Source organism: Gouania willdenowi, chromosome 14 (genome assembly GCF_900634775.1).
Source record: "Gouania willdenowi chromosome 14, fGouWil2.1, whole genome shotgun sequence".
Lineage (NCBI taxonomy): Eukaryota > Metazoa > Chordata > Actinopteri > Blenniiformes > Gobiesocidae > Gouania > Gouania willdenowi.
In genome coordinates, this window is record NC_041057.1 from 1939366 (window position 1) to 2057430 (window position 118065).

Genomic DNA, 118065 nt, shown 5'->3' on the forward strand with positions numbered 1-118065 from the left:
GTAGATGGCCACCAGGGCGTGGACCATGCCCTGAGGAGGAGGAAGAGGAGCAGAGGATGATGATGAATAAGGGTATGAGAAAGAGAGGAAAATGAACAAATAAAGTGTCAGTCTTGGTTCCACCCCAGGGTCAGAAATGATCAAAACTATAGAAGTAAATCTATTCAGGAGCCACTAAATCAGGGTTTCTCAACCTTAGGGTCAGGACCCCATGTGGGGTCACCTGGAGTTTCTGAAAAATTTAAATAGACTTATCAAATTTTTTAATTATTATTCTTTTTTGTATTTTCATTTTAAAAAAAAACAACAATCTTAAACAACTGTATTTCTATACTTTCACTATGTTAAATATGAATCTATTTCAACTAAATTGCAGTAAAAAAAAAACAATAAATATGAGCTCAAACATGATCAAAAACTAATTGTAGGGAAAAAGAAATGTCTTTGGGGTCACCTGAAATTTATGATATTCAAATGGGTCACGATCCAAAACAGTTTGAGAACAACTGGAATAAATACTGATTATTTTCATTTATTTACTAAATTAAATTCTTTAAAATATCACTCGTTCATACCATCATTGTGATCTATAGTTGTTTTTAAATAGTTTTATAAGCAAAATATTGTAGTTGGACAAAGAAGGAACTTGGATTCAGAAATAGAGGACTAAAGCCCCAAAAACGTTGAGAACCACTGATGATGATGATGATGATGATGAAGGTTCAGTCAGTGATGTTACCTCATGTTTGTACTGATGTCCCACAGCGATGGAGGATGTGGCCTGACTCTGGAGGTGTGTCTTCACCTGGACACAAACAGTTTAAATTAACATTTAAATTGAACATTTCAATTTTCATTCAACATTAAGATTTAGATTCAACATTTAGATGTAGATTGACATTTAACATTTAGATTTACATTTAGATTTAGATTTAAAATTTAGATGTAGATTTAAAATGTAGATGTAGATTGACATTTAACATTAAAATTTACATTTAACATTAAGATTTACATTTAACATTTAGATTCACATTTAACATTTACCTTTAGCATTTAGATTTATATACATATTCAACATTTAGATTTACATTTAACATTTTGATATACATGTACATTTAACATTTAGATTTAAGATGACTATAATAATAGTAAACGTTCCTGGATAACAGTGGATATTATTCAGATGAATAAAAATATGTTCAGCACTTATAAACCAGTATTGACACTAAACCTTTTTTTTTTTCTGTCCGTTTTTGACCACTCTAATTTACAATGTTTAACCAATTTCGGTGGTTTTTAAAATCCCATTTCATCACCTTTTCCACCATTATTGTTACTTTAAACCTCTTTTCATCATATTTCATGTTTGTTTTTGCCAATTTAACAACAGTCATGATTAGTAAATGCATTATTTGTCAGTTTAAACTAATTTGACCTACATTTTTAAATGGCAGTGGCTATCCGTACGGTTGTCGTATCAATATACCGACATTTTATCTGTACGCAGCGCCCCTGTTTGGTCAGGTCACGTGATAGGTCAGTTATTGCCAATGACTGACCTATCATGTGACCTAAACTGTCCAATGGCTCATTGGACAGTTTAGGTCACGACTAAGACTAAACCTAACCCTTCAAATGGTTGTGATATTGGGATATAAACTAACCCTAAGATACGTATGTGTACTTTGGTAACCGTACCAATAGCACCAAGGATTGTCCGTACGGCAAACGTACAAATAGACAATTTCATTTTAAATTCCATTACCCATAATTTGCAAATTTTTTTTTACCAATTTCTGTGGTTTTTAAAATCCCATTTCACCACATTTTCCACCATTTTTGGTCACTTTGAACCATTTTATTTCTGATTAAAACCAGGATTTCCATCTTTAAGATGACTATAATAATAACAATAATAATAAACGTTCCTGGATAACAGTGGATATTATTCAGATGAATAAATAAATGTAGATTCATAGAACAATAAACCAACATTTTACTGACTTTATGGATGGACCCCAAAAATCTCTCCCCTTTATTCCCCCTTATAGATGGTCCTGTCTCCACATGACTGTTCTTCAATGTTCAACCACCTTCAGCTACAGTGGGGGTCCCCGCTCTCTGGGACCTTAACTTTGGGGGTCACGGCCTAAAAAAGGTTGAGAACCAGTGTGTTAGAACACATACTGACCAGGTAGATGGGGCTGGCCATCAGGGCGCCCACCACCCCGGCCCCGGCCCCCGCTGTGACGGCCTTCAGGCCGCTCACCCTCCCCTCGGTGTGGATGTAGCCCGAAGACTCGATGATGGCGTAGGACCCCAGTCTGACCCCGTTCATGAAGAACTGGTACCAAAGCCCTGGTACCAGGCCCTTCTGGAGGCCGCCCAGTCCGTCCACCCTAGCGATGGTGTAGAAGGCGTGGAACACGTTCCGGTAGTGGACCCGGTAGGAGCCGCGGACCTTCAGCTCTCCCTGGAGCTGCATCCGAGTCTTCACCACCTCCAGAGGGTTGGTGAACACGCATGCGCCGCAAGCAGCCACGCCGCTCAGAACGAAGTCCATGACGGGTACCAGACTCAGAGCAGACCGCCTCCGGGTCTGGGTCCGGTACCGGGTTAGGGTCAGGGTCCTCCTCACTCACGGTCACACACACGCGCACCGGACAGGCGCGCCGGGAGCGGACATGAGAGTGGTTCAAGCACCTCCCATAGTGTCGGAATTATTACAACTACACAACACTAGCAACAGTAGACTTTTAGGATTGGAGATTTATTATTAATGATGTCATTCTAGGAGCTACATTTATCATTCATTAAGGCCAAGTTTTTTTAATTATTTGTTTGTTTATTTATTAATATTTTGATATGGACTGTCTTTTTATTTTTTTGGAGTAAAATTCCTGCTTCATAAAGGCCAAGTATTTGCTTATTTATTTTATTTGTTTATTTAATTATTAGTTTTACTGTAATATGGACCCCCTATTATTATTATTATTATTATTATTATAATAATAATAATAATAATAATAATAATAATAATAATAATAATAGGAGCAAAATTCGTCATTCATAAGGGCCAAGGTTTTATTTATCTATCTATTTATTTATTTATTTAATTTGTTTATTTATAATTAATACTGTGACATGGACCCCCTATTATTTATTTTTTATAATAACAATATTCTTTTAGGAGCAAAATCCCTCATTCATAAAGGCCTTTATAAAGGTTTTTATTTATAAATTCATTTATTTATATATCAATAACTATATTATTATCATTATTATTTTAACATTATTTTTCTTAATCATAAAACTTGTTAAAACTTTGTTTTATGTAATTTTTAATTTAATCATTATTTATCCCGTTTTTAATGTATTGCTTTATTTCCTCATTCGTTGTCTTTTTGTTGCCTTTACTATCTCTGTAAGGCACTTTGTAATTCTGTTTAAAGGTCATTATATTAATTTAGAGCAAACAACATAAGGAGTTACACTAAATACATAAATACATACAGATTATACAATTTTAATCAACGGGTTTTTTTTTTTTTTTTTTTACATATTGAACTGCAGAGGTTAAACCAATTCTTTCTCAGATATGTCCAACATTCCAGATAAATCCTTCTCCTTACAAATGCCAATGTTATTTATTGTGTATTCGTATTAAAAACTCCCAAAATTTTAGTGTATTAAGTATATAATATAATGACAAAGTTATCTAATAATAAGGTATTTTTCAGTCTGTGACGTTAAAGTTGAAGCACAAGATTGAATGTCAATGTTAATATCTCTGTAACACATTTGGAATAGTTATTTATTAGTTAATAATACTTAGTTTAAAATGTGTTTTCATCCTTAGTGTTAAAGTTAAACCAACTTAACACATTTTTTTCCGAACATTTCACTCGGTACGTGAACGTCTCATCACAAAAAAGCGTGCACACGTGCATCTTGAAGGAGCTCGCCTCAGCCAATGAAAACCTTGCTATCATTTTCTCTATTTTTCTCTCAATTTGTCCTTTTTTGTATTCATTTTTTGTGTATATTTGTCATTTTGTAAATTTCTTTGTCATTTTGTATATGTTTTGTATTTTTTTGGCTGTTTGTGTCTTTGTAATCGTTTTGTGGGCCATTGATTGTTTTTGTGGCTGTTTTATGCGTTTTTAATGTGATTCTGTATGTTTTTGTTGTCATTTTATAAATTTTTGTTGTTTTGTATATTTTTCTGTCATTTCTGTATTTTCATTGACGTTTTGTATGTTCCTGGAATCATTTTCTTTTGTTTTGTATTTCTAGATTTATTTTTGACTATGTTTGTTGCTGTATTGTGTCTTTACCCCCCAGTAAATTTGTATATATATATTTTTTCTTTGTCATTTTGGGTATTTGTCTCCTTTATGTGTCTAATAGATCATTTTCGTTGCTATATTGTGTGTTTTTGTAATACTTTTCAGTATTTTTGTTGCCATTTTGTCTGTTTTTTTTTATTATTTTTTGTATATTAGCTTATTAATAGGCTAGATTATGGTTTGATAATATGGTTTCGAGTTAAATGAACCCATTGAATTAACAAGGACTGCGTCATCAAGCAGTAGTGTACAGTGACCACTAGAGGTCAGTGTTTCTCTCCTGGTTGATTCCGTGTGTGACGTCACACTGCCGCTATACAGTTGTCAATCCATTGATTTAAAACTGGATATCACTCAAGAAATGAAGCAGTTGATTTCCAATAAAGTGGTTTTTATTTCTGAGTTGATTAATTTATTCAAGTTGTTAAATAAACTTGAATAAATTAACTCTAATAAATCATGAAATGTTCTTCCAAACTCAACTTGTCCAACATGATTGAATTTAAATGTAGCTTTACTAAAATAACTTTTACTATTTAACTTTAATTTAACCATTTTTGTTTTAATTTATATAATTCAGTTTAACTACTTAATTTAATTATTTAATGCTTTGCGTTAACTGTTAAACCATTTCATCTAATTTGATAAATGAACAATGATTAATATCTAAACATAATTAAACAACTGAATTACCTAACTGTTAAATCATTTAACTTATTTGATGAATAAATAAATTATTAATATCTAAACATAATTATTTTGAAACTGTTAAATAATTTTATCTTATTTGTTAAATTAACAATGTATTGTATTAATAAGTAATGAGTTGTTGTTTTATGCAGTTTCCTGTCATTTTGTTGACATTTTTGTGTTTTTTCTGACTCATTTTATTTTATTTATTTATTTATTTTTTTGGTTATTTTGTGATTTTTTGTGGTCGTTTTGCATTATTGTGTCTTTTTTGTACTTTTGTTGGGTTTTCCAATGTCTGGAGTCATTTTGTGTATTTCTGTCATTTCAAGTGATATTGTTGTCGTTTTCTTGACATTTAGTTGACACTTTGTGTGTTTTGTTTGGGTTTTATGTGTTGTTTTTTGTGTAATATGTGTTTTAATTTCTGTATTTCTTTATTATTATGCTGACATTTTGTGTGTTTTTTATCATTTTGTTGACATTTTGTGTGATATTATTGTCAATTTGTTTTTTGTTGGTCGTTTTTGTATTAATGTATTAACTTTTTTTGTACTTTTGTTGGGTTTTCCAATGTCTGGAGTCCTTTTGTGTATTTCTGTTGGTGTGTGCTTGTCATCCCAAGTGATTTTGTTGTCATTTTGTGTAGTTGCAGTTTTGTGTTTCTGGAGTCATTTTATTTGTTGATCTCTTTATTTTCCTGACATTTTGTATGTTTTTGTTGTCTCTCTGTATTTTCTTATTTACGCTCATTCGGCCCTCACGACACCAGCTGCATTCGTCTGATGAATCTAATTTATCGTGTGATTGGTGGTGTTTCGGCTTTGATCTGCTGTAGGTCAGTGATTTGCTTTCTTTGGTGTAAACCGAGGAGAGGAAGAGGAAGAGGAAGAGGAAGAGGAAGAGGAAGAGGAGTGACTCCAGGTAAGAAGCACGCTGGCATCTTAGTTAGAGATTACACTGACACTGGAGCTCTTTTTAACCACACCACTGTTTAATCAGCTAAAGAGTACTTACATTTCAGCTGCCACACAAGCACACACTTTAGCCATGAGTCAAACAAGAAAGATGGGTTTTTACGTGAGATTCCAGCGCAGCACAAACATATTTAAACCTTCTATAATCATATATATTTGATTGGCTTTTTTTATTCTAAATAAAAGCTTTGCACCCACAGCTCTGACTGCTTGGGTGGGTGGGCGTCCTGTTGATTGTCTCTGAGCTGGATTAGAGTTGAAAGTAAAATCTGATTCACCTCGACCCCTTTTTTAAATGGGATTGTTGCTCAGGGTCTTTAGAGCTGATGCACAGAGACAGGAGGAGAAAGGAAATTGGCTTAAACTGTCTGAAATAGAGCAGCACCTTCTCATTTTGAGCCTTTTCATCTACTAGGCCAGGGGTGTCCAACTCATTTTAGTTCAGGGGCCAAATACTGACCAGATTTTAGGTGGGGAAAAGAGCAAATTCAACATTAATGTGCCCTGGTTTGCACTTCTATGTTTAAATAATATGTAAATATAAAAAAGTATGTGAGTATATCAGTCTCTGCAGGATTGTCACTTAAATTTCCCCGATTTTGGGGAATTTTGGGAAATTTCGGGGAATAATTTGAGGAGAATTTGCCAGATTTTGGAAAAAAACTGTAAGTTCTTTCAACAATTTGAGATTAAAAATGACTGCCATCATGTGATATAAGAAGTGGAAAACTGAGGAGGAGGGGCTGAGACTTTTTTTGGCTCCCAGAAAATGACAATAAAACAGACAAAATGACAATTCAAATACACAAAATGACTCCAATAGCACACAATATGACAGAAAAATACACAAAATGACTCCAGAACTGAAACCCATGTGGTGACCCCAAACGCCTTCAAGAATAGTTCTAGGCCGACTTTAAAACGCTGCAGTGAACTCAAAATGTGCACGAGTAGTTCCACCGTAGGATGCACAATGTCATCTGATGCTGCGTTTGCACATTTTCTCAGCATTCATTCGACATTTGCATTATTTTATTTTGATTTATTTTATGTATTTTTTTCTTTGTCTGCACATGATGTCAAAGGTCAACATTACAAGAAGTGTAATCTTTTTAACACAGCAATGCATGTTTTGTTATTGCAATTAAATAAATGAATTTATTTTATTGCATAGTTGTGACCATCACCAGCCCTCCCTATGGAAGGATGAGAAACACTTTATTAAAGGGAGAATATGAAAAGAGAGAGCAGTGTTACACCTATAGGTGAAGGGGAAGGGAACAGGGAAGAGGGAGTCAGGGTAGGAAATTGGAATGGGTGGGGAAGAGTTGGTTTTTTTAAAGTGAGAGTGAGATGTGAAGTTATAGTTGTACATTTTGTGTTTATTGTGAAATGCAGCCAGGCCAGCAGAAAGAGCGGGGCCAAGGAGCCCCAGGCCACCCCCCACGGCCGAGCAGCCCTCCAGATGCCAAGATCCCAAGACGAGAGGTAGCCATCGCCCCCCATACACACACCCGAGAAAGCCCCAAGGAGCGAGGACCCAGCACACCCCGCCACCAAACCCAACCCCCAACCCCATGGCCCCCCGCCAACATCCGCCCCCCCCCCCACACCCACCCACGCCACAGCACCAAACCCCCCAAGGGGAGGGCCCAGACAGCCCCCCGCCTGAGACCCCAGCAGAGGAGCCAAGGCCCATGCCCAGCAGACGGCCAGAACCGTGCCAAGTGGGCGCCTGTCGGTGGGCCCAGAGCCAGCAGGGACCGGACCCAAGGCCAGTAGGGGTCAGGATTAGAAGCAGCACTAGGAGCAGCCCACCCAGGGACGACGACCACATCCCCAGCCGCCTAGGGCACCAAGTCACCCCGCTGGCCCCCAGGCACACTGACCGAGCCCCCCAGAGCACCCCCCACCAACGCCACCAGTGCAATGAGCCTTAGTTATTGTCAAAGTCAGGACCCCCCCCCCAAGGGCCGAGCCAGACAATCAGACCCGTATGTCAACATAGTTTGGTTGAGAATTTACTTCCAAATGAACATTTACAGGAAAATAGGATTAGTTCCTGAAATAAACGTTATCTCTGTGTGAGTCTGACGTGATTTCTTTAGGGGTTTTTATTGGTTTAATTCCAACATGACGCTCAGACAGACCTGGAATGATATTAGTTAGCATCAGATCTGTGATAGTCATCACCTCTGCAGCACAGCCACACAAATATAGTCGTGTCTCGCTGTAATCCTCAGCAGCTAATGAACTGAAGTGGGATTTTAGCATCAGAGTAATGGCCAAGCCATCACACAGCAGGAGCACACACACACACACACACACACACACTGGAAGATGCTGCGGGAACTATAAAGTAGGCTAATCATCCCTCGCTTTTTTGGTCGATGGAAGAAAAAAAAGCGGGAGAAGTTACACATTTATCACCTTTGAGGATTTGATGCTGAAGAAGGAAAGCAGGTGAGTGATGCTGCTCACCTGATCATCATTTGACATCTCAAATATAAGGATGAGAACTTTAGTCATTAATAGAAACCATAAATAATGAGAGTTGTTGGAACGAGAGACGATAGAAAATGTGAGAATAGGAAGATTATTCACAGAAGGAAGGCAAAAACTGACTCAAAGTATACACAAACTTAGTCTAAACCCACACAAACAATACAACAAAATACACAAAAGGACAATAATATGCAAAAGAACAACAGAAAGACACAAAATGATCCATAAACCCCAACAAAACTGCAATAAAACTGGCAAAATAACAATTAAAATACATGAAAATGACTCCAAAATGGCAACAAAGATGCAAAATGACATCAAAACACACAATACACACAGAATAGTAACGAAAAAACACATAACATTACTTCAAAACACACAATACTACAGTAAAAATACAGAAATTGACTCAATTAGCACATAGTATGACAGAAAAATACACAAAATAACTCCAAAAATACACAAAATTACAACAAAAATACACACAATGACTCCAAAACACACACAGCTACAATAAAAATACACACATAATTACTCCAATATTAGTTCATTCTAAAGCAGAGATAATTAGATTGTTATAATTATGATTAAACCCTGAGATAAATTCACATTAATCACCGTCTCTTTATTTACCAACAAATATTGACTTTATTTCCTTTACTTCATGTATTATTTAGTGTTAATGTCCCACTTATTTAAAGCTTCCAACAATTAGAAAAAGTGCTGTAAAATGTAGGTTAATGAACATCCCTTATGTTAAGCCCTGCTATCAGCAGTCAGTGTTAACTGGTTTATTTAAAGTCAGGAAAGCAGCAGCGAGTCCTATCACTTTCTGTACTGTATGTTCCAGGCCAGGGAAGAGCAGCTTAACCAGAGAAACAATATCACCATCAGGAAAATACATTTAGATAACTGACATCATCACAGCAAAGCAGAAGATCAAATGTAACCACGGAAACAAAACACACACAATTACATGAAAATACACAAAATATAAAAAAGAAATACACAAAATGTCAAAAAAATTACACAAGACAACTACAAAAAAAAAAAAAAACACTAAAATAAAATTGATGTCAGAATATTATATTAATATATGTACCAGTATTTAGAATAATGAGCATTAAAACAGAAAAGAACAAAGAGTTTTGTGTGTTTTTTTTGTTGTTTATGTATTTTTGTACTTTTGGATTAACTTTGTATATTGTTGTAGTTTTGCATATTCTTTTTCTAATTGTTTTGTGTGTTTTTAATGTGAGTTTGTATGTTTTTCTGTCATGTCGTGTATTTGTGTTGTCATTTTGTGTCTTTTTCTAGTTGTGTTGTCAAGTTGTGTGTTTTTCTAGTTGTTTTGTGTATTTGTGTTGTCATTTTGTGTCTTTTTCTAGTTGTGTTGTCAAGTTGTGTGTTTTTCTAGTTGTTTTGTGTATTTGTGTTGTCATTTTGTGCATCTTCACCACATCTTTAAGGCTGCGTGAACAAAGCAAACACACACAGAACTCTTTTGTGGCATCACAAACACAAAAGCCTCTTAATGAGAACAGGGTGCAGCCTGTTAGACCCTCACACCCTGTTTTACCTGAAAGTGACCCCAACGTTAATAATAATTCATATTCATTCAGAGTCATGGGGCCGTTTCAGGGAGTTTTATCATAAATCAGTCTGGATGCAAGATTTATTCTTTAGATTGTGGCTTTTTGACTTAAAGAAATGTAAATTGTGACATGACTGATCCATTAAATAATGTAGCATAGCATTATTACCGTTCTGTTTTTCTGTGCACAACTAAACACTTGCATTTTCTTTCTTTCTTTATTCATGTTTATTTTTTTGCTTATTTTTTTCTTAATTAAAGTGTTTTTTCCTTATTTTTATTTTACCTTTTCCTCAAAATGTATTTTCTATTTTCATTTTCTTTACCCGTTTATTCACTAATTTTTCTTCTACTTAATTTAATTATGCTTATTATTTTTTTTAAATTAAAATGTTTTTTTAATGGATTTTTCTTTCCAAAAATGAAACCACTTAAATATATTTTCTATTTTCTTTATTTATTTTTCTTTCTTACTTTATTCATGTTTATTTATTTTTTTTAAATTGAAGTGTTTTTTCCTTATTTTTATTTTCTCTTTTTCTTTCCAAAAAAGAAGAAAATAAAAACATTTCGATTTATTTTTCATATCCTTTACCCCGTTATTTTTTATTTTTATTTTTCTATCTTACTTAATTTAGGAATGCTGAATTTTTTTTTAAATTGAAGGTTTTTTTTTTTTTAAATGTCTTTCTCTTTTTTTCTTTCCAAAAAGAAAAAAAGAAAAGAAAAAACACATTTTTTCTATTATCATTTTCTTTTCTTTTCTTTCTTTCGTTATTTTTCTTTCTTACTTTATTCATGTTTATTATTTTGGATTTTTTTTTTTAAATGATTAAATAGTTTTTCTTTCCAAAAAATGAAAAACATTTCTTTTTTTATTTTCATTTGATTTTGTTTTCCCCCTTTTATTTATTTACCATTTTGTTTCTGTGCACAACTAAACTTCACCTAAACCATCTTTAATAATTCATACATGGTTAATTAGCTTTTTTTTCATGTTTTAATACTTGAAGATTAAAACTGGAACCAAAACTAGAAAAAAGCAAACATTAAAGAAGTCATCCGAGGATCGATGATTAATAATGACATGGTATAAGTGTGTGTGAGTGAAGTCAAACACATTACTCTGTGTAAAGAACCATGTAAATCACTCACAGAGGCTATTAGACTTTCTCACCCCTCCCACCTCCACTAAGTCAATTATTACATATGCAATGGAAACATTAGTCAGCATGTCCAAATAGCTGAGTCACTTCTAAAGGTGAGTTCGTGTTTGCTCACGTGACTATACAACGTATTCAAATAGACTGAGTCGCACCTACTGCAGCGTTTCAGAGAAAGTTTGAACGCAACAGCTTTACATTTAAAAGTTTTTCTTCCAAAAAAAGAACTTAATGTCCCAATATTAACGTTTTACGTTCATATTTACGTGGAAAATAAAGGGTTTGTTACACGTTAATTTTTCATATTCCAAAATGACTGATGTTAGACCTATTGTTATTTTAATTAATTATGCACAATATTATTCACAGAAGGGGGATTGGAGACATTGGAACACAGACAGTCAAATTATTCACAAACTTAATCCAAACCCACAAACACTACATCAAAATACACAAAAGAACAAAAAAAACACAAAATGACTCTCTAAACACACAAAATTATCACAAAAATACACAAAATGACACCAATAGCATATAATATGACTCAAAAATACACACACTTACTCCAATATCACACAATATAACAGACAAACACACAAAATGGTAATAAAAAATGCACAAAATGACTTCAAAACACACAAAACGACAATAAAAACATGACCGAAATATACATAAAATGACTTAAAAAACAGACAAAGCTACAAAAAATGCACAAAAAGATTCCAAGGACACAAAATACTTAAAAAAAAACACTAAAATAAGTTCAACGACCAGGGAATGAACTATGCCTCATATCTAGAAAATTATATCTGGATTAATCTCTGCTAGCAGGATTCAACTAACCAAACATTCCCTGTCAGAGAGACGCTGTCCTACGAAGGTCGATAACAACACGTACATTAGTTAAAATCACTACTCCTCTGCTATGAACGGATCAGGCTGATATTTGGTAGCTATAATCTATGGATGTGGACGCATCAATGCTCTGAGTCCGATTTTAGATTTGGGACCTCGAAAGAAAAAAAAAAAAAAAAGTCAATTTCTCATTTATTTGCGAGTCAAATATTACGACGGTTGTTGGTACCAAATCATTGGCACATACCAATATATAAATGGGGCCCATTACCCTGTACGTGTCATGAGGGCCCCATTTTTTCTAATGACTACTTCTCCGTTAGTTCTTGTGAGATCAGAATGCAGTTTGGTATAAATACTCTATGGATGAATATGATGAGACGCTCGGAGCCTTTTTTGAAACGGGGCCCACCCCCCGTTTTCCAAAGTTATGGGAACATAGTTGTGTGATATATCATATCAAAGGTATTTCAACGTAGATTACAAATCTGCCTCGCACAATTCGATTAGGGCCCCGAGGGCCCACCCCCTTTTTTTCTGCAATTTCCATTAAAGTCGTTTTCTCATTTATTTGTGTATCAAATATTACAACAGTTGGTGGTACCGAATCATTGACACATACCAATATATGAATGGGGCTCATTACTCTGGGGGCCCCATTTCATTACTCGGTGGAACCGAGTCAGTTGACTGAATTCTCGGGAACGTGGTACGTGCAATTCGGCGCGAAGACGTTGCGAACTTATTTATTCTTTTGAATTAATTAATTTATTTTTCTTTTCCTTTCTTCTTTAAAAAAAGAAAAAACACTTAAATTTTATTTTCTATTTTCATTTTCTTTTATTCTTTCCATATTTATTTATTATTTCATACTATGTTTATTTTTTGTTTTTTAGTTTTTTAAATTAAAGAGTTTTTTTCTTCATTTTTCTTTTTCTTTTTTCCTTTCCAAAAAAGAAAAGAGAAAATAAAAAAGTTTATTTAAGATGATAGGAACACAAAGCATTGGGCGCTGATGTTCTTTCTTTGTGTTTCTTTTTTTTAAACTTTTTTTGTCTTTGTGTTTCCAGGTGAAGGTAGAACCATGGACATCGGAGGTTTGGAGACAGTCGTAGCAAACTCTGCGTACGTGTCGGCGCGCGGCAGCGTGGATGGAACGGCAGCAGCCGCCATGCGTGACAAGAAAATGCGCGCCAGGCTGAAACTGCCTCACATCAGAGATTGTGAGCACATGAAAACCTCCGTGGACTCCGCCTTTGACAGCATGTGTGTCAGACAGCCAATCGGCAAGCGGCTATTTCAGCAGTACCTGGAGAACGATGCCAAGCACAGGAGCGCTGGCGAGCTATGGAAGGACATCGCCGAGTACAACATCTGTCAAGAAACGAACCGTGCGCAGAAAGCCCAGAAAATGCTCAATAAATACTACGAGTCAGCGTCCAAAGACTTCTGCAAGTTCCTGGAGGAAAAAGCCATCGCTCGAGTCAAAGAAGACTTCAAGAACGTCCGCGGCGACCTGTTCAAAGAGAGCGAGCAGCAGCTGCTCAAACATCTGGAGAAGACAGCGCTGGACAGCTTTAAGAAGAGCATGTACTTCCTGCGCTACGTCCAGTTCAAGTGGCTGGAGAGTCAGCCGGTGGACGAGGAGTGGTTTATGGACTTTAGGGTGCTGGGTAAGGGAGGCTTTGGAGAGGTGTTCGCCTGCCAGGCCAAGGCCACGGGCAAGATGTACGCCAACAAGAAACTGGAGAAGAAGAGGCTGAAGAAACGCAAAGGCTACGAGGTAAAGCCCCGCCTCCTTTAACGCTGCCGGCCACCATCACCATGACGAAAGTTTAGTTCTCACGCATCAAGGACCTATAAAGTAGTAAAATAAGTAAATTAAGTCAGCTGATAAAGCCTGTGTGCATCGAGCGCTTTCAGACCGATAAATTAGCTCGAGAACTTAGCAGCGACCACGCTGTATCAATTCACTAATGCACTCTGAACGTACGTATAGCATTTAGCATAGCACGGTTATGTCCAAAGGCAGCATAGAGAGCTGCCTTTGGACATAACTTCCCTCTTAGGGAACTGACTGAGCATGTGCAAACACATAAAAACACGCTATGGGAACAGAGGCAGAGCAGCAATGTGATTTTGGGAGAGGGTGTGGCCTCCTCCTGCCTTACAGCGGAGCAAGAGTGTGCAGCGTCTCTGCCATACCAGGAAATAGTGGTTTAGTCATTTGGTCTATGAAATGCACAAAATGCTGACACTTTCAAACTTATAGTTACTGTAAGCTATCGGAAATTGAAAAATAAATCATTTATAGCTATATTATAAAACAAATAATCAAAATATCAATTCACCATTGGGTAGTCACTGCCTACCTTGCCTACCCTGACTGCACGTCACTGGCTAACAGAGATTAATCCAGGATATAATTATCTAGTTCAGGCCCCAACAGATGAAGTTTATCTTCCACTAAACACTAGATCAAAGTGTGTATTTATATACAAACAAATGTCAAAGGCAAGATTCTCTTGACTCCACAAACAGTCATGTGACTTTAACACGCATTGCATTGTGGGATTGTGAATCTCATGGAATATTCAATGCACAATAGAATGTTTTTGTTTAATTACATCTAAAGTATTTCACAAGCCAAACATATACCTTAGTCCATGGAAGACGCCATTACATTATGGAGGGAATCCACATCAGTATTCTGATTCTGGATCAGTTAAAAAAATAAGAAAAATCTATCCCTCATCATTTCTAAACACGCATATCACGGTTCGTAATTGACCGATTATTATGATTGAATTTGTCTTACTGATCGGATCCAGATTGACCCTCAGGTGGTAGAGGGTCGTCTTCTGATCGAGAGGTTGGGGGTTTGATCCCAGTACTATATAAATCAAGTCCATTTACCATTTACCGTTTTAAAAAAAATATTCTTTTCATATTTCCAGAGCGTGTGAGCCTAGAACCAATACATATCTGTGACTAATCATTAGTGATGTGAACAGTCTATGTTCATAGCTCTAAGCTGATCACATTACAGGGAGCTGAGACATATGCTAAGTAGTTTACTGAAGACCCAAACATGTTCCAGACCCAAACACACACTGACTTTGTGACTATTTAGAGGAGCTGACATGTCCACCAGATAGGATGTATAGCAGATCTATTTCTATAGTCTGAGAGTGGGTGGAGCTTATTACTATATCATATTTACCTTTCTATGTGATGGAGTTCCTGAGATATTGGAAGATGAACATGGAAGAACAATAAGGACACACCCCCCTCAATAAATTCTCCATAAATTGCTATTGGTAAGTTTACAGAAGTACACGTACGTAGCATCTTAGGGTTAGGGTTAGGGTATAACCATATATCTCAACAATTTTTAGGGTTAGGTTTAGGTTAAGGTTTAGTCTTAGTCACATGACCTATAACTGACCAAATGGGGCGATGCGTACAGCTAGAATGTCGGTATATTGATACGCAACCGTACCAAAAACCAAATATGACGTTTGTTTGATCTTGTGTTTTAGATAAAGTGTGTTTGGATTGTTCTCAGGGGGCGATCGTGGAGAAACGCATCCTGGCCAAAGTTCACAGTCGCTTCATTGTGACGCTGGCGTACGCCTTCCAGACCAAAACCGACCTCTGCCTGGTGATGACCATCATGAACGGAGGAGATCTCAGGTGTTTGAAGCAGCTGTGGGTGTTTTTAAAAAACGCCTCCATGACGTGTTCGCTTTCTAACACAGGTTCCACATGTACGACGTGGACGAGAAAAACCCCGGTTTTAACGAGAAGCGAGCGGCGTTCTACACGGCTCAGATCATCTGTGGTCTAGAACATCTCCATCAGCACCGCATCATCTACAGAGATCTGAAACCTGAGAACGTTCTGCTGGACGACGCCGGTCAGAACCTTCCTCATCTACGTCTAACTACAGTTTGATTCTATCAGCTATTATCACAGGGGGCGGGGCCACAAACGTGATTGTATCATGGTCAACATTCATGTTAGCATTAGAATAACAACCAATCAGAGCATTAATACAGGACACTACAAAGAGTTTGCTGTGTTTATGGGGCACTTTTGTTAGTTTTTGTGTTGTGTATTCTTTTGTTTTGTGTAATTTTGTTGCCATTTTGTATAATACCATCTAATTTCATGTATTTTTGCAGTCATTTTGCGTGTTTTTGTCGTCCTTTTGTGTATCTGTCTCTAACTGTATATCTTTTTGGAGTGTTTTTGTGTATTTTTCTGTCATTTTATGAATTTTTAAAAATGTTTGTGTATCTTTCATTGCATATATTTTGAAGTCATTTTGTTTATTTTTGTTGTCCTTGTCTTTTTCTTTTATGATTTTTTTTAAAGTTGCATATTTTTTGTCATCTCTTGTTTTTGTGTGGTTTTTGTTGTCCTTTTGTGTATTTTGCTTGTATTTTATGTGTTTTTGGAGTTGATTTATCATTTTCTGGAGTCATTTTGTGTATTTTTTTATGTTGAGTAATTTACATGTTTTTGTTATTCTTTTGTGTTTTTGGTTATCTTCCTCTCATATGTCTTTTTTAGTTGCTTGTGTTTTTTTTGTCATCTTGTGTTTTTTGAGTGGTTTTGTGTATTTTTGTCATCCTTTTTCTGTGACTTTGTGTGTTTTGGAGTCATTTTGCTCGTTAACTTTACATAGGACGAGGGCCGCTTGTGAAGGTATGAATGAAGCCAGATGTGGAGCTAAGGACTGCTGTTGTGCAGACTGGCAGCAGATGTAGCTTTCCTCCATCACGCTGGACAGTGGACTGAGTTGTTTTCATGCTTACTGTACATTTTCATTTAAGATGGTTTCTTCTCTCAGGACACGTCCGTCTGTCAGATTTAGGTCTTGCTGCTGAACTTCCACCTGGAAAAGACAAAACCACCGGATACGCTGGAACTCCAGGTGAGTGAGAGACTCCCACATATACAACAAGAATCAATCAATCAATCAATCAATCAATCCTCCACCATGTTTTTTTAATGGTTTGATTCCCCTTTGTGTTTGAACACAGGTTTTATGGCCCCAGAGCTGCTGCAGAAGAAGGAATATGACTACTCAGTGGATTACTTTACTCTGGGAGTAACTCTGTACGAGATGATCGCTGCCAAAGGGCCTTTCCGCGTACGAGGAGAAACGGTAAAGTGCACAAAAACGTTAAAAAAACTTTGTCTAATGTGACGTAAAAATTTTTTTCTTTCTCAGGTTGCGAATGACGAGGTCGCACGCAGGATCATCAATGATCCGGCTTCCTACACCCCAGTGTTCAGCAAGGAATGCAAAGACCTGTGTGAAGGTCTGATGGCCAAAGATCCAGAGAAACGACAAGGTTTTAAAAACAACGAGTGCACAGAGTTAAAAAACCAGCCTTTCTTTAAAGAGATCAACTGGGGACGACTGGAAGCAGGTGATTCACACACTCCCTGCTCCACTTTCAATAAAAAAATATAGTGACTGTATCTAATCAGAAGGTCACATGGTCAACATTCATGTCAGCATTAGAATAATGACCAGCAATCACAGCATTAACACAGGAAACAATAGTTTGTGTGTTTTCTAGTTCTCGTTTTGTGGGTTTTCTTGTCATTTACGTGTACTTTTCAAGTCATTTTGTATGTTTTGCTGTTATTTTGTGTCTTTGTTTTCATTTTGTGTCCCTTTGGAGTCATTACGTAAATTTTCTTTTTAATTTTGTGTATTTTTGTCACTGTTTTGTATGCTTTCTTTTTGGATATTTTTTCTGTCATGTTGTATATGGTTTTTTGGATTAATTTGTTGCCTTTTTGGAGTCATTTTGTATGTATTTATTATAATTTTTGGCATTTTTGAAGTCTTTTTGTGTATTTTTCTTGTTGTTTTATATGTTTCGAGTCATTTTGTGTATTTTTGGATTTGTTTCGTGTGTATTTGTTCTCATTTTGTGTGTCTTTGGAGTCATTATGTATAATTTCTTCTTCTTTTTTGGGTCATTCAATGAATATTTGTTGCCTTTGTGTAATGCATATTGTGTGTATTTTTGTTGTCTTTTTTTTTAGATTTTTGTACATTTTGCTGTTTGTGTGTTTGTGTTGTTCTGCATTTTTCTTTCATTTTGTGTGATTACTCTATAGGTCTCACTTTAAAAGCAGCCTAATGTCTGACATTTACTTTTCTTGTTTCTGATGATTCATCCATAGGTATAATGACTCCACCGTTTATCCCTGATCCTAAAATGGTCTACGCTAAAGATATTGACGATGTCGGCGCCTTCAGCACTATCAAAGGTATCGTCCTCGACAACAAGGACAGCGAGTTCTACATGGATTTTGCATCCGGCAACATCCCCATCCCGTGGCAGGATGAGATGATTGAGACGGGCGTGTTTGGAGAGCTCAACCTGTGGGGAGAGAACGGGAAGCTGCCCAACGACCTGGACCCCAGTTATGTGGAGGCCAAAGGTGGAGGGTGTGTCCTGCTTTAAGTCACGCTACATGGTCATGTCCAACATGTAAATCAATAATCATAAAGGATTTAAAATGTGTTGTAAAGAGTAAACACGGACTTTCCAGATGGAATAATAATGTATATTGTACGTGTGATGTCTTTATTATTAGCGCATGACACTGATTATCATAGTTAGAGGCAGTAGTTTACAGCAAACTAATAAAAAAGTTCAAGCATGCATGTGTTTGTGTGTGAGGTCCTAAAAAAGCAAGGAGCAACGGGAGGCCCGGGGCCACAGGTGGACAGCATTTTAGCAGCAACACACAAAATATACAAAACAACAGAAATGCACAAAGAAAACTCCAGAAAACACACAAAACTGCAACAAAATCAAACAAAATGATTCCAAAAACACACAGATCAGCAACAAAATTACAGAGAACAATTCAGAAAATAGCAGGAAATAAAACATGAACAAAAAAAACTAAATTATCAAGAATAACTCCAAAAATTCCTAAAATCTACAAAACAACAAAAATGCACAAAGCGACTCCAGAAAAACACACAAAACTGTAACAAACATACATAAAGTCACTTCAAAAACACAGAAAACAGTAACAAAAATACACAAAATAACATAAAAATATACAAGAATGCCAAAAATGATTCAAAACACACACAAAACTGCAGCAATATTACACAGCGTCTCCAAAAAACCCACAAAATGACCAAAAAAATGGACACAACTCTTTCCTATCAAAGTAAAACTCTCACTATTCACTAAGCAGGTTTAAACATCAGGATGTCTGCACAGAAAACGTGTTACTTTAAATCTACTCTGCATCAAAGTGATGAAACATTCTAAAAACTGAAACAAAGAAACGTCTCAGCATCACAAAAAGATTTACTAATCACACATTTAAAGAGTTCAGTCACAGCTTTTAATCAAATACTGAAGCTTTACTTTCACCGAAACTATAACACACTGAACCATTCAAACCTGAACAAATAGCACATTATTTGTACAGGATTTGCTGAGTGCACAAAACTCAATATGAATTATGAAACGAAATTTAACCAGCATTAAAAAAAAATCCTGAAAGTCATTCAGTGAAAGTGGGAGACTTTTTTAAATAGATATTATAATAATTGCATCATCAAATGTAATTATTAAAACAAACTAATTGGATCAAATATCTAGTTGTAATAATACATTCATATATTTTAATTTATGATTCAGGCATGAGCAACAGGCAGCACAAAGAGAAGACACTATACACACACAAAGTGACAAAAACATACACAAAATGATGAGAAAATTACTCTAATAACATAAAATCAATTTAAAAAAAAAAAAAAACACAAAATGACTCCTGACACACAAAATTACAGAAAAAATATACAAAAGACAAAAAAAAAAAAAACATACACAAAAATACTCCAATAACAATAAAAATAAAATCAAAAAAATATTCATGACACACAAACAACTTGAAAAATATACAAAATGACTCTAAAAAGCACACAAGATTAAACAAAATAACAAAATACAAGACGATTCCAATAACATAACTTACGTCGGAAATACATAAAATTACTCCATTAACGTAAAATACATAAAAACAACAACAAAATGACTGACACAATAATTAACAATAAAATAAAAATTACCTTTACATTGGAATTTTACAAAAAATGCAATGGTGGATATATACCCCCCACTATTATGTACACAGTTTTAGAGATATATTCATTATTATTATTTCTTTTATAAGTTAATCTCATAATGTCCTGTGTGACAGGACTGACTTTATGGATTTTGTTGATGCAGAAAAAGTTCAGTTTTGGGTTATTTAATGAAGTTTTGATAAGCATTCCTCTTTTAAATTATGATGATGATTTTAATGTTAATGTTATTTTAAACTATCATTGTTAAATTCAGCCAGAGACATAATATAATAATAACCTTATTCATTACACTATGACTGATAATTCATATAGTCCGTCTGGGTTTAAGCGCTTTTTTACGCGCCTGCAGTTACGCATTTCTCTTCTACGGATATTCTCCGGTTTCAGGCTGTGGACACGCCCACCGCACGTACGGAGCCAAAAAGCGCGAGTGAATAAAGGCGGGCTGAAGGAAAGGAAGCGGTGATGTCATTTTTTTTTTGGGCTGTCTAGAAATTACGGAACATGGAGTTTTCCTAACGCTTGTAAATGTCATTGAAATCCGTGAAAATGATAAATGTTCACTTTTAATTCGAAACGCCTTCATTGATAAACAATATAAAAGGTTGATTTGATCAGATCATTGATCAGATTATTGCAGTGTGACTGAGTCACCATTAAAATCTCTCTTCTTGATCATCATCACTGTAAAGTGTGACAGATGCTGGAGATATGAGGAAATAACGTGGCCACGCCCACATTTCAGGGCTGCTCCACTTCTTGGACGTACGTGGGAGAATAGAGCCCATAATGTTTTACTACGGCATGCGTTAAATACATACTTTAAGTAATAAAGGCAATAAAAAGGAACAATACCTCTGTCTTATAAGCCTGACGGGTGGCTATTTTAACTGTCATTACTCAGCATTTTATGATGCTAGCACCAAAACTATTAGCTTGCTAGCTAAGGATTTTAGAAACCTTTTAGGACATGTTTTGGATTTCAAACTATTAACATTTTTTCTGGGATACTTTAGCGTGACAGGGAATGACTCTTTAGCCCGTCCTCCTGAAAAAAACATTTATGAAAAGGTAAAAATCATACAAAGAAATGACAGAACTTACCCATAAATCAGTGTTAGCATCCCCTTGGTCACATGGTGTTCCTTCCTCTGAGACAGACTCTTAAAGGCGTATTACACACTTTTTAGGTAGCGCGACAGGACTGACCGAAAACATGGGGACAGTTGTAAAATAATACTTTTTTGTTAAACATTTGTAGAATTTAATGTATTTAATTAATAACTGTGAATGATAACAACATAATGTTGATTTAAATTGTTTGTTTTTTTAGCTGAGGACATTTTCCAGAATTTGTAATTTTCAAAAGTGTTTTTCATGAAAAGAAAAAAAGTATGAGAAAATGACGAATTTCATAATAATTTATAGAACAACTCACAGAAACCAACCATGCAGTCATTTTGTGTCAATTTTGGATTATATAAGTTTTAATCACTGTAACATTGTCTGGACAGATAGTGTACACAAAACAAACACAAAAATACACAAAATGACTCCAAAAAAAAATGAAATAACAGAAAATACACAAAAAGCAAAAAAAATAATAATACAAATAAATTACACAAAATAATTTCACACACACACAATTAAATTTCAGAATCCAATGTGATGTGGTTTCTGTGATAATTAAAGCTAAAAATGAAATAAAGTATTCATTCATCAGATCAAACTGAATATTTACAGTAAGACTATTGAATTATCACAGAATTGGTCAAAAAAAAAACCCTCTCTTTTCTTATTTGTCATCTTTTTAATTATTTTATGAAATCACTTCCATGTGCATTAGTCTCTAAACATTCTTTTAATCACTTTAGTAAAATCTCTGTGAAGCACTTTGGACTACAGTTGAATTTGTAAGAAAAGTGCTGAATAAATAAAGTTTGATTGATTGATTGACACGACAGCAGCTCAGGTGTGCTGTGGGCGGGGCCTAACCTGAAGTGATGGTGGGGTCAACGCGGACACGCTGCCATAGAACAAGCTGAAGGAATCAAACATTAACATATGGGCAGTAACTGTAAATACACTTTGAACTGCTTCTGATCGTTGTCTGGAAACACAGCGTTTGATCATTTGATAAGAAACTGAGAATAAATGACGTGTAGGACTGAGAAATAGCAAAAATTAATAATTCCAGAAAGTACTTTGTCTTTTTTTTTACTATGTTATGGTTTCTTTTATTCAAACTTTCTAAAAATAAAATTTAATTTGATCTGACTGATTGATAACACTTTATTAATCCCTGAGGGGAAATTCAGCTTCAGCTACATTCCGACCATGAAACATGAACAGACAATCACATATAACATGGGGGGACGGGAACGGGAGAACTGTGGAGTAGCCAGCAGCAGGGCGGCGCTCCGTTTTCTTAGATGAGAAATATGGACCAATGGGTAAGAAGAAGGGTTAAAAAAAAAAGACCAAAAACAAACTAGGTCCTTGTAGAGAGGGGCAGAGTTTTGGATCATGAAAAAACTCCTCGGCAAACATTGCGACAAAAAACAACAAACACAACATGCAATTCAATACAACAGCACGTTAGCATCAGGAGGATGGGTCTATAGAATGGGTAGTTCACAGGTCAGCCACAGGGTGACGCTGCCCTTACAGCGTGTCGTCTCCTGCTGCCATCAGCAAGGAGGGAGAAGGGGTTGGGACCGGAGGAGACGGTGAAAAAAAACGGGTTTTGTGTGAAAGTGGGGAAGTGATCATGTGAGCGTAGAGATGCCCTCGAGAGTTCGTTAGCCGAGACGAAGATCCCAGGTGTTCACGAGAAAGTGAGGGAAAGGTCACAGCGTCGAATCAACATACCATCCATGGAAGAGTGTGGAGAAAAAAAGAGACCCTGACAACAAGCTGTTCATCTCATGAAGATGAGTTGTTGTCAGACGGGCTATTCACAACATTGACTACCAGCCCTTTTGTTCCTGGTAATTCATATCCAATAATGTGGCCATTTCCCTTTAGACAAACTCTCCACTCCTCCTTAAAAGTTCACCACGGTGGATTCCATCTGAGAGTTCTGAGAGCTCGGTCCCTTCCATCAATGACTAGCGGTTTTCCAATAATGCTGCCAACGTAATCCAAATTTTGCAATAAATCGGGAAAATGTTCCAGTTCCAAACAGCAGAAGACCTGTTATAATTCCACTCTGGTGGACATCTTCCACTTCCTTCCATTGCCCGTCCTCCTTGTTGAGAAATTTGACCAATGGCGTTGAGAGACCAGCTGATCAATTCCATGATTTAGAACTAAGATGGGGATGCAGATAGAGGCTCCTTTTAGATTAAAACAAGACAAAAAGCAGCAAGCTTTCTCCTCTGAGAGCATGTTTTGACTGTCAACTGCCAGTCTTCTTCAGAGGCGTCTGCTGATTGCTTTGATGTTATTAATAATAATGAACTATGTATGTGTAGGCCATAGAACTGTACAGTGTCCGTCTGAGGTATGTATTCATATAGAGGGATCTATGGCTATGCCAATGCATTGTTGTATTGTTTAGCTTGATTGATTGATAGCATTTGGAGGCTGTGGTGGGATGGAGCCAGGTTTGGGATTAGTGGGATTATATGTGAGGTCTATTTTTCCAGACACGCAACAGAATCCTTTCCTCTTTCCATACATAGGCATTGCAGTGTACGCATGTAGGACACTCAGACAGTGAGGTGATGCTCAGTGTGTGAGTTAAATCCCCATAAAGCTCCTCTTTGAAAAAGTCTGTGTCATCACACCGAGCAAGGTTGCAATTGTTTATGCATGCTTGTTCTACACGTGCACGTCGCATTTCCTGATGGCACAGGGCATCTCTTGCCTGTAGCTCCTCCTGCTGCGCGGCGTCTTGTCACTCGTGCACAGTGTTTGGAATAACGGCGTTTGTTTTTCAGTAAGTCTAACTAATTACTTTTTACGCCGCTATCGTCACTGAACGTTAAATGTGGTGCGTTACATGCATTGATTGAATAAACTGTTACCCGAAAGCATCCCTGGCTTCTTACTCAGCTGTAGTGAGGAGGAGGGTTAAAAACAAGGTGAGCGAATATGATTGGCTAAGGCAACGTGCCAGCACACACACACACACACACACACACACACACACACACGCACACACACACACACACACACACACACACACACACACTACAGATTGGATGAAGCAGCAGAGGTGGTGAGCGTGTTGTCATTTTTAAGGTGACGATACAAACACTACTTTATATTAATTATGGTCAAAGACAAGAACGTACATGTGAAGTGTTCATTATATCCAACAACTCTAATTTAATGAAGCGCCTCACAACGACACACGCATCTAAAAAATCTGAATTCTTTGACTTTTTTTTTTATAACAGTAACGCAAATAGTTACTTTCCTTGGTAATGAGTTACTTTTATTATAGAGTAATTTAGTTACTGACTGAGTAACTATAACTAATTATTTTTTTAAAGTAACGTTCCCAACACTGCTCGTGCAGCGTAGCTGGCCAGGTGGGCATTTCGGACTTCAGATGACTCAGCATCACGTGCATTGCCTCATGTTTTCGCTCTTTCTCTGCATGTCAAGTTTTTGGCAAAAGTGATTTATAGAATAGTAGCTATAGTTGTAGTTGTAGTAGTAATAGTAGTGCCGTTCGGTTTAACCCACGTTTATCATGACATTGTCAGAAGATTCTGATGACATCACTGTTGATGACATCATCAGTTTTCTAAAACAATGCGGGCCAGAGCCAATCACTGGAGAGCCCACCTCCACACTTCACCCATTTTGGAACATTGGAATATTAGAACATCGGTTCTACCTCTTCAGCAATGATGTCATCAGTCCTACCTCTACAGTGATGATGTCATCCCTATGTTCCAATGATCCCCATTTTCCAATGATGTCATCCCTATGTTCCAATGTTGTTATCCAATCACTGGAGAGCCCACCCCCATGCCCTCTCAGATCTGTCCGAATTACTCCAAAATAACGGATGCACACACTCGGGGTATTTGGAAGTCGTTGACAAAGTTTCAGGTCGATCAGATACCACGCCGAGGAGATATTCACTCCACAAACACACACACACACACAGACACTCCTTGCTTTTATAGATAGATTGGAAATGACAGTTTTTATAGAATTGTCATGCCAATTACAATTACAAAGTCAATTACCTGAAACCAATTACAATTAAATTATGATTAGAAAGAAAACACATTTTTCCAATTATGATTACAATTATAACTACAATATTTGCATTTCCTGAAGACAACGCAAATGAGAGAACACTCCATTGACCCAGTATTAACATTAGCTAGCAATAGCGTTAACATCAGCTAGCATTAGCATCAACCTAACATTAATATTACCATTAGCCTAACATTGACATTAGCTAGCATTAACAATAGCTAGTGTTAGCATTAACATTTACTGGCATTAGCATTAGCCTAGCATTAAAATTTACACATTTCCAATGCAAAAAAACCTGCAAAAAATGGCTTGATATTTAAAAAAGCAATGAACCTATCACTAAAATGTGGTATTGAGAGCAGCTAGACAGATATACTGTACGTACTACTTTTGAGAAAATTAGGACTCTGGGTTGAATATTTTGGAAGTTATGACGGTTTGTTTGGAAATACTTTTAGGTATAAATTAAACCTGCTCCACTATAACTTTACTGTAAAAATGGCATCTGAGTTGAAAAAACAGTTAAAGACAGAGAAAAGTTGAAGACTACAGTTGAAAGTCATCAAACAGATGAATATTTTGATGGTTTTAATGGTTGAAATCTGTTGAAGAATTGTCGTACAGCTGAAGTTAAAATTTGATGTCGTTAAATCTTAAAAACGCTGAGATTCCCAATGGAAATGAACGGGGACATTTTTTAATAAAAGAACATTATTAATAAAAACTGTAAAAGTTACAAATCAGAAAAGTACATGTTTTGATAATCATCCAATCAACCAATAACAACAAACTAATTACATCATAATTGTAATTAATTAGTAATTACTTGATTACAACCCTGGCGTGGAGCTCTGATCACTGTTTGTTTCTATACGTTTCCTCTGCACCTATAGGGTGACGTCATCTATCACAGCAGGTGTGTGTGTGTGTGTGTGTGTGTGTGTGTGTGTGTGTGTGTGATGGTTGGTGACTTTAAAGCACTGTATTATGTCAACACAGCGTTTGTTTCAACAGAGCAGACATCATTGTTCCATACGTACGTCTGTGGGTTTTTAAAGAAAAATCACTTTTTAAACACTCCAACACTCCTTTGGTTAACGGCGTTAATGCTTAACCAGATGTTGAAAAGACAGCTTTAGCGTGTGCACAGCCTCATAATCACTCATTCACATGGAGTGTTTGCTTTAGAGGGACTTGAAATAACCTCACTATTAATATGACGGGCTACCAAATCCTCCAAAAAAAAGGTGATGCAACACGATGATGGGAACGCTCACAGAAAAACCATCAAATATCTCTCTATACGTCACATTTCATCCTTTTTTACATTCATCTGTGACATATTTTGATGGATTTGATGGACTTTGGTCAGATTGCACAGATCACATCAGGACACGTCCTACTTTGTCGTAATAAAAATGATTTTTACAGGTGATTGTCTACGTCTGCTCTGCCAATCAAAAGAAAGGGGAAAAAAATGTATATATGGTCCCATGATGCCATCTCTTTTTGGGCGGGAATAGCGGACTATACTGTAGCTCATCCAAGATGTTCATCAGACTCAGAAAGGACAAATAGAGCTACACACACACACATCAGTATTATCATTTTTTATCATTCTTCTAGATTTGTAGATATTCAGTAATAGATAGAAGATGAAGGATCTCCTGCAGATGGTGGCACTTTTCCTGGGCTTCGGGAGCTGGATTCTGATTTTCGTGTCGCTCCAGGACCAGTACTGGAAGGAGTCCACCCAGGACGGGAGCGTCATCGTCACCTCCACCATCTACGAGAACCTGTGGATGTCCTGCGCCAGCGACTCCACGGGAATCTACAACTGTCGAGACTTCCCGTCGCTGTTCGCTCTCCCAGGTCAGTGAACGCACCACCACCACCACCACCAGCAGCAGCACCAGCAGGAGAACAGGAGCAGGAGGAGAACAGGTCTGACACTCCATTTCACACACATTTCTGATTTTCTCGGTGTGGATTTGTGATGATTCAGCAGAATGTCAGTGCTGACTTTGCATTTTTTGACTGGATTTTTGCAAGTTAAAGTTTATTTGACTGAACTAATGAATTAACATTTCATCAAACTCAATGATTTTTGGATTCAAACAAAGAAAATAAGGTGAATATTTTTATGAAAACCATTATAAAGATATTTACAAAAAAGAAAAACTTTAAACATATATATATATATATATATATATATATATTACATATCATTTCTAAAACGAACGCAATGTTGGGTAAATATTGGTTTTAAAGCCGTTAAAACTATTAAAGGTAAAGTGCATTTAATACATGTTTGATCACATTTCATTAATTACGATTACACATGATGGTGAAAATAGTTAAATTAAATAAGATAAATAAATAAAATATAAATTTGAAGAAGAATTCAACTTTTAACTTCACACATTCTTTTGGATTCATTTGACAAATTCCAATTTTGATCAATTTTCATTAATAATAATTACACAGGAAGTTAAAAAAGTTAAAATTAATTAATTAATTATATCATTAATTAATTGATTAATATCAGGAAAAAGAAGAATTCAACTTTTAACTTGACACATTTGGATTTATTTGACTTGTTCAATTGTGTGAAACAAATTTAGATTTCATTAATTATAATTAGGGTTTTAAAAACTGTTACAATAAAAGAATAAATACAATTATAAGAAAAATAATAAGAAAATTCAAGCCACTCTTTATGGAGACATTAACCATTAAATGTGGATTACATCACATTTTAAAGTGCACTTAATACGTTTGATCATGTTTTACTAATTACAATTACACATGATGTTAAAAACTGTTGACAATAAATAAATACATAAAATTATAATAATAACTCTTGCAAAAATGTGGAATCTTTTGGATTTGTTTGAGTTGTTCCAGTGTGTGGAACAAATTCAGATTAAATGTGATTAATATAAATATACTGTAGTTACATTTTGCAGCTTGCATCAATATTATCTAATTATTCATAATTAATAAATTTAATTAAAAAAACTTAATGTTTAATCATTTCTAACACTAATGCGATGTTGGGTAAATATTGGTTTTAAAGCCGTTAAAAGCATTAAAGGTGGAATACGTCACATCTTAATAAATGTTTGATCATGTTTCAATGATTACGATTACACAGGATGTTACAAATTATTAAATAAATGAATACAATTATAATAATAGGAAGAATTCAACTTTTAACTATTGGAAAAATGTGGATTTCTGACAAATTGTTTTTTGGATTTGTTTGATTTGTTCCATTGTGTGAAACAAATTCTGATTTGTTCATGTTTTATTAATTACAATTACACAAAATGTTAAAAACTGTTACAATAAATAAATAAATGAAATAATAATTATAATAATCATAAGTGAAAGTAAAGCCAATCTTTGTGCAGACAATGTGGATTACATCACATTATAATGTGTACATAATAAATGTTTGATCATGTTTCATTAATTAAGATTATACACAAAATGTTAAAAACTGTTAAAATAAATAAATATACATGGATAAAATTGGAAAAAGAAGAATATTTCAACTTTAACTCTTGCAAAAAAGTGGATTTTTGACATATTGTTTAACTTCAGATTTGATAATGTTCCATTAATTAGAATAACACAGGATGTTAAAATTAACTATTAAAATAATAAATAAATAAAATAATACTAATATGAAAAATAACACAAAAAAAAGTTTAACTCTTGCTAAAATGTGGAATTTTTAAATTCAGATTAAGTGTGATTTACATTTTCCAGCTTGCATCAATATTAATTATTTACTCACAATTAATGGATAAATATTTCAGCAAAACTGAATTAATTTATGAAATAAAAAATAATAAGACTGTGCTTCTGGATTTATTTAATGAAACATTGAACTATGTTTTTCAGGCATAAAAAAACAAACGACACTAATGAAACATATCTAATTATTTCTAATACAAAGGCAATGTTGGTTATAAGTGTTTTAAAGTCACATTTCTATAGGCGTCGACCATTAAATATAGATTACATCACATCTCATAATGTACTAATAAATGTTTGATCATTAATTACATTACACAGAATAATAAAAACCATAAAAAATAATCACGATTCAATAAATAAATAAATAATTGAAACTTAAACTTTTGTAAAAAAATGTGTTAATATTATTGACAGAAATATTATTTAATGCTTCATAAATCACACAATGATGATGTAAAGCTGCGTTAATTTGAACCTTTAAAATATAGTTTATTTAATAAAAACTGGTGCTCAGATAGAGTGGGTGAGGTTGAAGGTTCAATCCCAGGCTGAGAGTCCTTGAGCAAAGACACTTAATTGTGTCGTTGGGCGTGTGACGCTGGAACTAGGATATTTTCAAAATAAAACCCCAGGGAAAATAATAATCCGTACGATTTGTTAAACTTTCTTCTTTCTTCACCAAATGGTCCAGGGACCAATAGTGGTCCATCCAGGGACAAATAGTGGTCCAGGGACCAATAGTGGTCCATCCAGGGACAAATAGTGGTCCAGGGACCAATAGTGGTCCATCCAGGGACAAATAGTGGTCCAGGGACCAATAGTGGTCCATCCAGGGACAAATAGTGGTCCAGGGACCAATAGTGGTCCATCCAGGGACTAATGGTGGCCCAGGGACCAGCAGTGATTCGGGGCAAAGTAGTGGTCCAGGGACCAGTAATGGTCCAGGGACCAGTAATGGTCCAGGGACAAATAGCGGTCCAGGGACCAGGAGTGGCCCATCCAGGGACCAGTAATGGTCCAGGGACAAATAGCGGTCCAGGGACCAGCAGTGGCCCATCCAGGGACCAGTAATGGTCCAGGGACAAATAGCGGTCCATCCAGGGACAAATAGCAGTCCAGGGACCAGCAGTGGCCCATCCAGGGACCAGTAATGGTCCAGGGACAAATAGCGGTCCAGGGACCAGCAGTGGCCCATCCAGGGACCAGTAATGGTCCAGGGACAAATAGCGGTCCAGGGACCAGTAATGGTCCAGGGACAAATAGCGGTCCAGGGACCAGTAATGGTCCAGGGACAGATAGTAGTCCAGGGACAGATAGCGGTCAAGGTCTCAAACGTGTTTGATTTATTGCGTGGAGAACAAAGCGAGTGCGATGAAGCGGTAATTATTCTCGTGTGCTGTCGGTAAAACAAACATCTTATCAGAGTGGTTTGTGGGTCAGTGGGTTTCTCTGCCTCCTTTACTCTTAATCCCTAAAAAAATGCTTTCTCATCTCTGGGAGGAGGACCAATCACGGAGCTGAAGCTGGAGCGTTGTTGACCAATCGTGTGACAGACGGTGATCCATGAGTCAGACCTGGACTAAAGATGAAGGCTGGACGTGGAGAGTTAGGCAAACATTTGGAGCCTTTGAAAAGAATCAAAAGGAGTGAGAACAACAGAGAACGTTGACTCATTAATCATTGATAAGTGTTTGTGTGGATCTGAACCCAGAAGTCGTTGGACTGGGTGGTCACCTGTTACTTGTGGGAAGCTAAAGCTTGAAGGGTTAACACTTGGAGAAGTCAGCACTGGAATAATGAACGCTATCGTGGAAGCCTTCGCCTTCTTCCTGGGCTTTCTGGCCTGGCTCATGGTGGGCATCGCTCTGCCCAACCGCTACTGGAGGGAGTCCACGGTGGACGGCAACGTCATCACCACCTCCACCATCTACGAGAACCTGTGGATGTCCTGTGCCACCGACTCCACGGGGGTCCACAACTGCAGAGACTTCCCCTCCCTGCTCGCGCTCAGCGGTAGGTGACCAGAACAGAACCGACGCCGAGAACCGATGATCCTGAGTCTGACGGAACGCGAGAAAAAAACTGCTTTTAGGGAATTAGAGGCGTTTAAAAGCCAGCGTATAGTTCTTCTTCACTTCAGATCTAAAATGTTTGTGTTTAAAGTTTTAAGATGATTGTGAACCTGTGACGATAATAACACGTGTAATAAACACGTTTTTCAACATGAGGCTCAGCTTTGGTTTAGCTGTAGCTTCCATCTGTTGACAGGGTGTGGTCCAAACCTCGTTGTTGTTTTGTGTCTTTTTCTGTTATTGTGGTGTTTTTTTTGGAGTCATTTTGTTATTATTGTTTCTGGTTTGTTGTTATGTGTGTTTGAGTCATTTACATTTTTTTGACGTTTTGCGTAATTTATTGTCACATTGTGAATGTGTGTTGTTTTGTGTCTTTTTGTGTATTTTGTTGTCATAGTTGTTTCGAGTGTTTTTGGAGTAATTTTATGACATTTTTGGACGTTTTGCATAATATACTGTCATATTGTGTATTTTGGTTGTTGTTTTGTATATTTCTCTACTGTTTTTTTAGTCATTTTTTTTTTTTAGAGTCATTTTGTATGTTTTTGGAGTGTTGTTGCTGTTATGCTTAAAATTGTGTGTCTGTGTAGTCATCTTGTGTGTTTTCAGGGTCATTTTTTTGTGTTTGACGTTTTTTTGTTGAATATTCTTATTTTTACATCACTAACGTTGTTTCCAGTTCTCAGTTCAGGATCTTTTAACAATCAGAAATATAATAATACTTGGATATTGTTTGTTTTTCACAACCAAAAAGACGACGTGCTGTATATGTTAGGGGCGGGACTATATATGTTAGGGGCGGGACGATAAGATAGATGACAATGGACTTGCGATAACGATACGATACTTAACTGTTTAACTCAATGGAAATTTAAAAACAATAAACAATCGACGAATACATCTTGTGACGCTTTATCATCGTCATATCTTGCCGTACGATATATTGTTCCACCTTTAATACATGGACCTTTTTTTTTAGCACGCAGGCTTCTTTTCTTGCTAACGTGCGCTAACGTGTTATTTGGATTGTTCCGTTGCGTTCTCTCTGATTTCTTGTGTTTTCCGTGTGTTCACAGGTTACATTCAAGCCTCTCGAGCGCTGATGATCGCCTCCATCGTGTTCGGGACGTTCGGCCTGGTGGCCGCGCTCATAGGAATGCAGTGCTCGAAAATAGGAGGAGAAAACTACGTCCTGAAGGGGCGTGTCGCAGCCATCGGGGGATTTCTCTTTCTAATGCAAGGTAGGAAAAGACGTCGGACTAATAATAGAATTAACACAGGAAACAACAAAGGATTTCTGTGTATTTTTTTGTTCTTTTGTATGTTTTCCTGTTATTTTTGTAGTCGTCTTGTGTGTTTTGAGTAATTTTGTGTATTTTTGCAGTCATATTGTATATTTTTATGTTATATTTGTGTGTTTGAGTCATTGTGTACATTTTTGTGTTTATCGTTTCTCATTTTATTCATTTTATGCCGTTTAGCATAATTTATTGTCTTTTTGTCGTTGTTTCATATATTCTTCTGCTATTTTTCTCATCGTACTGTGTATTTTTGTCATATATTGTATATTTGATTTGAATATTATTTCTCATTTTGTGCATGTTTGTCATTTTTTTGACATAATATATTTCTCTGTCATGTATGTGTGTTTTGGACATTTTTTGGTCATTGTCATCTTTGTTGTTTTTGTACATTCTTTCTGATTTTGTGTATGTTTGAGTTTTGTTTTTTGCTGTTTCGTATAATGCAGTCTTATTTTGTGAATTTTTGTTGTTTTGTATATAAATCTGCTATTTTTTGTCATAACGTGCGTTTAGAGTAATTTTGTGCATTTTGTAGTCATATCGTATGCCATTCTGTTATTTTATTTGTATAATATTTCTTATTTTGTATATGTTTGTCATTTTTGGTCTCATTTAGTTTATTTTTTGCATAATGTATCATCATTTTGTGCATTTTTGTTATCACATTGTGAGATTTTCTGTAATTTGTGTTTTTGTACTCATTTTTTGTTTAGTTTTTTTAGTAATTGTGTGTATTTTTGTTTAATTCTACATTATTTTTTCATTTTGTTTATCTTTTTTGTGTAATTTATTGACTATTCGTGTATTTTCCTGTAAATGTGTATGTTTTTTATAGTCATTTTGTGTATTTGGAGGCCCCTCAGTCATAGTCTTTATATTTGTCTAAAGTTATTATAAATGAGCCTTTCTGACATTTGGTAATTGTAATATTCTGTTTTTATTTAAATAAGTCTTCATAATCTTCTCTGGGGTGTTGATAATGTTAAAGTGCAGAAGACAAGCTATCAGTGAACGCTTTGGTAGAACAAAAGTGTGTCCTCACACACCCGTAGATAAGACGTGAAAGTTTCAAATGTTCTCTTTGTTTAACTGCTTTTGTGTAGAAAGTATGAACCTATAAACACACCTTGTATGATAACACGTATAGAAGGGAGTGTGTGAGCGCAGAATAAAGGCTGCACACACACACACATTTATCATGTTCAACAATCCTACTACAATTTAAAATAGAAACCCTTCTATTCACGGTACGACCTGTTTAACATGTGACTGTATCTGATCTGAGGGTCACGAGTCGTCATTTACTGTAACTTTGCATGTTTTTCTGACTCATTGTGTGTATTTTGTTGTCTTTTTGTATAGTTTTTGTCATTTTGTGTGTTTTGTTATCCTTGTGCGTTTTTCAATAATTTTGTATGTTTCCTGGAATCATTTTGTGTGTTTTTTACGTTATTTTGTATGTTTTGGAGTCGTATTGTATTCTGTTTGTGTTCTTTTAGTTATTTTATGTGGTTTGGGAGTCATTCTGTGTAATTTTTTAGTTTAGTGTATTTTTGTCATTGTGTTATTTTATATATAATACAATAGACGGCAGCACAAAATTAGATGTGTATGTTTTTGTATATTTTCCTGTCATTCTGTGGTTATTTTGTGTATTGTCGTCATTTTGTATATTTCAAATCTATTTTTTGTAATTGTGTATTTTTCAATAATTTCGTATGTTTTCTGGAGTCATTTTGTGTAATTTTTTAATGTTACTTTGTATGTTTTTGGAGTCGTGTTGTATTTTGTTTGTGTTTTTTGAGTTGCTTTGTGTGTTAAATATATTTTTTTCATTCTGTAAGTTTATTTTATATATAATACAATACGGGCTGCAAAACATTTTTATGTTTGATTTATTGTTATTTTGGGATATTTTTCTCTGATCTTGTGTATTCATGGAGTGATTTGTCATTTTGTGTATTTCTGTTGTCATATTGTGTATTTTCCACTATTTTGTGTTTCCGTCACTTTTGAATGCTTGTAGTCATTTTGTGCGTTTACTTTTTGTGGTGCAGGGATTTGCACAATGATCGCCGTGTCTTGGTACGCTGCCAACATCACACAGGAGTTCTTTAACGAACTTTATGCAGGAACAAAGTAAGTCATTATATTTATGCTATATGAATAATTCAGTTTAACCCTCAGGGCACCTTTAAAAAAGTTACAGTCTGAGCTTAGGTACTAAAACCCTTCATAAAACTGTCAGAAATATATCATATATAAACAACTCCAGATCTAACCATAAAGATAAAGTTTTCATTATATTTCTTTATGTTTTTATGCCCTTTCTGTGATAAAAACACTTTTTTTTTTCAATGAGAAAAAGACAAAATATGCATTTTTTTAAGGTACCCATCATAAAAGTGTCTAATAAATGTCATATATAAATATTTTTTCCCACTTTTTTCACGTCAGATCTTTTCAACAACTCCAGACCTAACAATAAATAAGAAGTTTTTCATTATATGTTTATACATTTTATATTCTTATGCCCTTTCTGTCATAGAAAAACAACTTTTTATTTTCAATGAGAAAAACACAAAACAAGATGGAAAATGAAATATTTGGTATGAAGTTATTACAGACTTGAGTCGGTCAATAATTGATACGAACATTGATTTTGAGGCATTATTACTTTTAGATCTATGAGCATTTTCAAAATAAAAAAACTCCACTATCTGACCATAGGTATCACAACGGTAAATACACACACCTAAACACACACACACACAAAACATATTCTCAACCACATCCACACCACTGCTTTATGTGTATCCCAACACATCATGACCATTTATATGCTTTTAAGATTTTTTTATTACCATGCATTTTGCAAGGTAAGAATAACTGTCCTGTAATAAAACTCTGCTGACCCTGATGGCTGGGGGGGAGGGGGGGGGGGGGGGTCATCCCACCTAAAACCTGTTTTCCTTTTATTTTGAAGGTAGAGGCTTAGATTTATTAGATATTTTTGCAAAAACCATTTTTACATGTCAGGATACCAGTGTATCTAAAATATGTGGTTCTAATGGGACTCAATGGGACCAAATGGGTCCTGAACACAGAGTGTGTCGGTACAGTTTAAATCTCCTGTTCTCACAATCAGAATCAACTTTATTGTCATTGCACATTTTACAGAGCAACAAAGCAACAAAATTTCATTTCAGTTTCATCTCGTCCAAGAAAACATGAAAAGACAATCACGTAACACTTAGAACATGGGAGGACAGGAGTGGGAGGACTGTGGGTCGCAACAAGGGCGGCGCCCCGTATTTAGATGAAAAAAATGGGATAACGACAGGAGGAGAGGTGAGGTGAGGTGAGGTGAGGGGAAAAGGCAGGTTTTAAACTGAGGTCCCTATTGGGGAGGATAGTGTAAAACTAGAAAAAAAAGAAAGCGGCCAACGATGACGTGTGACGACCTTGAATGGATCAGTTCAGAAACAAAAGTTCCAGGTGGCGGTGGGGGAGGGGAGCCGGGAGGAGGGGGAGGGGGGGGGGCGGAGCCGCTGTCTGCAGAGACTTCCTGGTCATAAGATGAGACAGCTGTGCATAACTGGCTATGGGAGGCTTGGTCCATTTCTAACAGCCTGGTGTTAATAAGGCCTTCTATACATGTAATAAAAGTGATGATGGAATTAAGAACAGGACAATAAAAGAAGGAACACGTATGGTCCCCAAAGGGGCCCCGAGGCTTACAAAGTACACACCCTTTACACACCGTGTGGTGTGTTTTGTGTTGCAGGTATGAGATTGGGGAGGGTTTGTACATCGGCTGGGCTTCAGCCACCCTGGCCATCTGTGGAGGTTCATGTCTGCTGTGTGCGTGCAAGGTCAAACGCTCTGACGACAAGATGTGAGTGTTGCTTTAATTACAAAAATAAAAAACGGGAAATGTTGGAGGGAAAACTTTAAAGTGAAACGTGTGTAATTTGTGCTGCAGAACGTATCCGTACCAGCCCACCTCCAGAGGTCACATGATCTCCACCGTGGTGACTTCTCAGTCCGCACCGAGCAACTACGGACGGAACGCGTACGTCTGACAACCTGAGGAAACCACGGTCGCAAATACGTGCTTTACATTAAACCATGAAACACAATCCGTACAGTGAACATTAAATCGTTGCTTCACTGTGAAAAGTTACTGCATTATTTACACAATATTTCAATATTGCTCTTGATTGATCACACACTGTCTGATCTTTACTGTACTTTTGGATTGAACCACATAGTGCAGAGATTATTTCATCGAAGGGCCCCAATATCAACATTAATGTCAGCATTTAGAACAACCTGAGCATTATTAACACAGGAAAGAACAAAGAGTTTTTATAGTCATTTTGTGTATTTCTGTTGTCCTTCTGTGTATTTTTCCTGTAAAATATATGTTTTTTTTGGAGTCATATTGTGTATTTGTGTTGTCATTTTGTAACTTTTCTGTATTTCTGTTCTTGTTTTACTTGTTTGTTCATACTGTGGGTTTGTGGAGTCATTTTTGGTGTTTTTCTTGTCTTTTTGTGTACTTTTGTTTTCATTTTCTGTAAATTTGTCTATTATCGTGAGTCATTTTGTGTATTTTTGTTGTTGTCTTGTGTTATTTGGTGTCATTTTGTGTACTACTGTTAATTTTTTATAGTAGTTTTGTGTGTTTTTGGAGTATTTTCTCTATTTTTCTTGTCTTTTACTGTATTTTCCTGCAATGTTATAATTCTTTGTATTGTTTTTATGTATTCTTGCTTTTGTTTTGTGTATTTTTCTGTCATTTTGTACATATAATTTAGGGGCCGCATACAATTAGACCGAGGGCCATCTGTGGCCCCCGGGCCACCAGTTGCTTATGTCTGACATAGACATAATGCATTGAATAATGTAAAAGTATATTCTCAATCATCAGATGTTTCATTAAATGCTTGTTTCAACTGCGATTGTTTCCAATTTTCAGCTTCATGTAACTTATTCATAATCAATAACTAATGATTGTATTCATTACTTTGATGTATTAAAACAGACGTATTATATATTGTTTACTCTGCTTCTTATACATCAGACATAGAGCACTTTTATCACAGGAGGCGGGGCCACAAACGTGATCAGAGCTGAGAGTCACATGATTAGAATAACGACCAATCAGAGCATGAACACAGGAAACTACAAAGACATCTGTCATTAATCTAGATTTTTGTCTCATTTTGTGCATATGTTGTATTACATCATGGATTTTTGGTGGTTTTGTTTACATATATAAATATATGGATTCATTTTGTGTATTTATTTTGTTGTTTTGCATAATGCTGTTATTTTGTGGTTTTGTCATCATTTTGTGCATATTTGTTGTTTTGTATATGTTCAGTTTATATTGTGTGTTTATAGATATAGAATAATTTTGTTTAAATTTGTAAACAATGTGTTTTTATGTAAGTTTGTTGCCGTTTTGTATTAATTATATAATGTATTAATGTGGTTTTGTGTATCTATGGAGTCATTTTGCGTATTTTTGTTGTCGTTTTGTATACTCGTGTTATTTTGTGGTTTTATTATTTTGTTTTTGGATAATTTTATTGTACATTTGTTGTCGTTTTGTGTGTTTTTAGAGTGATTTGTGTGTATTTTTGGTTATATTTTGTGTGTTCTGAGCCAATTTTGTGTATTTTTGTTGTTCTTTTGCATATTTGATGTTGATTTGTTGTTTTGCAGTCATTTTGTGTATTTTTGTCTTTGTTTTGTATATTTTTCTGTCACCTTGGGTGTTTTTTTTAGTCATTTTAGACTCTATTCTCCCCAAGTCAGAAAAGCCACACGGCGACAGCGCCCCCGTAAGGTGAAACATTAGATTGCACTAGAAATATGGATGTGGTTACAATTTAAGCCACACCCACTAATAATATTGCAGAAGAGACTCACGGAAAGAATCTATTCAAAGTGAAACTGACAAGCTGTCACAGGGGTGGGAGGAGTCACACAAGCACGCCAAAGCATTGACCATCAGTGTTACTAATATGTTCACATTTACCAGAGCTCGACGGGACAAAATGTTACATTTAATTATATTTTATCTGTGCCGTCCACTCCTTTTCCTGGGAGGGGGTGAGAGCAGCGTCGCAGAGCTGATCAGCTGTGTGTGTGTGTGTGTGTGTGTGTGTGTGTGTCAGCTGCTGCAGCTCGTTACAATGAAACTCTGACAGACGTCAGACTAATTCAACTCTTTAAACACTGTGTATAAAGTAAAGCCACAGTTTGATTACAATACAGAGTAAATAACAAGTGCAACATTGATGATGATTAATTAATTTCTGATGCAGGATTGTAAGAAGTTAATAAAATCAGGCTTTCCACACAAACAAACTTTAATCTGGCGTTAATATGAGGAGGAAGGAGAGATTATAACTGTGACACAGACAGAAAAATGTGTCCAATCCTCACACTGCAGTAATCTGATCAATAATCTGATCAATAATCTGATCAAATCAACCTGATACATTGTTTATCAATGAAAGCGTTTCAGAATTTTCACGGATTTCAATGATATTTACAAGCGTTAGGAAGCTCCAAAACAATGACATCATGGCCCCGCCTCCTCTGCTTCAGCCTGCCTTCATTCACATTTGGTCTACTTACTACTTACAGTGGGCGTGTCAGGAACCTGGACCAGAGAATATGCGCAGAAAAGAGGCGTGTAACTGCAGGCGCGTAAAAAACCAGAGAATCGGGTCTTTTGTGCATTTACTTTGGGGGCCTGAGGGCCATAATAGGTGGCCCCCACACCGCCTGTTTGCGTAAATATAACCTCTCTGTACATCTGCTAAAGCAGTAGCTTCACATAAAGGAGTTATCACCTCACATTTCCAAGACGTCTTTATTTAAAGCATAAAAATGTTTATACTCACATTATATGATCAATTATCACCATCTTAGATCAATACTAACTTTACATCACATGTAACTAAACATTTTGTGTAAAATCTCTTCCAAGATGCCAATAGAAACACGTTTACACTGTGAGCTAATGCTAACGGTGAGCTAACCTTTAGCATCCTCCTGTGCCAGGCTGTCCAGGGTGTGTCCATCAAAGCGTAGCATGTGCCACCCTTCAGTGGCGGTGAGGTCCTGAGCTCCTTTATAGGCGTAGAAGTCTCTAGAAGGTGTGTTCCATTCCAACGCGCAGAGCTGTAGCCGTGCACACTGCTTCTGTTTAGCAATCTACGCACACAAAACATGAGCTTTTAGATGAGGGAGACACACGAGCACACTACAGCCCCCACAATCCTTTGCTTCATGACGTGTTTCTAAAACAGGAAAAGCCGAAGCTGAAGCCACAAGTCAGCTTTTTGTTCTGTCTCAAAGGAAACACACAAAATGGTTCCAAAAACACTCAAAATGACATGAAAATATATACAAAACAATATATACAATACAAAACAACAAAAATGCACAAATGTATTCAGAAAACAGGTAAAACGGCTACAAAATAACACAAAAAATACACAAAATGATTCTAAAGAAGCACAGAACCAAGAATCAATATATACAAAGTATCTGAAAAATATACAAAACAACACAGAAATGGAGGAAAATGAATCCAAAAACACAAAATAACACAAAAAATACACAAAGTGACTCCAAATACACATAAAAAAACACATCATTAAACACACAATAAGGAAAAATATACAAAAGAACACAAAAATGCACCAAATTATTTAAAAAACACACAAAATGAGAGAAAGATATACAAAATAACAAATTTACACAAAATGACTTTGAAAACACACTAAACTGTCAAAAAAAAAGAAAAACTACACAAAATGAATTCAATGATACCCGAAATAACAAAAAAAATACACAAGATGAGCCCAAAGACACATCAATATACACAAAATAACTGAAAAATATACAAAACAATACAAAAATGTAATTAAAAAAAAATCCAAAACAATATATACACAAAATAAATTCAATAATATCCAAAACAACAAGTTAATACATAAAATAACAGAAATATTTTCAAAAAGAAAAAAAAAAATCCACAGCATGACTAAAAACAAAAATAAACATAAAATATACATAAATGAAAGTGGAAAAAACACACAAACCTTTAAATAATCACGTTTTGGTTTCCATGGTAATAAGGTTAAACACTTTCGTGTCAAACATTGTAAACGTGATTTCTGCTTTTTATCATTTCTAAAACATGAAAAACGTACCTGTGCCACTTTGCTTAATAAACTCTTCCCAATGCCATTTCCTGTAAAAATGAACACATGATAACTTGTTATGATGTCACAGAGTGGATTCCTTTGATCTTTAGTCTTAGATCTACCTCTGAAATGTGGCATCACGTACAGATCCTCCAGATGAACACAGACACCCGTCCATGTGCTGTAGGTGTAGAAGTAGAGGGCGTATCCCACCACAATGAATCCTACACACACGCGCGCACACACACACACACGTTAGAATGAAATAAAAGCTATATAAATCTCTGATCGTTTTTACCGTCTGTAGATTTTTGTTCTTCAGGAACTTCAACGACGAGACATTCAAACAAGGGATTTTGTCCAAAACCATCACGTTCCAGATCTGAAGGAGAAATAAATGTATTTTATCACACATTTTACTTATATTTCAACTGGTTTTCTTTTGAAATTAATCAATTTAATTAATTCTGACGGAGATGATAATCTTTTTATCAGATAAAGATGATCAATTAATCACAGATAAAAAAAATGTAAAAGCTAAAATTGCCATTTGAAAATTTGTTTCGAATCTCCACTGTAAACAAACATTTATTGACATTTTTAAAAAAGTAAAACTTGTCAAGTTGCATTACGTTAATTTCATTTTTTATTTCAAGCAAAAAGTGTGTCAAGAATAAAACAAAAGTATAGGCTACACAAATACACAATAGGCCTGGGCAAAAATTTGATTTAATAAATTTATCAAATTTGTAGATAGAAACAATGTTTATTTTGAAAATTCGAGTTTAAAAAAAAAATATATTATATATATATATTTTTTTTTTAAATAAAATAAAATAAAACTGACGGTACTTTAAGTCACGTGGAGCACCTATCACGTCACCTGAACTGGCCAATGAGGGGTGCTGCGTACTATGAAGACTGACAGTTTCCGTATGATAAGCTACGACTAGGGATGTAACGATGAATCGTAAGGTAGTTAAAAATCGATTCATAGGTATCACGGTTCATATCAATTTTTCTGAAAATTGAATCGCAGTACTTTTTTTAAACAGCTGAGGTCGCCATATATTTATCCTTCTCTTGACCAAATGCTGAGGCGGCGGGCGGAATCTGCTACTACTTTTTTCTGGTCGCCTTCTACTCTTAAACATGTTCATAAATGATTCCTTACCTCTTTAGCACCAAAAGAATATCTGTAATATTACGTGAATATCTGTAAAAGTCAAGTTTTTCTATTAGCTCTGTCTGCTAGCATAGCATCTCTTCTTCACTGCACAGAATAGCTGCATCCCAACCGAACACTGGGTTACCAGCGCACAAAATATATTTTCAGTTGCACGTTTAAAAAGAAAAATAACTATTATGTTTTGCATTGTTTACTATAGAACCAGAGTTTTAATTAATAGGCTTCTTCTTCATTTGTATTATTACTTTATTTATTTCATTCAAGATTTATTTTAGTTAAATTGCATTGTTTTGAATAGTTTATCAAGGGATTCTTTTGACAATGAAAAATAAAAGGAAAATAGTACAGTATTTCCCAAAAAAAATAAAGGAACATTTTTCAATCATCATTTTTCTACAGTTCCATTTTGTAAAATAAATCATGAGAGAATCGTATTGTGAACCCAGTATCGTGAATCGAATCGTAAGATAAGATAATCCTTTATTGATCTCTCTGTACTTGTTACATTTGGCATTCAGTAAGATCACTCAGGGTGTGCAGAATAAACAAGAAATGTGCAGACATTTAAATAGTAAAAAGAGGTATCTTATGTTCAATAAGTAAAAGCAAACATCTTAAGGGAATGGAGTTATAACAACTAGGAAATAAGAATAAATACAAATAGAACTAGAACTGCAAGCAGTTATGAAAGGGGGCCAAGCCTTCCCACGCAACTCGGCCCCCAGGTTTCACGGAGCCCGTGGAAGTACGTCACGAAGGATGACGGGCTTGGGGCGAGTGTCAGGACACAGGCCAACGTGCCATTTGCTGTGAACAAATGGATATGAAGTTTTGGAAGATGTGATTTAAAATATAAAAGTTACAGGCCAAAATGCATCTGCACCCATTATAGCACCACCTAAAGGTGCACATTTTGGTATGGGTGGTCTGTGTACTCTTATATATGTACCCTGTAAATTTCACAGCCCTCAACATAATAATTCAACTGAACACGGCCCCAGGAGTGACTCAAGGTCATACCCACCAAATTTGGTAAAAATCGGTCTTGCCATTTAAGAGATATAAATTTCCCGTATTTGCAGCACCCCCTAGTGGCATAAATTATAAAAAAAATTGCTCATGCCCCCACAGTCACATGCCAACCAAGGATCTCAGATTTGGTGTTGTTAGCATTTATTTTGACAAAGATATGCAACAGTTATACATTTTTATAGCTAGCTAGAAAACTTTACTCAGTAATTATTCGCGCATATTTTGAGCCAACAAAATTATTTTATCAACTTTAGATCAAGTCCAACTGAAGACTCTACGTGCCACACTGATTAGACTAAACCCCAAAGAGGAATTTGAAAAAGGTTTTTGATGTGTAGTGACTTAATGTGGCAGTAATATGCCGTGGGAGTGGGCGTGGCCTATGTCAGAAGATGCGACTCTATATAGGTTATATAGGTACCCCCTTTGTTCGACTACAACATTTTGCATAGAACACTATTTAAAAACAACAATATAGCATAATGATGAAATGAACAAGTAATAACACACATTTTAAAGAATCTAACTTAGTAAATAAGTGGAAATAAACAGTATTTAATGCAGTGGTTAACAACCTTTTTTGGATCGTGACCCTATTTTGATAATTTTCAATCATGTTTGAGCTCAGATATGTATTTATTTTTACTGCATTTTAGTTTAATTATATTCACAAAGTGAAAGTATAGAAATACAGTTGTTTAAGATTGTGTTGTTTTAATAATAAAAAATAATTACAAAAAAGTAATTACATTTTTCAGAAATTTCAGGCGACCCCACATAGGTTAGAAAATAGATTTAGTGGCTCCTGAATAGATTTATTTCTATAGTTTTTATTATTTCCAGTCATCTCATGCCTGGGGGGGGACAAAGACTGACACTTTATTTGTTATTTTTCTACTCTCTCCCTCAAGTCCCCCTGTAGGGCCATTGTGAAACCCTAGGGTTTGAGAAACCCTGCTGTAAAGTAAGCTACCCTCCAACATCTAACAGCCCCCCCCCCCACTAAAGACTTTCAAATCCTTCTTTAAATCAACTTTTAATTCACCTGAATTTTTATTTACTTATTGGTGGTGGGGGGGGGGGGGGGTTCTTAGCCCTGTTTAGATTGCTTTAATTTCATTATTTTATTGTTTGTTAACAAAGCAGCAGCAAATCATCATTTAGAATGTTGTGTTGATTGTAACCATGACAACAGAAATGAAAACAAACACAGGAGATGAAAGCAACATCACTTGAAAGTGTCTGGATTCTTCTACAATAGCACACACAGCTCAAAGCTCTAAAAACTTCACTTATTTGTTGAACATTCTCTTGCTTTTGTTTCTTGAAACGTTGACGATGGATCAAAAACCAGCGATGGACGTTACTTTTAGTGACTTTGGGGATTCTGAGCCCTTATTGAACAAATTCAGAGGGGCGTCATTCCACCCGCCAAAGCCACCTCGTAGGAAGAAGGTTCAGACCCAGAAGATGAAGGGAGACCAACCATCATCTCCTGGAGACAAGGGTGATGAACAGGTGAACCATCCACCAGCCACCGTACCAGTGAGTCCCTGTGAACCAGGCTGCACACTGGTACCTGACCAAGCACCACCAGGGTGTATCACATGTGAAGACATGAGATACAAGACATCCTTGAGAACGTACCAGATGGAATTACTAGACAGGGACCTGGCCTATCTCATACTGGCTCTAGATGTTTCCAGAAAGGAGTTCCATGAGCAGAACATTGAAAATGACGTTCTGAGGGCTGATCTCAGGCAGGAGCAGGAGAAATTAAAAAGTCAAAGTGATCAACACGACCAACTGTTGGAGGTGAACGCCAACATGTTAGAAGTGGTGAAGTCAAAGGAGCAGGCCTACTGCAGTCTGGAGGAGCAGGTGAAAGAAAAGGTGACCATGCTGAAGAACGCCCTGGTCACAACACAGAACCTACTGAAAGCCAAAGATGTGGAACTAGAAGAAGAGCGGTCCAGCCACGCTAAAAAGAAACCTCTATGGAAAAGAATCCACCAGTGGTTTACCAGGAAAACCAAACATTAGAACAATATAAACCTCAAGTTTGACTCTTAATCTCTATCCCCCCCCATGATGATTTAAAACGTTCCTCTCTCCTCTCTTTATATTCTTTTCTTCTTTGAATGCAGGAAGAAACTTATTAAAAAAATATGAAGAAACAAATGAATAAACAAAATGTTTATAAAAATAATTGTTGTGTTGAACTGAGTTATTAAGTTGGGTCAGATCATGAAAATCATAGTATAATAACTTTTTTCCTCAAGAATTATGACTTTAAATTAAGAAATCTGACATTTTTCTCAGAATTCCAACTTTAAAGTGAGAAGTCTGACTTTAACGTCAAAAATCTGATATTTTTCTGATTTTAAATTTAGAATTCAGATTTTTTTCCTCAGAATTCCAACATAAGGGAATTGGTATTGAACTGCACACTTTTTTAATAATCTCTCAATGAACAATTTATGTCAAATTTATGTTTAAATTATGTTAGTTCCATGAATTTTAATTTCACTTTCATTCCATCATTGTGTTCTATTGCTGTTTTTTTTTACAGTATTCTGAACAAAATGTTGTAGTTGGACAAATGGGGGCAGGGGCGCAAATCATGGTGGGGGATGCAGGGGTCGCGTCCCCCCCCCCCCCCCCCCCCCAAAAAAAAATCCCATTGTAAACACAAATTAAATAAATATTACAGTATAATAACCTTATTTCACTTTAAAATACAAGTCATGCTGCTTAAAAACACATTGACGATTTTAACAATTGAAATATTAAACCCCTCAATTAAAATAAACAGTTTTTACATTATTTTTCAATTGTGATGTTTTTATTCTGGCCATGTAGTTCATAGTGCTGTGGACTTGTAGCTACATATTCACACCAAAACATTTTTCATTGAGTAAAGTTTTGTATATTTCTAAGTTTTGTGGCATATTCAATTGTACTTTATAATTTGTGTAAATGTTTGTGTATTCTGTAGCTTTAGTTTAACACATATTCTGATGATAAAAAGTAGAGCCTGTATTTTCATGTCCCCAAAAAATTAAAAAGTGTGCCAAGTTTAACGCTGATTGGACAAAACCCCAAGGAGTAATTCTAAAAAGTAGGTTTTCCAGTTTTTGCGATTTTGCTCCGACAAAAGTTTAGACGAAAATGGGCGTGGCCTAGCCCAGGTGATTCAGTGCTACTCATGCTTACATACGCGGTTCCCTGGCCCCGCGGGCTTGGCCCCCGAATAAAAGTTAGAACAGACTATAAAAACTAGAATATCTAAGTATCGGGAGTTGAGTGAATCGTTACATCCCTAGCCACTACCAATAACTTTTTACCCATTTCCCAGCCACTCCTCGTATTCCATAACGCTCCAATTTCCTGATATCATGAATGATAGAGTCAAAAGCTTTTTGGAGATCAATAAAGATTCCTATTGAATATTTTTCAAAAGTAATTAAAAAAAAAAAAAAAAAAAAAAAAAAAAAGAATTAGTTCCAATAATAGTTGTTTAAGTATGATCCTTTTTGCATTTTAATCCCTTACTTAGTTTCCAAATAAAAGTGATACAGGACGATGAAGTTATTAATTTTATTGTTTACATTTCCTTTCTGTGTTGCACTTTGTAGACGGTCCCTGCCCACTTGCTCTTAATATCTATGGAACTTTTTCAGCATGTAGACATTATGGTGTTTTATTAATAATGTAGAATTATATCTATGTAACATAGAGTACTGACGTGTAGACTGTGTTTATACCACCTTCTGATACTTTATGAAACTATAACAGTTATTATTACCTTCAGGTGATATCTTCACCTGATCAGCCATCTTCTCATACACAGCCAACTCCTGATGAAAGTAATCAGTCGTTAATTAATATGCATGTGCATGTGCAGTGCGCGCGCGTGCGTGTTCTTACTGTGATCATCCGCCATATGTCCTTACAGTCTTCCTTTGTAGCAGCACGGACTGTAAAGTCCATGGTTGTATTTGTCCCACCGTGTTTGAACGCAACAGTCTGAACGAACGACGAGCAGCAACAACAGCTCGTGCACGTGGATACTTTAGCCTCAGGAAGCGTTCAGTGTGGCGTTTCCGCTTTCAAAATAAAACGATTGACACGAATACTGTCTACAGACTGTCCTACACAAACTATTCACACACATTTATCAATAATTGATTCTACAGTGGATCAACAATACTTGACTGTAAATGTTAATGTAAAAATATACAGTACAAAAAATCTAGAGATTTGGCTGATTTTTTATTATTATTATTTATTTATTTTTTTTTTACAGTATTTTTAATGTTGCTCTCATGCTAACAATTGAAGTCAAGCAAAAACGTCATTTTTAAACCTCAGTTTTTTTAATGTATGGACCCAATAAATCATTGTTAAAAAATAAATAACCAACATTTCCATGCTGTCTGGATACAATTTGTGTGTTTGAATTAAATGAAATGTATTAAATTTTAATTATTTTTATTTACTATTTACTATGGAGTACGATGGAGCATTGTAGTCAGTAAAAAAAAAAAAATCCGTTTTCCAAATTCATTTTTTTTAATCCGTTTTCCGAATTAATATTTTTTTTAAATCCGTTTTTCCGAATTAATTTTTTTTTAAATCCGTTTTCTGAATTAATATTTTTTTTTTAAATCCGTTTTCCGAATTAATATTTTCTTTAAATCCGTTTTCCGAATTAATATTTTCTTTAAATCCTTTTTTCTGAATTAATTTTTTTTTTTTAAATTCGTTTTCTGAATTAATTTTTTTTTTTTAAATCCGTTTTCCGAATTAATTTTTTTAAAAAATCCGTTTTCCGAATTCATTTCTTTTTTAAAATCCGTTTTCCGATATAATTTTTTTTTTTTAAATCCGTGTAACTATTTGATTTAATTAATGAAATGAAATGAAATTACATTTATTTAAATTTTAAACGCTAACAGCTGCTGTCTTGTTTTGCCTAAAATGTCCTGGCCCCAACCTTTGCTGGCTGCACAAAAGCTATAGTTAAGAGGTTATTTTCTCATGATTTCACTGGCCCCGCCCACTTAACATCAAATATACAGCGTAAGTCGTCACTCAAACTTCTGCTATAAGGAATCATTCAAACAAAAAAATATAATTCATATTGATTATAAACATAAAAGTTTTAATACATTTACATTTGTGATCATTTTTTCCCTAGCCTACTGGAATACAACTAAAGCTTAGAAATAATATCAGAATATGTCAGTATTTTTATATTTTTCTCTGTTAAGATGCTTGCGTTGTTTCAATGATTTTATGAGTGTGTTTTTAGCAGCGTTTGTTTGCTGTATTTGTGTCATTTTAATAATGTTTACTTAAACAAATAAAATGTACCAGCGTGTTGCTTAAGGGCGTGTCAGTTGGAAATGTGCTGTTTGATATATAATTACACTAAAGTAAATAAAAGTTAACTTTAATAGTAATGCATTTCTAATATTAGGAGTTTTTAACCAACAGAACATATTTTTAGACTGTAGGAGGAAAAAACCTGAAAATAAGTTTGTTTTTTTATGATTTTGTATATTTTTGTTCTCATTTTTATTTTGTGTATCTGTAATTTTATATTTTGTTTTTTTTTTTTTTATCATTTTCTGCCTATTTAGAGTAATTTGTGTATGTATTCCATTGTTTTGTATATTTTTGTCATTTTGTTTATTTTGGTATTTTTCTGTAATTTTGTACAGTTTTTGGAGTCATTTTCATTTTGTGTGTTTATGTTGTTATTTTGTATTTTTTTTCTTCTCATTTTTGTTCATTTTGGTTGTTTTTCTGTAATCTTATATGTTTTTACGGTAATTTTGTGTATTTTTTCTGTTGTTTAGTGTATTTTGTTACATTTTGTATGTTTCTGGAGCAATTTTTTGAGTTTTTAGAGTAATTTTGTGAATTTCTTCTGTTGTTTTGGGGGTTTTCCTGTAATTCTGTATGTTTTGTGAAGTCATTTAGAGTCATTTTGTGTACTTTTTCATTGTTTTGTGTATTTTTGTAATTTTGTTTAATTGGGTAGTCATTTTGTGTGTTTTTACTCTCATTTTGTCCATATACTATATATATATATATATATATATATACTATTTTCCTATAATTTTGTGTTTTTCGGAGTCGTTTAGAGTAGTTTGTGTATCTTTTCTGTTGTTTTCAAACCCAGATTTACAAACAACAAACAGAAGCACGTCTGATCTTTTATCTTTGTTAATAAGAATTAGATGATCAATACTTTCTTAATCCCGAATAATCAAAGTACTCAGCAGGTTAGTAAAGAAACAGTGATGCAGACATGATTTATTGTCCTAAATGTGAATAAAATGATACATTTTGAAACTATTTCAGCACATATTTCAAAATATTAATCCAGCTTTTAAAACAGAAGAACTTTTTTTTTTATTGACTAAACACTGAGAGCTTCGCTGGCGAGCAGGTCCAGGTTGTTTCCATCAAAGCGTAACAGGTGCCATCCTTCACCGTCAGTGATGTCACTTCCTCCTTTCAGTGCGTAGAACTGTTGAGCTCGAGTGTTCCAGTCACCGACGATCAACTCTAGCCGTGAGCACTGATTCTTAGTCGCATCCTTTAAAGAATAAAACATTCTCTACATAAACACCATCACTTACTGTATATATATATATATATATATATATATATATCACTGTTATTGGTTAGGTTTGACCAACCTCAGCCACTTTGCTCAGTAAAGCCTTTCCAAGGCCTTTTCCTACAGAAAACAATAAAAATCATTAAGAAATTACAATAAATGATCTCCAAGTGTTGATTTTTTTTGGACCCACCCCTGAAATCTTGCATCATATACAGACTTTCTAAGTGTATACAGCGTCCTCTCCATGTACTGTACGTGTAGTAAAGAGCCATTCCAACCACACACAAACACTTTTAGCTTTACTCAACAGAGCAAAACATGTTATTATAAATTATAGCACACGCCACACACTTTACTGTTCAATAATATTTTACCATACCTCACATACTGTGCAGACGTTTGGGGAAATAACGACAAAACAAGATGACAACCGTTAGTTTAACTTCAAAAACGAGCGATACGTTAAGTTCATAATACAGGATATTTGGACCAACACTGAGCCACTATTCAATACATCTAAATTACTTTTACATTAGTAGAATTTGTAGCTTTTCAAATGAATAACATAGAATTTAAAGCACAACAAAAAACTTCCCCCTAAAAAAATTCAGAAATTATTTATTGAAAAAGCTGAGATTTTATAACTTAAGACAAAATGAACCTTCAGTTACAAAAAAAAAAAGCTTTGTCCATAATTCCTCCTACTCCTTTTTGAACATGTACAGGCTTCACAAACAGGATTTTTGATTTGCTTTGTTTGATTTATTGTATTTACAATACAAGTGTCAAGAACCAAAACTTTCCATATCTCTACAAATATTTATCGTACAAGTTCAATGTTTAAATTTATGAAAAGCTCATTTCAAGTGGATTCTTTTATTTAATTAGACCAAAGCTGTACGACCTACCAGTAAAAAGATCAATAGAGGTCAAAGTTCAAAAAACGTTTTTCCCTATAACTTGTTCAGATACGGGTTGTATTCACCTGGTCTTTTTTTAATATTACCATTATTATTATCATTTTTTTGTCATTGGGAGATACACTGCTGTTGTGTTCATGTTCGAAATTAAATCATTTTTTTTTCTTTATGTATTTTATATCATTTTTTAGCCTCAAACACAGGAAATATCCCTGTAATCGTTGTTGATGGCGCGAATCTCGAGACAATCTAAATATTTAATTCCAGCTGATCAAGGAAGAGTCCTTAAAACAGGAAGTATGCGCTACCATGGCAACCATTGTAAACCTTTAATCGCAGAAAAACTGACCTGTTTATCATTATTAACCAATGGGCTGCAGACATTTTAACATTAAACACGAGAATATTCTACAATTGAAAAAAGGAAAGAAAGCCTGAAGAACAAAATGTATCCAATATCAAGACAACTTTAATCAGGCTTCAGTTAAATCAAATTAAGACTTTTTAATGTCGTAAGACCAACTTCACAGTAAACATAATTGGGGGAAAAAGCCACATTAATTACATAGAGTTAGGGTCAATTTTTCTTAGTGTCTAATGCAGATGTGCAACTGGTGCCCCCCCCCAAAGTAAACACACAAAAATACACAAAATGATAGTAAAATACATAAAAAACAGACTAAAATAATCAAAACCACTCTAAAAACACACAAAATGACTAGAATAATACCCAGAAATCTATAAAACAACAACAATACAAACCATTAAGAAAAATCTTTGTTGGACTGACAATTTTCGTTAAATTTACATTTCCTCATGTTGTTGAAAGTTTCTACGAGCATGATTGAAAAAAAAAATCATAAAATCCTACTTATGAGTTAAAAAGACTTTTGAAACATTTAATGCCTTTTAAGACTTTTTAATAATCTGCGGGAACCCTGTTAATTACAACCCATGATATTACATCTCATTTTTTTTACTTGATATGTTGAAAAGCATTGATTTGACATGAAAAGCCTCAGTGAGAACATGGCTCACAAAGGGGCGTGGCTTTGATGCACATGAGACAAACATAGAATCTAAAACCAGTGAAACATCCAGTCTCACTGGTTTTACATGTATTTACCTTCTTTACTTTGTTGATCTGCTGACACTTCAACCACAAAACAGTGAAAGAGAGGATTCTGGGAGAAGCCGTCACGCTCCAGGTCTGAAAAAATGTATATATATCTATATATATATAGATATATATACATATATATATCTATATATACATATATATATAGATATATATACATATATATATATATATACATATATATATAGATATATATACATATATATATCTATATATACATATATATATAGATATATATATATATATATTGACATTACACATTTTTACGCTTTAGTCAAACATTTGTTAAACTGGTGGGAAACCTACACACACACCTACACAGTAAACATTCTTATTGATTACCTTCACTGGTTGTCTTCACCTTGTTAGAGAAATTCCCGTAAATGGCACTTTCCTAATAATAAATAACAATAATCAATAATAGTTAATGATGAGTCATGTTCTGGTTTTGACTCACCATGATCATCCTGGCCATGTCCTTACAGTCGTCTTTAGCTGCAGCTCTTATTGTGAAATCCATGATTAGTAGCAGGAAACTGGTCTGGAGTGTTTCACAGTGTGTTGTTTTTAGTTGAACAAGTTGTGAACTGTTAAACATTTCAGGCATTAAACACAAACCAGTTATTAAAAGGTGAGGCAATGTGATGTCACACACACACACACACACACACACACACACACACACACACACACACACACACACACACCTTGTTTAGCTCTTTTATTTTTAACTATTTGGTGACTTTTTTATGTACTTTATGTCTTCTGTGCTATTTATTTGTTTTTAGAACGTTTAAGTATTATTTTGACACTAAACTTGTTTTACGTTCTGCTGCCAAGCAGAGTTGGGGTCATTTACATCTTTCTGTTACAATTACAATTTAAATTATGTCACGGCAATTATTATAATTATCATATCATCAAATGTGTGTTCCTGTGTACAATTTTTACACACACACACACACACACACACACACACACACACACACACACACACACACACACACACACACACACACACACACACACACACACACACACAATGAGCTGCAACAACTTGTCTCTAAACATTTTATAATAAATTAAATATATATATATTTATAAAGGGTCATTTTTCTTTAATGCACCAACATTGCAGAGAAAACAAACTTAATTTTTATTAAAGTTATGGACAAAAATTGCCCTAACAATTACAATTATTTTTTTATCCTCAGAAAGAAAATAATTACAATCCTAATTACTAAAGTTCAATTAAAGAGAATCACAATTACTGAGCCTGAAATTACATTACTATCACAATTATAATTGACCCCAACCGTGCTGCCAGGACACTCTTATAAAAGAGATTATTAATCTCAGAAAGAACTGATAAGGACACATCAAAGCAATCAGCAGATGCATCTGAGTAAGACTGATAGTTGACAGTAGAAACATGTCAAGAGATTAAAGTAGATTTCAAAGTAAATTTCCTGAAAAAAGTTGTCTGAATAAATGAAACCTTAGCATTAAAATGATCTTTGATTTTATTGATTTATTGATTTTTATTGATCCATGAGGCCAGCCTCTTTTCTCCGAAAAATCACAGATAGACAAATAACGTTTTTTCAAAGCTCTGACATGGCTATTTTTTCCCCTTAGTGGTTACATTTGATGCACATTTTGGAAATATCTGATACTGAGGGACAATAACTCATCTTTTAAATACAGAAATCTGTAGTCCACCAGAGATTTACATCAAACATAAAAGCCAATTCTCATTAACGAAGGCTATAAAAGCAGAAATAATTGAACTAATGTGTGGACATCAACTGCAGCAAGTTTGATGATGATAATAATAATAAACACGAGGCCAAAGATTCATGTTTTTGAGCTAAAAAGTTCAGGCAGAAGCTCATTTTACCACAACTGTGCCAAAGTTGTCCACAAGTGTGTAACTGTAATGTTCTAATGATTCCAATCATTGCAACTTTTGGTTCCACTCTTTGATACTGTTACACGTGGGTGTGATTGAGCAATGCTCTGACCAATCAGAATGATTGACACACCGTGTAAAAATTGGAGATATCATCACACTATGGGAGTGGCTTTAGCCCTGGCCAATCAGAGCTGGATAAAGCTGCCTTTTTACGCACGAGCGCTACGTGCTCATCATTGGACGGATTTCTTCACTGAAAAATGCCTGGACGTGTGCAATGGTGATGACACGATATGGATTTATTAAAATATGGCGTTTTATGCACATTGGAGCAACTTTTGATAAGAAACAACAAAGGTAAGACATCATTTTTAATCATTGCTGACTTTTTCTGCGGCGTATGTTCTGATTTTATGGCGTTGTTTTGGTACGTAACATACCCGACATGGGTGGATATTAGGGTTAGATTCTTGTTATAGAGATCTGTGTTTATTTTGTGACTCACAACAGTGGAAAAATGCTGAGTTTGCAGAGTTGTTGGCTTTTTGTCTCTTTGAACATAATGTCCTGTGGATGTGGGTTGGCTACGTTTGTGAGGATTACAGAGAGGTATAAAATGTATGATGTCATTCATTCTTTACAACATTTAGACCAACGACTTTCCAAATCACAGCAAACAAAAAGTTTTCATACAAAATCTGATTTATTTTAGGGTAAAAAAGAACAGGTTCTCATTTAGAATATACGGCGCTGACAGAATGAATGATGTCACTGCCGTGTTTTCATTGGGCATCAAAATATTTACAGTGTCTGCTCACAGGAAGCTCCGCCCCATTCCACAACTCGCGCTTCACGTGTTCACCGCTATGACTCGTACGGTGTCAGTGCGGCGACTGCGTTCTCACGCCCGGGGAGTCGGAACGCTCCAGCTTCAGCCCCCCGTCCAACGAAGCGGAGGGGATGGGGGTGGGGATCACCGTGCTCTTGGGTTCCAGGGAGGACGAGGCGGACGGAGGTAGCGATACCACGATGTACTTCTGCAGAGGTCGCGACGCCGTCAGTCCCGTGCTGCCCCCGGAGTCCAGCTTCACCAGCGGCTGCAGGGCGGAGGTGGCGCTGTGGACGCTGGTGGTTACTGGTGACGCAGACTGGGAGGAGCTTAGCGTGATCACCTGATGGAAAGATACAAACACACGTCGCACTTTATTATTTAATCAGATTTCTTCCTCCTAAAACTCTCTCCAGCTCTTTGCGTAATACGTTTTAAACACTAAAAATGTGTTGATTTTCAAAATAAAAGCTCCATCTTTGGATTATTAAGTACGGAGAGAAAAAAATATACACAATCTTAATGAGACCCATCTTGATTAAATAAATAAACCGATTAAGAAAACAATATTTCATTTTATCAAAGCCACTGAGTGGGATTTTTGTACCTAGTTTTGAACCGTTGCCATGGTTACAGGAACTTGGCGGGGGGGAAATTGGTGAAAATCGTAGTTTATCGAACTCACCAAAGGCTCAGGTTCATCAGTTTTCTTTGCCAAACTCTTTTATTCTAAATTAATGCAGCGATAAATATAAGCTGTAAAAATGAGTTGAAAACAATAGTTTGTCAATTTAGTTGCTTATAAAAATATAACGAGTGGTAAATGACGCTCAGAATTTTAAGCCTTTATATGTTGATATGACAATAAATATACAAAAAGAAAAACAGAAACTTATTTCCAAAATATGTAATATTTCTCCAAAAAAGGTGTTTTTCTGCTTATTGAATTATTCTGTGGTGTGGTTGGACACGCCCATAACAGATATTAACTTTAACACATTATAAGCGTTACATTACTACAGGAAAAAAATACATGTAACATTTGAATGTTTGTGTCCAAGTTTTTCAGTTAAATACTGTATAAATTTTTATTGTTGAACTTTGAAGTTTTCTTTTCCCTCATTTTGGATCTATAACCTGTAAAACCTAAATGATTAAATATTTGACAGAAAATTACAGTGTTTTGAAACTGGACACTTTATTGGTCCTTATGAACAACCAAAAAAAAAAATTCAAATATCAATTTCCATTTATGAGTTTTAATTTGTATCATATTTGATATATCGGGTCTTAATGCAAACACAAAAAATAACCAACATACATTCCATACATAAGTATATTTTTTCATGCTATTTTTATGCAACAATGAGAACTGACTCAGTGACGTCTATAACATTTAACATTTCACTTATTTTTCCTCATTTTGTGGATCACAAACGTTTTATTTTGGTCGGTGGCGTTTGGCCTAAAAACACTTCCTGTGCTTGTTCAGATAGAGATGACTCAGCATTTCTCACAGTACACATGGGAAAACGTGTTTACATCACTGTCTGTTTCCCATGTTGATTATCAATTTATGCAATTTAAACATTTATTTATTTTACTTGAAAAATAAACAGGACTTTTTGTTTCTTGATGATATGTAAAATGTATGAAATGTAATAAAATGACATTTAACTGATTTAGAGTCACATGACCTCATAGACCTGCTGTATCACATCTGATACACCATTTTCAACACTAACTAAAACAGAAATGATGAAATATAAACTAATATCATACTGCATCCACCCACTAACTCCTACTATTGATGTTTCAGTAAATATGCGAATGTTTTTCTTACCTTAATCTTTTCAAAACTGGAAAAGTTCTTCCTCTAAAACCACCTGTGCAGCTTTCATCATAATGACAATCATGGTGGATTATCCATGTATTACATGTATATGATCATATTCACTGGGTTTTTAAAGAAAAAAAAATCCAAACTCATGTATTAAATATGATACATTTGGCGTTAAAAGTGATGTCTTTTATTAGGTTTTAATTTAAAGAGTAACAGCTGAAAACAAATGTATTGTGTATGAAGTATTGATTGAAACTGGTCCAACATTTTAGTTAAAGTATTTCAATTTGGCGTATTTAGTTTTAGTTTTTTAAATTAATATTCTTTTTCAACAACACATCACACACAATAAATATAAAATAACTGTATCCTATACTTAAACATTCTCAAATACATATCTATAACACACTTTAATAAACATCATCAAAAACTAATTCTCGTGTGGACATTTGTGATATGAAAACGACCTCGGTTTAGTTACTGTTTTAAAAAAACAAAACTATTTAAAAGTTCAAGTGAAGTCATTTTGTGAGATTTATGAATGTTTATTTGTTTTGTACAATAAAAAAAGCTCAAAATAATTTCAGTGTTGCATAAAACTGATCATGAACTGCAAAACATGTGATTTCTCTCATGATTAATCAATCAATCGTTCAGAAAATGGATTGGATATTGAATAATTGAAACCTCTACCCTTGTTGCTAATATTGTTAGCTTTATTATGATATCTGAAGGTTTTGTGCGTATAAAAAAAACGCTTAAATTGTGCAGATTGCTGCACGTTTCTGCGCTAAAGATCAAAGTACCTGCTGGGTTGAAGCAGCGCCTGAACTGGTTGCCATCACGATGTACTTGGTTGCCGGGGGCGATGGCTGCGATGGCGTGCCGGGCCGCTGCGACATCAGCGCGAGGGAGCTGGGAACCTTGATGATGCTGGGGGTGCGAGGCCCCGTGGAGCCGCTCAACCCGCTCTGTGAGACGGTGAGGGTGGGCCGAGGCTGCGGGGGACGGCGAGGGGGCGGGGTTATAATGGGGTTGTTGTGTTTAGCAAACGTAGCTCACCTGCAGACACACACCTGTGTGATGGTTAACGTGGTTCTGTTGACCTGCTGAGCCTGGAGCGCAGCCTGAGTCCTGGCCTTCATCACGTGGGAGCAGAGCATCGGTCCCAGGTACCCGTAGTCCGTCCGGTACTGGTCCACCACGTCCGGCTGGGGGCGGAGCTTAGCTATCACACTGGCACAGTGTTTCTGTAGAGGACAAACAAAAGGAAATCAGACCCCGACCAAATGTGAAACAACAACAACGTTCACTGGTTTTTACCAGCAGGAGGCTCTGGACGTGGTCGGCTCCAATCTTATCGATGTTAGAGATCACGGGTCCTTCCATCACGGCTTTGATGCGAGCGCCCTCTACAGTCAGCCGAGGAAGGATCAACGTTTTGATCACCTGCACGACAGCAAAGACGTGAAGAGTTAGCGGATATAAAGGATTAAATTACACAAATACACTCCCACAACACACAACACACAACAATATACAATAAACCACAAACATTAATACAAAAACATACAAAGAAAGAACAAAAATACACAAAATGAAAACAAAAGTAGCAGAAAAATCTGCACAATGACAATGAAAATACACAAAGTGACTCCAAAACACATCAAAAATGACAGAAGAATACAAAAAATAAACAAAAATATCAGAAATACACAAAACGACAACAGAAACAGAGAAAGACAAATATACATAATGACTCCAAAAAAGATGTCAAATTACATAAAACACACAGAACAACTAAATTAGTCAAAATAAATAAAATAAACAAAAATAGTAGAAAAATACACAAACACATGCCATAAGAAAAAAATACAAAGACAAATACAAATGACCCATCAAACTTACACACAAAATGATAACAAAATGTACACAATGACTACAAATATTATAGAAAAATATAGAAAATAACAAAAACCTTGTCAAAATGACTAAAAAAAAACACATTACAGAAAAATGCACAAAACAGCTGCTAAAATAAACAAAGATAGCAGGAAAATACACAAAACCACAACAAAACTATCAGAAAAATACAACAAAAACTCACAAAACATGAGAAATACACAAACCGTTTGTTGTTTCTGTTAATGCCTTAAATGGTCTTTATTCTAAATGATTACATGATAAAAGTTGATCATGTGACCCTTAGATCAGATGCAATCCCAGTTTTGTGGCCTCGCTGTGATAAAAGTTGTGCATGTGTGTAACAGAGAACTTACATCAGGTCCTAATTCAGCGAGTCCAGCGATGCAGCCGTACCGAGTCGTCCACTGGGTTTTGTCGTCCAACCAGCTCTGAGAAGAAGAACAGTTGAAGTTAAAGCAAAGCTAAAGGCGCCACCTGTGGTTGAAAGCAGTCAAAGCACAGCCGTTACCTTGGTGAAGGTCTTTGTGATGCGGGACTGGATGTTGTTGGTGGTCGTGCTGAAAGTTTTACAACTTTGAGCCATCAGACGAGCAGCGAAGTCTCTTAAGGCCCAGTGGTTGTCAACATCGGGTCGCAGGCACAGCTGCTTACTGACGATACAGGTGACCACAGCTGGAATGAGCTCATGCAGCTGCAGAGAGAAGCACAAAGGAGGGTGAGGAGATGTTTCCCACCATCAGATCTACTTCCACTTACGTATTTCTCCAGATACAAAGTGGGATTGTCCATGAGAGCTTTGACCATTCGCATCAGATAAATGAGCAGAGCCAGATTGTTCTGCACCACGTTCACACGGACCTGTAAGAGGAGTAAACACACCATTATTAGCTCTGATCAATGCTTCTACTGCATGTAATCAATAAACACATACCCCCTCAGATATAAACGTGCTGAACCGTGGGAGCATCTGATACAGTCCAGGATCAGTAGCAATACTCTGCAAGGCTTCCTGCAACAACCAATCAAATCCTTAACGGCACTCACAAGGCTTCGTATTCAATGTTAATGTGGAAAACGGACAAAAAAAGCAATCTCAACTCTTTTTGATGACTATTTTTATTTAGAATCAGGCCCAACATGTCACAGAAATGACTAACATGCTTGTTTTAAGACAATTACACAGATTTACACACTGATTTTTTGCTGGAAAACTAGTGACTGAATGACTGGAAAGTGTAACAAAAGGACAAATGTGTCCAAATCTAAGTGTAAGATTAAGTAGTGATCATGTTATCCTGTGATTACTGTGTATTTTTAATGTGTTGGTTCAGATTATTATGGATACATTCAAATGTGAAAAAGCTCTGGTTCATAAACAGGTTTAGCTGATGGTGTATTAGCTGAACTGATTAAAACAACCCGTGCACACGTGGAAGTACATTTTGTGTCCAAGTGTGCAACAATTATTACGATGTACTGATTAAAAAAGGAAAAAAAACAACAGAAAATCCCCCCTATGTTGTTGAAAACTGAACGTAGGGGGCGCCATTACTCCATAGGGGAACAGCATTACAACGTGGGGGGCCCCTACGCTCCACAGTGCTGGATAAATTCCTGTATTTACATATATTTTTAATTGACTTTATTATTTGAAACATTAATATTAATTCATAAAATAGCAATGTTTTAATTTTAGTGAGATTAGTACACATTCAGAGCCATAAATGAAACGGGACTAATCGTTTATATAATAATTTATTTCGGTGAGTCTCTAATTTAGACTGAATGATCAGAAAGTGTAACAAACAGACAAACATATCAGTATCTCATGCTACGTGTAATGAGGTAATTCAACGTTTCATAAATAATGTTTTGGGATTATTTCACACATTTCCATGGGATTTTTCCTGTTAAACGGCTAGCTGAGAGTTAGCAGTGTGGCTAATGTTACCGTCGCTCAAGCAACGTAATCTACCCTAATTTTGTAAATCACCTGAAACTTACAAAACGTAGAATTAATAAGAGTAATTGACTCATATTTATCATTTTTGTTACGATTTCAGGAGGTTTAACAGCAGGAAAAGATGATTAAACTGTGAAGCATTACGTGAAACTGAAAATCAGAGTCTCTGAACTCGTGTGATGTATTTGCTTCTTCTTGGTAAATATTGTTGGATTTTCTGACACATATATGGGTTGTTGGTGACTTTCAGGAGAACTTACTGCTCGTTTGGCTTCACAGGATCCGACACACGCTTCAGTGATTTCTTTGTAGTAAAGCTGCTGCTCCACTGACAGCTCGTGAGTGCTGCGCGGCTTCAACCTGATCAGACCTTTGTCCTTCCCTGAAACACACCCGTACACATCCGTAAGTAAAACAGATGATAGTAACGCTGAGTTCATGTAAAGAAAATAAGTAACGAACCCTTTCCATCAGACTGAGCTGCTCCCTGACCTTTAGCTTGGATTGAACCGTCCTCCTCCTGACCAGGTTTCACCACCTTCAGAGGCTCCGTGGATTCCACTTTTTGTTGCTCTTTAGGAACTGAAATGAGAAGAAAAACGATGCTTCAGCAGCTGTTTTTCTTTAACGAGCACATGTTAGTGTGTAGATGGATTTACCTGGTGGTGGATTCTCTGGAATAGAAGGCTGCGTCCCGTCGATACTTAACCAGTGGGCTGTGCACAAACAAAACAAAGTGAGCTCAGAAACTCAAACTCAACACAGCACTGCAACTAAAACAAGGTACACACGAGGTTTTATTCAATCTGAACAGATGTTGGATCTGTCACAGACTCCAGTACATTCTGTATCACGTCACAAATCACGGGTCACGAGTCGTCGGCTTTCCCTAAACACAACCACGAGGAGTTTTGATCGTAAATATTGACCCAGTTTAAAGCTGCAACAATGAATCGATAAAATCAATTAATTTCATCATCGATTTGTTGCGTCGTGCGATTTATGCACGTTGTGGAGACGTGTTCCGACACATTTGTGAATAAAGGAGGTTCTACATTCTACATTTGTTCTGTTTGGAAGAGACGAAACGTATCGTTAGCCTCTCTGGTAGCTAGCCTGTTGCTAGCATGTGTGTTTTTTTTGTGCGTGCGTGCGTACGTTTGTGTGCGTGCACGACTGTTTGGGTGTGTGTGTGTGTGTGTGCGTGCTTGCACCACTGTTTGTGTGACTTGCCTGTGTGTGTGTTTGTATGTGGGAGAAAGTTTTTTATTTTAGTTTAATCTGCTTTAGCAGGTTTTAAATGTGCTTAATAGATAAAAATTAAATTGCACACAATGGTGGTAATAGTTAAAAGATTAATTATTGACTGATTCATCAATTATGAAAATAATTGTTTGTTGCAGCTCTTCTTCCACGTTTAACATTTACGACCTGTTTCAGACCCAATTATCAGGAAAAAATCACTCAACAAACCTCAGAGCATAGGATCATCTTATTAGAAGTGTTCCAATACATTGATTGTTAGATTGATCGCAATGATTCATTAATGATTCACAAATGTTCAAAAACAATTGTTTTTCATAATAACTAAATGACAGGAACACGTTTTTAAAGCTGCTTTGATTGAGCATTGAAAAATGTTTTGTTTCTTGTGGGATTAATGCAGCTCAATGAGGATTTATTCATTTTTACTGAATAAGATGATTATGTCGTGGTTCAGATTGAACGAAGCTGAATCAGCTAATATTTTAGTTATTTTTAGATTGTTATATTTCATCTTTTGTAATACGATTACTGTTGGATTTGGTGATTTGACATAAAGAGTAAATAATGGTGATAAACGTGTTTGGTTACTTTCATTCATACATTAATGCATCGAAAATCGTGATAATCGTTAATGTCGTGATAATGGAATCGTAGCACCCTCAATCATAATCGCACACCCCTACATCTTATAGGACAGGGGTGGCCAATCCTGGTCCTCAAGGGCAACTATCCTGCCTGATAACAATCCTGGTCATTTCAATCAGGTGTGTCGGAAGAGGGAAACATCTAAAACATGCTGGATAGTGGCTCTTTAGGACCAGGGTTGACCACCCCTGTTACAGGACATAATAATAATCTAGAATTTATCATCCTTAGTTGGAAAATGAGGACAAAAATGGACCGACTGTGTGTGTGTGTGTGTGTGTGTGTGTGTGTGTGTGTGTGTGTGTGTGTGTGTGTGTGTGTGTGTGTGTGTGTGTGTGGGTGTGTGTGTGTGTGTGTGTGCCCTGCTGACCTTTAAGAGACACGTCTAAGGGAACTCTGGGAAGTGGAGTGTTAATAATGTCACTGAGGTCCACTTCCTTTTCCTCGTAAAAGTGGAGCTCTCTCCCACCGCCGCTCGCAAAACGGAAAGGAATAAACTCCTGAGACTGGAACCCGTACAGGGGCTAAAACAGAAGAAAAAAACACTTTAAAATGCAGAAACAAAACACAGAAAATGCTTAAAAATGGATGAATTACCTCCACATTTTTTAGTTTAAGAGCATTATCTATGTCACTGGTGGTGAGTTTTCTTCTCTTTCCGTGATGCATGAACTTTAGAGCGTCCTGTGAAAACAAAGGAACATTTAAACTAGGGATGTCCCGATACGACTGTTTCATTTCCGATACGATACCGATATCGATCTGAGGAGATATCAGCATGAATCATAAATAGCTTTATTGCTTATTTTGTAGTGTGGAATGTTAGAAAAGGTTTGATCATGTGATGTCACTCAAACAGAGAACAATAGTCAGCAACAGTAGGGATGAGAAAAACTGACCCATTTATTATTAAACCAATGGGTTACATACATTTTAACCTTCAACATAATATCTACTGTATTCTACAATTGAATAAATATAATATGATATATATCGAAGATTTTAAATGCAGTCTGATAAAACAAGATATTCGTTTTCTGACTGATATCGGACCATTATCAGATATAAATATCAAATCAGGACACCCCTAATTTAAACCTCATTAAAGCAACAACACTCCTAACAAAAGAACAGTAGGGATGGGCAATATAGACTAAAAAAATGATCACGATAATTTCTGGTATTTATCACGGTAACTATAAAAATTACGATAAATAAAAACAATTTTAAAAAATTAAAACAATTCCCAACTTAAAGTGTATTGAAATTAATTAATTAATTAATACATCAACACTAGACATATTAAAAAAAGCTACAATATCTGCTGACTCATCATGAGCTGATATTTAATTAAATTTATTAGTGCATGTGGATCACTATTAGTGTTATTGTATTAATTCATTTATTTCATCACTTTAAATAAATTTAAAAAAAAAAAGCACATGAAAAGCAAAAATAACTCCATTAGTGTTTTTATTGCTGCTGAATCTGTTTTATTTTATATCTGATAATGAGTTACATAAAGTTATGGTTGATAAAAATCTTTATTTTCCTACAATTAAAGCAGATCAGACTTTGATGATTTAATACTTCAGGATATTTATGTGTAATAATCACAATAGTTACCTTAGTCTAATGGAACCAGCTTTGTCTGTTAACATGTGAAATATAATTAAAAAATATTGCGTTTCACAAGTTGGGATGGATTAATAGTGACATTAGTATTTATGCTAACATTTATTTCACACAACGTGTGACATGTTTAACTTTAATCTGTCCATAAAAGTGTTATTCCTTTTATGAAGTGGTTAGCGTTAGCTCATAGCTCAGTCTTATGTGTCGGTGGGTTAGCTTAGCTTAGTTAGCTTTAATTGAGTTTCTGGTTCATTTATTGATAGCATGTTCATCTCTTTTGTCTCGTGGAACAAGGTTTTTAGGGACATTCTTGGCTAAATTGAGGCCCTCGCTAATTTCCGACACGGGAATTTGTTTCTATCGTGGGATTACATATTCTTACCGGTGAGAATGCCTTTGACGATATATCGTAAACAATAATAGAAAGGACATTCTTAGAGGAGAGTTTAACGTGAAAAGTCTGTGTGCGCCTTACCTGTGCAATTTCTTTAATTCTGTAGCTGACCTCTTCACTCAGGGCTGTGCAGCTTTCCTCCTGTAACTGCCCGACTCCAATGGACTCTGCTATGGCTTTCATGGACTCTGTGGGCAGAGTGACCGAGCACTGCTTCTGCCGGCGTTCCTCCGCCATTGCTGCAGGAGCAAAGATAAGAGGAAAAAAACTTGGCTTTAAAAACAAATAGTAACGTGTCGTCAACTATGTATAAATTAATTCAGACATGAACACACAACATGACAAAGAAAAAATACAAAACAACAAGAATACACACAATTACTCCAAAAACACACCAATTTAAAACAAAACCTACAAAATCACTCCATAAACACACGAAATAGCAACAAATATACACAAAATGACTCAATTAAAACACAAAATGACAACATAAATGCAATATATTACTTCAAAAAACACAAAACAACAACTAGAACACAGAAAAAATTACTTCAAACACTCAAAACGACAAAAAAACAAAATAACAGCAAACGATACAAAACACTAAAAATGCATAAAATGAAAAAAAAAAATAAAATAAAATAAAACAGAAAATGCCAGGAAAACCCACAAAATGACAACCAAAAACCCACCAAGCCTTTGTAGTTTCCTGTGTTCATGCTCTGATTAATGCTACTTCATAAATACACAAAATGGCTTTAAAATCACATTCTGATGACAAAAATATGCAAAAATAACAACAAAGATTCAAATGACTCCAAAAATAAACTAAATGACTAAAAAAACAACAACAAAACACACCTAATTAAAAAAAATATATAATAAATGTGCAGAAAAACACACAAAAATACATAAAACAATAAATAATATGCAAAATTAATTTAAAAAAAACACCAGGAATGACATGAAAAAAAGAACAGAACAGCAAGTGCAGACAAAATGAGAAAGTAAAAAATATATAAAATGACAACAAAAACATACAAACTCTGTTGTTTCCTGTGTTAATGCTGATTGGTTATTGATCTAAATGCTGTCAGGAATGTTGATCATGTGACCCTCAGATCAGATATGCTCTGCTGTGATAAAAGCTGCTTCTTTGTTTTGTACAGACAGTGAATTATATATCTTATAAATCAAACAAAATCTAAGTCTAAGATGTAACAAAGCACATTAACGTTACAGAATACATTTCATATACAAAGTGATTCAATGTCAACATTTAAATATCAAAATAATATTTACTAATGAATAGTAATACTTGCATAATTGCAATATACATCGAACTGAGACCCAAATACGTGATAAAATCGAATCGGCAGAAAAGCATGACATCCCAGCCCTAATAATGACGATTGCAACAAATGTGAAAATAAAGCTTAAAACAGGATTTGTGGACCAATGTGAACAGCAAAGAAGACCTTTACAGCTGTGACAGTTTTATAATTCTCCACCAAGCGGAGCTAACAATAATAACATATCCTGAAAAGTTTTTAAATGAATGAAACATAAAATGCACAACCGTAAACAATAGTATCCTAATCAACAGTTGTTGTGTATGAGGTCCATGACATGAATACAGACGGTGTGTTTGTTGACTTAATACAATATGATGCGGAAACGGAATACTTTCAGATCAACAAGCTCAAAAAACAAGTTTCGTGTCGCTTCAAAGTGATAAAAAGCTGTGAAATGAAAAGCTACTGGGCGAAAGTAAGCTAAAATATTAGCTAAAGATTGTAAACAAACTGTGAGCGCCAGAGAGCGGGTTAACCTCCGAGACCGGACAACGACACAATAAAAGTAAAATCCCTCAAATTAAACATGATGGAGAAAAAATACATTCATTTTTCAGGTTTAATGCCACTTGATCGACAATAAACTAGAATAACGTGAACGTTTCCTGCGCTAAAATGTGTATATTAGCTTCCATGCTAACAACTTAGCTTTCCGTTGACGATTTTTTTTTTTTTTTTTTTACCTGCGTAAAGTTAGACCTCTTCTTTGCGCTTGAACCAGGGACGTACATGAATATAAATATGCAACATTGGCAGCGATGGCTGCTTCATTGAGCTGTTTGTTCCCTAAATGTGTCCATCTCTCGGTGTAGTTAACATGAGTAACAGAGTGAGAGGAGACCTTCGCTCATGAATTAGCGCCGTGTTCTGTAGCCATTTTGAGTCACGTTCGAGACTGTAATATCGCGAGAGTACGGAACGGACGGATTTAGGACAAAATAAGGAGGGTAATGTAAATCTAAAGCCGAATTTTGATCATTTATCAATTTTATTTAATATTATATTATATAACACTAATTTTACTTTGTTTATCAGTTATTGTTAATACAAAGCATTACTATTTAATTTAAATAGAGTAGTGTGAAGAAATACATTATATTATATTATATTATATTATATTATATTATATTATATTATATTATATTATATTATATTACATTATATTATATTATATTATATTATATTATATTATATTATATTATATTATATGATCTTATATTATATCATTACATTTTTTTTTTTAAAAATGCTAAATATACGGGAATGATTTGTTTTACTCTTTGTTTTGTGATTTTTAGCGATTTTTTTGCATGTAAGCACACAAAAATATTTACAATTTCATTACAGTATTGTCTTTTGGGCCAGTAGTCTGGTTTTTTCTTCTCGAGTTTTGTCAGATTAAGTTTGGTTTGAAAAAGAAAATAAGGATTAAGGAAGTGTATACGTCTAATTTATTTATTTTATTTGTTAATGTCGTTATCTATGTTTATTTTATTTTTCTAATAAAAAAAAAAAAAGATTGAATACATAAATACATGAATAAATATGTTGTCACAGTGGAATGTGGCGTGTTTGTATAAAATATATATATTTTTAATAATCGCAACTTGAACCTTTGAAATGGTGGCGGTAATGGGCCAAAACCTGGAGGTCCACCACCGTAATCTAAAATAAGAAGAAGAAGAAGAAGAAGAAGAAGAAGAAGAAGAAGAAAGAAAGAAAAAAAAAAAAAAGACGAAGAAGAAGAAAAACCGGAACGTTCATCGTCCTCTAGTTTTCTGGGGTGCCTTTACGGTGTTGCAACAGAGCTCAACCTCGGTTCCGTGGAAGGACGCAGTAAAAATAATAATTATATTAATATTAATTATAATCATGTTGAGGGTTTTACTTCGTAGTGTTTGTGTGGCCGGTCACCATCCAATCAGTGTGTACGAAGCCTGTTTGTTAGCGGCTAAATGTGACACCGTGTTACCGTTAAGGTGAGTGTTACCGGAAACGCACGAGACAACACCGACAGAGGGCGAACATGGAGTTTAATGGTGACACACTTCAGAACTAAAGCAACAAACTTCACATGTAAAACTTTATTTTACTGCAGTGATTCAACAAATTTAGATTTATTCAATCAGAACACTTGTATGCGCAACATCTGCTTTTGTTTACATGATTTGCTGCAGGTTTGATGAAATAATCCATGTTTGTAGGGTTGTACACATGATATGAAAGGCTTGTGACGTCATTTTATTTTGTCTGATCAAATAAAGACACAGTGTAGCCCTCATAGATCAATAAGCTAAAGATCATTTTCTTGAAAAAGGAAATATGTAAAAGGTTTGTTTTGATCTCCACTGTAAACACTGAGATAAAAAGTAGTTCAAACCAGACATTGCCTTATTTTAACCTATTTTCATCACTTTTTCTTGCCATATTTTTGCTCCTTTTAATGCATTTTTGCTACATTATTCCTATTTCTGACACTTCTACATCACATTTCAATGCCTTTCCTGCCCACATTATTTCCTACTTTCCAGACATGTTCAGCACTATAAACCCTTTCCACCACTTTTACCCCTAATGTCACATATGTTTGACCCATTATTGTATTATTCAAATGCCCCATTATTTTGCCAGTTTAAACTATTTTTCCAATATTGACACTTTAACTTTGTTTTACCTTTTTTTCTGTTCGTTTTTGCCCCACTTTAATTTGCAACTTTTAATCACTTTCAGTTGTTTTTAAATCCCATTTCTCCACATTTTCTACCATTTCTGTCACTTTTCACCCATTTTGTTTTTTGATAAAACAAGGATTTCCATCTTTAAGATTATATATACTATTTACTATATATACCATTTTATTTCTGATTAAAACTCTGGAACCTTTATTTTGCGGGTCGCAGGCTGAAAAGGTTAAGAACCACTGTACTAAAGAACTCCCACAATGCAATGCACCAAACTTTGCCAACAACATCAATAAGAGTGTTTACAGTGGAGAAGTTAAAAACAATCTTTCGTGCAGGAATTTTAACCTTTTTAATCTTTCATCTGATAAAAAAATGATCATCTCCACCAGCTTTAAAAACAAGTTTTAATAAAATAACACTTATCGTAGAGCTTTACAACGCAGAACTGCAAGGATTCATGCTTTAGGCTGACACTTCTATTTATTTATTTTTTTTCAGGTCATTGTTCATATTTTGAAATTCTTCTATTCCAGTTCATATGTTGTGGTGTAGAAGCCTATTAAAACATTTCCAAAGATTTTATTTACATTTGAAGTCTTGCAATATTAATGTCTAAGTCTTTTGTTGCTCCTAGAGCTGCAAACAACGTTGGATTCAACCATTTCAGCACGGGCTCCGTCTGCCTCTGTGAGAACAAAGACGTGAGCGTCCCTTCTGCTCAGGACTGGAACCAAATGCAGAAAAAGAGGAGATTCTGCTCAAACACAGTTGGTGGAGGAGAAGCAGGAAGTAGCAGTGGATGAAGGAGTCTCACAGGTGGATGTTAGCAGTGAAAAACCAAAGCAAGCCACGGCTGATGCAGCGAAGAGTGGGAAGGCGAGTCTGCTGGAGCTCCTCGGGGCCATGAAATGAAAGTAGAAGTGACCACAGAGGAAGTGAACTGAAACCACTGAAGGTGAAGGAAACCCCAATGCCGACCAATCAGCAGGCCTCAAAGCGGGCTGTGATGGAGAGCACCACCAGCATGTTCCAGAGAGCAACCGAGAAAGCGTCCACAGACAGGTGAGAGAGAACAGAAAGCTGATGGAATGCTAACGGTTGCTATGGCTCCCCATTAATGCTCTGTGATATAACTATATATATATAATCGTAGTACGATATAAAAATAGTCTACGATATAACCATCTATGGCAGACATAAGCAAACAGGCGGCCCGGGGTCCACATCAGGCCCTCGGTCCTAATTTTTTGCGGCCCCCAAAGTAAACATTTAAAATAACATAAAAATACACCAAAACAAAAGCAAGAATTAATTAAATAAAAACAAAAAAATCAAAGCATTACAACATTGCAGGAAGAAATACAGTAAAAGACAAGAGACAAAAACACAGTAAATACTCCAAAAACTATTAAAAAATGAACAAAACAACAACGGTAATACACAAAATTACTCCAAATAACACAAAACAACAAAAATACATAAAATAACACAATATACGAAATTACAGAAAATGAAAACAAAAGTACAAGAAATACTGTGCATACTCACAGTACTAACAAACAAGCAAAATGACAACAGAAATAAACAAACATTACTCCAAAAAAAACTCAAAATGAACAAACAAATACTGATATGATGTAATGGAGTTATAAATTCACTACAGGTACGGTTTTAAAACTAGCAGTGGACATTATTGGTGGTTTTGGCGCCCCCTGGTGGCATTTTTAGACAGAAATTGGTCTTGAAAAAGGAAAAGGTCACGTTACCAATTTATTTATCGAAACCATTTTTATATATAATAAAATATTTAATAAATAGCAATTTTCCATTAATTTCATGTAAATTTAAGTAAGAAATACAATATCAAGATATATGTTGTTTTCAGGATATAAATCTACTTATGTCGTGGTGTCATTTTTCTGTTCACAGTGAGGAATTGAATCCAGCTCTAGTTGCTGCAGCTTCAGCCGCCGCCTCCACCCTCCCCAACCCCCACCAGGCTGAGTCTGAGCTGCTGCGTCAGCTGAGGAAACGAAAGGCCATGAGCGACGCTCAGAAGAAAGCGAACGCTGAGAGTCTGGGGTACCATCGTTAGTTTCAGGGTCAAAATGAGAACTGTGTGTGAACAACGTGTCGTTATTGCAGAGTCATCATCGCTGACATGAAGGTTGGGAAACGCGCGGGACGACAGAGCAGCTCACCGGCTGGTCAGATCCTGTTTGATGATGATGGGCGGGGCTTCACGGCTGACAAAGGCATCACTGCAGAGCTGGCCAGTGTTCACAGGAGGTGTGATCCATTAAATCCAGTGTTTCTACAGGAAAATTAACAAATGAAAGCATTCAAAATATGGAGTTTATCATGTTTATTTTTAGTTAAAATGATAATCATCAATATTACAGCAAGCTCACAACACAACAACCAAAAACACACCAAAATAGGGAGAAAAATATACTGAATAACAAAAAGAATAGACAATATCAAAATACACAAAATGACTCCAAAAACACAAAATATGAGATAAAAATACTCACTATTACCAACAACACATATGACAACAAATACACACTAACTGAGAGAAAAATACACAAAAATAATGACATAACAAACAACCGAACAACTCCAAAAACACACACACAGAGAGAGAATATATTCAATAATACCAACAACACACAAAATAAGAGAAAAATATACTGAAAAATGAAAAAGAAACAACAAAATACACAAAATGACACCAAAAATCAAATCAATCTTCATTTATTTTCATACAATAAAATGCAGCTCAAAGTGCTTTTACAAAGATAGAAATAAATAAAACATCCATCCGTACAAAAACACACACATTAAGAGAGAAAAATACAAAAAATCACTACAAAACACACAAAAATAACAGAAACACACAAAACGACAAACAATCAAACAACACCAAAAACACACTGAATAATTAAAATAATACCAACAACACAAACTCACAAATAAGAAAAAAATATACTGAATAATGGAGAAAAAACCAGACAAACAACAATAAAATAAACAAAATGATCTTAGAACATGAACTGTAAACACAAAGGTGATTGTTGGTTTCACACCAGGAGGAAAATGACTGTAAATGATAAAAACTATAAAAATAAATCTATTCAGAAAACACTAAATACTGTTTATTTCTACTTATTCACAAAGTTAGATTCTTTAAATGTGTTTTTATGTTTTATAGATTTTTTTCACACAATTCTGAGCAAAATGTAGTTGTCGGACTTTTGAGAACCACTGGATTATTCTATTTATTCTGTATTTATTTTTGTTTTTAAGGAAAAGCAAACTTTCAGGGAAAAGACTGAACATCTTCTCCACCGTCAGTGAACACGACGCCGTTGAATCATCAGGTCATCGACTTCTAACCATGTTTATTTTATTTTAGCCTTAGTTTAACGTTTTTCAGGGTTTAACGTTCCCAAAACATGTCAGTGAGGGTTTAGTCTGTGTCATAGGGATTATTTATTATTATTTATTTTCTGTGTAATGTCGCCAACTGGTGAATATGGTTAAAAATCACGGATACGGGAATTTAAGTTTAGAATATTCAAAAAATACATAAACTTTTCATTGGAAAAATGTATTGGAATGAACCAGAAATGATGCTGATATTTTAGATGATGCTAAAATATTATTTTCCCGCTATATTTAACGTCTCTGTCAAAGGCCAATTTTCACTTTTAGAAAGTTTCTTGTTTATTCTGATGGAAAATTTACAACTTTGAAAATTCTGGTAATTTTGCCACCCATTGTTGAAATGTTATGTTATTTATTTTATTCTTTTGAATGGATGCTGTACTAATATCTATGTTTGGATACGATACAGTTCATTTAAATGACTCCAGTTTCCAGTTCATTCCAATAAATAATTGATTCATATTTTCCATAAATCTTAAATTCTCGTGGTAATTTACTGGAAAACTTCCGTTTCTTTGCAACCAAACAACTGAATCACATTAAAGCTTTGCACAAAATGTGTGATTATGTAGCACAAGATTTTAAACTAGATTATGAGCTGAATTTGACATATTTGTCAGATTTCTGCAGCTGTCAGACATTCCGTTAACTGTTTTCCAAGGAAAAATCTGATTTTTAATGTGTGATCTGATCCCAAAACTCCAGATATTTACATCAGGGGTTCTCAACTGGTCTCACCCTGGGACCCACATTTTTCAAAAATAGGTGTTGAAAACACATATTCCCTTCTTTAAATCATAAATCTACATATTTTCCTGTGCAACATGCACTTCACAACATGCCTAGCACAAGAAAAGTTTATTTCAAAATAAAAGACATGTCCAACATGAGAGACTTTAAGTATTTATTTATTTTTGAGCAGCTGTTTGCGACCCACCCAGTACAGGTTCGCGACCCACTTTTGGGTCCAGACCCACGAGTTTTGAATCACTGATTTACACCATATATTCAGCAAAATGTTGCCAGCAGGTACCATATGGTTGCAAAGAGGGCGGAACGTTTATGGTAAATTTCTACGGTAATTTAGGTTTGGGAATATTAAAAAATATTGACTTTTCATGGGAAATATTTATTGAAATTAACCAGAAATTAAAATTAACGTTTAAATAAGTGATGCTGATATTTTAGATGATGCTAAAATATAGTTTCATCTGTAAATTAGAAAATATCCTTTTAATTCTAATGGAAAGCTTTCAACTTTAAAAATTCTTGGAGTTTTGCCACTTTTGTTGAAATGTAATTATTTTTGTACGGAAGTTATGCTAATATTAAGATTTTAAATGAGATTATGAACCAAATTTGACATTTTCATCAGTTTGCTGCAGACGTTCAGTTTCCCATTTTCCAGAAAAAATATTGTGTAAATGTGTGATATTGTCCCAACTTATTCTATTTTAAAAATAGAGTAAAACATGTTTCAGATGAATTCAGACAAGTTCAGAAAAATCAGTAAAAATGGAGTTTTCCTGTAGTTTATGACAGTTTGGATATAGATTCCCTTCATCTTGTTAGAAACGTGTTCTTCTGTCTCGTTTGATCAGAACCCACCCTGTGGGACGTGGACTTTGCTCATCAGCTGACTCTGTCCACCAATCAGATGCCTCTTAGCGGCTTTGAGGAGATGATCCAGTGGACGAAGGAGGACAAACTGTGGGCGTATCCCATCAACAACGAAGCCGGTGAGTGTCCACTGAGGAGGAGGAGCTCAGAGTAGAGCTGATGTTTGTGCTGCTGGTCCCTCAGGCCTGGAGGAGGAAGCCAGCGTCCCGTTCCACGAGCACATTTTCCTGGAGAAACATCTAGAGGAGGGCTTCCCTGACAAGGGCCCCGTGCGTCACTTCATGGAGCTGGTGGTGGGGGGTCTGTCCAGGAACCCCTACCTCAGCGTGCAGCATAAGAAGGAGCACATCGCCTGGTTTAGAGAATATTTCCACCAGAAAGAAGACGTCCTCAAAGAGGCCGACAACTTCCTCAACTGAAGGAAAAAAACTCTTAGAGCGAAATAAAACCTTCAGCATCAAAACCTGTGGAAAAAAATATATTGACCTAAATAAAACAATAAAACATTTTTTTCTTAACTTTTTGTAGTGTGTGTGATTTATAACAAGAAAGAACAAGTTTCTGTTTATTTTTGTCATTTTTTTAAAAAACTTTTTTTTTGTATTTATTTTAGTCCATTTGTATTTTTGTGTATTTTTGTTGCTAGAGTTGGAGCTGCAACGAACATTTAAACCCTGCTTAATCTGATTAAAGTGAAATAGAAGTGTCTCTCACACACAAACACTCGTGGTGCACACACACAAACACTTGTAGCACACACACACAAACACTCATGGTGCACACATACAAACACTTGTAGCACACACACTCATGGTACACAAACACTCGTGGTGCACACATACAAACACTCGTGGTGCACGCACACAAACACTTGTAGTACACACACAAACTCTCATGGTACACACAAACACTCATGGTACACACACACACAAACTCTCATGGTACACACACACAAACTCTCATGGTACACAAAACACCTGTGGTGCACACATACAAATAATTATGGTACACGCACACAAACATTTGTGCACGCACACAAATCTCTGCAGGTGAATTAAACGTTTCTGCGTCACAGTCAGTGACAAATCGCACGATGCAGCAAATCAATGAAAAAATGTGTTGCCAACATTTTTAATAATTAATAGTAATTTTTATCGATTGGTAGTTTTCTGACTTTTCTCTTTTCCACACAGAATCAATTCAAAGACGTTTTTAGGCTGGCCTACAAACCTGAGTCATGACTCAAAGTGTTGTTGAAGCTTTACAAACACAATATGAACTCTGTGCTCCTACTAAGGAAGTGCTTTAAAAGTTAAACAAGCTCCTAACAATGTGCCTCAGTGATGCCATCACGTCTAAAAACACGTCTTACACAAACTGTTGTACAAAGTGGAAAGTGACACGCTGATGTTTCAAAGGGCCTCATTTCCACTGTTTGTTCCCTTTTCCTTAAACAGCAGCCGTTGGCATGATAAGATGTTGGAAAAGCACATTAAATATACGAAAAGAATGTTGTTGTGGAAAGACACCTGGGTACAAATATTTAGCACTTCACAGGATTACAGCTGAGAGTTATTCATCTAATAACAGTCTGTACATCCAGACTGGGATTAATACACTTAACGAATCCACTTTAAACCTTTAAAAAACTCTATCTGAATGTATCGTTATTTAACTCCAAGCACAATTATTCATTATTTTCATTCATAATTTAAAAAAAAAAGCCCCTTTCCTTTTTATATACAGTAATTTGAATGTGATCACTTGTCAGCTTCAATAAGTATTGAGGCATCAGGTTAGTTCACACATGGGCTCCAATGTAAAAGTGACTCCAGAGATGAACAAAAGGGCAACAAATGTACATTAAAAGTATACAAAAAATACACAAAATGACTCCAAACACAGACTAAAGGTGACAAATATAGACATAGTTTATCCAAAATAATACAAAAATACACAAATGACAAGAAAAAAAATTTGCACAAAATGTTTTAAAAACACACAAACAAAAACAAAATAATGCAAAATGACTCAAATAATCTAGTTTGGTAACAAATATATACAAATTAATCAAAAAACAAAAGTGAGAAAAATACACAATATGAATACAAATATGACTCATAATAGTATAATAATGACTCAACAGACACACAAAAGGTGACAAATATAGACAAAATGTATCCAAAATACTCACATGACAAGAAAAACAAAAACACAAAATGTTACCAGAAATACACAAAATACCAGAAAACTCTACAATGAACCAACATAATCCAAATACACACAAAATTAATCCAAAAATGCAGAAAATGCAGACGGAAAAATATACAAATGACTTCAATTACCCAAATGTCAACAAATATGAATCCAAAACATTAAAAACAGTAACAAAAAATACACAAAATGACTTCCAAAGACACCACAAAAGGTGGACCAATATAGACATTATTCATCCAAAATACACAAAATAATTCACAAATGACAAGACAAAATACACAAAATGACTCTCCAAAGATAAACAAAATGCCAACAAAATACACAGAATACCACAAAGATATACAAATCATCAAAATGCACAAAATGACCTCCTAATAACCGCAAACTGGCAACACATATAAACAGAATGAATCCAAAAAACACAAACTGGTAACAATAATACACAAAATGAATATGGACAATGACAAGAAAAAATACACAAAATGACTCCCAAGACACACAAAAAGTGGCAAATATAGACATAATTTATCCACAATAATACAAAATACACTAAACAATACAAATACACACAAAATAACAAGAAAAAATATATAAAATGGCTCCAAGGACACACAAAAACAAAAATACACAGAATACCAACAATTTATAAAAATCAACAAAAATGCACAAAATGACTCCAAACAAACATACACAAAATAACATTAAAAGTGTACAAAACACAACAAAATGCAGAAAAGGTGGCAGATATTGACATAATTTTACCCAAAATACAGAAAATATTACCAAAATACACAAATGACAAGAAAAATACACAAAATGCCACCATAAAAATGGACAAAATGATTACAAAACACACAAAAGGCAACAAATCTACAGAAATAATCCAAATATACACAAAATAATCCAAATATACACAAAATAAATCCAAGAGGCACAAAAGACAATAAAAATATACAAAATTACTCCAAAACCAAAATTGGCACCAAATATAGACAAAATGAATTAAAAAAACAAAACAAAAAAAACCACAAAACTAACATAAATACACAAAAAAGTATAATTGATGTTTTACCTGATTTAAAGCGACAGAGGGCGTTCACACGGACTTTTCAAATATCAAAATAAAGTCTGCAATATTTCATTTTTGTAGCTTTTTATGATAATTTCACATTAGTACTGAATTATTGATCAATGATTGTGTATTTCCAACAGTTCAGAGGCGGAGCTAAAGCTAGTGAATCGTGATTTTGTGATGTTGTGTTTTTGGAGGCGGTGAGAGGTCCTTGAAGGCATCACCGGTGTCCGCGCTGCTCCTCTGTGTTGCCAAGTTGGCGCGTTTCCGGTTGGTAACCAAAATCTCACATGAAATATAATAAGTTATGTGGAACTAAATTATGCTACAGCTGTGTTTTATAATATTTAAATTGAACAGGTAAAAAATAAAGATAAAAACAACTAAGAAATATAAATAAACAAATAAATACATGTTTGGTTCTCTGACTGTTTAGTTTCAGTTGTGTGCTTTATTGTGCATTTATAACTCTATTTTTCTCCATTTTTAACGTGTGTTTGTTGTGACAGGGGTTTAAAATAAATACACATTTTCTTTGTTAGTGTAGTTTGGTTGGTTTGCTTTTTTGTGCATTTATACATGTATTTGTACAGTTTTAACGTTGTGTGTGTGTGTGTGTGGTGTGTGTGTGTGTGTGTGTGTGTGTGTGTGTGTGTGTGTGTGTGTGTGTGTGTGTGTGTGTGTGTGTGTGTTTGTGTGAGTTTTAGGACTGTTTTTTATTGAAGTGGGCGGGTTTTCCTGTCGGTTTGTCAGTCAGATTCTGGCAACCCTGTGGTAGTTTAAAAGTGTGTGAGCGGCAGAGTTCAGGTTAAATCCTCCTATGATCTCTGCTGTTACAGTTACTGTAGAAACTGTCATCTATGCAGGGCGTGGGAACATCTGACTCTATGTGACAGTGTGTGTGTGTGTTAAGTGTAAAGTGTGTGTGTGTGTGTGTGTGTGTGACCCAGCATGGCTCAGGCACAGCCGGTTAGAAATAGACCCGGACTTTGAGCCGGTCCCCCGGCCCCGCTCCTGCACGTGGCCCCTGCGGGGCCCGGAGCCGGTGGACCCCCCCGGATCAGACACCTCCTCCCCGGCCCCTTCGGTGCAGCCTGAGTCCGGATCCAGCGGAGAGTTCATCAGCCTGGGTCTGCTGGAGGAGGACCGTGAGAACCAGACCTGTTCTCTCCTCCATCCTCCTCATCCTCAGAGCCTCCAGCAGCCCCCGGGGCCACAGCGGGGCCCCAGAGGAAGAGCAGCTCGTCCCGGAGGAAACGCGTGGGGGAACCTGTCCTATGCAGACCTGATCACTAAAGCCATAGAGAGTTCCTCTGAACACAGACTCACCCTGGCCCAGATCTACGACTGGATGGTCCACACGGTGCCTTACTTCCAGGATAAAGGAGACAGCAACAGCTCAGCAGGATGGAAGGTACCCCACCCTCTCACTAGGGCTGGACAGCGGTTTGGACCAACATTTATATCCCGATATTTTATTAGGTCCTCACTTCTTCTTGTGTACACTAGTTAAAATCACTTCTCCTTTGTTATTCGTGCTGAATGTTGTAGTTATAATCTATGGATGTGGACACATCAACGCTGAGAGCCCCATTTTTGAATTGGGGCTCGGGTCCCACCCCTCATTTCCAGTAATTTCTAAATTTATGGGAACATAGTCGTGTGATATATCGTTTCAAAGCTACTTCAATGTAAATTACGATTATTCCTCGAACAATTTGATTACGGGCCTGAATCACCGTACCACGTTTGTCCGACGAGAACATTTTGCTCAGAATTCTGTGAAAAAACATCTATAAATCATAATGATGTAATGAATAAGTGATAACACACTTTTTAAAGAATTGCATTTTGTAAATAAGTGGAAAGAAACAGTATTTAGTGTTTACATTTACTTTATTTTATAATTTACAGTCATTTCCTGCATGATGTGGAATCAAGACTGACTTTACTGCATGTTTTCATCAAAATCCTTTCTATCATAATTCTTTGTGTTTTTTGGTGTCATTTTGCGTATTGTTGGTATTATTTAATTTATTTTCTCTCAGTGTGTGTTTTTGATGTTGTTTCTCTGTTATTTTTCTATATTTTGTAGTGATTTTGTGTATTTTTCTCTCATTTATTGGTGTTTTGTGTGTTGCTAGTAATAGTATATTTCTCTCTTAGTCTCTTCTTGGTGTCATTTTACTGTATGTATTTTGTTGTTGTATGTTATTTTTTTTATCTAGTAATTTTTTTTCTCTTATTTTGTGTGTTTTTGTTGTTGTGTTGATGGTAATTTTTAGTATGATTATAATTTTGAACTAAAAGTAAACATTATAAAACTCCATATTTTTAATGCTTTCATTTGTTCATTTTCCACTCTCTCTCTCTCTCTCTCTCTCTCTAGTACCCCCTGTAGTGTCATCATGTACCCATAGGGGTACACGTACCCCCATTGAGAAACACTGGTTTAGATGAAGGCAATCCCTCTATGGAGCTTTAATATTCTGAGAAATAGTGAAAGCAGCGACTTCTAAAATGTGTATTTTAATTAAAAATAAGCTATGAAATAACAATATATCCATATTATAGACGATAGTCATTTTATTTACAACCAAAATAATCTCGACATATCTTAACTCTCCATATATTGCCCTGTTTCCTGCAAAGAGGATGAAAATCTGAAGAATGATCCTACCTCCATCAGGGGTTCTCAACCTTGGGGTTTGGACCCCATTTGTGGTCGCGAGACACTGGGAGGGGGTCGCCATGTCCCTTAGGAAACTAAGAATATTTTTTAACAACTTGAGTCTGTTTTTGCCTATTTTCATCACTTTTTCTTGCCACATTTTTGCTCCTTTTAATGTATTTTTGCTACATTTCTCCCATTTCTGACACTTCTACATCAAATTTCATCATCTTTTCTGCACATTTTTTACACTTTCCAGACATGTTCAGCACTTATAAACCCTTTCCACCACTTTTCCACCTAATGTCACATATATTAAACCATTACTGTCACTTTTAACCTCTTTTCATCATATTTTATGATATTTGTTGCCAATTTAACCACATTCATGATTTGTCATGTCCATTATTTGCCAGTTTAAACTCCACATCCCACAATGCAGTGCACCAAACTTTACCAACAATGCCAATCAGCGAGTGTTTACAGTGGAGCTCAAAACGAACTTTAGAGAAGAAATTTCTTTTTTTTCTGTCCAGAAAATGAATTGATCCCTGAGACCTAGAATGTGTGTTTATCTGGTAAAAATGATCAGTTTTAATACATAATATAATATAATTTAAAAGGTGTTAAACTTGATTATTTTGTGAGCAACAGCAAAGGAAAATAAATCCTAATCGTCGCTCCCACTGCTCTAAGTTGGGATTTTTAATTATTCTTTGCAGCCTTTTCCGGGATAACCTCTGCATTCTTAACAGACGTCATCTCATGGTAGTCAGGAAATGCCTGTGGGAGACCTCCATCAGATCCCTATTGTTCAACATTCCTATTTTAAAAAGCTTCATCCCAGGTGTAGCTTCTGCTGCTAAATCAAAACATTTTCCCTCTGATTCACACACGCAAACCTAAAGCACTTTGTTTTTACTAATGTGGCCTAAAATGTTTAAATTATCTTTGTCCAACAAACACATTATTATGAACCATATTCATTTAATTACCTTTTAAAAATGGGACTACTTTACAGTTTTAGAGCCTGTGTTCCTCCATCTTGAAATCATGTGACTGATGATGTCACAGGGCCCCACTGCCTGTAAACATCCATTGTTTTCTATTGGAGTGAAACATTCAACCTGATTTTTACATCATTTAGAAGTTTTTTAAATCAAAATAACAACTTTCGGTTGATCTAAATCAGTGATTCTCAACTGGTGGGTCGGGACCCAAAAGTGGGTCGTGGACCTGTACTGGGCGGGTCACGGACAGCTGGTCAAAAATAAATTAATACTTAATGTCTCTCATGTTGGACTTGTCTTTTATTTTGAAAGAAACTTTTCTTTTGACAGGCATGCTGTGAAATGCATGTTACACAGGAAAATATATAGATGTATGTTTTAAAAAAAGATTATATACGTGTGTTTTCAACAGCTAATTGAGAAAAAATTAATTTGTGGTTGAATTCTTTAAAAAAAAAAAGGGTCACAATTTAATGACCGTGGGAAAATGTGAGACCAGTTGAGAATCACTGCTTTAAATAATCAATAAAAGTTAAAGATGTCGATGTAAACTCTTTTGTTTACAGAAAGAGGATAAAAAACTGTTGTAACCTGAGAAACATCTGTGACCACAGGGGGCGACAGTTCCAAATCTGAGGTTTGGTAGTAGACAAAGAAGCAGAGAAGAAGAGCTCAGTGCGCTAACACGCTCTGGTAGCTGAAGTTAGCGAGTAAATCAGACTGTTGAAGGACTTCTATCCTCAGGGTTTGTGCGCCCCCTGCAGTCGTAGATTATTTTTCAGTTCACAATTGTTTTTATCTTCTTTCTGTAAACAAAATAGGCGTACATCGACATCTTTAACTGTTCCTGGTTATTCAGATCAACCAAAAGCTGCTAAATAATCTAAAAAGCTACTAAATGATGTAAAAAGCTACTAAATGATCTAATAATCAGGCTGAATGTTTCACTCCAATAGAAAACAATGGGATGTTTACAGGCAGTGGGGCCGTGTGACATCATCAATCACATGATTTCAAGATGGAGGAATACAGGCTCTAAAACTGTAAAGTAGTTCTATTTTTAAAAGGTAATTAAATGAATATGGTTCATAATAATGTGTTTTATTAGACATAGATCTACTAATAAGTACATTTAGAAGATTTTAGGACACATTAGTAAAAACAAAAGAGGATCACTTTAAAGATTGTGCGAGATGAGCTCTTGGTGTCCCCCTCTTTGACAATAACAGGAGGCCACACAATGTGTGTGTGTGTGTGTGTGTGTGTGTGTGTGTGTGTGTGTGTGTGTGTGTGTGTGTGTGTGTGTGTGTGTGTGTGTGTGTGTGTGTGTGTGGAATATGAGGAACAACGTCAGAACATCCTCCATTCCTCATTCCTGAGTCGTGCTTTCATATCTGTGAGTTTCCTCAGCGGATGCAGTTGCTCGGAGAAAGGGATCGCTGCTCTTCATCCCCTCACTTCCTCTTCCTCCTCCTCCTCTCTCTTTGAGCGTTAGCTGAACATGTTAGCAAAGCTTCGCTCACATGGCGAGTAATTACACGTCATCAATCATCAGAATGTTTTCCAACACATGAATTTGCATCAGTGTTGGGGTCAATTACATTTTAAAGTTACAATTACGTGTTCAATTATCCATCTTCAATTACAACTCAGTTGCAATTATGTTGACCTGCATTATTTCCAATTACCATTAATATTACAATTATAATTTTTCCCCTGAAAGTCAATTACAATTAATTACAATTACTGAGCCTTTAATAAATAAGCCAATGAAACATGACCTTTTTCTTGTTAGCTTTCTGTTAGCATCTCTAATGCTAACGGGTCAGTTATTATCAATATACAGCTTCCTAATCAATGAAAATATTGGTATTAATGTTTTTAATGTGGGCGTCTGAGCCTTTTTTTCTGTCAGTATAGCCATTAATTCATATTTAAAAATGATAAAATAACAGAACTAACAGGTAGCGGGAAAGGTTGACGTATGTGTAAGACATAGAACTGTAACATGTTCCACGGGTTTGCGTTTAATGAAATTATAAATGACAGTTCTTGTATGATTCCCATGTCAGTTATCTGGACTGAAAATAGACAAAATGACAACAAAAATACACAAACGTAACTCTCCGCGTGTGTTAGCTTTCTGTTAGCATCTCTAATGCTAACAGGTCAGTTTTGAATCAGCTGTAAAATACACAAAATATTATAATAAAATATTATCTATCATGCAATTTGTTTCTCATCTCTTTGATTACCTTGTTAGGCTTCCTAATCAATAAAAATATTAGTTTTAATGTGGGTGTATATAAATAAATATATATATATATACATATATAAATAAATATATATACCCCTAGATTATTATTATTTTTTTAAATGGTAAAATGATCCTAAAGAGAACTGACATGAAATCGTAATATTTTAATAATTATTTGTAAGCCGTAGAACTGTAACGTGGTTTAATTAAGTTGTACGTTTTTTATAGAATGTTCATGCAAATTACAACTACAAGGTCAATTATCCGAACTCAATTGCAATTCAATTAGGATTACAACAGCAACATGTTTTTTTCAATTACAATAGCAATTTCTATTATGTCATAATTGCTATTACAACTCTGACGTTCCTAAAGGCCCGCATGTCCGCCTGTCCATGGAACTGCAGTGTCTAAAGGTTATTTTTACACCTTCCTGTTAAAAAAACAACCCCCCCCCAACACTGAACCGTGATGCATTTCCTGCCAAGCCGATGGAAAACATTGCCATGTGTTAACATCCACACCCTGAAAAACACTGAGGTCAGCCCTGGAAAAAGGGGAGGAGCTTCTACGGATCACCAAGTTCTCTGTGACGTCCCTTTTTTTATTCCATTTCACTCTTTAGGTGAAACACTTTGGCCTTTATGTGCACGTTTGGATCCTTTGGACACGAGCGTGACTTAGTGACAGAGAGAGAAAAGCTGGATGTCAGCGTGGTTTGAACATCCAGATCAGATATTGATTATTTTAATTCTGTTTGTCCCTCAAAATGACTCAAAAAACACACAAAACGACAACAAGCGCACACCAAATGAGAGAAAATTACAGAAAAATGACTGCAAAAATCCCAAAAAGCACATTTCAACAACAAAGTTACATAAAGTGACAGAAAAATAACACAAAACGACAACAAAAATACACAAAAATTGACCAAACTAGAGTTACTGAGAAAAGACACGGCACCAGAAATACACAAAATGACAGAAAAATACACAGCACAACAACAAGTGCACACAAAATGAGAGAAAAGTACACAAAATGACTTCAGAAAGACACAAAATTAATCAAAATCCACTGGGGATGTAACGATGAATCGTATGGCAGTTAAAAATCGATTCATAGGTATCACGATTGACATCGATACTTTGAAAATTGAATCGCATATATATTTATCCCTTCTCTTGTCCAGCAGTGTACGCGGCGGGCAGAATCTGCTACTACTTTTTTTCTGGTCGCCTTCTACTCTTAAACATGTTCATAAGTGATTCCTTACCCCTTTAGCACCGAAAGAATATTTGTAATATTACGTGAATATCTGTAAAAGTCACGTTTTTCTATTAGCTCTGTCTGCTAGCATAGCATCTCTTCTTCGCTGCTAGAATAACCAACCGACCACTGGGTTACTAGCGCCCTCTGCTGATCCAAACAAATATCTGACGTGAACTTAGTATCATGAATCGAATCGTATCGGGAGTTGAGTGAATCGTTACATCCCTAAAATCCACACATTACAACAAAAATACACAAAGTCCATGGCTCCAAATACATATGGTAACAAAAATGGGCATAATTAGAAATACTCAGAAAAGACATGACTACAAAAATACACAAGATAGAAAAATACAGAAAATGACTCCAAAAACACTCCAAATGTCATTAGAAACACAAAACAAAAATAAGCGCACAGAAAAGTACACCAAATGATGAGAAAAATCCATAAAATGAATCCAAAAAACAAACAAAAATACATAAAGTGACAAAAAATGTACAAAATGACTCCAAATACACAATATGAAACCAAAAATGAACAAAATTAAGAATTAATCAGAAAATACACGACTACAAATATGACATAAAATAGACAAAATGACTCCAAAAACACACAAAACAACATGGAAAAGAAGAAAAAAAAACACAAAAAAATGATCAAAACAGAAAACAAGTGCACACAAAATGACGGAAAATGTAGTAAATTTTTGCACAAATCTAACGTAACGTAAGGCGATGTGATGGGCTTCACCTTCTGAAATGAAATATCTACAAAACATGTTTTGGAACAATATTGTACATTTCCATCATATTTTTCACTGTAAAACATTAGCTTTAGCATGTGTAGCTAACGGCTGGACATCAAATCCAGCGTGATCTTGTTTCAGTTAATGTGTGCTGTGTATAAACATGAAATGAATGACAATAGTGAATATTATGCATGTTTGGTACAGTTTCAGGATGTTTATTAGCCTTTAAATCATCTGGTTAGGGAAAGAAAACAAAAGAGAAACGTATAAACGATAGAAATGTGAGGTTTAGAAACATTCTGGTGGTGAAAGATAAAAGTGAGTTCACTCTGTGCCGTTAGTGAAAACCAGGTCATATAAATGGTTTCTCAGCAGTAATTTGTGAAGTGGGTTTGAGGACACGGAACGAGCCTGAAAAGAAGTGACAGCATCAAAACGACACAAAGGAGGAAAAACCTGACTAAATACCATCCGTTAGACTTTGGATGGCAGGGCTGAAAAAGAGGGGCCTGCCCTGAACTTAAGGGGCCCCCATCCAAACCTTTGAGTAACGCCACGAAGAAAGGGAGGCGCCGTGAGGGGGCGGGGCCTCTCATCAGCTGAGGCTGTGTACAGTCTGCTGTGTGCACGTGTGAGTCCAAGGAATCCATGGCATGTGTGTGTGTGCATTGTCCTCCTTCCCTGCCTGCAGGGATAAATCAGGAACTACACACACACACACACACTGTGGCATTCAAAGAGCCGGGCCTCTCATCTATTATGCAAAATATATCAGAGAGAGGCAGAGCGGGTCAAAGAAATGTCCTGAAACAAAAGGAAGTCAAAAGAAATCCGTATCCATGGCAACGCAAAATATGACATGCTTTTAATGTGAAAAATCGTGTTTAACTTTACATGCTGGCGGGAAAGTTTGTTTTACGGGCACCGATAAACCAACATTTTATTAATAATGTCAAAACCGTTTCATGTAACACAATGATAATATATATAAAATATATGTAATAGGTTGTCTTTTTGTGTAGTTTTCTTACTAATTTAGTAATTTAGTGTGTTTTTATAGTGTATTTTTCTGTCATTTTTTGTAATTTTGTTGACATTTTGTGTGTATTTGGAGTGTTTTTGTGTGTTTCAGTGGCTCTTTTGTGTGTCTTTGTTGTCATCTTGTGCATTTTGTGTATTTTTCAGCAACTTTGCGTAGTTTTGTGTGTATTTGGAGTTGTTTTGTGTGTATTTGTTGTTACATTTGGTGCTTTTGCAGACAGTTTGTGCATTTTGTTGTGATATTGTGTATTTTTTTTCACCACTTTGTGTAGTTGGTGTGTATTTGTAGTGTTTTTGTGTGTTTTAATGGTTATTTTGGTGTCTTTTTTATATAATTTTGTTGTTTCGTTTTGTGCTTTTGTTGTAACCAACTTTTTTAATACTTATTTTGGGGATTAGTTTTGGGGGGGGTCACATGTCACATGACTTTGACAGATTTAAATGAATGTATTTTGTGCAGAGGGAGCAGTGCACAGGAAGTGGTTTAAACTCTCACTGTTTCACTGCAGAGATCTAAACTTTGTAGCATGAAGACATTTAAAAAATGTTTATTTACTGACAGCTAACTGTTAGCATTGTAGCATTACACAATAGAGCACGCAACACGCAATTCAGTAATCAAACAGTGATTTTATTTAATTTTTTTGTTGGTCAAATCAACACTGTGGCCTGTACTATTACCCAGAATGCAATGTTTTTCTTGTAATGCTGCAGTTGACCCTTTCTGTGATTATTGGCAGCGAGATGAGTGAACTTCCTTTCTTCACTGGTAATGTGAGACAAGGACAATTGCTTTTACGTAAATCCCCATTTTGTGCTTTTCAGAAAGACTTTTGGCAGCGACAACAAAAAAAACAATATTTTGATAACATTGTCGCACTCAATTATTTGACGTCAGACAAAAGAAAGGTTGCATAACTTTATCTTTCTTAACAAATACGTGTGTTAAACCCACAGCATCTGTTTTTCAGACCGGCCTCGTATGTGGAGGCTTCCAAATAAATCAAACATAGGCAACTGTTGGCTCGGGGGCCACATGCGGCCTCAAAGTGAACACACAAAATGACCCCAAAAATACTCACAATGGCAGAAAAAACACAAAAAGACAAAACGTTTTTTAAAAATGACTCCAAAAACACAAACAATGTGAAAATAATTAAAATGACTCCACAAACTTTGGAAATTATGGAAAAATATGCACAAAATCACTAACAAAATACACAAAAGGATATTAAAATACACAAAAATTACTCCAAGAATCCAAAACAACTACAGAAAATCTCAAAATGACTCCAAAAACACACAAAAGGACAACACAAATATTAAAAAATGACTCAAAAAACACAAAACAACATAAATGCACAAAATAATTTTAAAAACATACAAAATGACAGGAAAAAAAACCACAAAAGGACAACAGAAATATTAGAAAATAACTCTAAAACTACAAAAATGCATAAAATTACAACAAAAACCAAAAAGATGAACAAATATAAACACAATGACTCTACAAACATATAAAATCACAGAAAAATATGCAAAAAATGACTCAAAAAATACTCAAAAGGCCACAAAATAAACTCCAGCAACCCAAAATAATAATAGAAATGGACAAAATGACACCAAAAGCCTTTTCACATTTGAATGCGTTCATAAATAATCTGAATCAGCACATTAAAAAACACACAGTCACAGGATCACATTATTACTACTTAATCAGTTACATGTAGTAAAGGATGTTGAATAGGATTAATGTAAATGTGTGATATTTTCCCCAAACATGCATTTTCAGGTCATGTTGGACCTGATTTTTAAAATCAAGAAGGAAAATCAGAGGCTCTCCATCACGTGTGTCAAACTCATGGTCCGGGGGCCAAAGTTGGCACTTTGGAGCATCCATTTCGTCCCGTAGAAGAAAATAAAAATGACAGAGAAAACATGACAGTTTTCCTAGTTCTTATATCACATGAATGCAGTCATGCTTTAATGTTAAACTGTTGAAAAACTCAAAATTACTACAAAATCCTTAAATTCTCTTCAAATTACGACATATTATTTACCTTAAATAAATAGAAATTTGTAACAAAATGTATCTGTTGGGACTGATATCTGTCACTTAAGGCTTAGATATTGTCGGTTTCTTAAATATTTTGTCTTTTATGTATACGTAGAGGTGCAAACTAGGGACAAAAATGTAGTTTTTCTGCTTAAAACCTGTGGCTCACTTGAGATCAAACTGTTCCATATTTGGCCCCTGAACTAAAATGAGTTGGACCCCCTGGTCTAGTTTGTCATCCAGTGTAAACCAACATCTTTGTGCCTCAGTGTGGTATTATAATGCTTGTTGTGTCGCTGCTTTAAGTGTTCCATATGGATGGTTCTAATCTGTGCCTGGGAACAGCTCCAGCCAATAGATTTACAAATGAGCTTCAGTGCAGCTACAGGTGCACATGCACATGCACATGCACATGCACATGCACATGCACATGCACATGCTCTACAGTCACTGAATCGTGGGATCATTGCGATGCGTTAGTGAAAGACGTTTAGCGTTGAGGTCCTTTGTTCACTGTGGGCTGAGGTGAGCTCTGGATTATCCACAGGAGGCCCAGCCATGCAGGGCTAATCACAGGCGACACACATTAGCATACCAGCATCCATCCCATTGGCTGGGGCAGTAGTTCTCAACCTTCTTAGACCACCGGTACCCCCCAAAATAAAGGTCTTAGAGAGCAGGGACCCCCACTGTAGCTGAAGGTGGTTGAACACAGACATGAACATTGGAGACAGGACCATCTATAAGGGGGAATAAAGGGGAGAGATTTTTGGGGTCCATCCATAAAGTCAGTAAAATGATGGTCTATTGTTCTATGAATCTGTGATAACCACATTTATTTATTCATCTGAATAATATCCACTGTTATCCAGGAACGTTTATTATTATTATTATATTCATCTTAAAGATGGAAATCCTGGTTTTAATCACAAATAAAATTGTTTCAAAGTGACCAAAAGTGGTGAAATGGGATTTTAAACAACACTGAAATTGGTTTAAAAGTTACAAATTAGAGTGAACAAAAACAGAAAGTGGTAAAAAGAGTCCAAAGTGTCAATATTAGCTTCAACCTAATTTAAAAGTAGCAGAAATTGCAAAAGAGGAGCAATTAGTTTCAACTGGCAATTTGTGAATGTGGTTAATTTGACAAAAATGATCATGAAATATGGTAAAAATAGGTTAAAAGTGACAATAATGGGTCAACATATGTGACATTAGGTGGAAAAGTGGTGGAAATGGTTTATAAGTGCTGAACATGTCTTAAAAGTGGAAAAAATGTACAGAAAAGGCATTGAAATTGGTCAAATGGGAGTAATGTAGCAAAAATGTATTAAAAGGAGCAAAAATATGGCAATAAAAAGTGTTAAAACAGGATTAAATATGGAAAGTTTGGTGTAGTTGCAGAAAATTGTTCAAAAAATATTGTTAGTTTCTTGAAGGCATCTGGAGGTCCCCTCCCAGTGTCTCCCAACCCTAAGGTTGAGAACCCCTCAAAGTTTATGATGATGATGATGATGATGATGATGATGATGATGATGATGATACTCGTTTGCAGCTTCAGTCACAGAGAGAGGAAAGAGAGAATGTGAAAGAGATGAGTGTTTCTGACTCCACCTTAAAGTTTCCTCTCCTTCATCCTTCCTGTGCAGGATGTCCTCTGACAGGAAGTCTTATTTAAAGGCGGTGGTGGTGGTGGTGGGGGGGGGGCGTTGCTTTGCTGCACGCTGACAGAGGTGCACCCAACATTGACCCCAACACTGCCTGCAGAAGCTTCTTTATGTGTGTGTGTGTGTGTGTGTGTTTGCATCCCTCTGAACTCTGTGTCTACTGCCCCCCCCCAGTTACACCCTAATGTGTACACGCCTCAGCCCTCAAAATAAAAACCTCCACAAATTGTATTTCAAGAAGTTGGACTGAATGATTCCAAAAACTCAAAGTAACAACAAAACTGCACAAAATTACTCAAAACACATACAGAAGAAGAGCAAAAATGACAACAAAAAAACACAAAAAGACAACAAAAATGAACAAAATGACTCTACAAACAAAAATTGACAGAAAAATATGCACAAAACAAGAGACAAATACACAAAATGACAACAAAATACACAAAAAATGACTCTTAAAACCCATAACAATAATAGAAATGCACAAAATGACTCCAAAAGCATGGAAAAATACAGTAAATATACAAAACAACAACAAAACTACAAAGAGCAACAGAAGGATATTCTGAAATACTTGAAAAATCACACAAAACTACAACAAAAATGCACAAAATGACATAAACACAGACAATGTGACTTTAAAAACACAAAACAACAAGAAAGAGGCTATAAATGCTCAAACCAGCAATTAGAATAAACACACATATATACAGTATATACTGTATATATGGTTCTTTATAGTTATTGAAAGTCCTTTACATGAGGCCATTGTAGCCTGTGTCTGTGTCTCATAATCATTCGTTTTTCATTAGTAACATAAAAGCTATAATAATAATGATATTCTCTCCTTTTTCATTCAGAACTCCATCAGACACAACCTGTCGCTGCACAGTCGTTTTGTACGTATTCAAAACGAAGGAACAGGTAAAAGCTCGTGGTGGATGTTGAACCCTGACGGAGGAAAGAATGGAAAGTCTCCTCGACGCAGAGCGGCGTCCATGGACAACAGCAACAAGTTTGTCAAGAGCAGAGGACGAGCCGCCAAGAAGAAGGTACCACAGCACATGCAGATGATGCTAAATGCTAACTGCTAACTAAGGGTGTAAGAAAAAATACTATATTAAATAAATAAATGTTTAAATCTAAATGTTAAATGTTAACATGGTAACAAACGACACTTAATGACTTCATGACACCTTGTTCATGCTAATGTCAGGTGTTATGTCATCACAATGACAGCGTAATGTCAGAACAAATAATGGCCCATTCACACCAAACACATCCAAACATAGACAATATACGGTGGACGTGCTTCTAGGAGCGTCTAGAGGTCCCGCTATGCGTCCCGCGCCTCCTGTGCGGCGCATTTTGAAGCTTTACGCACGGCGGACGTTTTCCCGGGATGAAAAACACTCTCTGGATAATGTAGAGTAGATGAACGGCGTTTGGTTTGAATGCAGCATAAAGGTTTACCGAACTTTGTAGCTGATATCACGATATATCGCATTGTTTAGTATCGAGATATATCGTATTGTGACATGCAAATCTTGCATTGTATCATCAGATTCATGTCAACGCACAGCCCTACTGCTCCTAACTGACAATCATTTGTTTCCTGACCATAGATGACTCTTCAGGAGGCAGCAGATAAAGGATCATCAAGTCCTGGTTCCCAGTTCTCCAACTGGTTGGGACTGGGAAGCCCAAACTCCCACAGTAACGAAGACATGGAATCCTGGAGTTGTTTCAGAACTCGCACCAGCTCTGACGCTAGCACCCTTAGCGGTCACCGCTCACCTTTCTCCTCTGAGCAGGATGATGTGGTGGAGTCTGAAGGTCATGTGATGTACCCAGGAGGAGGTGTGGGGACCTTTCCCAGTCTGTCTGAAGTGACTGGGTCTGTGGGCCAGCGTCGCACCGACAACCCCGTCATGGAGAATCTTCTAGATAACCTCAACCTTCTGGGTTCAGACTCTTCACGTTCCCCTAAAGCTAACGGTCCGTACCGCTCCTCTGGGTTGGCGCGCGGCCCCCCTGACTACCATAAACTCATGTTGGGTCCAGTGAGGATGACCTTCATGGAGACCCTCCCCGAGACCAAGCCCAGCTACCCCCCTTATGTCCGCCCTCCTGGGTTCCTCAAAGAGCTGCTGAGTGCAGACGTGGTCCCACCCAGAGACGCGCTGGCGTCTGATCTGGGCAGAGGGAGGTGCCCTCCTCCCGTGTACCACCGCCTCCCCCCAGTAGGACGCCCTAATGCAGACCAGTGGACCACTTCTCCTCAGGGTCACTCAGGTCCTAATGTGGGTCCTCAGACCATCCAGAGCCAGGGTTCCATGGTTCCTATGACCAGACTGAGCAGTCCTCCCACCAGCTGTCTGAGGACGTGCACGCACACGCATCGTGCACGCTCTAATGACCTCTCAGCCAGCTACAGCTTCCAGGACTTCAGCCCTCACCACACACGCTCCCTCCATGCGGAGCGGCTCCCCAGCGACCTGGACAACGTCTACATCGAGAGGTTTGAGTGCGACCTGGAGTCGGTTCTTCACGACACGCTGATGGACGGAGGAGGACTGGACTTTAACTTTGACGCTGCAGCAGCTCCTCACGGGTTCCCCCAAAGGGTGAAGACCACCTCTCACAGCTGGGTGTCCAGTTAAACCACAACACATCACACCACCAAACCATCTACTGCCAAACACAGAATCAACCTCTGCACTATTTAGATTTAATATCCTACTTACAGTGCTTCATCTGTAAATCATCAGGCGTGTTGTTCCGTCAGTAGGAGAGAGACAAAAATGTCACGGAATACATTTTTTAAAGCGCCTTTTGCTAACGAAATGAGCCATTAATATGAACAAAAACAACCAATTAACCTAAATGTTTAATAAAAGAATGATGAATCAGTGTTAAAGAAGCACGGATAATCGGCCGTTACGGAGCATTCGTCTCTCACTCTGAGTGACGGCTGTTAAATCTGCCATGTTTCAGCGCTAAATCACCGCTACTTTAGCCACAAAGGACATTTAACGTTCAGAACGCAAAAACACACAAATACTACATTTTTACAAACATTTAACTCGCGACTGAAGCGACTAGATTACATTCAAAATCAATGTAAATGACGCGACTTGCGTGATTTGATAGTTGAAAAACAGCCTGCTACAGAGAGACGGCTGCAGCGGGAGGGCTGTACACTTCCTCCACTTACCGGGACAAAATGAAAGCGATTAACTGCTTGAATAAGCCAATACATTCTGGGTGAACTCATCCTTTAGTAACTCCATAAGTTGATCATTTAAACCGTAAAAGCGGCGCTGTCTGTGATAAGTTCTGTAAACGTACGGCTGGAGAAGAAGTGATCAGCCCCCTCGATGCAGCAGCCCTCTGAGCGCTCTTCCTCGCTCCGTTTCTACATTAAATTTTGTGTGTACAATGAAATTTCCAGTGATTTCAACTCAATAAAAGACACAGATGTACAAATATAATACTTACACATTTAATCAAAATACCTAAAAGCAAATGAGGTGCTGAAAAAAAAATTAAATTAGGCGCTGGATTCAATCAAATAAAAAAATCTGGGAGATGCTAGATCTTGCTCCAAATTAACCTATGCCTACTTAAAGCTGCAGTATGTAAGTTTTTTTTTTGGCGGAATTTGGTCAAAAAGTCATAATCACCTTTGAGCATATTGTGATCCAACAAGTTCTGATAGAATAGTGAACCTCTTCTTTTCTTAGCTTCATATTTAGGCTTTAGAAATCCTGGAGCACGACGCTAGGTTTCAGCCCATCAGATCTTTCTAGAAACAGTGCTGCATGAGCTGTTTTGGGCGTTACTATCGGCTGCTCGACTGAAGTCAGACGTGTTCACGTACCATTGATAGTAAAAGTGTAATAGCGGACGTTCCAGACACAACAGTTACACGGCAAAGCAAGAGGAAAAAGGAAGACCGACGTGGAGAAGCAACAGGAACAAACGTGGAACGGACTCTGCGGATGTCCCTCTGACTCGGTATGTGGGGCGGACTGCGCACGATCCGCTTTCAGTCTGTGCGTACGTTGAGTCATACCAGAGTCTCTAAAACACCAGAAAACTCTCCAATAACACAAGATGAAGTCCCTACATTTGTCACTAGTCTCTATGGAGAAAACAGTCACTAAGAGCTCCACAGTTTGGAGCGTTCACCAGGATACCAGTAAGGGACCATAGGTATCGAAACAGGGAGGAGAGGGTGGAGTGTTGTTGATTACACACAAGCCTACCTATTCTACGTACTGCAGCTTTAACTTCCTGATAATGATCACAACTTTCTGCAGGATGAATACATGAAAGACAACGATCTCTCACATTCTTTTGCTTCTGAACTTTTACAATAAGAGGGTAGTGAATCTCTTCTTCTCTTAGCTTTACATCTAGGCTTTAGAAATCCAGGAACATGACACTAGATTTCAGCCAATCAGAGATCTTTCTACTCCATGAGCTGTTTTGGGTGTTACTCCACAGTTGGAGCATTTACCAGAATATCGGTAAGGGACCAGAGGTTTAAAAACAGGGAGGGTCGGGTGAGTGTGATTGTTTCTATACAAGTCTCACAATTTTATATACTGCAGCTTTAAGGTGTAAATAAACTCCCTGCTATCTCCTGACCTGCCACTAAGGGAGGGAATTAAAAAAATGCTTTGATTATGAGCAGTTAAGACACGCCCACTCTGTACTATAAAATCGACAAAGAACAATCTATGCTATGCTAACTAGCTAATCAATACTCACTATATCTCTCTATTCACAATTCTCCCAGTCCAACCGACTCACCACAGATTGTAGAGTCCACAGGTGATAGTTTTTTTAAAGGGGCGGAGCTAACAGTGACGCACAATGGTCTAATGACATCACAGAATCTTGTTCTCAGCCAATAGCAAAGTTCTACTGTAATAGCCTGGTTTCAACCCATAGAGGGCAGTCACTCTGACATTTTAGATTAGATTAGATTAGATTAGATTAGATTAGATTAGATTAGATTAGATTAGATTATCTTTTATTTTATCTCACAGTGGAGAAATTCACACATTACAACACGAAGAGCAAGCAAACAAGAAAGCTAAATAAATACAAATACAGAAAGGAAAAACTATGGTAAAAATACAATAAATAATAAATAATAATAATAGATATTGGTCAAGCTAACAGTACATAAAGAAAAATATATATAAATAAGAGGTAAGTGGGGTTTTACAATGAGGACTGAGTAATATTGCACATAGTAAGGCTGTGGAGGAACATTATTATTTACAGATGACAAAAAAAAGCAAAAACAAAACACTTCAAGCTATGCTAATTGTACACCTAAATATGACAAATTGAAATACTTTGACTAAAATATTGAGCGTTGAACCAGCATCAATACATTATTTCATGCATACATTTGATTTCAATGGGAAAAAAGTCATTTTTGGGCTTTAGTTACTCTTTAAAATATATCTGCAGCAGATCTCACACTCAACTGTAAACAATAAGCAATGAATAGATAATATTTTAGATGAACACGATAGAGACAGTCTCATGTCTTATCAAAGTGACTGAAACATGCAAAAATTTCAAAGCACAGCTAAAAAAAAAAAGAACAGAAATTTCCTTCAAAACAGAAACTAAACTGTCAAAAAAAGCATTCTGTAATTCTCAGACTGAACTAATAAAGCATAAAAACACTGATTCAGTGAGTTTGGCTGTGAAAATAAAATAAAAACATCACATAATGAGATTTATCTCTGACTGAAAATTAAGAATGTTCCACGTCTCTGTTATTTCCTGTAACCATGACGACACATGAAAACTGATGTACAGAATATTTCCTTGAGTCGTACGTTGTATTTTGCTGATTGTTATTCATCACATAAAAGTGTGTATAATTCATTACTGATATGAAGAATACTTTTACCTCAAAAAACTTTACCTCTGAAGTGTTGAAGGGATTTTTCTACATTTTTTTTTATTTGCATCGTCTTCTTTCATTGATGCTACAATCATGTGTATGTGAATGTTTTTATATATATATATATGTTTAGAGGATTGTAGTTATTAGCTTTGTAACTTTGACGCATTATAAAATCTGTATCTGTGTGAAATGAAGCCTCTATGAATGTTATTACTCTCATATTTTAACCACAGGAATAAATAAATAAATGTGTTTTGGCTTTTGTTCTGTGTAAAATAAAGTGATTTCTACAAATCTGATATTCACATGTTTTCATTGACTGGTTGCATCAGAAGAAATTGGAAAATTTAACCTCACTTCACAACACACAATGTGACATTTTTTGGAATTTACAGCAGACGTGGAGAACAGGTGACAACACAACAGCAAGAAAAAAAACATCAAAATGACTCAAAAAATAAAGAAAATTACAGAAAAAGACCCAAAGGACAACAATAATGCACAGAATTACAGAACTATACACTATAGGACAAAATATGCAAAATGATTCAATGAAATTACGGAGAAAGACGTAAGGGACATTATCAAATGTACAAAATGACACTAAAAACAAACAAGACCACTACACATTTACAGAAAAATACACAAAAGAACAAAAAAATGCATAAATTACACCAAAAACACACAAGGACACTATTAAAGCAATTTCCTCCTGGGATTAATAAAGAATTTCTGATTCTGATTATTTAAAAAAATACAAAATAAAAGAAAAACACACAAATATGATTCCAAAAGCACAAAACAACAACAAAAATACACATAATGACAACGTAAATATTCTAGTTTTTAAAACAAATCAAAAGAAAACTACAAATAAACAATGTGGTTATTTAGTTTTAATAATTTAAAACGAGAACAGAAATACGGAAAAAAATGACAAGTGGTGATGTGTTCAGGGAATAAAAAATCACTTCAGTCAAAAACTATTGAATAAAAAAACAATTTGCATTTAAAAAAAAACTATTTCAATCAAAAAAATTGTTTTTAATCCAAGAAAAAAGTGTTTTAAACCCAAACAAAAATTTTTTTTTGATTAAAGTGTTTTGTTTTATTTAATAATAAAGACACAAATCTACCTCTATAGTGATATATTAAAATGGCATATCTTAAAAACAAACAAAACAAAATCAATAACTTCATCACAGTGGTAGTAAAGAGAGTCTACAAAACTGGGTCGTAACACATTGTTATTTCATTTATATATACATATATAATAAATATGCCATTGTGATATTGCGATGTCAATGCATTTTTTAAAAAAAATAATTTTAATCTGATTATATTTAAATTTCATGAAACATATTTAGTGCACGACACTATATGTGATGTTCAACTATGACCTCGTCCATTTAGTAATCGTTACTTTTATATCCTACATGGTGTCGGCTGCCACGTGCTGATCAAATGTGTGTAACCTTTGACTATAAAATCACACATTATGTTCCAAACCAGCAATGTTGGGATACAGATGTGTCCAGCTGTGCTCCCACTCCTGCCTGATGTTTCTAATGGACGAATAGAAAACAGCAGCTGATGTTTATCTCTGAGCTGATGGAGGTTTTTATTATGAGTGTGAAATAAAGCAATATTTACTGATTGTTTCTCTCCCAGAGGTAATGTGTCTGTGGTTCAGGAACAAAGAATGGGAATTACACACACACACACACACACACACACACACACACACACACACACACACACACACACACACAGAGAGAGAGAGAGAGGCTGGAATAAAGGTCAGTTGATGATAACAGCATGCTCCAGCCGCACTGAATGACAGAAAAGTAACAAACACGAAACATTGACAAAATGACAAAAAATGCATACGAAAAGGCACAAAATAACAAAAACACACACAATGTGACTCTAAAAACACACAAAACCACAAGAAAGTGATTCTAAGGGCCTGTGCTATCAATCTAGATAATTATATCCTGGATTAATCTCCGTTAGTGGGCTTCACTTAACCAAACATTCTCTGTCAGAAAGACGTTGTCCTATGAAGCACGATAACAACAGGCTGAGTGAAGCGTGTTGATTTCAGTCTGGTTAACCGGCGCACTCTAGTGACAGAGGAGGATATTACAGCGTCAGACCAATCACACACACAGGAACTGGAGAACGTCACAATTGAGGAATAATTATTTAAAAATATGAAGAATTAAAATCCATAATTCAGACCAAAAACGACACTGTTGCTGCAGTGAAAGCAGAAAGTAATTAATGCAGGAATTGTTGAGTGTTAATGATTAAATTAGTGAGATTATAAACAGAGAATAAACAGTTTCACTTTTTTAACTTGTCTGTGTCTCTGAAGCTGCGTTCATACAGATCAGCCTACATCATAAGGTAGAATATATTTATATTTATTTTATTACATTACCTCAGAATACATTAATTAATGAATGGTTTTGAAAGTGCTCATTGCACACAGGTTTTATCAGCTGACTTATTTTACTTTATCAGTCCATCAGATATAAATCTATATGTTTCCTAAATGATGTCATCGGTAAATGAAAGAATTACATCAATGTCTAAATATTCTCTCTCCTGTCAGCGTCACATCAGATCCACACAGTGACGTGTTTGCACGTCACCTTTTATTCGACAGCTCGCTTTCTAAGAGATCTGATTGGTCAGGAGGTGGGACTTTAGCACTCGTTAAAAACCTAGCCAGAACAAAACCTGGTCCTGACCAGGTCAGTCGTTCAGCCTAAGTTACCGTGGTGATTTAGCTCCGAAAGTCATTAGCAAGCTTCGTAGTCCAGCACACACTGATTAAATCCTGGAAGTTAGTGTGATAAGGGGTAATCTAGCTTCGTAGTGTACCCTCTAAATGCACAAACCCCTCCCTCCTGCTAAGTAGGGGAGGGGCCAGGTGGAAGCCACTCCCTGCACACCTGCTTCTTTTGATGACACTAACCTGTCCTGTGCTTGTTTAACAGCCTACGGTGAATAGTTCTGAACTTTAATGTTAAAGATTCTTTACATGAACATCTCATGGTAAGAGCCACAAAATATAACCACAGATTTTATATAAACACTGTTACTTGGACGGTGCATTCAAAAGTAATCTGGAAAGTTGGACTTCAACACTGGTTAGCATGGGCACTTACCGGTAAGTTGAATGCATTTCTTGTTCAATTATTTGTAAAGTTTATATGTAATAGTTTATTGTTTAATAAGTAATTCAGAAATACAAGTGATGTTTATTGTATTTGATCTACTTGTTTTATTGAAAGATACTGTATATTAAGCTTATTAACTGCATATTTAAAACTAGTTTTGGTTAATGTGAAATACAAAGATAAAATAGTTAAAACTAGTTTCAAATCATCTACATTACTTTTAAAAAAAAGCCCTGTTTTAAAACTGTTAAATCAGCAGACGCCTCTGAGTAAGACTGGCAGTTGACAGTCGAAACATGTCAGGATATCAAAGTAAATTTCCCAAGGAAAAAAAAGGTTGTCCAAATAAATGAAACCTTTACATATTAATTTAAAATAGAAAATAAACTTGTTGGAATTATTTTAAAGTTTAAAGTTACTTTTAACAACTTTAAAAAGTGTGGTAAACATGAATATTTATAAATATTTGATTTGTTACTTTGTTAAAATTTGACACAAGTACTATACACATGGTAAATACTGTTAAAATTTGGTTGTCAAAATGCATGTAAATAATTAATAATGTAATATGATTGATTAAGATTGGAAGAGGAATACCTTGTTGTTTAGAAAAAAAAATTGAGTACTGATTTAAAACTAAAAATAAAATGTAAAAGTTAAATATTTAATACGACAAAATGGATCAAAACATTTGAAAATCTGTAAATGCAGTTAATAACTTGACTTTGAAATTTTTAAGTGCTTATTCCCCAGGTTTATATATATTATAATATATTATTATTATATATTTTATATTGTATTTAATATTATACTAACTGTATGTTTGTATGTGTATAAATGTTATTGTAAATATGCACATATGTTGTTGCTGTTCTTTATGTTATAATGATTATTATTATTATTGTTGTTGATATAGTATCATTTTAATATTAATACCATTGTTATTCATATTTTATTTATTTATTCCCAATGTATCAAGTTTATTTTTATTTTTCTCATCTTGCTGCCGTAACCACACTAATGTTCCCACCGTGGGAAGAATAAAGCTCTATCTTATCTCATCTTATTTTATTTTATCTGTATCTACACTGTATAAGAGAGCTCCATCTACTGGAGAAAATCCTTCTACAGTTATTATTGACATTATTTATGGGCTTTTCTTCTTTTCTGGATCAATCGGGGAAAGTGTGACGAGAAACAAAAATAGAAACGGTTTTAAAAAGATGATGTGATTTTTTTTTAAAAACGCGTCTCGGTTGTGGTTGTTTTTATTAATTATTGAGAGGATTTCTTCTCTTGTATAGTTTTGTTTACACTGGAGTGATGGATGGAAACAAAAAGAGAAGAAAAAGGTCATTATTTTAAATATTTCAATCTTTATTATGATCTACAGTATATCTGTACAACTCAATAGAAAATACAACTTTAAGGATTGTAATATTTAATTTAAAAAGTAACAATAATACAGAATAAAATAGTTCAAGTGATATCATAATATTTTATTGACGTTTTCTTTGTTACATCTCACATTAACACTCTCGGGGGCTCGTCCAGGATCAAAATACATCAAACTCCAAATCTCCTTTTTTACAGATATTGTCAGTTATCTGGATCAATAATCATAATACCATAATAATTAACAATTTAAAGGCTTGAAAGAAATTTATATTCGCATTAATAACCATACAGTAGGTCACAATGTATGGACAGCCCCCATATATATATATAGATATATATATATATATATATATTTTTTTTTTTTTTTTAGAAAAATTGCGATGAAATGCGCAATCCAGATCCAATCAAGATGAAACTTGGTGAAATAATTGATTAACCAATCCAACATAAATTAGTAATAATTTACAAACCGAGATAAACAATTTTTAATTTTTGCCAATGATGAGAATTAGGGATGTTTTTATTTTTGAAACTGATCCAAAATCAATATATTGATCCGGATCCCCTCCAAAATTAAATGGAATCTTCCACCACCTAAGGTCGATCTTTGGTTAAAATTTTGTCAAAATCTGTGAAGTACTTTTGACGTAATCCTGCTAGAAGGCGGTGAAAGCGTCGTCAATAACTGGATAAGATAATTACTTTTTAAGTCATTAAATTATTCAAATGTGTGAATGAAATAAAATGTAAAATGTAATTAAGGATTTTATTTTGAAAACCATGGTCGTGTGGGAGTGGTTAAATGGCTATGCTGTCATAGCTATGCGTGTATATCCATAATGTGTACATTCTGTATTTAAATCAAACCTTTGACTAAATAATGGGCTTATGACATCATAGTGATCTCATCGACCAGAGACACGCCCCCTGCATTCTCCATTTTTATCCCAATATACACACAGATATAGGCTTTAAATAATATGTAGCTTTGGAACAAAAATTAAACATTTCTCAGAAGAATCTTTTTCTTTTGGAAAAAATATAAAACATATTAATTCAATATAGATATAGGCTACATAATGTATCATTATTTAACAAAATATTTCTGCGAATATAGTTTCTGATGAGCGTTATTCACAGCAGTGATATATCTGTCAAAAACTATTTCATATGGAGTTATTTGTGTTATTTGTCTCTAGTTATTTGATTTCACAGACAGTGAGAAACAGTATTTACGGTACAGCAGTGCCTGTTAACACAGAACAATCAGCAGTGCTAATATTCCACTGTTGGAGAGAATAAACGGTCCAAAGTGACAGAGATGGGCAACTTTAATTTAATCATTTTGTATGTTTTTGCTCTTATTTTATGTGATTTTGCAATTTTTTTTGGTTGTGTTGTATTTTTTTTTTGTCAGATTTGTGTATTTTTCTGTAATTTTGTATGTTTTTGGAGTATCTTCTGTGTATATCGGTCAACAATTTGTACATCGTGTGTTTTTGTGTGTATTTTATCCGTTTTTTGTGTATTCTTGTCATTTTCTGTATTTTTTATTTATTTTTTTGTCATTTTCTGTATTTTTATCTTTTTGGGCCTGTACTACGAAGCTGGATAAGTATATCCTGATATCTCTCCGTTAGCTTCACTTAACCAAACATTTTCTGTCAGTGTAGAGCTGTACTACCAAGCAGGATATGGTCACTTAAGCGAGTTGATTTCAGCCTGGCTACGTGCGCGCTCTTGTGACAGAGGAGGAGATTACAGCGTCAGACCAATCACATTCACAGAGAAACTGTGGAGAGCAACTTACGTCACATATGAGGAATAATTCTGTAAAAATATTCATCAATAATTCAGATAAAAAACAACATTGTTGCTGCAGTATATGCAGCAAGGAATGAAAGCAGGAATTAATGAGTGTTAATGCTTAAACAATATTAATTCATGGTAGAATAAAGTGGTGCACCCTGGGTATGTAAACTCTGAGGAAAGCAGACAGTCGGTCCGTTGTGCACGTAGTCCGTCCGGGTACGTTTGAGCCTTAACGCGTTAGCCAGTGGTACAGTATAGCACACACCGATTAAATCCAGGAAGCTAGCGCGATAAGAGGAAATCTAGCTTCGTAGTATAGGCCCACAAAAAGACAGCATAAACACAAAACAACCCCAGAAATGTACAAACATAAATAAAAACCTTTTGTACTTTCCTGTGTTAATGCTCTGTCTTTATTCTAAATGTTGATCATGTGATACAATCACATGTTTGTGGCCCCGCTGTGATAGAAGTTGTCCATCTCTGGTATATTTTTACACATTTTAAAACAATCACAGTTAAAACAAAGGCGTGTTTGCTGAGTCATCTGTACTGCAGTTGTGATACTGATACTAATAAGAATGACTTCTTCTGTAGGCTAACAGGAACTAGCTAAACAGCAGCTACTTTAAATAGCAGCTGAAGTGTTAACAGTGTAAAAGTTCAAGGGCAGAGAAGACCTATAGCGACAGGAAGTGACATCACCAGCGACAGCAGCCAGGGCGCTGACTGGAACATGACACTGATGGCAGAGCAGATAGGAAGGATCCCTGGAAGCAAACACAATCAATTTTATGTTTAATATACTGTAGGGCTGGACGATATGGACCAACGTCATATCTTCGTGCAAATATGTTGGTGTGTGCGCGCAAGAGCATTGGTGTGCGTGCGCAAGAGTGTTGTGTATGTGCACAAGAGAGTTGGTGTATGTGCACAAGAGCGTTGGTGTATGCGCACAAGAGCGTTGGTGTATGCGCACAAGAGTGTTGTGTATGTGCACAAGAGAGTTGGTGTATGTGCACAAGAGCGTTGGTGTATGCGCACAAGAGCGTTGGTGTATGCGCGCAAGAGCGTTGGTGTATGCGCGCAAGAGCGTTGGTGTATGCGCGCAAGAGCGTTGGTGTATGCGCGCAAGAGCGTTGGTGTATGTGCGCAAGAGCGTTGGTGTATGCGCACAAGAGCGTTGGTGTATGCGCACAAGAGCGTTGGTGTATGTGCACAAGAGCGTTGGTGTATGTGCGCAAGAGCGTTGGTGTGCATGCGCAAGAGCGTTGGTGTATGTGCACAAGAGCGTTGGTGTATGCGCACAAGAGCGTTGGTGTATGTGCACAAGAGCGTTGGTGTATGTGCGCAAGAGCGTTGGTGTGCATGCGCAAGAGCGTTGGTGTATGCGCGCAAGAGCGTTGGTGTATGTGCGCAAGAGCGTTGGTGTATGCGCGCAAGAGCGTTGGTGTATGTGCGCAAGAGCGTTGGTGTGCGTGCGCAAGAGGTTGGGTGTGTGTGCACAAGAGTGTTAGTGTGCGTGCACGAGAGTTGGTGTGTATGTACAAGAGTGTTGGTGTGTTGACGCGAGCGTGTGTGTATTTATATATATATGTTTGTGGTAAACATGGTGTAGTAGACTGTAGTACACTCACTGTGGTGGACGGCCATGCTGTTCTCCTTCCAGCTGCTGCCCTGGTAAACTCTACAGGTGTAGGTGTAGGGCTTCTCATCAGCCAGGGGGGCCCAGGTGAGCCGACACAGGTTGGGTTCCACCAGGCTCACGTTGCTCCTACGTCGGTCCTCAGTGGACACGTAGATGACGGCGTTGGGGTAGGTGCTGCCCACCAGCCTGCTGTCCTGTCGGTACTCACAGTATGGCCCGGGGGGCTGCTGGGTGGGGGGGAACTCACAGTCCACCCTCACGTTCCTCTCCAGGTACGTCAGACACGGGAACATCTGGGGACCTCTGGGAGAGAACAGGAACGTAGACACAGGGTTCACTGCAACACACACACACACACACACACACACACACACACACACACACACACACACACACACACACACACACACACACACACACACACACCAACAAAACATCTGTTTTTAACAATAATGACCAATCTGAGCATCAATGCAGTAAACAACAAAGGGTTTGTGTCTAGATTTCTGTTCTTTTGTGTGTTTTTAAAATATTTCTAATTTTATGTGTTGGTATCTTTTCTTTTTGGTTTTTTGGTAGAAGTTTAGTGTAATATTCTGATGTTTTTGTGGTTGTTTTGTGTATTTTTTTGTTGTCTTTTAATGTGTTTAGGTGTTATTTTCTGTGTTTATTGGAGGATAATTTTTTATATTTGCGTTGTCGTTTTATACAGTATATTCTGATAGTTTTATAGTAGTTTAGTGTATTTTTTCCAAGCTTTTGTGTTTTTTTTTTTGGTTATTCTGTGTAATTATGACATACTTTAGTTTATATTTGAATAAAATGTCTTGTATTTTGGAGTAATAATATAATATAATAATAATGCTATTTGTAGGGTGTATATTCCAGACTTTATTTAGTGTTTCTAAGATGATGAGTCAGCATAAAGGTGAGGTACATACTGTGTGTGGTCTGATGGCTGATCTTCATGTTGATGATGAGGAGGAGACACACGGTGATCATCAGCTGGAGCTCCATGTTCTCAGATCACTTAACATGGGACAGTGTGGGGCTGTGCACGGATGATTACACAGTATTAAACACAATAGTGCAGCACGCATCACACGCACGCGCACACGCAGGCTACGCCCCTGCAGAGTCAGACTGAAGCACTGCAGCAAAAACACACACACACACTACTGCGCACATTCCCCCTTTAACAGCCCAAACACACGCACTCACAGCTCTGACACACGCACACGCACACGTTACAGCGCTGAGAGAAACTCACCTGGTGTCAGATCTGTTTGTTTCTGGTCCTGATGCTGCGAGACGCTCTGCAGGACAGCATCAGCATCAGCTGAGGACACACACACACACACACACACACACACACACACACACACACACACACACACACACACACACACACACACACACACACGCACACACACACACACACACACGCACGCACGCACAGAGTGAACCTCTGATTAAGTTCAGATGAAAATGTCACAGAATAAAGTTGAAGACAGACTTTTTAGATGTAAAGGATCTCACCTTCATAAGCTCCTCCCACTGCCCTGTAGGACACTTTATTAAGGACACACACCTTCTCCTACTACACACTAACGCCCTCTGCAGGACAACAAATAGTTTGTAATCATTTTCACTTTCCCAGATTTGTTATTTTTAAACCAGTGGTTCTCAACCTTTTCAGCCCCGTGACCCCCAAAATAAAGGTCCCAGAGAGCGGGGACCCTCCAAAATAAAAGTCCCAGAGAGCGGGGACCCCCACTGTAGCTGAAGGTGGTTGAACACAGACATGAACATTGAAGGACAGTCATGTGGAGACAGGACCATCTATAAGGGGGAATAAAACAGACAGAAACAATTAGTTTAAACAGGCAAATACCTGTAATGGGCGTGACAAACTGTGAATGTGGTTAAATTGGCAAAAAAATAAACGTGAAATATGGTGGAGAGAGGTTAAAACTGGCCATAATGGGTCAACATATGTAATATTAGGTGGAAAAGTGGTGGAAAGTGTTAATAAGTGCTGAACATGTCTTGAAAGTGGAAAAAATGTGCAGAAAAGGCTTTTTCAGTTTGATGGAGAAGTGGCAGAAATGGATGTGTGCATTAGAAGGAGCAAAAATATGGCAAGAAAAAGTGATGAAAATGGGTTTAAAATATGTCGAGTTTGGTGTAGTTGCAGAAAAATGGTCAAAATTAGCGAAAATTGGCTCAAAATATTCAAAAAAATCTATCTATAGTTTCTTGAAGGCGTCTGGCGACCCCCTCCCAGTGTCTCGTGACCCAAAATTGCATCCTGGCCCCAAGGTTGAGCACGCCTGATTTAAAGAACAAATATGTGGTTTATAATTAAAATCTATAACTAATATCCAATATTAAAATATGAATTGTGTCTGATTAAAAAACAAACACATGATAAAAGTGTTCTTTATAAATATGCACACACACACAACGACACTATTGCGCACACACCAATACACGTTGGTTTTTTTTTAAAATAAAAAAATTAAAACCTGTGTTGCAAGAGGCTGGACACAATGCTTGTGCTGGGCGGACCCTGCCCCCCATGCCCCGCCCATAGCGATGGCCTGGTTGTCCTTGTTATTACTGTAACATTGTGTGTGGTCCTGGGAGACCGGCTCTGCTCTTCAGCAGATGTCCTACAAGGACGTATGGGCAGGATGGATGAGTAGAAACACAGGATGGATGAGTAGAAACACAGGATGGATGAGTAGAGAAACAGGATGGATGAGTAGAAACACAGGATGGATGAGTAGAAACACAGGATGGATGAGTAGAGAAACAGGATGGATGAGTAGAGAAACAGGATGGATGAGTAGAGACACAGGATGGATGAGTAGAAACACAGGATGGATGAGTAGAAACACAGGATGGATGAGTAGAAACACAGGATGGATGAGTAGAGACACAGGATGGATGAGTAGAAACACAGGATGGATGAGTAGAAACACAGGATGGATGAGTAGAGACACAGGATGGATGAGTAGAAACACAGGATGGATGAGTAGAAACACAGGATGGATGAGTAGAGACACAGGATGGATGAGTAGAGACACAGGATGGATGAGTAGAAACACAGGATGGATGAGTAGAGACACAGGATGGATGAACAGAAACACAGGATGGATGAGTAGAGACACAGGATGGATGAGTAGAGACAGGATGGATGAGTAGAGACACAGGATGGATGAGTAGAGACACAGGATGGATGAGTAGAGACAGGATGGATGAGTAGAGACACAGGATGGATGAGTAGAGACACAGGATGGATGAGTAGAAACACAGGATGGATGAGTAGAAACACAGGATGGATGAGTAGAGACACAGGATGGATGAGTAGAAACACAGGATGGATGAGTAGAGACACTGGATGGATGAGTAGAGACAGGATGGATGAGTAGAGACACAGGATGGATGAGTAGAAACACAGGATGGATGAGTAGAGACAGGATGGATGAGTAGAAACACAGGATGGATGAGTAGAGACACAGGATGGATGAGTAGAAACACAGGATGGATGAGTAGAGACAGGATGGATGAGTAGAGACACTGGATGGATGAGTAGAGACAGGATGGATGAGTAGAGACACAGGATGGATGAGTAGAAACACAGGATGGATGAGTAGAGACAGGATGGATGAGTAGAGACACAGGATGGATGAGTAGAAACACAGGATGGATGAGTAGAGACAGGATGGATGAGTAGAGGATTTCACCCAATGTCAAGCATTAATATCATGAATAAAGCTAGTGTTGCAGTTTTTATGTGAACACACTGTAACATACTGTACAATCATTCCCTTAAACACCTTCATAAACAAACAAAATGACCAGAAAACACATAACAGTGTAAATATCCCCAAATTACTCCAAAAACACTCAAAAAGAAAACAAAAATAACAGAATAATTTACAAAACGACAACTGAAATACACAAAAATTATTCTAAATAATGTTTTTCTTTAATATTATATAGTTGCTACATCTATTTTTGTTATTCTGTTGTATGTTTTTCAGCAATTTTCTATGTTTTTTGCAGTGATTTTGTGTATTCTCATGTAATTTTGTATGTTTTTACAGTCGTTACGTGTATTTCTATGTAATTTTGAATGTTTTGAGTCATTTTGTATATTTACCTGTAATTCTGTTCGTTTTTGGAGACGTTTTGTGTATTTTTATGTAATTCTTTATGATTTTGGAGTCGTTTTGTGTACCTTCTTATCATTTTGTATGTTTTTGGTGTGGTTTTGTGAATCTTTATGTAATTTTGAATTTTTTGAGTCATTTTGTATATTTTTGGAGTCATTTTGTGTAGATTTATGTAATGTTGAGTAATTTAGTATATTTTTTATATAATTTTGCATGTTTTAGGATTAATTATTGTGTAATTCAGTTATTGTTTTGTTTATTATGTTATTGTTTTTAGATTTTCTAGTATTTTTGTGTTTTTTGGGAGTCATTTCCTGCATTGTTTTATGTTAGTGGCCGTATAAAATTATACCAGGGGCCGTGTGTGGCCCCTGGGCCGGGAATTTAAAACAACATGCAACACATGTTCACTTAAAGAAATCCTAAAGAATTTCCAGTCATTGACAGTTTTGGGTTTCCTTACTTCCTGAAGACAAACTTGTCTGTTTAATACGGTGGCTGAGAAGCATAAAACACATTGTTTAGACCAAGAATGAAGCAAATGAGCTGCTCTGCAGTTTTAGTAACACAATTACAATGTGACTGACTGGTGGTGAGATTGACTTAATCCCTTTTCTAAACACTAAAGTCCTTACTGCAATAAATTAGGATTTAATGCAAGCACAGCAAGGTTGTTTAGTGTTTCCCTCAAGGACGTTTTGTTGTTTGCACAATCAAGGAGCAGAGCAGAAAGAACAACAATGTGTGTGTGTGTGTGTGTGTCACACGCTCATCATGTTTCCTGAGTTCATTCTTAAACACGTCCAATATTTTAGTAGGTGATGTGTTCAGACGTCAACCTGCAGCTATTGGCCTAATTTTATGTTACCTCCCACATAAATGTACAAAATGACAAAGAAAATATGCAAGACAACAGCAAAACTACACAAAATGACTCCAAAAACACACAAAAATAACAGAACCATAAACAAAACAATAACCCAAATACACAAAATTGAGAGAAAAATATGTAAAATCATAGAGAAACAGGCAAGAGGATAACAAAATACACAAAACAACACTAAAAACACACAAAAATTACAAAACAAAAACACTTTTTTTTAAAATGTAACCGGAATACACCAAATTGAGAGAATATCCAAAATCATAGCGAAACACACAAGAGGAATGCACTAACCAACATCAAAAACTCACAAAATTAACCAAACTATTGAAAAAAAAAGAAAGAAAAGAGAACCAAAAAACACAAAAATGACCCCAAAAAGTAAACACAACTACAGAAGGCTTTTGGTTTGAATCCTTTCTTCTTCTTCTAATAATGAGGTGATGTACAGCAGGTTTGATAATAAACTGTACCCCTCACTCACTCCTTCACCTGATCCTCTTTGTTGGTGTAAAAAGTGAAGGTAAATCAATGTGAGGGACGTCCTCTGATGTCCATTGGAGCAGGATGTCCTCCCCCCTCCCCTCTCTCTGCACCCCCACCCCCCCTTTCCTCAGATTCCTCCAGAAGCCCACCTCTACTGTATCACGGTGGCATCGCACTGCAGAGCACTGAGCATCAGGATCACAATGCATCAGAGCAGGTGAGATCGATTCATAAATTCATTCATTCATTATTCAGCAGCATTTAGCTCTGTGATGGACTCACTAATTCATTCATTCTGTAACTGTGAATGAAACGAGTCCCCCAGTGCTGCATTAGTCACTTATTATCCAGTTCTGTGTGTGTGTGTGTGTGTGTCAGGTTAAACACAGCGCTACGTCACTGTTGAAGTTTTGCAGCTGCTTTTATTGCAGCATAAACACTGAGGGTCAATATTGTGACTTTTTCTCTGCAGGTTTGCATCAGACCTGCAGAAATGTGGCGTCCATCTGTCGCCTTAGACGTTTCCTTTGATCTGTGCCTTTGATCTGCAGAGGTGTAAATAGTACTGATAAATGCTATACAAGTCGAACTATATTTGTGTATTTCTGTTGTTATTTTGTGCATTATACTGTTTTTTGTTGTTATTTCACATGTATTTTTCCCTAATTTTTTGCATGTTTTTGTTGTTTTGTCTTTTTTTAGTCATGATGTGTGATTTTATTGTCATTTTGTGTGTTTTGGGGTTTGTTTTGGGTTCAATTTCTCTCATTTTGTTCATTTTTGCCACGCTTTTTGTATTTTTCTGTCACTTTTTATATTTTGGAGCCATTTGTATATTTCTATTAATCTTTTTGTGTATTTTCATGTCATTCGGTAACAGACAAGTTAAATATGAACTTTATTTTTTTAAGACAAACCTTTCTTTGACGTTGCTTTTTGCTGAATAGGCATTGAGTTTCTTCTGTTCAAAAAAACATAAAGGTTGAAACTGGTTATAATTCATTGCAACATTTAAAAGGTTTCTGTTAGTTTTACAAAACTGATGCTGCTGTTTCTTGGAGATTGTGGGTCAAAACATACGAACAGTCAAGAAAAAAAAAACACAAAGTCCAAAAATGAGAACTAGAATAAAGCTGCCTTACAGTAAACATCTCTTGTAGAAACTTCATAATAAAGAGACCAAATCTACCACAATATTAATTAATTAATATTTTGATGTGATGCATTTGATTGTTGTCTGGTCATTTCATTTTTTATTTATTTATTTTTTGTAGTTTCACAATGTCCGTTGATCATAATAAAACCAAAAAATAATAATTTACTGTTGGGTGTACAACAGTTTCCTTCTTTTAAAACGTACTTAAGTACAAATTACTGATTTAGAAAAATACTCAAAAAAAGTACAAGTACCCATAAAAGTAACGTGAGTACTTGTAATCCATTACTTTCACCTCTGTTGTGTGTTTTGTAGGAAACTGGAGAAGCTTTTCTTGCTGACAACGATGCTCTTCTTTGGTGAGATTGTGTAACAAACTATTGACGTGTGTCAGGCTAGTTTTACCACAGGTCAAACCTGACCTTTTCCCGCTCCAACCAGGCACGGCGGCGGCTCAGAAGGTGATCCAGCTGCACTACTGCTCCATCGACCAGCACCACCTCAGGATGGACTGTAAGTACGCGCCCCCCGCTGAGTCAGCGGAAGTCTTCTGCAAATACACGCAGGGCGAGCGCCTCTTCGACACCACCGACCCCACGGAGGAGCAGCACGCCCCCTTCAAGACTCGCGCCAAGGTTCGCCTGTTCCCCGGAAACGTGTGCAGGCTGCTCTTCAAGAACCTCCCCAACGGAAGGTCCAACTTCACCTGCAACATCAAAGCAGCGGAGTCGGGCGCCACCGCCAGCAAAACCTCCGTGGTGGAGAAGAGTAAGCAGCAGCAACAACAGCAGCAACAACAACAGCAGCAACAGCAACAGCAACAGCAACAGCAACAGCAACAGCAGCAACAACACATGGGGGCTGCGATTCTCCACTCAGTCATCATAGGCAGAGTTTGAGATTCTTACCGGGGGGAGGGGGGCAAAGGACAAAATAGAATTAGATAAATAGACTTCAAGAGATTTATGTGAACCACAATGTGTGTATAACAAATACAACTAGAATATTTGCATTTCCTAAAGAAAGTTCAAGTGAAGATGTAGGTGCTGGCCTGCATAGCACTGTATTAGCTTAGCATTAGCATTAACATTAACATAGCATTAACATTAGAAATGGCTAACATTAGCATTAACCTAGCATTAGCATAGCATTAATTAGCATTAGCCTTGCATTAGCTTTAACACTAACATAGCATCTACATCACATTAGCATTAACTAGCATTAGCATTAATCTAGCATTAGCCTTACATTAGCATTCACATAGAATTAGCTTAGCATTAACATTAGTTAGAATTAGTAAGCTTTAGCATTAGTAAGCTTTAGCATTAGCATTAAAGATAGCAATATTTTATCTTTAACACTAACATAGCATTAGCATTAACTAGCATTAGCATTAACATAGAACTAGCTTAGCATTAGCATTAACATAGAATTAACTTAGCATTAACATTAGTTAGCATTGGCTAGCTTTAGCATTAGCCTCGGATTAGCATTATTTAGCATTAGCACTGACCTAGCATTAGCACTAACCTAGCATTAGCATTTGCCTAGCTATAACATTAACCTAGCTTTAGCAGATGTCATGCATTAGCATTAATCTAGCATTAGCACTGACCTAGCATTAATGTTTGCCTAGCAATAGCATGATCCTTGCAGCTCCGCCCTGATTTCTTCTTACTTTTTTATTTCTGTGAGGCTGAACCGTGTCATTAAAAATCACCATTTTTAAATTAATGTTGTAAATTCATGATAAAATCATTTTTGCTGCAGTACCATAACATGAACTGCTGGGTGCAGTGTCGCTTCACCATTTACACATATATACTGTATATACAAACAAAATATTTGTGTGTAAATATATACATAATTTTTTCTTCTTTCTGTTATTGCAATTAAATAAATAAAAATATATGTATATATTTGTACATTATGTGCATTCTTTTTGTGTGTGCAGAGCTGCTGCTGCCCTGCTCTGGGTGGAGTGTCCTGTTTCAGAGCTGCAGTGGCCCCCTCCTCCTCCTCCTCCTCCTGCTGACCTTCACCACACTTCTGACGCTGCTGTGAAGTGAAGGCGTCATGCTGTGTTTGTTAGCCCTGCATCATCATCATCATCACCATCACTGGCCTCTAACGCTGCTCGACTCCTCCAAGGTTGTGCACGTGCACAAAGCACAATAGGTGAACATAACGTGTATGTTTGTATGTTTTCATCTACTACTGCAATAAACAATCAGTCAGATCAATATCCAAATGCATGAGCATGAAACCGTCTAAAATCTAAAGTCTAGAACCATTTAACCAGCTATCCTCTACGGAAGCGTATTGCATTCACTTGAAAAAAAAAACCATCTGTTTATTCTGAATGATTTAACTTATTTGGTTTGTTTTTTGAGGCTATTTGTTTTTTTGGACAAATTTTTTTCTGTTTTTCGTGCTAATTTTTTCACTTGTTTTTTTTTTTTTTTTTCTGAGCTTAGAGAGCATTTTATAAGAAAGCATATTGCATTAATTTGAGAGAAAAAGAAAAAAAAGAATTTTGAATAATTGATTATTTTGTTTGTTTTGTGGGCTATATTTTAGTTTTTTTGGAGTATTTTTTTTTTTTATGTTTTTTGACAAATTTTTTCCGTTTTTTATGCTAATTGTATTCTGCTTTTCGTACAAATTTTTTCCTCTGTTTTTCAGTCTAATTTTTTTTTTAAGCATTTGTATGGAAACTTATTGCATTCACTTGAAAAATTTTTCTGACTAATTCATTGTTTGTTTTGCGGGCTTTTTATTTTTTTTCAGTTTTTCGGATAATATTTTTTCCAGTTTTTTGTGCTTTTTTTGTGTTAACTTTCCCCTTGTTTTTTTCTGAGCTTAGAGGTTCATTAGAAACAACAGATGCATTTATTTCTTTAATGAGAACAAACATGGCCGGCTTGTTTTAATTTGATAAAAAAGTACTTTCAACTTGGTTTAAGACACTGATAGTTCTATCTTTAAGCTATTATTGATGCCATTATAATTAGTCTATGGAATTTACACAGTTGTTCAGAAGGAAAGAACATTCAGATCTGAGCAACATAGTCAGACAGTTATGACATATGACATATACAAATGATGCATTTGAAGTGTATTCAGGCTGATACGTGTTTACTCATAAAGAGAACTGCTGAGAATACTGGATCTGCACGGTGTGTGCACAGTTGAAGCATGCAGCAAGGAGTCTCCATAGGATGGATGTTCTTGCAAAATTTCCAACTATCTCCGTAATTCTGGGGAACAAAATAGCACGAAAAACAGAAAAAGCAAATCCAAAAAACAGAAAAAAGTTACCCTGAAAAACAAAAACATTTACTCTGAAAAACTGAAAAAAAAAAAGAATTGACCGAAAAACAGACAAAACTTACTCCGAAAAACAGAAGAAAAAAAAGTCTGAAAAACAAACAATCAAAAAAATCATTCTGAAATGTTTTTTGTGTTTTTTTTTTTTCCAAGTGCATGCAATACGCGGCGTCCTCCTACTACTAATAATGTGATTAATGAATGATTTCATGATGTTATCCAAAGACGCGTGTGTGTGTGTGTGTGTCTGCAGTGGGATTAGTGCTGAGTAGTGCATCTGAAATGTGTCCCCATTGGCTGGTCTTGGCTGCGTCTCAATGAGTGCAGATAGCAGCGACCTTGTGTCACCGTATTGGAAAAGTGTGTTACCATCGGAAAGCGATTAATAACAAGGACGGTGGGCAGAGGTTTGATATGGAGCAAACATAGGCAACTTTTATCACAGCGAGAGGACAGCCAACAAACCATTGATCTGATCCGACCCCCACATTGTGTAGCTGTCCTCTCCTTTCTATGTGACTTTTCTGCTCGTTTTGTGTGTTTTTTTGGAGTGTTTTTGTTGTCCTTTTGTGTAGTTTTGATGTCCTTTTTTATTGTTCCATAATTTTCTGGACATTTATTGGTGTATTTGTATGTAATTTTTTGTCCTTTTGTGTATTTCTCTCTAATTTTATGTGTTTTTGTCATAATTTTGTGTATTTTTGCAGTTTTTTGTTTTGCTTTTCCTGTTGTGTATTATTTTAGTCCACTTTCATATTTTGTTGTTCTTTTGTGTAATTGTTTCTACTTTTTTGTAATTTTCTGGACATTATTTGTGCTGTTAAGTATTTTTGTGTTATATTTGGTGTCGTTTGTGTATTTTTCTGTGATTTTGTTGTCCTTTGTGTAGTTTTGTGTTACTTTTGTTGTCCTTTTGAGTATTTTTCTCTGATTTAATGTGCTTTTGTCATCATTTTGTGTATTTTTGCTCTTTTTTGTTGTTCTTTTCCTTTTGTGTGTTATTGTTGTCCACTTGAATATTTTTATTGTTCTTTTGTGTAATTTTTGGTCACCTTTTGTGTAGTTTTCTGTAACTTTTGGACGTTATTTGTGCTTTTATATATTTTTGTGTTATATTTGGTGTCTTTTGTGTATCTTTCTCTATTTGTGGATGTTTTTGTAGTCTGTTTAGTATTCTTGTCCTTTTGTGTGTTTTTCTTATATTTTTGGGTATTTTTTTCTGTTATTTTGTAATTTTGTTTTTTGTGTATGTTTGTTTTTTTTATTTTCAGCTTGTGTTTACTTTGGGGTGGGGGGCTCCCTAAATGACAGAGCTCTGTTGCTTATGTCTGCTCCAGCCTATGGATCAGTGAATGCATGAGCACTAATGCATGCATTAGCATTAGCATTTCCAGCCTTGTATGAAGTCCCTCTGATATATCCGTTAAAGTCAGTGTTTGCCTTTCCACTCGTGCCTCTGTTACACGAGGCTTGCAGAGCTGTAGGTCCGCCTCCACCACAGTGACGAAGCTTTACTGTAATATTTAAACCACTTATGCTTTAGGATGCAATCTTGATCATTTCTAGTAACGTACTGAATGTAGCCATGTTGGTGGTATGTAGCAAAAAAAGCACAATGACATAACTGCACTGAGATGAACTGTTATTCTACGTACTGTATATCGACAATAAATTCACTTGGAATTAAGAGACAGAGACAATCCTCACAAGTTTATTTATTACTTATCTTTTAGTCTGGTCTGTTTGGGGGGTTTTAAAGAGGGATGGTGCAAATACAATCATGACATTTTGCTCACTGGAGCCAATTCTCAATGGGGACGCCGTATTGGACATTTCAAAATAGCGGCCACCCAAAAACAGGTGTTTCTGTTACTAGTAGGGCTCATACCTGTCAAGTTTTGAATTTGAAAATATGGGAAATTTTCTGGTACCTGCTACGAGCCGTCGCACCACCCCAACCAAGCTCCAGTATCCCTTATATTTTAAGACAAGTGTACAGGAAATCTAAAATAGCCACTTGTCAACCACTTACTAAATACAATACAACGTGATTGGAATGTTTTCTGACATTGAAATGCTGTGAACATTCCTACTATAGGGCTGGGCGATATGGACTGAACTCATATTTCAATATATTTTCTCAAAATGGTGATATTCAATATAAATCCACCAATGTTGATAAGTGATTTGTTTTTGATTCACGCTAGCTCAATTTTGATAACCGTGAGTCCCGTTCTCCAGCAGTAATCCAATAAAGTGGCCTTTTTTTTTAATTATTAACTCTTTTTATTGGAAGCAGTTTCACAGGTAATAATACAACACTGTGCAATGCAGAAGAAAAGAGAGAGAGAAAAAAGAGAACTTCCTTTCTTTTTTATTTTTTCCCACCCCAAATCTCTTCTTCCCCCCACCCTCCCTTAACACCCCTAGGAGAGCAGTTATCAGTGCATTAAGTGGCCTTTTAACTAGCAGAGTATTCAACTTCTCCAAGTTGGATTAAATTCCGTGTAAACGTTCCAAAGTATCCTCCTGCTTACTTTTGAGTTTGTTCGTCACATCAGTCTGAGTGTAGAGAGCCCTGCTCCATCCATCAGAAATGACTGGCAGCCTTCCCAAAACACCTGCCAACGTAATACGGACTTTGCAATTGGTCAGAAAGCTGCCAGCTCCAATCAGCAACATGCCAGCTACCATAATTCCAATCATGTAGATGTCTTCTACATCCTCGCTTGGACAGACGGGCTCACCACTGCCCGTTCTTTTGGTTGAAAAATTTGTTTGATTCCATAATTCCGGTTTTGGATTGAGATGCAAAGAGAGGCTCCTATTAGATTCACAAGACCAGACAAAACAAAGCAGCAGCATGGACAGAAAAGGGTAGGAGAGAGGGAGCAGAGAAAATGCGACCGCCTTCATCGATGAACAGAAGAGAGAAAATGACTAATCTTGCGATATAAGCACCTGGAAAACTGTTCATTTACACAATAATTCATGTTTTCTCAATAATTTTTTATTTTTTCCTGTGGGCTGAATTGGATGCTCCAAAGGGCCTGATTTGGCCCCTGGGTCATGAGTTTGACACTATGTGTGGTGGCAAAGTGAAAGAGGGATCTAGAAATAATGAGACACACCTGATGCCGTGACACTAAACTAAATCGATTGAGAAAGAGAAAGTGGGCCGTCCTTGTAACACGGATGCTAGCATTGTAGCTGCCACACAGACTGTTGCAGTGATGCAAACACGGCGTGAGAACAGGATTGGAGCACAGCGGGAGCAGAAGCCTCCATCAGCAGAGCTAGAGCTGGTTCCAGGTTCAGAACTGGTGCTTGTTTTAGGTTTAGAACTAAAACTTGTTCCAGGTCCAGAACTGGTGCTGATTCCAGGTTCTCCTGCGGGAACATCTGCAGGAACATCTGTGGACTTCAGACCTTCATCCTCTGTCACTGGACCAGAGTCTTTATCACATCTTCGGTCCTGCAGATATTTCAGTAACTCTTTTCTGGTTTCCTCCATTTCTCCATAAAAACCTTTTAATAAATAATTGTGCAATTGCATCTGATAATTAATTTTACCACCACTGGTATGAATGAATAATGGTTTCTGTAACGCGCTTTGAGTCTCCTCCAAGAAAGCGCTATATAAATCCAAGCCATTATTATTATTATACTCTTCTGAACATATCAGTGCAAATACACAAAATGACGACAAAAACGTACAAGATATCAACAAAACCACTAAAGAAATTACACAAAATGATGAAAAATACACAAAATGACACAAACATAACGATAACGAAGTAGAAACATTGACTCAAAACCCCTGAATGAAACACACATATGACAGAAAACTACACAAAACAACAACAAAATCACTTGAAATGACACTCATAAACAGAAAAACACGTGTAAGTTATTTGTTACTCAGTTCAAAGTCGCAAATAACTTATTTTTTGGTTTTTCTGAATTGTAAATTAAAAAAATTGTGAGAAAATTGATCAGATACATTTTTTATAGGAAATGTTTTTAGGTTTTTCTGCGCTGATGAGATAAGTTTTTATAGGAAATTCAGAAAAACTGAAAAACATTTTCTATAAAAAACAGTGCAACATTTTGTATTTACTTTTTTTTTTTTATCTCATCAATTCAGAAAACATAAACTTTTTTTTTATTCAGCAAATGCAATAAGCTTCTGTAATTTCACCTGAACCTACAACAAATTAAAAATTATCTCATCAATTCAGGAAAAACCGAAAAATATTTGCTATAAAAAATTATCTCATCAATTCAGAAAAAAACTAGAAATATTTCACAGAAAAACAGGGCCATTTTTATTCACTAATTTTTATCTCATCAATTCAGGACAAAAAATGAAAAAGTTTCACATAAAAACAGAAAACAGGGCCATTTTTATTTACTAGTTTTTTTTATCACTCTCATCAATTAAGAAAAAACGAAACTTTTTTCTTAAGCACTTAACATGGGACAGTGTGGGGCTGTGCATAGGTTAAAATGCAATAAGCTTTTGTAATTTTGCCTCAACCGACGACAAATTAAAAATGATCTCATCAATTCAGAAAAATAAAATAAAATATTTGATATCAAAATGTATCTCATCAATTCAAAAAAATAAAATAAAATATTTGCTATGAAAAAATATGCCATTAACTCAGAAAAAAACCGAAACATTTTTGCTA

The 118065-nt window shown here is 36.0% G+C and overlaps 8 protein-coding genes and 1 long non-coding RNA gene across 13 annotated transcripts in view; 5 read left to right on the forward strand and 4 right to left on the reverse strand.

Moving 5' to 3' along the window:
• slc25a35 (solute carrier family 25 member 35) overlaps window positions 1–2703 on the reverse strand; it is a 9472-nt gene extending 6769 nt beyond the window's left edge. Inside the window, exons 1-3 of the mRNA XM_028466820.1 lie at window positions 2192–2703; window positions 740–805; window positions 1–30 (exon numbers count right to left, since the gene is read on the reverse strand). The exon at window positions 1–30 is cut by the window's left edge and continues 123 nt beyond it. Coding sequence (XP_028322621.1) covers window positions 1–30; window positions 740–805; window positions 2192–2563 — 468 coding nt within the window. The 5' untranslated portion in view covers window positions 2564–2703. The remainder of the gene's footprint in view (window positions 31–739; window positions 806–2191) is intronic.
• Window positions 2704–13213: 10510 nt separating this feature from the next.
• Window positions 13214–18630, forward strand: grk1b (G protein-coupled receptor kinase 1 b). The gene is made up of 7 exons (XM_028466707.1): window positions 13214–13916; window positions 15702–15829; window positions 15895–16052; window positions 16992–17075; window positions 17185–17309; window positions 17376–17577; window positions 18347–18630. The coding sequence occupies exons 1-7, from the start codon at window positions 13218–13220 to the stop codon at window positions 18628–18630; spliced, it is 1680 nt and encodes a 559-aa protein (XP_028322508.1). The 5' UTR covers window positions 13214–13217.
• Window positions 18631–31072: 12442 nt separating this feature from the next.
• On the forward strand, window positions 31073–36737 carry LOC114475870 (claudin-15-like). The gene is made up of 5 exons (XM_028467030.1): window positions 31073–31289; window positions 32425–32589; window positions 34710–34791; window positions 36440–36550; window positions 36638–36737. The coding sequence occupies exons 1-5, from the start codon at window positions 31073–31075 to the stop codon at window positions 36735–36737; spliced, it is 675 nt and encodes a 224-aa protein (XP_028322831.1).
• Window positions 36738–39065: 2328 nt separating this feature from the next.
• Window positions 39066–47184, reverse strand: sat2b (spermidine/spermine N1-acetyltransferase family member 2b). Its single transcript, XM_028467389.1, has 7 exons — window positions 47041–47184; window positions 46919–46970; window positions 41188–41271; window positions 41012–41113; window positions 40896–40936; window positions 39717–39891; window positions 39066–39334 (listed from the first exon to the last, which is right to left on the reverse strand). Exons 1-7 carry the CDS (start codon window positions 47101–47103, stop codon window positions 39327–39329), a joined length of 525 nt encoding a protein of 174 aa, XP_028323190.1. The 5' UTR covers window positions 47104–47184; the 3' UTR covers window positions 39066–39326.
• A 3625-nt stretch (window positions 47185–50809) lies between these two features.
• Window positions 50810–52371, reverse strand: LOC114476109 (uncharacterized). The gene is made up of 3 exons (XR_003675535.1): window positions 52266–52371; window positions 52151–52202; window positions 50810–51880 (listed from the first exon to the last, which is right to left on the reverse strand). It is a non-coding gene; the product is annotated as an uncharacterized LOC114476109 (long non-coding RNA).
• Window positions 52372–54407: 2036 nt separating this feature from the next.
• Window positions 54408–66465, reverse strand: taf6 (TAF6 RNA polymerase II, TATA box binding protein (TBP)-associated factor). Of its 2 annotated transcripts, none has more exons than XM_028467388.1 (15): window positions 66263–66465; window positions 64306–64463; window positions 62793–62879; window positions 62566–62719; window positions 60944–61000; window positions 60777–60866; window positions 60545–60666; window positions 59253–59330; window positions 59078–59179; window positions 58830–59012; window positions 58675–58749; window positions 57719–57844; window positions 57472–57645; window positions 57202–57393; window positions 54408–54895 (listed from the first exon to the last, which is right to left on the reverse strand). In XM_028467388.1, exons 2-15 carry the CDS (start codon window positions 64459–64461, stop codon window positions 54605–54607), a joined length of 1887 nt encoding a protein of 628 aa, XP_028323189.1. In that variant the 5' UTR covers window positions 64462–64463; window positions 66263–66465; the 3' UTR covers window positions 54408–54604. The 2 variants fall into 2 exon arrangements, with proteins under 2 accessions (XP_028323189.1, XP_028323187.1); XM_028467386.1 differs by having other exon boundaries at window positions 60747–60866.
• Window positions 66466–67451: 986 nt separating this feature from the next.
• On the forward strand, window positions 67452–73851 carry mrps31 (mitochondrial ribosomal protein S31). The gene is given in 9 exon segments (XM_028467202.1): window positions 67452–67558; window positions 68898–69011; window positions 69013–69171; window positions 69173–69325; window positions 70193–70345; window positions 70409–70552; window positions 71573–71646; window positions 73315–73452; window positions 73517–73851. Coding segments are annotated over 9 exon segments (1278 nt in total). The 3' UTR covers window positions 73753–73851.
• Window positions 73852–77505: 3654 nt separating this feature from the next.
• Window positions 77506–95187, forward strand: LOC114475974 (forkhead box protein O1-A-like; the record flags this gene model as incomplete). The annotated part of the gene is given in 5 exon segments (XM_028467203.1): window positions 77506–77785; window positions 77788–77876; window positions 77878–78036; window positions 90203–90394; window positions 90968–95187. Coding segments are annotated over 5 exon segments (1758 nt in total), but the record flags the coding sequence as incomplete, so codon positions are not given.
• A 13846-nt stretch (window positions 95188–109033) lies between these two features.
• Window positions 109034–112364, forward strand: thy1 (Thy-1 cell surface antigen). 4 transcript variants are annotated; one of them, XM_028467355.1, is made up of 4 exons: window positions 109034–109102; window positions 110357–110400; window positions 110483–110809; window positions 111996–112364. In XM_028467355.1, exons 1-4 carry the CDS (start codon window positions 109089–109091, stop codon window positions 112103–112105), a joined length of 495 nt encoding a protein of 164 aa, XP_028323156.1. In that variant the 5' UTR covers window positions 109034–109088; the 3' UTR covers window positions 112106–112364. The 4 variants fall into 4 exon arrangements, with proteins under 4 accessions (XP_028323156.1, XP_028323155.1, XP_028323157.1 ...); XM_028467356.1 differs by lacking the exon at window positions 111996–112364 and adding an exon at window positions 109358–109447 and having other exon boundaries at window positions 109040–109102; window positions 110483–110942; XM_028467357.1 differs by lacking the exon at window positions 111996–112364 and adding an exon at window positions 109358–109438 and having other exon boundaries at window positions 109040–109102; window positions 110483–110942.
• Window positions 112365–118065: the final 5701 nt, after the last annotated feature.

Coding starts and splice junctions, on each gene's coding strand:
- LOC114475870 (XM_028467030.1), top strand. CDS start 31,073: ATGAACGCTATCGTGGAAGCCTTCGCCTTCTTCCTGGGCTTTCTGGCC. Junction 31,290..32,424: donor CTCCCTGCTCGCGCTCAGCG/GTAGGTGACCAG, acceptor GTGTGTTCACAG/GTTACATTCAAGCCTCTCGA. Junction 36,551..36,637: donor AAACGCTCTGACGACAAGAT/GTGAGTGTTGCT, acceptor TTTGTGCTGCAG/AACGTATCCGTACCAGCCCA.
- thy1 (XM_028467354.1), top strand. Junction 110,401..110,482: donor GACAACGATGCTCTTCTTTG/GTGAGATTGTGT, acceptor CGCTCCAACCAG/GCACGGCGGCGGCTCAGAAG.
- taf6 (XM_028467386.1), bottom strand. CDS start 64,461: ATGGCGGAGGAACGCCGGCAGAAGCAGTGCTCGGTCACTCTGCCCACA. Junction 57,646..57,718: donor ACGTCCAGAGCCTCCTGCTG/GTAAAAACCAGT, acceptor TGTCCTCTACAG/AAACACTGTGCCAGTGTGAT. Junction 57,394..57,471: donor CCACGTTAACCATCACACAG/GTGTGTGTCTGC, acceptor CGTCCCCCGCAG/CCTCGGCCCACCCTCACCGT.
- grk1b (XM_028466707.1), top strand. CDS start 13,218: ATGGACATCGGAGGTTTGGAGACAGTCGTAGCAAACTCTGCGTACGTG. Junction 15,830..15,894: donor ATGAACGGAGGAGATCTCAG/GTGTTTGAAGCA, acceptor TTTCTAACACAG/GTTCCACATGTACGACGTGG. Junction 17,310..17,375: donor TCCGCGTACGAGGAGAAACG/GTAAAGTGCACA, acceptor TTTCTTTCTCAG/GTTGCGAATGACGAGGTCGC.
- sat2b (XM_028467389.1), bottom strand. CDS start 47,103: ATGGACTTTACAGTCCGTGCTGCTACAAAGGAAGACTGTAAGGACATA. Junction 46,971..47,040: donor ACATATGGCGGATGATCACA/GTAAGAACACGC, acceptor TACTTTCATCAG/GAGTTGGCTGTGTATGAGAA. Junction 39,892..40,895: donor TATTAAGCAAAGTGGCACAG/GTACGTTTTTCA, acceptor TTGTGTGCGTAG/ATTGCTAAACAGAAGCAGTG.